General features: G+C 43.0%; 2 protein-coding genes and 3 non-coding genes across 6 annotated transcripts; 2 read left to right on the top strand and 3 right to left on the bottom strand.

The window, feature by feature from the left end:
• Window positions 1-24,405: 24,405 nt before the first annotated feature.
• On the top strand, window positions 24,406-69,578 carry RTN2 (reticulon 2). The gene is made up of 9 exons (XM_063431772.1): window positions 24,406-24,612; window positions 26,070-26,120; window positions 29,309-29,632; window positions 52,046-52,253; window positions 61,080-61,218; window positions 63,235-63,304; window positions 65,165-65,211; window positions 67,071-67,129; window positions 69,262-69,578. The coding sequence occupies exons 1-9, from the start codon at window positions 24,582-24,584 to the stop codon at window positions 69,302-69,304; spliced, it is 972 nt and encodes a 323-aa protein (XP_063287842.1). The 5' UTR covers window positions 24,406-24,581; the 3' UTR covers window positions 69,305-69,578.
• Window positions 69,579-72,743: 3,165 nt separating this feature from the next.
• On the top strand, window positions 72,744-93,988 carry LOC134573541 (calpain-1 catalytic subunit-like). 2 transcript variants are annotated; one of them, XM_063433319.1, is made up of 15 exons: window positions 72,744-72,804; window positions 73,786-73,909; window positions 74,083-74,152; window positions 74,897-75,021; window positions 75,491-75,624; window positions 77,551-77,722; window positions 77,872-77,955; window positions 78,070-78,155; window positions 78,551-78,625; window positions 78,883-79,022; window positions 80,760-80,959; window positions 83,938-83,952; window positions 84,720-84,923; window positions 86,217-86,258; window positions 93,717-93,988. In XM_063433319.1, the coding sequence occupies exons 1-14, from the start codon at window positions 72,773-72,775 to the stop codon at window positions 86,229-86,231; spliced, it is 1,476 nt and encodes a 491-aa protein (XP_063289389.1). In that variant the 5' UTR covers window positions 72,744-72,772; the 3' UTR covers window positions 86,232-86,258; window positions 93,717-93,988. The 2 variants fall into 2 exon arrangements, with proteins under 2 accessions (XP_063289389.1, XP_063289390.1); XM_063433320.1 differs by having other exon boundaries at window positions 93,707-93,733.
• TRNASTOP-UCA (transfer RNA opal suppressor (anticodon UCA)) lies at window positions 85,579-85,665 on the bottom strand. Its single transcript has one exon. It is a non-coding gene; the product is annotated as a tRNA-Sec (tRNA).
• Window positions 93,989-114,851: 20,863 nt separating the features above from the next.
• Window positions 114,852-114,938, bottom strand: TRNASTOP-UCA (transfer RNA opal suppressor (anticodon UCA)). The gene has a single exon. It is a non-coding gene; the product is annotated as a tRNA-Sec (tRNA).
• Window positions 114,939-117,439: 2,501 nt separating this feature from the next.
• Window positions 117,440-117,526, bottom strand: TRNASTOP-UCA (transfer RNA opal suppressor (anticodon UCA)). The gene has a single exon. It is a non-coding gene; the product is annotated as a tRNA-Sec (tRNA).
• Between the last annotated feature and the right edge of the window lie 541 nt (window positions 117,527-118,067).

The following is a 118,067-nucleotide window of genomic DNA, read 5'->3' as shown; positions in this document are numbered from 1 at the left end:
AGGACGGAGTGATTGGTTTAGATGGTGATGTAGTGGTGTGTGAGGAGTGATTGGTTTAGATGGTGGTGTAGTGGTGTGTGAGGAGTGATTGGTTTAGATGGTGATGTACTGGTGTGTGAGGAGTGATTGGTTTAGATGGTGGTGTAGTGGTGTGTGAGGAGCAATTGGTTTAGATGGTGATGTACTGGTGTGAGGAGTGATTGGTTTAGATGGTGATGTAGTGGTGTGAGGAGTGATTGGTTTAGATGGTGATGTAGTGGTGTGTGAGGAGTGATTGGTTTAGATGGTGGTGTAGTGGTGTGTGAGGAGTGATTGGTTTAGATGGTGATGTACTGGTGTGTGAGGAGTGATTGATTTAGATGGTGATGTACTGGTGTGAGGAGTGATTGGTTTAGATGGTGGTGTAGTGGTGTGTGAGGAGCAATTGGTTTAGATGGTGATGTACTGGTGTGAGGAGTGATTGGTTTAGATGGTGATGTAGTGGTGTGAGGAGTGATTGGTTTAGATGGTGATGTAGTGGTGTGTGAGGAGTGATTGGTTTAGATGGTGGTGTAGTGGTGTGTGAGGAGTGATTGGTTTAGATGGTGATGTACTGGTGTGTGAGGAGTGATTGATTTAGATGGTGATGTACTGGTGTGAGGAGTGATTGGTTTAGGTGGTGATGTAGTGGTGTGTGAGGAGTGATTGGTTTAGGTGGTGGTGTAGTGGTGTGTGAGGAGTGATTGATTTAGATGGTGATGTACTGGTGTCAGGAGTGATTGGTTTAGATGGTGATGTACTGGTGTGAGGAGTGATTGGTTTAGGTGGTGATGTAGTGGTGTGTGAGGAGTGATTGGTTTAGATGGTGGTGTAGTGGTGTGTGAGGAGTGATTGGTTTAGATGGTGATGTACTGGTGTGTGAGGAGTGATTGATTTAGATGGTGATGTACTGGTGTGAGGAGTGATTGGTTTAGGTGGTGATGTAGTGGTGTGTGAGGAGTGATTGGTTTAGGTGGTGGTGTAGTGGTGTGTGAGGAGTGATTGATTTAGATGGTGATGTACTGGTGTCAGGAGTGATTGGTTTAGATGGTGATGTACTGGTGTGAGGAGTGATTGGTTTAGGTGGTGATGTAGTGGTGTGTGAGGACGGAGTGATTGGTTTAGATGGTGGTGTAGTGGTGTGAGGAGTGATTGGTTTAGATGGTGATGTAGTGGTGTGTGAGGAGTGATTGGTTTAGATGGTGGTGTAGTGGTGTGCGAGGAGTGATTGGTTTAGATGGTGGTGTAGTGGTGTGTGAGGGGTGATTGATTTAGATGGTAATGTACTGGTGTGAGGAGTGATTGGTTTAAGTGGTGGTGTAGTGGCATGTGAGGAGTGATTGGTTTAGATGTTGGTGTAGTGGTGTGTGAGGAGTGATTGGTTTAGATGGTGATGTACTGATGTGAGGAGTGATTGGTTTAGGTGGTGATATAGTGGTGTGTGAGGAGTGATTGGTTTAGATGGTGGTGTAGTGGTGTGAGGAGTGATTGGTTTAGATGGTGATGTAGTGGTGTGTGAGGAGTGATTGGTTTAGATGGTGATATACTGGTGTGAGGAGTGATTGGTTTAGGTGGTGATGTAGTGGTGTGTGAGGAGTGATTGGTTTAGATGGTGGTGTAGTGGTGTGTGAGGAGTGATTGGTTTAGATTGTAGTGTAGTGGTGTGTGAGGAGTGATTGATTTAGATGGTGATGTACTGGTGTGAGGAGTGATTGCTTTAAGTGGTGGTGTAGTGGCGTGTGAGGAGTGATTGGTTTAGATGGTGGTGTAGTGGCGTGTGAGGAGTGATTGATTTAGATGGTGGTGTAGTGGTGTGTGAGGAGTGATTGATTTAGATGGTGGTGTAGCGGCGTGTGAGGAGTGATTGGTTTAGATGGTGATGTACTGGTGTGAGGAGTGATTGGTTTAGGTGGTGATGTAGTGATTGGTTCAGATAATGGTGTAGTGGCGTGTAAACACTGATTGGTTTAGATGGTGGTGTAGAGATGTGTGTATACAGATTGGATTAGATGGTGATATAACCTGGCGATCACCTATATCTTCACCCGAACCTCCTAAAAAGTGAGAGATATATAGTTTATCTAACATGTATCCCATTGTACAGTGCTACGGAATATGCTGGCGCTATATAAATAATAAAATAATAATAATGTACAAGGGTTTCTTTAGAAATTGTGAATCTAGAATCAATGATTTGGAACATTCTATTTGTTTCCATGGTGATTGCTTCAGCTTTACAAGGTGGTCGGAGAGTTGCTCATTGTGAATTGCGCCAGCAGAACTGAATCTATGCAATTCCATAGCGTTATCAGACGTAGAATGCTGTCCCATTGACCTCTGTGATTCCTGCAGGTGTCATTGAAGCACAGGACAGGTGTGTATGACATGAGCACTCTCCAGACGCCGGGATCCACAAAGAAAATCAGGTCAGATTACAATCCTAAGGGGCAGAACGTGTGTCGCTTTGTGTTCATGTACGATGACACTGTCACATTTAGTGGCATGTAATTGCTACTTTAACTTCGTAATATTAGATGTATTTTTACTTCTTATACAATTACAACTAGGTCTGCATTTTCTGTCGTTGTGTCAAGCTGTGTTCTCAGGCTTGACTTTGGTGTCATCTTTTGCCTTTTGGGAATCTCATTATATCCTTGTCTAACAGTTGAGACTCCAGAGATAGGAAAATAGATATAAATAATAAAAATAAGGCATATATGTGGGTATGTATTTTGCATGGTTGGTCAGGTGGTAGATTCCCAGGTCTTGTCAAACTACAAATCCCATGATACACTGCCAGCATTGTCTTAACAAAGGGAGACAGGAAGGCAATTTAGAGCACCTCTACAGTTTCACCAGCTGTCTCTGAGCCAGGCTTCGTAAACAGGAGCAAAGGGCTGGCACCCCGAATGAGTCAAGTGCTTCGTTTATTTATGTTTAACACTTTTATTCACAGTATATGGGATCTCTTAGGTTAACGAGGTAAAATGTGTTGTGTGTTGACTGCACAGGAGATATTAGCAGTTAGGAGGTTAACTTGATGCTTGGTCAGGACGATTAAATTAAATACTCAATAGGGTCTGCAAGAAAATTCTTACCATTTCAGCACAAAAAAGAAATTGAGGATTCAGAGGCGAACTGGCACTCAAAAAGTTAATTGCCCTATACCCACAAGAGTGAAAAGGGATTGTACACAGTGCCAAGATCAGCCATCGCTGTGTTACTGCGCAAACCACCATCTACATTTTATTGGTATCCTCATTAAAGTATGATTTAAAAATAAATAAAAAATATAACAGTCCTTTTTTCACGATGAGGGAACTGGATGAGAAAGATGGTAGTTGCAGTCCACACACTCTGTTCTAACAGAACTTGCACAAGTCATCCATGTGTTACGGAAGAAGTATGACTTATATAAATAAATCCATTTTTATAAAGCATCCTTGGTTAAGTAAACGAAGGACTGTGACCCTGACGGGAGCTGCCTCATTAGTGAGCTATTTTCTTCCGCAATTTATTCCATTCTGGAATCGTTTCATCGACTCTGATAAACCCATATTTGGGCTGCGGCTTGTAATTGGCAGCCGAAAATCGCTGCGGCCAATAGGAAGCTTATGACCAAATGTAGGTGTGCCTGACTGTGAGAAGCTTTTTTTCCGGAATCTGTAGAAGACGTGATGCTGAATAATACCTCGTTAATCAGGAATCTCCCAGCAGCCCGAGATACATTGTGTCTAAAATGCTTCCTTTAAGGGTCCTGGGACTAAGCCGAGACAGGGCTATTCCGGAATGTCAGGCATTCAAAATAATTACAGATTTTAGGTTAAAACTGGAAAAATTCTCCAAGTCAGCTATGTATTGAAAATGTAATCATAAATATCTGAATTAAAAAAATAATAATAATTCCATCCCAGTTCACATTGGAGATATGTTTTTCTCAAACTAACCAGAACTCACTATTTACTAGTACTAGATTGTAAGCCTATAGCGTCTATATTTATAAGTGTGGGTTTGTATTATATTTATTAAATACCCCATGTACAAATTGTACAGCTCTATAGAATATGTTAGTTATTGATAGATCTAAGGCAGTGTTATTATTAATAATATCACATTGTGGTTACTTAAAGATTGTTTTAAATTTACAGCTTCCTAGCAAACACACTGTCAGCATAATGAGTTTTTTTTAAATGCCAATCCAATTATACTAAAACACAACCTGAGGGCTGAACAATTTTGTAATGGTGGGGAAGGTTTAGATCTCATTAGATTTTCTATCCCAGAAAGCCAGGACTCATTCATGTGATGATGTATTCTAATAAAAACTAGGCAGCTCAGAGGCAGGGTGTAGGTCATAAAATAATGTCATAAAAAACACTTACGGGATGAATCTATTCTGTTGGCTTTTGTCCAACCATGTTACCTACAATGATGTGTGACACTGTGGGAGGAGAAATGTATAAATCGTAAACGCAATAAAGATTCACTGGATTTGCATAGCTCTCCTGGTCCTCTGACAATCCAGGGAAACATGACTCTCTAACATTCCATGGGGCAACGTGACGCAACGTGATGCTCTGCCCATCCAGAGACACTTTGGCCCTTTGACTATCCAGGTATTTGCCTGGGATGGTCCATCAGAGATTGCTTCAATATGTAGGAACTCTATCCAGCAGTTTTGCCAACAAATGTATAGTTTGGAAGAAAAACCTATTTAAAAGAACTCTAGGCCAAAAGAATTGGCTGACACGAGGTAGAGCAGGAAAGAGCTACCACAGACAGTCCTTCTGCTGTCCTCACATGGCAACAGCAGTGCATGCGCTGTGGTTGCCATGGAAACCCGCTAGCCGACGCTGCTTGCGCTGGTTTGCGATGTCACTTAATACAGTCTCCAGCATACTGGCCACGTCGCGTGTCGGAGTTACACAGGAGGCAAATGAATATAGTGCCCTGAGCACTCCCATTGCCTATTTAAGCTAATCATATATATATAATTTTTTTATTCTTTATTTTTCATTGTGCAGGTGGTTACAAGATGTTAACATATACCATAACAGTGTTTCACAAGAGTAATAGAGGTGGCATGAATATTTGCACATTTTTATATTTACGTGTTTATATCAAGCTTGGCTGAACAGTATTTATGTCAAGATTAAGTAAAGTAAGATAAGTGACGCTTAACAATGCTAAGTTAAGTTTGTCAATGTAATTTTAAAATAGTGGTTTGTCTTGCAATGTGTCTATATAGTTTGGCCTGTGTATACTATCTATACATATTGTGCTGTCCGTACATAGGCTGCGAGATATTAAAAGACAAAAAAAATAAAAATTAAAAATGGCTAAGTCTTGCTTAAAATTCAAAGTAACATCGCTGTATGATCTAAACTTAAGTGTTAACTGCATTGTCTGAGCTTGACTGTTCGTTGAACCCTCTGGAGCGATTTCAGCATTATTAGTGTTTTTACCACAAGTCTGTGATGACATGGGGGTATAATCTGTGTGGGTCTTGTATTAGGCTTCTGGGTCTGGGTATTCGGCTGTTGTGGGTGCTCGGGGCAGTCCAGGTTGTGAACACCCTTGTGAAGCAATATGGCAGGCACTTCAGCCTATACCCAGTGCCGGTAAGACCTGTGGACTGTTGTTGCTAGTCCCTTCATAGTGTCCACAGGGATTGGTGTCTCTTTTGCAGGGGTCAGCTCCGGTAGGCATCTTCATGATGTTTAGTGTCTTAGCCGCATGTGTTGCAGCCTTGTTCGAGGAGAGGTGCTTGGTGCTGTGCCGGTGGCTGGAATCCAGATCAGGCATCTTTGAGTGCGTTGCTTGCTTTGAGGTCCCTGTGTTGCTCGTGTGCGGGTGAGAGCGAGTGTTCGAGGGATGTGTTGCTGTTTCCCTTCTCAGGGCCCTCTGGAATCTGTTTTGCCTGACGGCCATCTTAGATGCCCGGGGGACCTGTTTATAATAGCTGCGTCTCGCCGCTGGTCTTATCCACGAGGCCACCGTTAGGTCAGCTTGTCGGTGTGTTGACCCACAGCTTTGCAGGGCTTCCCTGAGGCCTGCACATAGTTGGTCAAATATTTCCATTGGGGACATGTGCGTTTTAAAGCGGGTGCTCCGCTTTGTAGGTCTAGGTTGGGCGGCCATGTCGTGTGCCTGTGACGTTCGTTTTCCTTGCAGGTCTGTGTGGCCAAAGGGGACTGGGATATCCCCCACCGGTCCGGGAGGGGGGAGGGGTAGGCTATGATGAGGTTGCTTGTGGGCTCGTGTGCTGGGGAGAGCGGCCGTCTCCGCCCTGCTTCAGCCCCAGTAGGCCGCATGTGGGTCTCCGTGTTCCCGGCTTCGTTATGCACCAGAGTGGTATCGTTGTGATCCGTAGGGCACCCCCGACGTGGGCGGTGTACCCTCGAGTGGTTTTGGGCATAGTAGCCGTGGCTATTGTACTGGATTCCACCCGCCGGGCCGGAGCTCGTGTCGTTGGATTCCCTTTTAAATGATGGTGACTTTCTCTCTGCTTCCTCTTCTCTCCCAGGCTGCTGCTCCTTCCCCTGCTGATCGCTCTGTGTGAGCTAATATTTTATATGTTTGTTTATCCCACGTTACACTGATTGCTATTGGACTATCAGTTGCATACAGCTACCATATCTTCTGTGTATAGTTGTACAGCACTTCATTTAATTATGATTTATCACTAGAAAGATTAATCCTCATCTTGACTGTGATCGTTTAACAGGCCTGTCAAATACGCTGGACATTTTATCAGGGATTGAAGATCTCTCTTTACATAGGTCACAGGGCTGATTCATGCTCAGAAACTCGGCAGCAGCTGCCCATTAGACCCCAATTCAGTGTTCTCCGAATTGCACACTACTTGAAGTATCGAATGTCACCCACATTGCAATTTGGGGCAGATGTGCCGCGATACTATGTGCACAAATATACCATTATAATATAGGTATACGTGTATTCACCATCTAGCTTACAGATTTTGATTAGCACTTATTTTTTGGTTCCTTTCTTTTGTTTTGCTGTACATACAGTTACACTTACTGTAAATTCACTAAAAGTTATTTTCACCATTTTTAATTTTTTCCTCCAATTGTTTTATATTTTTCGTACCATTAAAAGTTAAATTTTAATGATATTTTGATCCACTAAGGGCACTCATAGCTTGTCTCTTCTTTCCTGTTACTACCTTGGTAGTCCATTGTGGGTTAACCCCATCTTTTGAGTGTCTTTCCTGTAGCTTCCACCTTTTTTTTTCTTTTCTTTTTATCCCAAATGTGTTCTTTGCTTTTTACTGTTTATGACATTTATACCTCAATACTCACGTTCACTCTGGCCATGAGGGTATACTAGCTCTAATTTACTTTTCCCCCATCCCGCAAATCCTCTTGGTTAGGTTTGGCTGGGGATTATTTTACCTCAGTAGAGCCACCTACTCATAGTCATAGGAGCATCCCTAGACGAGTTGATCCTATCTCGGCATTACTCATAACTAAGCACAGTTAATTCAACACTGAGAACAGGGTTCCCTGCTCAAACAGTTACCCGTGTCTTTAAGTAATCTCTAGCCTACTAGTTAGTCACTAAGTGCACTTTATGATCGTTTCCTTTTCATTTTGTTGACATTTTCACAATAGTCTTTTTTGTTTTGTTTTCCATGCATTGTATATTATCGCCTGATAATTCATTTAAAAAAAAAAAGAGGTGTCTTAATCTTTTTTCATACACTTTTACTGTGCCAACATTTGCTTGACACTTGTCTACGTATTGCATACCATGTGCATTCACCGCAATTAAAAAATAATAATTGGCAGAAACATTGACAAATTTTTTTTTAAAAGAATATATAGAAAATTTAACATTTAAAAAAAAATAAAAAATCTATTTCTCATCTCACTATTACCTGGTGAGTTTCAGTTCATTTAAAGTGTTCCCGTGACCAGCACGTTCAAGGGAATACATAGATCTGAAAAACATACGTGCTGCTGTTTCATATGAACCACAAGGCGGAGGTGTAGGAAGTGGTAAAGGTGTCAATACAAAACGTACATTTTTGTATTTTCAATTTTATTTTCCTCTTTTTTTTGTATTCATCTCTGACGGCACACTACATATTTTATATATGGGTTCTAAACCCAATGCATGCATCCACTCTGTTTAAGAGGGTTAATTCAATAAATAGTATATTTTGTTAACTTGAAGTAGACAACAAGCTGCAGTGGTTATTTTAAAAAGTAAAGCAGACTTAATTAAATGTCTTCCTCATTTAACACAGACAAATTGCATCATGTTCCTAACTTCCTATATCACAATGAAACCTTTCTCACCTCTAGTTCCTGTACATTTACCACATTTTTTTCACCAGTTACTTTTATCTACCACAATACGCAGCTCTGCAGAATATATTGGCGCTTTAAACATAAATTATTGAAAATAAAAGAGGGAACTTGAATGCAATGCAGTCTGCACTGTTTAACCTGGATTGTGTTTCTTAAATCTAGTAGCCCCAAGCCAAAAGTCAGATATTGAGGGGGCAGAGGGAACATATGGTGTTTTTTAAAAAATAAAGTAATGCGTTATTTGTAACAAAGCAGATTGCATTGAGCTCAATTGCACAAAACGACCACAGCCGGGAACAGGCCTGGCCATAACACACAGGACCGTGACACAGGGCTAAAGAAAGCTCCGGTGCTACCCCAACATTCCAGGCAAACTGATATTTGCAACAAAAAGAAAATTCAAGCTGAAACAGCTAAGCTGGAAAAATAGATGAGTGGAACTATTTTTCCACTTAGCTATTTGGGCCTATAGTTTGCCATTCTCTGACCAGGAGAATGCCAAATTATCTCAGGTTGTGTGATAGTTCCTCTTTAATTGTGTGGGTTTTTGTTATGTATTGAGGTTTATGCAGTCCACCTTCCAGTAGATGGCAGCATAGTGAAGTTATGCACTTGTTCTGTTGTGTTTAGTCTCTTTGGTGTTATGTCATTATGTGTGTGTACTGAAGTAAAGAGAAGTTCTATTTTACTACAATGTCTGAGAGCCATTTGTGAATATATAACATGCTAATACACGAAACTCAGGGCCGGCGCTACCTGTAAGGCGGACTAGGCAGCCGCCTAGGGCGCCCCTTGGGAAGGGGCGCCGCCAGGAGCGCCGGCCCCCCTAATGCTGCAGCCGCCCGAGCGCTCTGTAGAGAGCCTCAGGCGGCTGCAGCTTTGCCCGGGCTGGTGCGTCCATGAGGGCGCACCGCCCGGGCACAGCACGAGGAGAGGGAGGGGGCTGACAGGAGGGAAGCGCTCAGCGCTCCCTCCTGTCACTCCCTCTCTGTAGCGTGACCGAGCGCAGTATAGTCCGCCGGTACAGGGAGCATCTGTCTCCTGTACTCGGACGGACTAACAGGAAGTGAACACTGGTGTTCACTTCCTGTTAGTCCGCCGGGTACAGGAAACAAAAGCTCCCTGTACCCGCGGACCATGATACAGAGCTCGGCCACGCTACTATAGAGGTAGGGGAGGGTGGGGGGAATAAATAGAGAGGGGGGGGGAGATAAATACATGGAGAGGGAGGGGAGGAGGAGAAATCAATGAAGAGGGAGGGGGGGGGAGAAATAAATGGAGGGGGGGGGAGAAATAAATGGAGAGGGGGGGGGAGGAGAAATAAACGGAGAGGGAGGGGAGGAGGAGAAATCAATGAAGAGGGGGGGGAAATAAATGGACAGGGAAGGGGGAGAAATAAATGGACAGGGAGGGGAGGAGGAGAAATCAATGAAGAGGGAGGGGGGGGAAATAAATGGACAGGGGGGGGGGAATAAATGGACAGGGAGGGGGGGAAATAAATGGACAGGGAGGGGGGGGAATAAATGGACAGGGGGGGGATAAATGGACAGGGAGTGGGGGGAAGACAGGGAGGGGGGAATAAATGGACAGGCAGGGTGGGGGGAATAAATGGACAGACAGGGAGGGGGGAATAAATGGACAGACAGGGAAGGGGGAATAAATGGACAGGGAGGGGGGGGGATAAATGGACAGGGGGGGAATAAATGGACAGGGAGGGGGGGAAATAAATGGACAGGGAGGGGGGAAATAAATGGACAGGGAGGGGGAGGGAATAAATGGACAGGGAGGGGGAGGGAATAAATGGACAGGGAGGGGGGGGGATAAATGGACAGGGAGGGGGGGAAATGGACAGGCAGGGTGGGGGAATAAATGGACAGGCAGGGTGGGGGGAATAAATTGAAAGGGGGGGGATAAATTGACAGGGAGGGGAATTGACGGGATTAGGAGGGGGAATGAGAGTGGGGAGGGGAGAAGAGAGTGACAACGGGGGAGACGAGAGTGACAAGGGAGGGGGAGAAGAGAGGGACACGCAGGGGAGAAGAGAGTAACAAGGGAGGAGGGGGGAGAAGAGAGGGACAAGAGGGGGGAGAAGAGAGGGACATGGGGGGAGAAGAGAGGGACAAGGGGGGTTGAGAAGAGAGTGACGAGGGAGGGAGAGGGGGAGAAGAGAGTGACAAGGGAGGGGGGAGAGATTGACATCCATCACACACACACAATGCACCCCTTGCACACAGAAAAACACACAATGCATTACACACACAGACACACACACACAAGCAATTCAACCCTTACACACAATGCATCCCTTACACACACAGAAACACACAATGCATTCCTTACACACACTCAATGCACCCCTTACAGACGCACACACTGCATCCCGTACATACACAGAAACACTCATTGCAGCCCTTACACATACAAACACAGATTCACACAATGCATTCCTTACACACATATCAGGACATCCCCTACTCCTGTGAACAAACTAATTGGTGGAACATGAAGGTGGACCCTGGGGCCCAGACCTTGAGCTGTGCAAAGGGCCTTAAAAAAAATGGAGCCTTCTTCCTGTTCTCCCAGAACACAAACAGCCTCCAGAGAGCCTGTTCTACACCAGACCAGTGGAGCCAGACTGCAGGTAGAGCCCATCACCATCCTCATCTGATTGTAAGTAGGCAATCTAGTATATTATTCGTGGCACTAATCTCTAATTTACCTCACATTAAAGGGACACTTTAGTCCCCAGAACCACTGCAGCTTAATGTAGTGGTTCTGGTGTCTATAGCCTGTCCCTGCAGGCCTTTTAATGTAAACACGGTGGCACTGCAGCACTTGCGTTAGTTAACATGGGGCATTGTGATGTCATATCGGGGGGGGGGATGGGGGCGGCAAACTTTACTTTTGCCTAGGGCGGCAAAAATCCTTGCACCGACCCTGACGAAACTGGCGACGAGGATGGGATTATAATAAATGGACACTGCAGAATATATATAAAGGAAATGAAATCAGCCTGAGTGAGGAAGTAAAACTTTTTTTTGGAATTCTTTTATCTACAAATATCTCCAGCATGGCTTCTCTGGGACACATGGAGGAATTTGATCTGGCTAATCCAGCCTCACGGGACTCATATGCTGACAGGTTAGTGTTTTTCCTGGAAGCTAATAAGGTGGTGGATGCTATTCAGAAGAGAGCTGTGTTACTGAGTGTTATTGGATCCAAAACATTTGATATTGTCCGCTCACTGATATCTCCTGCTAAACCACAAGACTACTCATTTGAAGAAATACTGGCACTGTTAAAACATCATTTAGCACCCACCCCATCTGAAACAGTGAGGCGTTTCCATTTCAATAGAAGAAATCAGAAACCAGGTGAAAGCATTGCAGCATACTTGCAGGACTGCGCAGGCTGTCTGAAAATTGCAATTTTGGCACCAGCTTAGAATCCTTGTTAAGGGACAGGCTTGTGTGTGGGGTGCAAGATGAAGCACTGCAGAGGAGACTGCTTGCAAGACAGAATTTAACTTTTATTATTGCACAAGAGGAAGCGCTCGCAAATGAGGCTGCATATGTCCATTCAAAAGAGATACAATTCTCCAGCAAAGATAACTCACCTGAAGTAAATCTAGTGAAGAAGACTGATGTTAAATCAAAACACTGTTCACCACACACTGATGTCACAGCTCCATTTAAAGGAACTTGTTATAGTTGCGGTGGAAAACACAGGCGTAATACATGTCGTTTTCGAAATGCAGTTTGCCACACATGTAAACGTACAGGTCACATACAGACAGTTTGCCAAAGTCAAGCCAGTGGAATTCAGACCAAATATAAGAATGTGAATAAAATACAAACCACAGCGCACTCTTTTTATACTCCACAAACCGTTTCAGATAGTGAAATGACTGCAGGTGTTTACTCAAATGACTATGTGAATAAAGTGGAAAATTCACCATCAGGACTGAAGATTTACACTGAAATTGTGCTTCAAGATGTTCCGTGCAAAATGGAAGTAGATTCTGGGTGCGCATATTCTTTGATTTCAGAAGAGACATTTACATTGTTATGGCCTCATAATTCTCCTTCAATAGTACCTTGTGATATTCATCTCGTGGACTACAACAAACAGGCTGTGGATGTTAAAGGGGCTTGTTTTATACCAGTAAAATATGGTAAATTCAGAGGACATTTACGTTTAATAATTACTAAGGGACAAAGAGCAAGTTTGCTAGGTAGAGAGTGGTTTGAACCATTAGGAATTTCATTAACTGGAGTTAATAATGTATCCACAGATATTCTACAGAATGTGATTGATAAATTTAGTGCAGTCTTTGAAGAAGGTCTTGGCATGTTTAAAGGCCCTCCTGTTTATTTTGTATTAGATTCAAAAGTACCCCCAATTCGTATGTAGCCTCGCAAAATTGCATTAGCTCTCAGACCAAAAATAGATGCTGAAATTACACGTCTTGTGGAACAAGGCATACTTGAACCCATAACACACCCAAAGTGGTGTACACCCATAGTTCCGGTCATGAAACCAAATGGGGATGTCAGAATCTGTGCTGACTACAAATGTACAATAAATAAAGCGTTGCAAGAGCATCCTTATCAAATTCCAGCTGTTAATCAAATTCTTACTACTTTGGCAAAAGGAAAAGTATTTGCCAAGTTGGATATGGCTCAAGCCTACCAGCAGTTACCTGTGGATGATGAGGCTGCTGATGCACAAACGATAATAACACACAAAGGAGCTTTCCGAGCAAGACGTTTGCAGTTTGGAGTTTCCATTGCTCCTGGCATATTCCAGAATTTAATGGAGGACCTCTTATCTGGACTTCCAGGTGTAGTGCCTTATTTTGATGACGTTCTTATTGGAGCAGATTCTATACAGTCATTGGCTGCACAGCTACAACTTGTTTTACAACGTTTTCTTGATGCTGGTCTAAAACTTAAAAAAGAAAAGTGTGTTTTTGGTGTAAGCAGCGTGGATTTCCTTGGTTACCGAGTTGACGCACAGGGCATTCATCCAACTGATTCTAAGGTTGAAGCTATCCATAGAGCTCCGGTTCCAACAAACAAACAAGAACTGCAAGCTTTCCTAGGGTTGCTTAATTTTTACCATTCTTTTCTGCCTGATAAAGCCACTGTTGCTGAACCTCTGCATCGCCTACTAGATAAAGATGCTCCATGGAAGTGGACTGACGTTCATACTACCGCTTTCAGCGCTGCTAAAAAACTGTTGTCTTCTGACAGTTTGCTTGTACACTATGATTTGGAGAAACCGCTCAACCTCACCTGTGATGCTTCTCCGTATGGCATAGGGGCTGTATTGAGCCACACTTTGAGAAATGGGGTTGAGGCTCCAATTGCGTTTTATTCACGGACTTTATCTACTACAGAGAGGAATTACGCCCAAATTGACAAGGAGGCTTTAGCTATTGTGTCCGGTGTAAAAAAGTTTCATGACTATTTGTATGGGCGGAGGTTTACTATTATAACAGATCACAAACCTTTACTGGGTCTGTTCACCAGCAATACTCCCACTCCTCAAATAATTTCACCACGCATGCTCAGGTGGTCCCTTCTGCTGAATGCCTATGATTGTGAGTTCAAGTATCGTCCTGGCAAGGATATCACACATGCTGATGGATTAAGCCGATTACCTTTGCCTTCTCCTGACTTCCTTGTTCCTCCTATGTCTGAGGTCCTCATGTTGGAATCCATTCCAAACCCTCCGTTACATGCAAGTGACATTGCTTGTATGTCTGCCAAGGATCCTTTGCTGTCCCATGTGCTCAACTGGGTTTGGAGGGGGTGGCCAAAATCAAAAGTGGAAGACAAGTTCAAACCATTTGTAGTGCGCCAACATGAACTATCTGCCTATAAAGGGTGCCTATTATGGGGAAACCGAGTGGTAATTCCAAATGCAGGACAAGCTCGAGTATTGCATGCTCTTCATGAAGGACATCCTGGAATAGTTCGCATGAAAGCTTTAGCCAGAAGTTATGTTTGGTGGCCTAAAATGGATGAAGTTATTGAAAAGTGGGTGAAGAACTGTGTACCATGCCAATCTACTCGTCATGCTCCACCTAAAGCCTCAGTACATCCTTGGGAAGTGACTAGGTCACCTTGGTCCCGTTTACATATAGATTTTGCTGGCCCTTTTCACGGACAGATGTTTTTTTTAGTTGTTGACTCCTTTTCAAAATGGTTAGAAGTTGTTCTAGTTACATCTGCTACCTCAGTCACAGTCATAAAGATTCTAAGGAGGTTGTTTGCTACACATGGGTTGCCAGATACAATTGTGTCTGATAATGGAACACAATTTACCTCATCAGAATTCAAAATGTTCATGGCAAGTAATCTTATTCGACATGTTACTATTGCACCATTTCACCCATCATCAAATGGTCAAGCTGAGCGTATGGTTCAGACTACCAAAGACTCATTAAAGAGAATTATTGAAGGAGATTGGAATCGTAGACTTGCAAATTTCCTTCTGCAACAACATGTGACACCTTGCTCAAGCACCGGTAGTAGTCCAGCAGAGCTCCTTATGAACCGGCGTCTTAAAACTTGTTTGGATCGTTTACATCCTGATTTGACAACTGAGTTACAAGAGAAGCAAGAATTGCAATTCAATAAGAACTATAATGCTTCTACTGTCAGAGTATTTGCACCTGACAGTGATGTCTATGTCAGGAACTATGTTTCTGGGCCTAAATGGATACCTGCAAAAGTACTTATGGCCACAGGACCTTTGTCATACAAAGTACGAATTCCTGATGGTAGAATATTACGAAGGCATGTCGATTAGATTCGGGAACGGAGTGATGAGATTGTGCCTGCTGCCGGTCCCAGTCATACTGGGTTTTCTGTGATACCAAATGATGTGGAACCACTGGATGATACAGGTCTCAGTTCTCCAGGAGTTGTTATTGAAGAACCAGTTCTGTGTGGTCCATCTGACAGAGCACAGGAAGAAGGGATGGGCACAACTGAAGGTCCAGGTGAAGCAGTTCCAAACACGGTTTTGGGGCGCCCAAGACGAAATATTAAACCTCCCAGTTATCTCAAAGACTTTGAGGTCTAGGGGGGAGGAGTGTTATGTATTGAGGTTTATGCAGTCCACCTTCCAGTAGATGGCAGCATAGTGAAGTTATGCACTTGTTCTGTTGTGTTTAGTCTCTTTGGAGTTATGTCATTATGTGTGTGTACTGAAGTAAAGAGAAGTTCTATTTTACTACAATGTCTGAGAGCCATTTGTGAATATATAACATGCTAATACACTAAAGTTTTTATGACTCACGAGCCATGGGTCACCAGGCCATTTCGTTTTTGCATTCTGTATAAAAAGGTGGAACTTCATATCACCCAACAGAAAAAAACAGAATGGATTGTTGTGGTGGGAACGCCAAAAGCCTTTACTTTATTTCATTTTCAAGATCAGGACACTGCAAACGCCTATAGCAGTTTAGCTTGCTGAAAAGCTTTATGTGTGGCGAGTGTGTCCTCTTTTTCATTTTACAAAAAGTGCAGATTTGACAACAGGTCCTGTTACTTCCTGGTTGGGTTAGGTCAGTTGCACTAAACAAGAGGCAGCAGTTGCCCAGAGCACCTGCCTTGCAAAGGAAGACATTTAATTAAGTCTGCTTTACGTTTTAAAAGTATTCTAAACACAATAACCACTGCAGCTCGTTGTCTACTTCACGCTAACAAAATCTACTATTTATTGAATTAACCCTCTTAAACAGAGTGGATGCATGCATTGGATGCAGAACCCATATATAAAATATGTAGTGTGCTGTCAGAGATGAATACAAAAAAAAAGAGGAAAATAAAATTGAAAATACAAAAATGTACGTTTTGTATTGACACCTTTACCACTTCCTACACCTCCGCCTTGTGGTTCATATGAAACAGCAGCATGTATGTTTTTCATTGAGCTGCATTGGGAAGTCTGTGATTGGACAGCCAAATAAAGTCTGGGCGGGGTTAGAAGGGGAGGACTTGCAAAGGCTGCTACAGTTTTTTTGTTGTTTTTTTAGATATAACCTCAATGAAAAAAATGCAGAATTGAGTGTATGTTTTCATTGGGGATATATCTGCTCAACAGTGATCTTTTATTCATTTATTTTTCTATTTTATATGGGCAGTGGAGTGTCCCTTAAAAGGTGATGTTTTCCCACTTGATTAAAAAAAACAAAACACATTTATCACTATGAGTATCTTTAGGAGCAACACACCATATTTTTTTTTTTTTTATTATTTTTTTTTTTTTGCATGCAATAATACAATCACATACATTTTCAAGGTATCAGACGATAATGGCATATGGTAAACATGTCAGAAGAAATGTACACGTTGTAAATTATGAAATATTTAGCTATGCATAACGTGAAAACTAGGTCAGTGCTATGTAAGTAACATATATGATTTACTAAATCTATGTAGCAGATGGCCTTGCTTAAAATCCACCAGGAGGATCTAAAATAGATGTTTTCCTACTAGGCCTGCGAATCATAGGCAAATATAGAAACATAGAGTGTGACGGCAGAAAAGAACCATTCGGCCCATCTAGTCTGCCTAATGTTCTGAATACTTTCATTAGTCCCTGGCCTTATCTTATAGTTAGGATAGCCTTATGCCTATCCCACGCATACTTAAACTCCTTTACTGTGTTAACCTCTACCACTTCAGCTGGAAGGTTATTCCATGCATCCACTACCCTCTCAGTAAAGTAATACTTCCTGATATTATTTTTAAACCTTTGTCCCTCTAATTTAAGAGTCCTCTTGTTGTGGTAGTTTTTCTTCTTTTAAATATAATCTCCTCCTTTACTGTGTTAATTCCCTTTATGTATTCAAATGTTTCTATCATATAATATAAAATAATAATAATAATATTGAAAATGAAAACAACAAATGAAAACAACATCAGAAAGGTTATGATGACTGACAACTCCTGCATCCCCAACTCCAAGCATATTCCGGAGTCGGCATGCAATGTCCAATTACTCCTCCAAGCCATAGTAAGTTTCCCATGGGCAATCCGCAAGTTTTATTAAGGAGCTCTTTCAATGAAGCAGTCAGGCCATGCCCCCTCAATACACCATTATTAATATAACATTATTACTACTAAAAAGCCCAAATATAACCATAAATAATTCTTTGCTAACCCCATATTTGTCCCATTCAGAGTTTCTGGGTGGCTGGTAGCCATGCAGGCATGTGAGAAAAGCAAAGATAACTTATTCGATAACCTTATTTTTTTTTTACACTTATCACAATGGTAAGTTAACATGTTGCGCCATCTGAACACACAGCGACATGGCGACTATTGGGAGAGCAGGGTACAGTAACAGTGCAATATAGGGAGTGAGGGACTGGTTGTACAACACAACCACATATATATCTGAACACACAGCGACATGGCGACTATTGGGAGAGCAGGGTACTGTAACAGTGCAATTTAGGGAGTGAGGGACTGGTTGTACAACACAACCACATATATATCTGAACACACAGCGACATGGCGACTATTGGGAGAGCAGGGTACTGTAACAGTGCAATATAGGGAGTGAGGGACTGGTTGTACAACACAACCACATATATATCTGAACACACAGCGACATGGCGACTATTGGGAGAGCAGGGTACTGTAACAGTGCAATATAGGGAGTGAGGGACAGGTTGTACAACACAACCACATATATATCTGAACACACAGCGACATGGCGACTATTGGGAGAGCAGGGTACAGTAACAGTGCAATATAGGGAGTGAGGGACTGGTTGTACAACACAACCACATATATATCTGAACACACAGCGACATGGCGACTATTGGGAGAGCAGGGTACAGTAACAGTGCAATTTAGGGAGTGAGGGACTGGTTATACAACACAACCACATATATATCTGAACGCACAGCAACATGGCGACTATTGGGAGAGCAGGGTACTGTAACAGTGCAATTTAGGGAGTGAGGGACTGGTTATACAACACAACCACATATATATCTGAACGCACAGCAACATGGCGACTATTGGGAGAGCAGGGTACAGTAACAGTGCAATATAGGGAGTGAGGGACTGGTTGTACAACACAACCACATATATATCTGAACACACAGCGACATGGCGACTATTGGGAGTGCAATTTAGGGAGTGAGGGACTGGTTGTACAACACAACCACATATATATCTGAACACACAGCGACATGGCGACTATTGGGAGAGCAGGGTACTGTAACAGTGCAATATAGGGAGTGAGGGACTGGTTGTACAACACAACCACATATATATCTGAACACACAGCGACATGGCGACTATTGGGAGTGCAATTTAGGGAGTGAGGGACTGGTTGTAGCATTGCAGTGCTGCACCGCTACACCGGAGAGCACTCCACACATTAACAATAGCAAGCAAGCACCATAATTATATGCTGAGATTTGTGGTAGTTAAAGTCCAAAAACGGAAGCCCAATGCACCCTTGATGGGGTTTTGTACTCCACATGCAACAATCATTCACAGTGAATAGATCTGGCTGGCAGTGATAGCAATTCAGTGCTCAGCATGTTGTGTGCATCCCTATCCATGGCTAACTATGCTGTGTACTGCAATCATTCTCAGAGCTTGGATGTGGCTGGCTGAGAATGATGGTGTCTGCAGTCAACAGCATTGGGACTATAATAAAATACTACAAAACAACCTTAGTTTCCAGAAAAATTATTTTAATTATGTGATCTGTCTTTGTTTTCTGCTCCCCCCCCACCCCCCCAACCCCCCCAACCCCCCCAACCCCCCCCCCCCCCACCCCAAAATGAGACAGATATTTTTTTCTTTGTTTAAAATGTGGGAACATTTGTAGCACTCTGTAGCACAACGTTTTTGGACTACAGTTCCCATGCTTCAGTCCACAGCACTTGGTGTGCCATTATGAATGTAGTCCGCAAATTTTGGCTTTAGTACACTGTGCTAGTGAGCGTGTTATAGGTGGTACAATTTTCTTTTAAAAAAGAGAATCATTCTAGCTTATCATTCTAGATGTCACAAATAAACTCAAGGTGGCAGTGTTGCGATGAACAATTAGATTATATAAAAAGGGAGCCAGATGTGCACAGAAGTCAGGTCATTCTTAGTAGGTTCAAGTAAGGCCAAAGGTTGGCCCTGGAGTAAGTAGTCTCAATCCAGATGAGTCCGATAGGTTGGTTAGGTCAATCATGTAAAGGTCGCACAAGGTTAAAGTTACTCACCATACTTCTGTCCTTCTGTCACTGGTTTAACCAGAAGACAGGAACACTTCATATGACCAAAAGGTAAAAATCCGGACCGGGGATGGCATACCATTCTAAGACAATCCAAAATACAAGAGGTCCAGGATATGAAGGGTGAAATAAGGCAGTTTTAATGAAACATAGTACATATTAAAAGCAGCAACGTTTCAACCTCATACTGAGGTCTTTATCGAGTTGACACCTCAGTGAACAAGGGCAATATTTATAATACACAGAATTAAACATAATAATCATAATAATCAAAAGATAATTAATTACTGTGCCTCCTAATTAACCAGGGCCATCAAAGACATACCGCGCCCACATGTGCATCAAAATAACATAAGGCGCGAGCGGCAAAAGATGACATCAGAGGCAATGGGCAAGGCGCTGCAAGAGGACATTAGGAACAGGCTCAACGTGCTGCGTCAAGTAAGAGCCAAACATCATGTGATAAGGTGAGACGCAAAAAAAACAAATAAACATCTAAGTAGCCATGGCAACAGGTTGCGGGCAAGTTGAAAAGCATATGAAGGAAAAAAATTACAAACAACTAAATATCATAACAAAACCAATTATACACATAAAACATTGCACAAAAATATCCCCAAAACTTCTTTCTCAATACAAGTATAACCTTAACTTAAAGGAACACTATAGTGTTTAACTAACTATTTAGGTTACCAGCCCCCTCCAATCGCATTGGAAGTTACTACCTTTTTCCCCATGCCATGCTGGTCTCACCATGGCTGGCTTCGTCTGGTGCCACCTGCATGGCTGAGATCATCAAGATAAGACATATAAAAGCATTGGGAGGCTATTGTGCATGCGCAACTGAATGCCCATCTCCTGGACTCTGTAGCTCTGTACTGATGACGGTGAGTGAGCTGTCCAATCAGAGCACAGATTTAACCCAGCAGCTCCCATGTTGCCCGCGAGGTCTGCTCATTTGAATCTGCAGCCACTTGCAGCGCAGCAACCATCACAGACAGGCAGGTGCCTGCTCTGACAAAAGGAGGGGGGGCAGCCCATGGCTTATACACTACTGATGCTTACTTTAGGTTTTACAAATTGCTTTAATACAAGATACTGTAGCATTCATAATGTTTAATTATTATTATTTTTTTTTTTTAACTAAAATCACTTGGTATTGAAGGGGTTAATAATCCACGTTAAAAACCAGATTGTGGAATGACATTGACGAGGAAGGCATGTCACTGCTTATAATCCTGATCTGGTTTAAGAGGTCATAGCAGGTAACGTATGCACACTCTAGAGCCAGGAGAAAGTTAAACATCAGAGCACTAAATATTGCTGAGTTGAAGGTGGGTTTTTTTTTCTATATCAGCAACATTTTGTATTTTACTTTCAATTCACTACAGTTTGATGTTTGGTGAATAAATCCAAAACTTGTTTGTCCATTTTGTCAAAGGGATATCAATGCACTATAGCATCTCACATGTCATACAGTGAATACACAGATCAGCCAGAAAACCACCGGCAGGTGAAGTGAATAACATTGATCGTTACAAAGGCACCCGTCAAGGTCACCGGCAGCAAGTGAACAGTCCGTTCTTAAATTTCTTGTGTTGGAAGCAGGAAAAATGGGCAAGTGAAAAGAACTGACAGTGGCCAAATAGTGATGGCTAGACAACTGGATTAGAACATCTCCAAAGTGGCAAATATGGTACGCAGTGGTTAGTACTGACCAAAACCGGTGCAAGGAAGGACAGCTGGTGAACCGGCATCAGGGTCATGGGCGCCCAGGGCTCATTGATACACGTGAGGATCACAAGTAAGAAAGTCTGGTCCAATTACACAGTAGAGATAGCTGTAGCTGAAATTGCTGAAAAACGTAAAGCTGATCATGACAGAAAGGTGTCAGAATACTCAGTGCTTTGCAGTTTAATGCGTAGAGGGTTGTTTAGTCACAGACTGCTCAGAGTGCCCAGATGACCCCTGTCCACCACCGAAACCACCTTCACTGGGGACGTGAGCGTCAGAACTGGCCTAGTCTGATGAATCAAACTTTCTTTTAGATCAGGTGGATGGCCGGGTGTGTGTTGGTCGTCTACTTGCAGAATAGATGACAGCAGGATGCACTGTGGTAGGAAGGCAGCCTGGTGGAGGCAATATTTTGCTCTGGACAATGTTCTGCTGGCAAACTTCGGGTCCTGGCATTCATGTTACGTTGACGCGTACCAGCTACCTAGAGATTATTGCGGACCACATACACCCCTTCATAGCAATGGTGTTCCCTAATGACAGTGGCCTATTTCAGCAGGATAATCACCCTGCCACAGTGCAAAAATAGTTCAGGAATGGTTTCAGGAACATGACAAACAGTTCAAGGTGTTATCTTGGCCTCCAGATTCCCTGGAACTTAATCTGATTGAATATCTGTGGGATGTGCTGGAACAGCAACTCCGATCCATGGAGGCCCCACCTTACAACTTGCAGGACTTAAAGAACCTGCTCCTAATGTCTTGGTGCCTGATACCACAGGGCATGTTCAGTGATCTTGTGGAGTTCATGCCTCAACGCATCTGAGCTGTTTTGTCAGCATGAGGGAGACCTACACAATATTAGGCAGGTGGTTTTAATGTTGTGGCTGATCTGCGTTATTTGTCTCTATTTAGTGTACAGCGCTGCAGAGCATGTTGGCGCTTTATAAATCATAATAATAATAATAATAATAAAACTCAAGTTCTGTCACGTCGGATGGGGACCATCAATGAAAGCAATTTTCAAGTGTTTTAAAAATGTTGTTTTGAAGTTTGGGCTTTCAGTTGTTTTAAAGTTTGGGCTTTGACTGGAACGGTCTTTCTTGTGTTTGTTGTCATTATCCTGCATGCCCTGGACGTGTTTTGATAGCCCCTCAGTCCTCATGATGCTGTTCGTCTAGATATGCTCTCTAGTACACTCTGTTGTCTTCCAGATTCTGTGATTTATTTATTTTTCTTCATCTCGCAACCTTTGTCCCTCTAATTTAAGAGTCCTCTTGTTGTGGTAGTTTTTCTTCTTTTAAATATAATCTCCTCCTTTACTGTGTTAATTCCCTTTATGTATTCAAAGGTATCAGACGATAATGGCATATGGTAAACATGTCAGAAGAAATGTACACGTTGTAAATTATGAAATATTTAGCTATGCATAACGTGAAAACTAGGTCAGTGCTATGTAAGTAACATATATGATTTACTAAATCTATGTAGCAGATGGCCTTGCTTAAAATCCACCAGGAGGATCTAAAATAGATGTTTTCCTACTAGGCCTGCGAATCATAGGCAAATATAGAAACATAGAGTGTGACGGCAGAAAAGAACCATTCGGCCCATCTAGTCTGCCTAATGTTCTGAATACTTTCATTAGTCCCTGGCCTTATCTTATAGTTAGGATAGCCTTATGCCTATCCCACGCATACTTAAACTCCTTTACTGTGTTAACCTCTACCACTTCAGCTGGAAGGTTATTCCATGCATCCACTACCCTCTCAGTAAAGTAATACTTCCTGATATTATTTTTAAACCTTTGTCCCTCTAATTTAAGAGTCCTCTTGTTGTGGTAGTTTTTCTTCTTTTAAATATAATCTCCTCCTTTACTGTGTTAATTCCCTTTATGTATTCAAATGTTTCTATCATATAATATAAAATAATAATAATAATATTGAAAATGAAAACAACAAATGAAAACAACATCAGAAAGGTTATGATGACTGACAACTCCTGCATCCCCAACTCCAAGCATATTCCGGAGTCGGCATGCAATGTCCAATTACTCCTCCAAGCCATAGTAAGTTTCCCATGGGCAATCCGCAAGTTTTATTAAGGAGCTCTTTCAATGAAGCAGTCAGGCCATGCCCCCTCAATACACCATTATTAATATAACATTATTACTACTAAAAAGCCCAAATATAACCATAAATAATTCTTTGCTAACCCCATATTTGTCCCATTCAGAGTTTCTGGGTGGCTGGTAGCCACTGTGATTTATTTATTTTTCTTCATCTCGCACAGGTGGACTCCAGGTAACGTTGGAGACTTTAGGAGGCAACTGGTTAGATCAGAGGGGTTTTTTTTTATAAGAGGGGTGAATATTTTTTTTACAATATGATATGTTTGAGAAGTGAGAATTTACTGATAAATGTAGGGATTTTCAAAAATGTTTAGTTTCTGTAACAGGGGTGCTAAATGGCGTTGCATTCATAAGAAGTAGCAAGATTGCAAAACTGCATATAATGGTGCCCGTGACTACAGCACAAGGTACAATAGTGGTCCCCAACCTTATAGTACTTGACTTAACATTCATTGAGACTGAAGATGCTGTGGATTGTAACCCTCACTAGACTCTGCATTCTTTCAGCACCTGGCAATGATAGGAGTACAAATGGCGCTGTAATGACACCATGCTCTCAGCAATAAAGAATAGTTGCAGGGTCACTTAAATGGCGCGCAACATTTTGAATATTTCTGGCTTTGTCATTTTTAATAGATGCCAACCTATGTCACTGCTTGGGGCCCCTGACAGCGTACGGGCTCTGCAATGGGCCCCTGCAAGCAATATAAGGCCCTGCTTACATCTTGTATGGGAATTAAGCCCAGGTGGGCATTGATGGGGACTCTTAACACATCTGTGGTTAAATGTAATGATTCTTAGTTAATCTACCCTGGGGTTAATTGCCCTTTGCTGAGCAAGGCAGGGAGGAGGGTGAGATCCATCTAGGATCTGCCTTTCAGTCTCTTCTTCCCTGACTCTCTCCCCCTCCCCCTATCCTTTGTGTGTCTCTCTCTCCTCCCTTCTCTCACTCTGCCTGTGTGTGTTCATTGTATGTGTTTGTGTGTGTGATGTATCATTGTGGCACGATGAGATGATAGCGAGCCGGTGTGTCTGTGTGTGTGTTGTGTTGTGTTGTGGGTCTGTATGGGTGTCACACGCCGGCGGCGGATATGGGACACGTCCTCTCATTCACACATTGCAGTAAGTGTCACCGGCTGTTACATTATGCCTTGGGGGTCATTGTTTTATCATATGTTGTTTTTCTTACGCTGTCTGTGTGCATGTGTGCGTGTGGCATTGCCACCCCGAGAGACCCGTGCATGTGTTCCCAACCACCCCTTTTGTGTGCGACTAGGTCAGAATTACTGTGTCATTAAACCAACATGTGCATCGCGTGTGTGTGTCTATATATAGGTGTGTCTGCACTCTGCATGTCTGTGTCTGTCTCTGATGGATGGATGGAAGAAGCGTGTTTGTGTGAAAATATGCATCACATATAATCACTGTATATATTTATGTCATTTTCGCCATGTATATATATATTGCAAATAAAACATTACATTCATTTTGTATATATGCTTATCTAAGATAATCATTTGGCATCGTTATATAGGATCACTTATAGGAAATGTATGTTGCTGGGTTCCCTTGGAATAATTGTAACCCTGAAGGATGTATCTTTTATACGGGCTGCTAATTAAAGGGACAATGTGGAACCATAGCTAATGTGTGTTTATCAGCTGTACCATTGCACACTGTGTATGTATATCCCTTTGTATATATGTATCAGCACACTCATGGCACGTGTGATTACTCTGCATTGGTACAGATAGTATTTCTTTTACTGTCTTTATACTTATACGATTTATTTGCTAAACTGGGAATGTCAGTGAATTGAAAAGAAAACAGAAAGATTAAATTACCCAAGTAGTGACAATGGCTTAGCTGGGAAATTTTCCTAGATCAGTAATTTTGACCTACATTTTGAAATTCTATTGTTAACTCATTGCAGTTATTTCCATACCTATATTTAATAGGTGTTAATTCAGTATATTAATTTCTATATCACGGACTATGGGTGTTTAACGTTATTAATATTATCATTTGTCTGTGTGTACCTGACATAGTTCACTAATATGTGTTTGTCCTGTTTTGCTATGTATACAAATAGGTGCCTTGTCTGTGTGTCTTGATGAACATGTGTGTTAATTTGAATACACTGATTGTTACTGTGTATATAGCACTGTGTATAGTAACATAGTAACATGAATCACAGGCGGGTGGGGATTCCCAGATTACAGGTGGTCTATTTATAAAACATTAACATAACTTGCAGTACAATGCATACCGCCCCAACAGGTGATGATGGTGTGAGGAGGCTAATGTCAGCCCCTTGTATCCTGACAACCAGGGCTGTTATATATGGAACACTGTTGTATGGGCAGAAATTCCTAGAACTGGCCCAGCACAGCCACCATATTTTAACAATACCTTTGTGATACTCTTTATAGGGACGTCTCATCTGTGTATTGGGTATTTCTATGTATTGAGGACATTTCATTGGAGATATTATATATAAACCGTGTTGTTAAATAGCATCCTTTGTGCCATACATGCATCAATACAGAATGTATTACATTTTTTTGTCTTTCCCACAGAGGATGCCCCGTCAACAGCATCGAGCACCCCAGACTCGTGCCCGCCAGATGGTAAAAACCTTCTTGAATTTCACATATACAAGTACTTTGCTCACGCACACTATGAATGGCACCTTCATGTGCAGTAGCGCAGGGATGGGTGGGATAATACTTATGACCACTCCAGGGCAATGTTGATCAATGAGTTTATTTTCAAATTATGGTGGACTGAAACTCCCATCATCCCTAGTCAGCGTAACATCCACTGGCTCACCCTCCCTGCTCTAGATTAGAGTGGGGTCTGCATTTTCATCAACAGGATATCATCTGACTTCGACTGCTCATCTCCGAAAAGAATTAGAAGTCATTTGAGTTGGTGTTGTTCTTCGGAGTCAAGTAGATTAGAAAAGATACAGGGTTAACAGGAAGTGCATTTTTTAATTAGTTTACATTGCTATAAATATCTATACGGGGAATTTCATTTGTAACTATATAGGTTTTTTACACTGTATCACCAGTGGGATCCATGTTTTGTTTCTTAATTACTCTTCAAAAGTATCTGGGATTGTATAAGGCCTGTGTACCGTGCACATATTTGCCTTTTATTTAGTTTCTGTTTTTTGGTGTGACTGAGTGTGTAACAGAGATTCATACCAATAGAAAGATTTTCTTAAGCCCCTCGTGATAGACAAAGTGCCAGGACCACATTTTCCTAAAAGGGTTAAACTACAATTGATCTGTGTAAATAAGATACTTTGATCTTATTCTAAATTACATTTTCAATTAACATAAATGAATATGTAGGTCACAAACTCAGCTAAAATGTCTTAGAATAGCCCACCGCCACCTGTAAACACTACAATGAAAGTGTCGGTTTTGACTGTTTGCAATGTTGGGAGGTGCCGTGGATTACTAATGATCATGGTATCATAATTACACAATACCGAGATGTAGACATTTTGGTGCATAGGGCATATCTACATTAACTGGGTATATTCTTATAGAAAATGCATTGTGCATTTATGTTATAGGGGCCCATTGTTAAAGGATCACTATAGTGTCAGGAAAACAAAGCGGTTTTCCTGACACTCTAGTGCCCGGAGGGTGCCCCCACCCTCAGGGTCCCCCTCCCTTGGCACAGACTTACCTTAATCCAGCACCGGCCTTCATCTGCGCTGGTGACCTCTCCTCCACCGCCAATGTCACCTCCCGAGTGGAGCGGAATGCGCATGTTCGGCAAGTGCCGCACGCGCATTCAAACAGTCCACAGGAAAGCATTTCTCAATGCTTTCTTATGGACGTTCTGCACGTTGGATGCGAATTTCGCAGATACTCAGGAAGACAGCCACTAGAGCTTGGATTAACCCGGTTATGTAAACATAGCAGTTTCTCTGAAACTGCTATATTTACATGTGAAGAGTTAAAACCTGAGGGACCTGGCACCCAGACCACTTCATTGAGCTGAAGTGGTTTTGGAGACTACAGTGTCCCTTTAACCCCTTAAGGACACATGACGTGCCTGACATGTCATGATTCCCTTTTATTTCAGAAGTTTGGTCCTTAAGGGGTTAAGGGTACTTTTAAAGTGAACCTGTAGTGAAAATTTTCCTTACCTGAAATCACTCCTATAAACATTGAATACATCATATATCACAGAGATACATGATGCATTCAGTGTACACCAAGCATGTCAAACTCAAAGTCTAGCACAGGCCACATAAACAAGGTTTAAGTTTATGTGGGCCGCAAAAAAAACCCAAAACTTAAATTTTAATAAAAACGTAGATTTATTTTGAAAAGTACAGTATAAAAAAAAAACATTCCCCTCTACTAAACCACAGCACCACCCTCTACTAAATCCCAGTCCCCCCCATAAACTAAATGCCAGTAACCCCCTTTATCCAACAAGCAGACTCCCCTCACATTGCCGCTGCCAGTATGCGACTCCGGAGTCCGGCCTCTGATATACCCCAAATGGCGCTGTCTGCACCCTGTAAAAAATCTGATCCTCCCGCTACTTCTTGAAACCCTGTGAAGGTGGATTACGTCGATGTCACGTCAGAATGTTACGTGGTGTTGCGTGCCTCCATGCACCTCCAGGTACTCCACTGTCCAGTCGCAGCCAATGCAGCACTGACCAACAAACACACTCACTGACAGACACACACAGACACTGACAGACTGACACACACACACTCACTGACAGACACACTCACTGACTGACACACACACATACTCACTGACAGACACACTGTGATGGGTGCTGAGGTTGGTGGAGGGGAGCATGGGGCTAAGAACCATGCCCTCTCCACTTACCTCAGCCCCCATCTCCCCAGCACCCATCTCCCCTTCACCCACCTCAGCCCCCAGCACCCACCTCAGCCCCCTCCACCAACCTCCACTAGCACCCACCATCCTTCACCCACCTCAGCCCCCATCTCCCCCAACACTCATTTCAGCCCCATGCTCTCCTCCACCCACCTCAGCACCCACCCATCTCCCCCTTCACTTACCTTAGTCCCTATCTCCCTCAGCACCCACATCAGCCCTATGCCCCCCTTCACCCACCTCAATCCCTATCTCCCTCAGCACCCACATCAGCCCCATGCTCTCCTCCACCCACCTCAGCACCCATCTCTCCCTTCACTTACCTCAGTCCCTATCTCCCTCAGTCCTTTATTAAAACACTGTTTTTGGTTGGATTAACCTCCTAAAAGCAAAACCCTGTTTGGGGGCCTTGCGGGTGGTTCTCACACAGCCATTATGGGTGCTTGGCGGCATGCATATAATATCTGAGTGAGAGCCACACAAAGAAGGGGGAGAAAAGTAGCAGTAGCCAAAAAACATTGCACCAGAAGGGGGCCCATGGTCTCCCATTGCCCAAGGGCCCTGTGAGTTGTCAGTCCGCCCCTGATTAGCTGAGAGTCTCTCGTTCCTATCAATGAGTGCAGGCATTGTTTTCAGGGGTAATTGGTAGTGTCTCTCACTGTGGAAAAGTCCCTACTTTGCAGGAAGCAGTGAGTGAATCTGTGGTGGTCAGGTATTATGTTGGGTAGGCCACCCACTCCCATATGACATCGAAAGATATAAGGGTGATTAAGATCAGCGATACACACAACAGAATTTGTACCAGAGCAAACAGTTAAAACCCACTGCTCTAGGTGGCAACACACATACCTTTTAAACATTGAATTAGTTTAGTACATACAATTCTTATAATACTTTATTATGTACAATCATTTATGTTTGGGCTTTTTCAGTTGAACTTGATGACGAACCCACGGTGACCCAGGTTGACCTCTGGCCCGCACCTTCACCCAATGAGCAAACATTTTCTTACATCACTATCGGAAGCACTGTCCCTTTGCCCCGTCCCCAAACCAGAGCACGAAGGGGACGGGGTTCAAGTCTGAGCAAGGAACAAACCCCCAGAACAGAAACGCCAGAAGAGGAGGTGGTGTCCTTTGTCTTGTTAGAGAAACTTTGTCAACTTCCCCAACTCCCACAAGCTCCACCCCCGAGGATCCAAGAGGAGGTAGAGTTTGTGGCGAAGCCTCACCTCCCAGATATAGACTGGAGGATAGGTAAGATTAAAGAAAAAGACTGGACTGCAATCATGTATTTGTTTTTATTGCTGTAAATGCATGTAATAACAATTGTATATTGCTATAACAATTTTTGTTTCCCAGCACATATGCTCCACTCATATACTCCTCCATCATTAGCATTCCACTCGGGCATCTTAATTCCTCATCTATCACTATGGGACGGGGGTGATAGAACACTATGGGACAGGGGATGGAGGTGTTAAGGAACACTATGGGGAGGGGGGATGGAAATGAACACTATGTAAGGGGGGGGGGGGGTGGTAAGGAACACAATGCATCCACTACACAAACACACACACACTAAATCCACTACCCACACTGCATCCACTACACAAACACCCACACTGCATCCACTACACAATCAAGCACACTGCATCCACTATACAAACACACACACACACACACTGCATTTACTAATCAAATACTCTCACTGCATCGACTACACACACGTAAATATTCTTGAAAACATAAAAGAAAATCTGACTTGCATGTATATTTTGTGCATTTACCACTTTTTTGAAAAAAAAAAAAAAGAAATACGGTAAATGTACAGAATATCAGCAAGCTATCGGCCTGAAAGTTCACAGATTATCAGTATCGGCTCTAAAAAATCATATCGGTCAATCCCTAGATAATAACTTTGAATTCTCACTTTATTGAATAACCCTGTTTATTTCCTATGATGTTCAGCCAGTCAAATTGCTAGAGACTGGGCTCCATGGGAAATACACTCACAGCAGCAGCAGTGACAAAGCGTCACTCGGCCCAGGGAGAATCCAAAACCCTACTGAGAACAACCTGTAAGCACAGTATACATTGATCAGCCACAACATTAAAACCACTGACAGGTGAAGTTAATAGCGTTGATCATCACAATGCCACCAGCCAAGGGGTGGGATATATTAGGCAGCAGGTGAGTCAGATCTTGAATGTCATGTGTTGGAAGCAGGAAAATTGGGCAGAAGAAAAGATCCGAGTGACTTTGACAAGGGTCAAATAGTGATAGGTGACTGGGACAGAGCCTCTCCAAAATGGCAAGTCTTGTGGGGTGTTCCAGGTTTACAGTGGCTGGTACCTACCAAAAGTGGTGCAACGCCAGCATCATGGGTGCCCAAGGCTCATTGTTACACATGGAGAGTGAAGGATAGCTCGTGTATTCTGATGACACAACAGAACAACTGTAGCTCAAATTGCTGAGAATCTTAATGCTGGCCATGATAGAAAGGTGTCAGAACACACAGTGCATCGCCGAAAGGGCCTTCAACAAGGACTGAGCGTGAGATCCATGAAGCAATGGAAGAAGGTTGCCTGGACCAATGAATCACATTTTCTTTTAGATCAGGTGGCTGGCCAGATGAGTGTGTGTCATTTAACCAGGGAAGAGATGGCAGCAAGACGCACTATGGGGAAAAAGGCAGGCCATAAGAGGAAGTGTTATGCTATGGACAATGTCCTGCTGGGAAAGCTTGGGTCCAGGCATTCATGTGAATGTTACTTTGACAGGTATCACCTACCTAGCGATTGTTGCAGACCACGTACATTCCTTCATGACAATGGTGTCCCTGATAGCAGTGGCCTCAGCAGTATAATGCACCCTGCCACACTGCAAAACTTGTTTAGGTATGGTTTGATGGACATGACAAAGAATTCAAGGTGTAGCCAGATCTCAATCCAATCAAGCAACTGTGGGAGTGCTGGAACCATAAATCCAATCCATGGAGGTCCCACCTCCCATCTTGCAGAGCTTAAAGAATTTGCTGCTTATGTCTTGGTGCCAGATACCACAGGACAAGTTCAGAGGTCTTGTGAAGTCCATGCCTCGACGCATCAGACCTGTTTTGGTAGCACAAGGGGGGTCTACACGATATTAGGCAGACAGTTTTAATGTTGTGGCTGATCAGTGTGCATAGTGCATGGAATGGGATGTGCCTTTAATGAAGCAGGTAAAATGGTTGACAAGCCCTGGTATTTACGTACTGAATATACAAACATTCAGTAAATTAACAGAGCAACAGGAATGAGCACAGAGCTAGTCTTCCCTGTGGAACTTGATTGTTTTCATGTGAATGGAATGTGATATTTGTGCAATACAGTCAATATATTCCTCAGCATTTATAAGATAAGAGCTCCTATATGTCCTATATGACCCCAGCTTCTCAAACCCAGGGCAAACAATGCAAATGAGGAGGACAGATAGAAACATTGTTTAATTTATTCTCTTCTCGTTCTGCTTTCTCAATGCTGACTGCCCGGTGTAATAATGACGTACAGGCAGCTAAAATGGAGGCACCCAGTGGCAGGATAAAGAAGTGTACATTTCTATGTTTAATTTAATTTATCACACCTAAAGATAGGGATAAGTAGACACACGCTAAAAATCCTGGTAAGTGACAGATCCCCTTTAAGGGGGTCGCTCTTTGATATTTTGATATTATTATATGGCAGTTATATTATTATATGGCAGTTTCTACTTGCTACTAGCCATTGGGGAGTCAAAATTTAGTTCTGGCAAATAGACATTCACTCCTGGAGAATGTGCCATGGACCCTCCAGTTTTTCAGTGGTGAGTAACTTCTAAGGCCTGGCTAGTTTCCTAGGACTTAAAATTTCAAACCCTGGTAAGTTAATTTTCGAGCATTGTTAAGTGAGCATCTACTTTTACCTTAGGGCTAATGTGAATGCTAGTCGTTTAGTCTAACGGTGTCCTACCCAGTCGTCAAGGTACACTGACAGTCCAGGATCTAGGTACATTCCAATTCCAGTCCATTGGGAATTCTAACCAATTCTGGACAACTAGTCCATCCAGAGGACTAGGATGGAAACAACTGAGCTTTGGTGAGATAGACAAAATCCTGAATTCACATGATTGAACCAGAACCCACTGTAGATCACCCATAGCTAAACTACACCACAAGCCTCCGAGCCCTGGCAAAAGGTCTATGAATTCCTATTACGCAAGACCTTATTACTAGGAATCTGTCACGGGAGATGTTTGGATCGATAATTTGTGCATTCATTTCTACCCAATACAAGACTTAGCATCCAAGATTTCCATGATCGTAATATTAGAAGTATTCCATTGATGCAGCTGTATTTCGGCAATGCAGTTAAGTGGCTTGCTTTCCATTGAATTGAATTGAGAATGGGTATAATTTTACCTAATCAATAACCATGTTACGCTGTTTCTATTGCTTCACCCTGCATATAAAGCTCAGCAGAATACTGTAGGTTTAGTCACTGGAATTGGTACAGTTTCTTATACCTCACAATCTGTGATGAATGCAAATTAGTTCATGACTTCCCCATTACGAGGTGACACGTGACAACCTCTTCTGTAAATCTAAACAAACCCAGCCTTGCCAAATACGAATTTTAAGCACAAATATTTACCAAACCACCTCTTCTGTTTGTCTTTGGGAGGATTTAATATGTGGGGTTAAACAGAACCACAGTTAGTATTCTTTGTATTAGGATAAATCAGTATTCCATTCTCAACCTTCTACATTCCCCAATCTATTACAGGAATCAGACTATTTCTTGCCTCCCCTACTGCATCCTTGTTTACTGGTCTCCTCGTTTCAGAACTGGCGACAGACCACCAGCATACATAGACATCGTCATCAAGACCCCTTGTAACTTGACAGGTCTATAGTCGCCATTTGGGCAGTCGGAATCCAGGACAAACCACCCCCATAACCTAACCCAATAATACACAGACACTAAGTAGTATGGGGAAATTTGTCCACAGCTTTATTAACCAATAATTATAATAATAATAATAATAATAATAATAATATCGATAATAAATTAACAGGTAAACATGGGTCATTGCCCCCCATACTCCGCCCCCTCGCATCCTGTTCCTTCGGCTACCATACAAAAGGCAATGACCCCCATATAATAACACATATATACATAATTATAACATACACCAACTTTATATCAAAGTGCCAACCACCATTAACCACGGCAGGGGTATACCCGGATACCCCTGCCCCACCAGGTTCTGAGCCACCTCCAGGACTCGAAACCTCTCAACCACCGATGACCACAATCTGTTTATTCCACCTCACGTTCATCCAGGGGAGCCTATTTCCTCTCCTTCAGCTCCCCGTCCCGCCGCTGTGAAAGAAACGGGTTAAATAAACACAAAACAAACAAAGGGAGGGTGGGTGGGACAAACTCGACCAGGTAGGAAGTTAGAATGACTCACCTAAAATGGCTGCTCATTTAAATAGCCAATCCCACTTACCCATAATTCCAACCCTCGCTTACTTCCTCCTAAGCCCGCCTCCTAACCCCTGTCAAGGCCTTTTTCCGCTTAGCTGCGCTCTAGCTACATGGGGCTACATGACAGGTCTATAGTCGCCATTTGGGCAGTCGGAATCCAGGACAAACCACCCCCATAACCTAACCCAATAATACACAGACACTAAGTAGTATGGGGAAATTTGTCCACAGCTTTATTAACCAATAATTATAATAATAATAATAATAATAATAATATCGATAATAAATTAACAGGTAAACATGGGTCATTGCCCCCCATACTCCGCCCCCTCGCATCCTGTTCCTTCGGCTACCATACAAAAGGCAATGACCCCCATATAATAACACATATATACATAATTATAACATACACCAACTTTATATCAAAGTGCCAACCACCATTAACCACGGCAGGGGTATACCCGGATACCCCTGCCCCACCAGGTTCTGAGCCACCTCCAGGACTCGAAACCTCTCAACCACCGATGACCACAATCTGTTTATTCCACCTCACGTTCATCCAGGGGAGCCTATTTCCTCTCCTTCAGCTCCCCGTCCCGCCACAAGCTCAGACCTTGACCCCTTAAGCTGTCTGAGCTCCGCCACCCCGAAGAAACAGAGCCATCCTTATACCATCCTGCCAACCCAAGTTGAGCAGGTCCAAACGCACATCCGAGAGGTGAACACCATCCGAGCGGTAGTATCCTGGCAACCCTTCCTCCAACTCCAGGTGCCGTACCACTACACCCCCTACTTTCCGCACAAAGCTTGCCATCAAGCTATTCACCTTCTTCCTGCACCTCTCCATAGCCCCCGGGTCCCGAGCGTGCCGCCACCGGCGCCGCGGGACAATCTCAGACCAGACCAACATTACCCCCGGAAGCAGGCCCCTTAACTTATTAATGTCCTGCTTCATCCACTTCACCAGCCGGCGCTGCGGCGTAAGGCCCAGGTCATTTCCCCCCACATGTAATACCAGCACGTCTGGCGAGTACCCTGCTGCCAGCATCCCAAACAGTTTCCCACAAACATCCCCCCAGCAAAAACCCCGATACCCAAACCAACGAACTGCCAACTGGCCTCTCAGAAAACCCAGCTGCTGGCCTTGCGCTCGAGCTGGGGCCCTCCTCTCGGCCCAGAAGACAAACGAATGGCCCACGATCCATGCCACACGCCCTGGGGGGAGAAAACAAATGATGAGGGAAGTCCAACAGAGACCCCTACCCCATCCCCAACCAACACAGCGAAACATCCCAACATAGCCATTACCCCTCACATCATAACACAAAACCTTTCGAATTTGATGGCTCTACACATTTTTTTTTTTTTTTTTTTTTTTGAAATACGAAACAGTCCCCTGCCATTAATCCAATAGACCCAACCGGACATAGGAGCGGAATCTTACCGATTCCCACCTCCCGATCCTCTTCACCACCTCGTCCCCCAATCCCAACCGTGCGGCCTCCGTGGCCGCCCCAATACGGAACGAGTGCGTCCCAAATCGTGCAGCTTGAAGCCCCAACCTGCCCAAGCCCAACCGAAAAACTTTCGTGAACTGGAACCGAGAAAGGGACGATCCGTCAGCATGCACCAATAAGGAGCCCCCCACCGCTGGCCTCCGCGCCAGATACTCCACCGTAGCAGCCACCGGGCACAAAGCCGAGCCTGGCAAGGCCCCCAGTGTCACGTCCCGGCCCACGCCGCGGACGTCCGTTTTGGACCTGCCAAGGTGCACCACCACCTTCCTATCCAGGATACGGACCCCCGACAATTGCAGGCCCCCCTGCGCCAGTTTACTAGCACTCACCAATTCCCCTACTCGGAATGCCCCAAAAAACGCCAAAACAAACGCTACTTTGAACAGTAAAGCCTCAAACCCATCAAAACAAACCTCATGCAATATACCCACCAAGTCCCCCAGCAGCCGCACCGACACCGGGCGCCTGGTATCCGGCGCCCTGCGCCCCTTGCGATAACCCTTCAGGGCTTGCCTGATGACGAAGGTCTTGGTAAAGTCCTCCTTCCCATGCCACCGAAACCAAAACGCCATAGCCGCCATGGATCTGTCCACCACGGCAGGGGACGGCCCTTTTGTCAGCAACTGACAGGTGTACCACAAGAAAGCGTCCCGCAGGGCCTCCCCGCTGTCCATGGCCAACCCCTCCAGTGACCGTTCCCACAAGCCCCAAACCTTACTGTACGAGGCCCAAGTGGCCGGTGCCAGAGAAGCCTTCACGAGTCCTCCAAGCAGGACGCCCCCAGCTGCCAAATCTCGTCCGGGCAAGCCAGCCCTTCCTTCGATGCCCCCGGCGCCGCCAGCCAGAAACGGGACCACTGAAAACGAGATAGAGCATCAGCCACCTCATTCAAATAGCCGGGAACATGGCGCGCGCGAAAAACAACATTTCGGGACATACACAGCAATACCAGTCGCCTAAGCAGCTGAACCACCGGCTTTGAGGCCGCCGACTGGCGATTCACCGCGTGAACCACCGCCATGTTATCCGAGAAAAATACCACTTTCCGATCACGCAGCCTGTCACCCCATAACGCTACTGCAACGACCAACGGGAACAACTCCAAGAAAGCCAAGTTGCGCATAAGAGGGCTCGAACCCCAAGAGTCCGGCCACCGCTCCGCACACCAGGAGCCCCCGAAATATGCCCCAAAGCCTATACTGCCCGAAGCATCCGTAAAAAGCTCCAGCTCGGCCGACGACTGGCCCTCCTGCCGGAACAACACCGTCCCATTAAAATCCCGCAAGAAGGCATCCCAGATGCCCAAGTCCGCTCGCATGGCCGCCGACACCCGTACGAAATGGTGCGGGGATCTAACCCCCGCGGTAGCGGCCGACAAGCTGCGACTAAACACCCTTCCCATCGGGATGACCCGACACGCAAAATTGAGCAACCCAATCAAAGACTGTAGCTGCACCAGAGTCACCTTGCGTGCCCCAGCAACGGCAGCCACCGCCCCCCGAAGCCTTGCCAGCTTATCCTGGGGCAGCCGACATTCTCCCCTCCCAGAGTCAATCTCCAGACCTAGAAAACTCAGACACGGGTCGGGCCCTCGGTCTTATCCGCCGCCAGCGGAACCCCGAATTGGCCCGCCACCCACTCAACCGTCCGCAGCAGGCGCAGGCAATCCAGGGAACCGGCCGGTCCCACACACAGAAAATCATCTAGATAATGTACAATAAGACGACTCCCCGCTTCCACCCGTATCACCCATTCGAGAAAAGTGCTGAATTTCTCAAAATAGGAGCACGAAATGGAACAGCCCATAGGCAGACACAAGTCCACGAAGTAGGCCCCTTCAAAGAAACACCCCAGCAGGTGATGACAGTCCCGGTGGACCGGTAGCAGCCGGAACGCGGCCTCGATGTCCACCTTAGCCATCAGGGCCCCATGCCCGGCCCGCCGGACCAAATCGACCGCCCGGTCGAAAGATGCATATGACACCGAGCACAATTCCTTATGAATACCGTCATTCACCGACTCCCCTTTCGGGTATGAGAGATGGTGAATGAGTCTAAATTTACCCGGCTCCTTCTTGGGGACCACCCCAAGTGGGGAAACCCGCAGGCCCTCCAGCGGAGGCACTACAAACGGGCCTGCCATGCGGCCCAGTCCGACTTCTTTGCCCAGCTTTTCCCCAACCACATCCGGGAAGTCCGCCACAGACTTCAGGTTGCGCAGCCTCCCTTGACCCCCTCGTCGCTCCTGAAACGGAATAAAGAACCCCACCGCAAACCCCGCCAGGAGCACCGCAGCGTCCACCCTGTTACCGTAGCGGCCTAGCCACGGCTCCATCGCGCTTAGCTTCACTGGGGTTAGGCCCAGGGGAAGCGGATGCACCCCCTCCCCCCGGCGCGACAGCCGCGCCGGCGCCTCCGGACTTACCCTTCTTAAAGCAGCGGTTGAGCCCATGAGCTCCCCCGCAGCCGGAGCACTCATGCTTGAAACGACAGGAGGCTCCCCATTTGCATTGGCCCTCGTTATAGAGCCAGCATAAGCCCTTTTGTAAGGTGGCCGACGAGGCGGACTGCCCCCTGGCGCCGGCCGAGCTCTGAAAGGGCTGCGCTTTTTGCGCCATCATTAGCTTCATCCAGAGCGGCAGGTCCATTTGGTCCCACCGCATACCCGGGTTAGCCGCCAGCCGCTGCCGAAACTGCTCGTCGTACCTCCACCAGGCCAACCCCCCGTAAGTCCGGTACGCCTCCCAAATGCCATCCAAATAGCAGAACAAAGACGAGCACAACCCCGGCGATTTCTCGCCGAGCACGCTAGCCAGCACACAAAAAGCCCGCAACCAATTACCGAAGGACTTCGGTATCTTGCGGTACCGCTTCCTCTTCTCCTCCTCCTCCTTTTTCTCATCCTTCTTATCCTCCTCCTTGAGGTCAATGAAGTCCTCTAACGGGAGGAGGGAGAAAATCTCACAGAACTCGCCCTTCCAAATCTTATCCTTCACGTCCTGTTTCAAATGGACCCCCAGTGGGCCCGCAAAAGATACGTACGCGTGCTGCCTAGCCGCGTCGGGGATACCCCCGGACAACTCAGCCCTTTCGCTCCCAACCTCCCCTACGTCCTGCGGCACCACCAAATCCCCGCCCGAACTAGGCCCCGCGGAATCCCGGATCCGAGAACCTGAAGCCACTGCACCCGGAGCCCACACCTGACCAACGCCGCTAGTGTCACCCCCCGCCCCCAATGAGTGGAGTAGTGCCTGAAGTGTGGTAACTAGTGCGCTAGAGTGTAGTGACCCACTGGACTCACCGGCCAAGCCCCCCGACACCGGAGCGGTGGGGGCTGCAGTACAGATCGCCTGACGTCCGGGAAGAGGAACTTCCGCCGCCATCTCGCCGACCGGGGAGCCCACCCGGTGCCCAGCCTGTGAGGAAGCAGAACGGCTCCGAAATCTAGGACAAGGAGAAGAAGTCCTGGGTAGGGGGTAACGAACATCCACTCCCCTCCCGTCCCGACCCCGGGAGCGCCTGCTCTGCACCGAAGCCTCCCGCTGACCTCTACCACCACGTGGCACCCGGGAACCCCTGGGGCTACGACTCCTCCCGTCTCTACCAGCAAGCCGCCCCTGCTGTCCATACCGAGGGGCTGCCGCACCTTCCCCTGCTGAGCTATCCGAGGGGGAGCAGTGCCGACCCGACCGCCCCCGAGCATCCCGGGACCCCAGAGATCTAACGGGCGAGGGACTGTCACTACTACTCCTGGAACCCGGGCCCCCCCTGCGCCCCTCCACTACGGAAAGACCCGACTCCCGGCCTACCCTACGCCCTTGCCTAGCTACCTCCGAAACCCCCTCCCCCACCCCCTTACCTCTGACCCCTTGCTTGCCAGACCCCGATGGCCCCGAACTACCCACCACCCCTACGGGAGACCCTCTGTCTGACCTGGCCCCCTCCCGGGAACCCCTACCACCCTTAGAACTTACTCCTTTAGAGCCACATTTTCTCTTCGGGGCCCCAGGGCCCTCCCCCTTTCCCACTAAGGCCTGTGTACCCCCAACCGGCTTACTCCCGCCCCCCCCAGTGGCAGAGCTCCCCCGAACAACCTTCCCGCCAAGAGGGCCCCGACCTGAGCCCTCTGCACTTGCCTGATGCCTGCCATGCGGTCTCCCGGATCCAGCCTCCTCATCGTCTCCGCTGTCCGAAGGGGGGGAAGCCCTCCTGGGCCTCCCCTCCGTGGGTCTCGAAGCACCAGGGGGCCGCCCGGCCGCCTCCGACCTGCTAGCAGCCGCGCCCCCGTCCACGATATCCCTTTGCCGCCTAGTGCACATCCGAGGCTCCGTCCGCACACGGGGAGGCAAGGCCTCGACCACGCGGCTCCCGGGCCTGCTGCCGGTCGGAACTGGAACTCCACTGCTACCGGGTACCACTTCACCGGGCCCCGCGCCCGGGCTTAGCCTCCTCGGGGGCCTCCGGGCCCGGACCGGTCTCCCGCCATCGCCGTCCCGATCCGCCGCCTCCGCCAGGGCAGGGCCAAGCTGTGCCCGTAGCCAGTCCACACCTTGATGCCGTGCTGCCGACCTGATCCCTTCCAGCAAACGCTCCACGTCGTCCATTGTTCCTGCAGAGGAGACAAAAGAAATCCGACCAAGCAAAGTCCGCGCTCCCCGAGGCGAACACAAACTCGACCAGGTAGGAAGTTAGAATGACTCACCTAAAATGGCTGCTCATTTAAATAGCCAATCCCACTTACCCATAATTCCAACCCTCGCTTACTTCCTCCTAAGCCCGCCTCCTAACCCCTGTCAAGGCCTTTTTCCGCTTAGCTGCGCTCTAGCTACATGGGGCTACAGTTCTGATTGTGGCAGTTCTGGGGTAATTTGCTAAAAGTAGTTACCGTGGAAACCAATGGAATGTTCCTGCTGAGTGCCTCACTCCTAGACTGTTGGCCAATAATTTCTCACCATTTATAGCTCCTATTGTATGCTATGGTACAGCTTTAATAATGATAGTATAGCACAATAAGAAGATGTAAAGCTGTGGACACAAAGGTGGTGTATGGCATATGTGATATAAAAGAATTCACAAATTAAACTTCGTTTAGATCATTTAATAGACATTTATTTTCAAAGTACAGGAACTGACACATGAAATAAAGTGCAGGGGCATGATATACAACTGAAAGACATTCATAGATATACCCTTCTGCAACTTATACACATCTCCAGTATATTATACCTTAGGAGCAAAGAAGTTTACATTTGCATCAGTGTGAACTCAGTGATGATTATTATGATGTTTATTTATAGTTAAATCCCCTCTCATAATATTGTAAAGCGCTACAGAATCTGTTGGCGCTATATAAATGGCAATAATAATAATAATGTAACAGAGCCAACAAATTGCACAGCAATACCAGTCAGAATGCTAATGTTATATACACAGATCAACCACAACATTAAAATCAGCTGCTTAATATCGTGTAGGTCCCCCTCGAACATTAAACCAGGTCCATGGACACCTCAGCTTGCAACTTGCAGGACTTAAATGATCTGCTGCTAATATCTTGGTGCCAGATATTACAGGACACGTTCAGAGGTCTTGTGGAGTCCAAGCCTCCACGCCTCAGAGCTGTTTTGGCAGCAGGAGGGGGACCTACAGAGTATTAGGCAGGTGCCTTTAATGTTGTGACTGATTGGTGTATGTCAGCCGGGAAGAGCTTGGAATGAGGACAGGGGGCCACTAGTATAGAGAGATATGTCTGCTGCTGCCTCACAGCATGTAAATATAAAATGTAACTATCATTTTTGCTTATTGGTGCATTCTAGTTATTGCAGAATAAAATATTTAATATAAAATTAAGAAAGGGAGTGCAGTATGATGTTGCACTGTGCTAGTTTGTGCTCAGATTGGCTATTTGTTTGTAGTTGCCCCCAGGCCGAATGTACCCAACCCCCCTGATGTCAGCTACACGTTCATGCTGCAATATGGTGCAATTCTCCCACTGGACCTCATCCAGTGCTCCAACTGAAAGAAATTTGAGACTGTGTAGGACATTACAGTAATCAGATGTCGTCCCTGTATAGATCTTGGAGCCAGATCAAGACTGTGTGCTCTGTTACGCATAATGTGTGTGTGTGTGTGTGTGTGTGTGTGTGTGTGTGCAAGTGGAATCACACTCTTTCCAACACTGGGGGGTATGAACCCAGGACGGGGGAACATGAATGAGCGGGTGGTCACATGATGGCGGCAGACGCTCCTGGAAAAGGAGTCAGTTTGGTGTGCATGCATGTCACTATGAGTGTCATCCTCGCTGTCTAGCCTGACTCAGGGGCAGAATGCTCTGACAGCACCATCAGTTCTAGCCATACCAGCCGCCCAGCTGTGCGTGAGGGGTAGGAAGGCAGCACGGTGACTGTGAACTGTGTATGTGACCCGTGAACTCGAACTTCACCAAGCGCGCGCAAAGTGCGAGAGGCAGACATACAGGATGTCTGTGCACATACACAGTGCACAGGCATCGAGCTGCCTCACACAAGCAGGGTGGTTCTCAGGATGCCATCTGTATCCGGGGTAAGTGTAGTGGATGTCCTCTGGGTCTTGTAACTGCTGGGAAAGCCATCTGGGTCCTGGTGTACGTGCAGGGAATGTCAGGCATCTGGGTACAGGGCAAGTGATGGTAATGCAATAAGGGGGCCTGTGCAAGGTGCTGGGGGCACAGAGCTCATGGGGCAGAGAGATGGCACAGAGAGGCTAGTGGCAGAGAGGTGGCATATAAAGGCTAGTGGCAGAGAGGTGGCACAGAAAGGCTAGTGGCAGAGAGGTGGCACAGAAAGGCTAGTGGCAGAGAGGTGGCACAGAGAGGCTAGTGGCAGAGATGTGGCACAGAAAGGCTAGTGGCAGAGAGGTGGCACAGAAAGGCTAGTGGCAGAGAGGTGGCACAGAAAGGCTAGTGGCAGAGAGGTGGCATAGAGAGGCTAGTGGCAGAGAGGTGGCACAGAAAGGCTAGTGGCAGAGAGGTGGCACAGAGAGGCTAGTGGCAGAGAGGTGGCATATAAAGGCTAGTGGCAGAGAGGTGGCACAGAGAGGCTAGTTGCAGAGCAGTGGCACAGGCAGCTTGTTTGGGGCAGGATTTTTGGAGACACATATGGCTCATTGGCATGACACAAACTTTATGAATTTGCTGCTCTTTGGCATGAGATACTTGGGTTTATGCATTTACTGTGCTCTTTGGCATGATATATCAAGATTATGCATTTACTGCTCATTGGCTTGAAATACAAGGTTGATAAATGTAACACTTTAATTGCATTCCCTTGTGGTAAAATCCTCCAGAACTCTTTTTACTAAATTATTGCCTGGTTCCAGAGATCTCCTTTATCGATTAGTGATGTCCAAGTGTTAACTCGGCAGGGCAATTTTTCCCCGGACTGCTCTCTAATAACTTTTCACACCTAAATGCCCAAGTGCATAGCACTTTAATTCTTTAAATTCCGTCTATCAACACATCTGTTTTGTTTGTGTACTTGTGTCTCTTACTGATGTTAATGGGTTGGTTGGTAATATTGCACTTTGGACCACTAAACTGTTTTGCCCCCCAGGTCACAAGGTGCACACCTTCAGCCCATTTAATGAGGCTCTCATACTGTACCTGCTGGGGACATCCCTGGGGGATGGAGAATCAAGACATTGGGGAATAATACCGAGACTGCCAGACAGAAGCCCAAACTTTTGTAATTAGACTTAGGTGACAAGTGACTTTAGTACAAGTTTAGCTCAATCGCAAAGCAAAATTTAATGTTACCTTGAACAAAAAATAAAATAATAATGTATCTATCTACAAAACATTTTTTTTTTTTAGTTATTTTATTCCAAATAGATATACATACATTTATACATTGTGTATGTATATTTTGACACCCATAGGGATATACTGTATATAGAGGAAATTGGGGGCAGTCCATCCGTGCCTATATATAGCTGACTTGTCCATCTCAGTCACACATGGAGGGAGCATGTCTCGGAGACAGTTACTAGTCACCCAGGACCAGTGTTAAGGATCTAGTTACCGGAGGCTGAGAGGACGACACCATGAAGAAAACTAGTAAGTGGGACTGGGAGGTGAAGCTAGACGGATACATTGAAGCAAAGGTAGAACCCAAGGATACATAGAAGGAGATAGAGGCCAGCAATAAGGCAGGGATAGCGAGGCTGAGAAATGGGCTCATACAGACATAAAGTGAATTAAATGGCAGAGGTAGAGGGACAGAGAGAGGGTGAGGGGGTAGCATGCACATGCAGCTGTCATTAGAAAGATGAGACAGACCCTTCATAGACCCAAAATAACCCCACTGTGTGCGAGGGAGCTGGAGATCTCACTATATAACTGGATTAGAAATAAAATGCTTATCTTGTGATATTATCTGTCTAATATTCTATATTTAATTCTTATACAGTGCCATCTGTCATTACATAGATTAGCAATAATATAATACCGGATCATTTGGAATAATGTTAGAACTGCATTTCTGACACTTTATTCCCTGGATTTGGGACTCTGTATTCTTTGCATTTAGGATTCTTGGTTCCTTGGATTTGGGACTATATATTCCATTGATTCAAGATTATATGTTCCTCGGATTTATGATTATATGTTCCTTGGATTTACGATTATATGTTCCTTGGATTTATGATTATATGTTCCATGGATTTACGATTATATGTTCCATGGATTTACGATTATATGTTCCATGGATTTATGATTATATGTTCCGTGGATTTACGATGATATGTTCCATGGATTTACGATTATATGTTCCATGGATTTATGATTATATGTTCCATGGATTTACGATGATATGTTCCATGGATTTATGATTATATGTTCCATGGATTTACGATTATATGTTCCATTGATATACGATTATATGTTCCTCGGATTTATGATTATATGTTCCATGGATATATGATTATATGTTCCTTGGATTTATGATTATATGTTCCTTGGATTTACGATTATATGTTCCATGGATATACGATTATATGTTCCTTGGATTTATGATTATATGTTCCTTGGATTTACGATTATATGTTCCATGGATATACGATTATATGTTCCTTGGATTTATGATTATATGTTCCTTGGATTTCCGATTATATGTTCCATGGATATACGATTATATGTTCCATGGATTTATGATTATATGTTCCATGGATATGCGATGATATGTTCCTTGGATTTATGATTATATGTTCCTTGGATTTATGATTATATGTTCCATGGATTTACGATTATATGTTCCTCGGATTTATGATTATATGTTCCATGGATATACGATTATATGTTCCTCGGATTTATGATTATATGTTCCATGGATATACGATGATATGTTCCATGGATTTACGATGATATGTTCCTCGGATTTACGATGATATGTTCCTCTGATTTGGGATTGTATCTCTATATTCCTGGCATTCTGTATCACTGGGAATTTGGAGTATGTATTTAAGAAATACCGTTTTCCTACAATTGGGTGCTTGTATTCCTGTGATTTGGGATTCTGGATTCCTGATTTTAAGTACTCCTGGGGGATCTGGGATTATATATTCCTGATATTCTGTATTCTGCTTTCGTGCTACTTGGGATTATGTATTATTCATTCCTTGGATGATTTGATCGGGGATTATATACCCTTTGTATTCTGGCATTCTATTGTCCTGTAATTTGGGATTTTGTATTATTCTGGCATTCTATTGTCCTGTAATTTGGGATTTTGTATTATTCTGGCATTCTATTGTCCCGTAATTTGGGATTTTGTATTATTCTGGCATTCTATTGTCCCGTAACTTGGGATTTTGTATTATTCATTCCTTGGATAATGAGATCTGGGATTCTGATTTCCTGTGATTTTACATTTTACAAAATGGATTTTATATTTTGGAGGATGTGTACTCCTTACTACCTGGATTACCTGTTTACCCAAGACACTGTATTGTGTATTTCAGAGATTTTTTATTATAGATACTCTGATTTAATGATATTATTTATCACTTGGACTTTATAATTTTGGGAAATGTTTATATTCCTGGTACACAGTATTTGTATATAATTAAAAATATCTATATTCCTTGGATTCAGTAATCCTTTATAATCCATGTTATTGTTTAGCTATTCCAGTAAACTCCCTGAACGAGGAATGGTCATAAATTCCAGTATCTCTGAATCTCTCTAAACCTGTCCAAGCTTTATCACCTTTGATTTTCAGAGAGAGAGAGAGAGAGTTAGCCAGGAGATCGGGAATCGCAATGGCTGTACCTGCATTACTAGAGAAACCTAATGAGTTAAAAATCATAATAATTATCTCAATCTACATCCAGAGCTGTGGGAAACCCAGTAGGGTTATCTCCCTGAGACTGACTAAATCACCCCACACTCAGGCCAGAGAATTTGGTAATACAACACATTTGGTCTGAACACTCTGTCTTGTGGTATTTCTGAGGTCACTTGGCCATTTATATGTTGTTCCACCTGTTTCCAGTTCGGAATATTCCACATAGTGAAGACATTTCATTTTCTGCCATTTACAGAGCTCAATACAACTCAACTCAATGGCAAGTACCCACATATAGCTCAATGCGATGGCCAAGCCCACACCCAGCTTTAGACAATGCCAGATCATTGCCTAGCCTAACACAATGGCCAGGAACCATATGTAGATTAATACAATGTCTACACTTACCTCACTTTACACAATACCCAGTATCTACACATAGATCAATGCAGTGACCAAGAAATTGCCTAGCTTCACACAATGGCCACTTGGTACACTTATAATAATGTCTAAATTACAAAATAAATTTTACGGTATTTAAGTTTTTTTAAAATCCCTAGCAGCCTAGAAACATAGAATGTTACGACAGATAAGAACCATTCGGCCCATCTAGTCTGACCAATTTTCTAAATACTTTCATTAGTCCCTGGCCTTATCTTATAGTTAGGAGAGCCTTATGCCTATCCCACACATGCTTAAACTCCCTCACTGTGTTAACCTCTACCACTTCAGCTGGACGGCTATTCCATGCATCCACTACCCTCTTGGTAAAGTAATACTTCCGGATATTATTTTTAAACCTTTGCACCTCTAAATTAAGACAATGTCCTCTTGTTGTGGTAGCTCTCCTTCTTTTAAATATAGTCTCCTACTTTACTGTGTTGATTCCCTTTATGTATTTAAATGTTTCTATCATATCCCCCCTGTCTCGTCTTTCCTCCAAGCTATACATGTTAAGATCCTTTAACCTTTCCTGGTAAGTGTTATCCTGCAATCCATGAGCCTAAATCCTACCTTTTCTTAATTGCAGAACGTGTTTCTGCTGCTGAGCTGATCCATCACCTACCTTCACCTACCTACCTACCTCACCTACCTACCATCACCTGCCTCCTTTTTGCCCAGCACAAATTTCTTTGTTTTTGCTGGGCAGAGAAATGCTTCTCATAGAAAAGCATTGTGGACACAATGAGCATAAAATAACTGATTATTATTATTATTATTACATATTCCGCCGTACTGAACACTTTCTACTCAAAAAACAACTTTGTAAATATACCATAAACACACTTGGAAGCTATGAAAACATACATGAAATACATATTAGAAAATAGTAAATAAAAATAATAATAATAATAGTAATATATATATATATACGTGCTTGTATATAGTCCAATAAAAAATTAAATAATTTAGTAGTGGATATTATATGTTTACAAAATAAACAGTCCGCGTCTACTCTCTCTCAATGATGTCTGCAGCCTTTGATGTTTTTTTTTGTCTTCTTGCGAGGTCCTTATCTTATTTCACAGTAGTCTGCTGGGAAGAGCCAATGCTTTCTGCCAGCATTAGCAGGTAATTAACAGGGTTGTGAACACTTCAGAGTCCTCAGCAGGGAGACAGGGAAGTCTGTAACCTATCCTGCACATCCTAATGTAAACACTGATAATGTAGGTAATCCTTTGACAAAATAGATCTATCTTTTCAGGAAGAGTAGGAAGGCTGTGTGATTGACAGCCATGTGAGGTGTGGCTAGGGCTGCAGACAATAAGTTATTTACCGTAATTATGATATTGAAAAGAATTGAGTTGTGAGAATGAATGATCTAGGTGGTTCAGGCACTCAGACTGACCCATTAACACAATAGCTGGTGCCCCCACTTAGTTCACTGTAAAGGCCAAGCCTGTACCTAACTTCACACAATATTAGGTGCAAACACTAAGCTTCATACAGTATAAAATAAACACACCTAGCATCCATACCTAATAACCCACAGTCCTAGGTGTCCACTCAAACGTAGCTTTAAACAAAACGATACACCAACGGTGAGCTACATACAATACAAGGTGCGTACAGTTAGCTACATATAACCTCACATAGCTTGACTTTATACTAAGCACCAACACTAAGATTAACACAATATAAAGAGCTCACAACTTATCTGAACACAATGTAAAATGCCCAGACAAAGATTCACACAATATCATGTGCCACAGCTGGCATCCCATAACACTAAGCCTACATGCTTTGTTCTTGGGCCATTAAACCCGTCCTTTATCCCATAATCAGACCTCCTAAACCCCGGATGTTTTGATCCAGCATGCTTCCATAATTATTTTGCTCAGTCTGTATCTGGTGAGACTTTGTTTGTATCGTCACAGATACGTATTGTATCACAGTGCTGTGTGATACTCAATTAATTCCCCAGCAATTTGGGCCCAGTTAACACAAAATCATTGGGGAGCAATTCCAATATGATGCTATATGTCAAAAGCCTGTTCCTATAACTTTCATCCGGTTCCCCGGTCACTGTCTAGAATCATACATACTCAATCAAGTCCTTAGAATGTTTAATGTTTATTGATGTAATGGTGTGATAATGTATTTGTAGCAAGTATATGGGGATTTAAAGGGAAATTGTCACTTCCCAGGATTTTAATATTACGGTATGTTTATTTATCCCTATATTTAACAAGTATGCATCTTTGAGGTGTGAAAAATAAACTTAAATGTAGAAATCCGCATCTCTTTATCCTGCGAATGGGTTCCTCCATCTTCGCTCCCTGTCAGTCATTGTTATAAACTCTGTCTGTCCTTTGTACCTGGCAGTCAGCATACTAACAGAGCAAACATACAGAGAAGAGAAGTGAAGCAGGGCCATACCTAGAGTGTTTGGCACCACCCCCCTTTAAAATGTTTTCAAGAATATATATATATATATACTGTGTATTTTGATATTAATAGATATAGTTATATCAAAATACATTGAGAATGAAAATATATATAAGCATATGTGTTTATTTTGTTCACAATCTGCCAGCCCATGCCCTGCCCCCCTTCTACATCACCCTACAAACCCTTCCCCACCTACAAACCCCTAACCCCCTACAAACCACTGCTCCCACCACAAAGACCCTGTCCCCCTCTCTACAAACTCCTGCTTCCCCAAAAAAACTCTGTCCCCCTCTACAAATCCCTGCACTCCTCTCTACAAACCGCTACTCCCCCCCACAAATCCCCTGTCCCCTCTACAAATCCCTGCCCCCCTCTCTACAAACCGCTCTCCCCACACAAATCCCCTGCCTGTATGTTAAATAAAGTGCTATTTTGTTGTGCAAAATGAAAAATAACTTTTACCTTTATGACCCAATTCACAGTCCTCTACCCCACACTACCTGAGCAGCATGCTCACTGCAGCTCACTGTCCAACTCAACTTGAGCAGCATGCTCACTGCAGCTCACTGCCCAACACAACTTGAGCCGCATGCTCACTGCAAGTCACTGCCCAACACAACTTGAGCAGCATGCTCACTGCAGCTCACTGCCCAACACATCCTACAACACACTCTACCTGAGCAGCATGCTCACTGCAGCTCACTGCCCAACACATCCTACAACACACACTACCTGAGCAGCATGCTCACTGCCCAACACACACTACCTGATTAGCATGCTCACTGCAGCTCACTGCACAACACATCTTACAACACACACTACCTGATTAGCATGCTCACTGCAGCTCACTGCACAACACATTCTGCAACTCACACTACCTGAGCAGCATGCTCACTGCAGCTCACTGCCCAACACACACTACCTGAGCAGCATGCTCACTGCAGCTCACTGCCCAACACACAGCTTTTCTTCGTATTGCAAGACTTCATTTTCAAACCTTACTCTGTATGTAAACAATTTAACTTGATAAAATGATTTACAATAAATTACATTTTAGTTGCATAACTAAACTTTTTAACAAACTCTTCTACTATAGCCTAAATGTTGCAATTGCCTGCCAGTCCCATAATACCCGTGTGAATAAACCAGCGAGTTATTCCAAGATCCACAATGATTATGAGCTGGCGTCATTGTAATCTGAAATGCCAAGGATCTGTTATTGGCAACTCTCAGCATGCTTGTGGTTTTGGTCTTGTGATTCCTTGCTCTACTCAACCAGCATTAAAGGGACACTCCACTGCCCAAATACAATAAATACATAAATTTAAAGCTATACCCCCAATGAAAGCATGCATGCAAATTCATTATGCATTTTTTCATTGGGGTTATATCTAAAGATAGTTAGCAAAACCTGCAGTACTCTTGCCTGCTGCCTTTTTTAGCCCTCCCCTTCTAACCCCGCCCAGACTTTCTGTGTCTGTCCAATCACAGATTTCCCAATGCAGATCAATGAGAAGTCTTTGCAAGGCAGGTGCTCTGGGCAATTGCTTCCTCTTGAGTTTTGTTTCACTGAGCTAACCAAATCAGGAAGTAACATGACGGGATGTCTGATTGACAGCCAGGGGGTGTAACAGGGTTAATTTATAAAAAAATATATATTTTATATTTAAATCTGCACTTTTTGTAAAATGAAAAAAAGGACACACTCTTCACACATAAAGCACTTAAGCAAAATAAAGAGCTCTAGGAGTCTGGAGTTTCCTCGTAAAGGGACACTAAAGGCACCCAAACCACTTCATCTCATTGAAGTAGTCTGGGTACAGTGTCCCTATCATTATATCTTTGCAATACAAAACACTGCAGTTTACAAAAAGTTTAGAAAAACTGCAATGTTTACATTGCAGAGATAAGACTGCCTCTAGTGGCTCTGCCAAAAGGACACTTTAACACAAAATTGTTCATTTAGAGGGACACTGTAGGCACCCAGACCACTTCAGCTCATTGAAGTGGTCTTGTGCAATGTACCTTAACCCTACAGTGGTAATTAGTGCAATTTCTGAGACACTGCAATAATTACCATGCAGGGTAAACTCCTCCTCTAACAGACGGCCACTAGTGTGACTTCCAGGTACTTAGACGACTTTTGGTTGTCTAAGTGACGCTGGACGTCCTCACACTATGCATGAGGACTTCCAGCGTAACCAGAATCCCCATAGGAAAGCATTAAATAATGCTTTCTTCTGGAGAAATCCTAATGCCAGTGTGGCCATTGCTGCGCATGTGCATTAGGTCGGCGGGGGAAGAGCGTGGGCGGAGCCTAACCAAGCGTCGGTGGATATCGGCGCTGGATTCAGGTAAGTGACTAAAGGGGTTTTAAACCCTTTAGTGCTGCAGGAGGGGAGGAATGAGGGAGGGGGGCACTGTAAGAACCTATAGTGCCAGGAGAACGGCTTTGTTTTCATTACACTATAGAATTCCTTTAGTTATATAAGTTATATAAGTTATATAAGCTTCTGAGCCTGTTAGCACAGAAAAGAAAGTATTGGAAAAGATTGCTTCTGCTTTTACCTTAAAGACATACAGGTTTATTTACTAAAGTGAGAATTAAAAGTGAATTTCAAATTTAAAGGACCACTATAGTGCCAGGAAAACATACTTGTTTTCCTGGCACTATAGGGTCTCTAGGTCCCCCCCCCCCACTCTGGGCCCCCCCTCCCGCCGTGCTCTAGGGGGTGGAAGGGGTTAAATCTTACCTGTTTTCCCCCGCCAGGCTCCCTCGGCGTGGGGAACTCTCCTCCTCCTTTTCGTCATCATCGGTTCAATGCGCATGCGCGGCACGAGCCGCACGCGCATTCAGCCAGTCCATAGGAAAGCATTTTCAATGCTTTCCTATGGATGCTGGGGTCTTCTCGCTGTGATTTTCACAGTGAGAAGCGCGGAAGCGCCTCTAGCGGCTGTCAATGAGAAAGCCACTAGAGGCTGGATTAACCCATTTCTCTGAAACTGCTCTGTTTACAGCAAAAAGGGTTACACCTGGATAGACCTGGCACCCAGACCACTTCATTAAGCTGAAGTGGTCTGGGTGCCTATAGTGGTCCCTTAAGATCAAAATAGCCGCACTGGAACAATTCTCTTAGTTAGCTATGCTTTCAGTGCGGCCACTCTGACCTTAAATTTGAATTCTCATGTTAGTAAATAGCCCTAACAACTGCAACACATAGATACACGCATAACCCATGTTATTTTGTAGAAGTAATAATCTGAATTATCTTATATCATGCGTTCTGTTATCTGAAATGACACCCAATATACCTCTATCCATTACCATTCTATTTATGATCCGTTAACCCTAAGTTTCTCTAATCTGTTGCTACTGTTTATCTGTCTTGCTGTGCTTTTTAAAATCCTGCCTCAATATGCTTTTTTTTCCAGTTAAAGACCTCCTGTATTGGAGAGACACCTTCCTCTCTGCTGCCTGTCTCACCGGGTTAACCCTCTCCCTGCTGTGCCTCATCCAATTCAGTGTGATCAGTGTGGTTTCATACGGGTGTCTCATTTTCCTGAGTGCCACCCTCACGTTACGGATATACAATAAGTTCCTACACAAGCTTAGGAGAGGAAATGGAGCCAACCCCTTCCAGTGAGTGGTATATTGGTATTAGTGTGCATGCAATGTGTGGCAGGATTTTCTAGCTAAGGGATGTTTGACTCTGAGCATTGCAGCTGCTACCAACTACATTTGTCACAACAGCTGCAAGGCCCAAGGTAGGCAAAGTGTTCCAACAGCTCTAGTACAGAACACATAATCTGAATAAAATTGTTCTTACAGGTTAAAGAAATGTCCTGCCATGTTTGTTTAACGGTGTGCATAATGGGTACAGTGCGGTATAATAGCAGTGTGTAATAGGTACAGTGCGGTATAATAGCAGTGTGTGTAATAGGTACAGTGCGGTATTATAACAATGTGTGTAATAGGTACAGTGCAGTATTATAACAATGTGTGTAATAGGTACAGTGCGGTATTATAACAATGTGTGTAATAGGTACAGTGCGGTATTATAACAGTGTGTGTAATAGGTACAATGTAGTATTATAACAATGTGTGTAATAGGTACAGTGTAGTATTATAACAATGTGTGTAATAGGTACAGTGCGGTATTATAACAATGTGCGTAATAGGTACAGTGCGGTATTATAACAATGTGTGTAATAGGTACAGTGTAGTATTATAACAATGTGTGTAATAGGTACAGTGCGGTATTATAACAATGTGCGTAATAGGTACAGTGCGGTATTATAACAATGTGTGTAATAGGTACAGTGCGGTATTATAACAATGTGTGTAATAGGTACAGTGCGGTATTATAACAGTGTGTAATAGGTACAGTGTAGTATTATAACAATGTGTGTAATAGGTACAGTTCGGCATTATAACAGTGTCTGTAATAGGTACAGTGCGGTATTATAACAGTGTGTGTAATAGGTACAGTGTAGTATTATAACAATGTGTGTAATAGGTACAGTTCGGCATTATAACAGTGTCTGTAATAGGTACAGTGCTGTATTATAACAGTGTCTGTAATAGGTACAGTGTAGTATTATAACAATGTGTGTAATAGGTACAGTGCGGTATTATAACAATGTGCGTAATAGGTACAGTGCGGTATTATAACAATGTGTGTAATAGGTACAGTGCGGTATTATAACAATGTGTGTAATAGGTACAGTGCGGTATTATAACAGTGTGTGTAATAGGTACAGTGAAGTATTATAACAATGTGTGTAATAGGTACAGTGCGGTATTATAACAATGTGTGTAATAGGAACAGTGCGGTATTATAACAATGTGCGTAATAGGTACAGTGCGGTATTATAACAGTGTCTGTAATAGGTACAGTGCGGTATTATAACAGTGTGTGTAATAGGTACAGTGTAGTATTATAACAATGTGTGTAATAGGTACAGTGTAGTATTATAACAGTGTCTGTAATAGGTACAGTGCTGTATTATAACAGTGTCTGTAATAGGTACAGTGTAGTATTATAACAATGTGTGTAATAGGTACAGTTCGGCATTATAACAGTGTCTGTAATAGGTACAGTGCGGTATTATAACAGTATGTGTAATAGGTACAGTGTAGTATTATAACAATGTGTGTAATAGGTACAGTTCGGCATTATAACAGTGTCTGTAATAGGTACAGTGCTGTATTATAACAGTGTGTGTAATGGGTACGCTGCGTTCTTATAATAGTGTGTGTAATGTGTACAGTGCAGTATTACAATAGTGTCTGTAATAGGTACAGTGCGGTATTATAACAGGGTGTGTTATAGGTACAATTCAGCATTATAACAGTGTGTGTAATAGGTACAGTTCGGCATTAGATTAGTGTGGGTAATAGGTACAGTTCGGCATTAAATTAGTGTGTGTAATAGGTACAGTGCAGCATTATAACAGTGTGTGTATTGGGTACAGAGCGGTATTCTAGCAGTGTGTGTAATAGGTACAGTGCGGCATTATAACAATGTGTGTAATAGGTACAGTGCAGTATTATAACAGTGTGTGTAATGGTACAGTGCGGTATTATAACAGTGTGTGTAATGGTACAGTGCAGTATTATAACAGTGTCTGTAATAGGTACAGTGCAATATTATAACAGTGCGTGTGTTTTAGGTACAGTGCGTGTAATAGGTACAGTGCGGTATTATAACAATGTGTGTGTTTTAGGTACAGTGCAGTATTATAACAGTGTGTGTAATAGATACAGTGCGGTATTATAACAGTGTGTGTAATGGTACAGTGCGGTATTATAACAGTGTGTGTAATGGTACAGTGCGGTATTATAACAGTGTGTGTAATGGTACAGTGCAGTATTATAACAGTGTCTGTAATAGGTACAGTGCAATATTATAACAGTGCGTGTGTTTTAGGTACAGTGCGTGTAATAGGTACAGTGCGGTATTATAACAATGTGTGTGTTTTAGGTACAGTGCAGTATTATAACAATGTGTGTAATAGGTACAGTGCGGCATTATAACAATGTGTGTAATGGTACAGTGCAGTATTATAACAGTGTGTGTAATAGGTCCAGTGCAGTATTATAGCAGTGTGTGTAATAGGTCCAGTGCAGTATTATAGCAGTGTGTGTAATAGGTACAGTGCAGTATTATAGCAGTGTGTGTAATAGGTACAGTGCAGTATTATAACAGTGTGTGTTTTAGGTACAGTGCAGTATTATAGCAGTGTGTGTAATAGGTACAGTGCAGTATTATAGCATTGTGTGTAATAGGTACAGTGCAGTATTATAGCAGTGTGTGTAATAGGTACAGTGTAGTATTATAACAATGTGTGTAATAGGTACAGTGCGGTATTATAACAATGTGCGTAATAGGTACAGTGCGGTATTATAACAGTGTGTGTAATAGGTACAGTGTAGTATTATAACAATGTGTGTAATAGGTACAGTTCGGCATTATAACAGTGTCTGTAATAGGTACAGTGCGGTATTATAACAGTATGTGTAATAGGTACAGTGTAGTATTATAACAATGTGTGTAATAGGTACAGTTCGGCATTATAACAGTGTCTGTAATAGGTACAGTGCTGTATTATAACAGTGTGTGTAATGGGTACGCTGCGTTCTTATAATAGTGTGTGTAATGTGTACAGTGCAGTATTACAATAGTGTCTGTAATAGGTACAGTGCGGTATTATAACAGGGTGTGTTATAGGTACAATTCAGCATTATAACAGTGTGTGTAATAGGTACAGTTCGGCATTAGATTAGTGTGGGTAATAGGTACAGTTCGGCATTAAATTAGTGTGTGTAATAGGTACAGTGCAGCATTATAACAGTGTGTGTATTGGGTACAGAGCGGTATTCTAGCAGTGTGTGTAATAGGTACAGTGCGGCATTATAACAATGTGTGTAATAGGTACAGTGCAGTATTATAACAGTGTGTGTAATGGTACAGTGCGGTATTATAACAGTGTGTGTAATGGTACAGTGCGGTATTATAACAGTGTGTGTAATGGTACAGTGCAGTATTATAACAGTGTCTGTAATAGGTACAGTGCAATATTATAACAGTGCGTGTGTTTTAGGTACAGTGCGTGTAATAGGTACAGTGCGGTATTATAACAATGTGTTTGTTTTAGGTACAGTGCAGTATTATAACAGTGTGTGTAATAGATACAGTGCGGTATTATAACAGTGTGTGTAATGGTACAGTGCGGTATTATAACAGTGTGTGTAATGGTACAGTGCGGTATTATAACAGTGTGTGTAATGGTACAGTGCAGTATTATAACAGTGTCTGTAATAGGTACAGTGCAATATTATAACAGTGCGTGTGTTTTAGGTACAGTGCGTGTAATAGGTACAGTGCGGTATTATAACAATGTGTGTGTTTTAGGTACAGTGCAGTATTATAACAATGTGTGTAATAGGTACAGTGCGGCATTATAACAATGTGTGTAATGGTACAGTGCAGTATTATAACAGTGTGTGTAATAGGTCCAGTGCAGTATTATAGCAGTGTGTGTAATAGGTCCAGTGCAGTATTATAGCAGTGTGTGTAATAGGTACAGTGCAGTATTATAGCAGTGTGTGTAATAGGTACAGTGCAGTATTATAACAGTGTGTGTTTTAGGTACAGTGCAGTATTATAGCAGTGTGTGTAATAGGTACAGTGCAGTATTATAGCAGTGTGTGTAATAGGTACAGTGCAGTATTATAGCAGTGTGTGTAATAGGTACAGTGTAGTATTATAACAATGTGTGTAATAGGTACAGTGCGGTATTATAACAATGTGCGTAATAGGTACAGTGCGGTATTATAACAATGTGTGTAATAGGTACAGTGCGGTATTATAACAATGTGTGTAATAGGTACAGTGCGGTATTATAACAATGTGTGTAATAGGTACAGTGCGGTATTATAACAGTGTGTGTAATAGGTACAGTGTAGTATTATAACAATGTGTGTAATAGGTACAGTGTAGTATTATAACAATGTGTGTAATAGGTACAGTGCGGTATTATAACAATGTGTGTAATAGGTACAGTGCGGTATTATAACAATGTGTGTAATAGGTACAGTGCGGTATTATAACAGTGTGTGTAATAGGTACAGTGTAGTATAACAATGTGTGTAATAGGTACAGTTCAGCATTATAACAGTGTCTGTAATAGGTACAGTGCTGTATTATAACAGTGTCTGTAATAGGTACAGTGTAGTATTATAACAATGTGTGTAATAGGTACAGTTCGGCATTATAACAGTGTCTGTAATAGGTACAGTGCGGTATTATAACAGTGTGTGTAATAGGTACAGTGTAGTATTATAACAATGTGTGTAATAGGTACAGTTCGGCATTATAACAGTGTCTGTAATAGGTACAGTGCTGTATTATAACAGTGTCTGTAATAGGTACAGTGTAGTATTATAACAATGTGTGTAATAGGTACAGTGCGGTATTATAACAATGTGCGTAATAGGTACAGTGCGGTATTATAACAATGTGTGTAATAGGTACAGTGCAGTATTATAACAATGTGTGTAATAGGTACAGTGCGGTATTATAACAGTGTGTGTAATAGGTACAGTGTAGTATTATAACAATGTGTGTAATAGGTACAGTGCGGTATTATAACAATGTGTGTAATAGGTACAGTGCGGTATTATAACAATGTGCGTAATAGGTACAGTGCGGTATTATAACAGTGTCTGTAATAGGTACAGTGCGGTATTATAACAGTGTGTGTAATAGGTACAGTGTAGTATTATAACAATGTGTGTAATAGGTACAGTTCGGCATTATAACAGTGTCTGTAATAGGTACAGTGCTGTATTATAACAGTGTCTGTAATAGGTACAGTGTAGTATTATAACAATGTGTGTAATAGGTACAGTTCGGCATTATAACAGTGTCTGTAATAGGTACAGTGCGGTATTATAACAGTATGTGTAATAGGTACAGTGTAGTATTATAACAATGTGTGTAATAGGTACAGTTCGGCATTATAACAGTGTCTGTAATAGGTACAGTGCTGTATTATAACAGTGTGTGTAATGGGTACGCTGCGTTCTTATAATAGTGTGTGTAATGTGTACAGTGCAGTATTACAATAGTGTCTGTAATAGGTACAGTGCGGTATTATAACAGGGTGTGTTATAGGTACAATTCAGCATTATAACAGTGTGTGTAATAGGTACAGTTCGGCATTAGATTAGTGTGGGTAATAGGTACAGTTCGGCATTAAATTAGTGTGTGTAATAGGTACAGTGCAGCATTATAACAGTGTGTGTATTGGGTACAGAGCGGTATTCTAGCAGTGTGTGTAATAGGTACAGTGCGGCATTATAACAATGTGTGTAATAGGTACAGTGCAGTATTATAACAGTGTGTGTAATGGTACAGTGCGGTATTATAACAGTGTGTGTAATGGTACAGTGCGGTATTATAACAGTGTGTGTAATGGTACAGTGCAGTATTATAACAGTGTCTGTAATAGGTACAGTGCAATATTATAACAGTGCGTGTGTTTTAGGTACAGTGCGTGTAATAGGTACAGTGCGGTATTATAACAATGTGTGTGTTTTAGGTACAGTGCAGTATTATAACAGTGTGTGTAATAGATACAGTGCGGTATTATAACAGTGTGTGTAATGGTACAGTGCGGTATTATAACAGTGTGTGTAATGGTACAGTGCGGTATTATAACAGTGTGTGTAATAGGTACAGTGCAGTATTATAACAGTGTGTGTTTTAGGTACAGTGCAGTATTATAGCAGTGTGTGTAATAGGTACAGTGCAGTATTATAGCAGTGTGTGTAATAGGTACAGTGCAGTATTATAGCAGTGTGTGTAATAGGTACAGTGTAGTATTATAACAATGTGTGTAATAGGTACAGTGCGGTATTATAACAATGTGCGTAATAGGTACAGTGCGGTATTATAACAATGTGTGTAATAGGTACAGTGCGGTATTATAACAATGTGTGTAATAGGTACAGTGCGGTATTATAACAATGTGTGTAATAGGTACAGTGCGGTATTATAACAGTGTGTGTAATAGGTACAGTGTAGTATTATAACAATGTGTGTAATAGGTACAGTGTAGTATTATAACAATGTGTGTAATAGGTACAGTGCGGTATTATAACAATGTGTGTAATAGGTACAGTGCGGTATTATAACAATGTGTGTAAATGGTACAGTGCGGTATTATAACAGTGTGTGTAATAGGTACAGTGTAGTATAACAATGTGTGTAATAGGTACAGTTCAGCATTATAACAGTGTCTGTAATAGGTACAGTGCTGTATTATAACAGTGTCTGTAATAGGTACAGTGTAGTATTATAACAATGTGTGTAATAGGTACAGTTCGGCATTATAACAGTGTCTGTAATAGGTACAGTGCGGTATTATAACAGTGTGTGTAATAGGTACAGTGTAGTATTATAACAATGTGTGTAATAGGTACAGTTCGGCATTATAACAGTGTCTGTAATAGGTACAGTGCTGTATTATAACAGTGTCTGTAATAGGTACAGTGTAGTATTATAACAATGTGTGCAATAGGTACAGTGCGGTATTATAACAATGTGCGTAATAGGTACAGTGCGGTATTATAACAATGTGTGTAATAGGTACAGTGCGGTATTATAACAATGTGTGTAATAGGTACAGTGCGGTATTATAACAGTGTGTGTAATAGGTACAGTGTAGTATTATAACAATGTGTGTAATAGGTACAGTGCGGTATTATAACAATGTGTGTAATAGGTACAGTGCGGTATTATAACAATGTGCGTAATAGGTACAGTGCGGTATTATAACAGTGTCTGTAATAGGTACAGTGCGGTATTATAACAGTGTGTGTAATAGGTACAGTGTAGTATTATAACAATGTGTGTAATAGGTACAGTTCGGCATTATAACAGTGTCTGTAATAGGTACAGTGCTGTATTATAACAGTGTCTGTAATAGGTACAGTGTAGTATTATAACAATGTGTGTAATAGGTACAGTTCGGCATTATAACAGTGTCTGTAATAGGTACAGTGCGGTATTATAACAGTATGTGTAATAGGTACAGTGTAGTATTATAACAATGTGTGTAATAGGTACAGTTCGGCATTATAACAGTGTCTGTAATAGGTACAGTGCTGTATTATAACAGTGTGTGTAATGGGTACGCTGCGTTCTTATAATAGTGTGTGTAATGTGTACAGTGCAGTATTACAATAGTGTCTGTAATAGGTACAGTGCGGTATTATAACAGGGTGTGTTATAGGTACAATTCAGCATTATAACAGTGTGTGTAATAGGTACAGTTCGGCATTAGATTAGTGTGGGTAATAGGTACAGTTCGGCATTAAATTAGTGTGTGTAATAGGTACAGTGCAGCATTATAACAGTGTGTGTATTGGGTACAGAGCGGTATTCTAGCAGTGTGTGTAATAGGTACAGTGCGGCATTATAACAATGTGTGTAATAGGTACAGTGCAGTATTATAACAGTGTGTGTAATGGTACAGTGCGGTATTATAACAGTGTGTGTAATGGTACAGTGCAGTATTATAACAGTGTCTGTAATAGGTACAGTGCAATATTATAACAGTGCGTGTGTTTTAGGTACAGTGCGTGTAATAGGTACAGTGCGGTATTATAACAATGTGTGTGTTTTAGGTACAGTGCAGTATTATAACAGTGTGTGTAATAGATACAGTGCGGTATTATAACAGTGTGTGTAATGGTACAGTGCGGTATTATAACAGTGTGTGTAATGGTACAGTGCGGTATTATAACAGTGTGTGTAATGGTACAGTGCGGTATTATAACAGTGTGTGTAATGGTACAGTGCAGTATTATAACAGTGTCTGTAATAGGTACAGTGCAATATTATAACAGTGCGTGTGTTTTAGGTACAGTGCGTGTAATAGGTACAGTGCGGTATTATAACAATGTGTGTGTTTTAGGTACAGTGCAGTATTATAACAATGTGTGTAATAGGTACAGTGCGGCATTATAACAATGTGTGTAATGGTACAGTGCAGTATTATAACAGTGTGTGTAATAGGTCCAGTGCAGTATTATAGCAGTGTGTGTAATAGGTCCAGTGCAGTATTATAGCAGTGTGTGTAATAGGTCCAGTGCAGTATTATAGCAGTGTGTGTAATAGGTACAGTGCAGTATTATAACAGTGTGTGTTTTAGGTACAGTGCAGTATTATAGCAGTGTGTAATAGGTACAGTGCAGTATTATAGCAGTGTGTGTAATAGGTACAGTGCAGTATTATAGCAGTGTGTGTAATAGGTACAGTGCAGTATTATAGCAGTGTGTGTAATAGGTACAGTGCAGTATTATAGCAGTGTGTATAATAGGTACAGTGCAGTATTATAGCAGTGTGTGTAATAGGTACAGTGCAGTATTATAACAGTGTGCTTTGTTCTGCCTTAGGTATTATCTGGACATTGACCTCATGCTCCCGGCACCGCAGTTGCAGGCCCTCGCTGCTCGTGTTATTAATCACTGCTGTTGCACACTTAGCACACTCCGCAACCTCTTCCTGGTGAAGGACCTAAAGGAGTCACTGAAGGTAACATTATGACACATTGTGAGCAGTCCTCAATCCTGGGTTACCAACCCATAGGAGCCTTGGGGCTCGTTTCCAACCTCCTCGGTAAATATCTGCCATAACCTGTCGCTATTAACAACAGCAGGTAACTACTAGTGTCTTCTAATAAATGAGTGGTATGTTTTACTGGCTGACCGCCAACAAGGTCTGCTTACAAAAATGACTGAGCACTCGCAGATTAACTACTCACTGGTAAAGCACAGAACCACATGTTGTGCAGGTCGTCATCATAGCAACTACACCCTGCAAGTAAAAAAGAAAAGAAAAATACTCTCTCTGAAAATGTGTCATGCCAATCTTACTCTATGATTGGCAGGAGATAGTGACAGTGTATACAGTGTATCCCACTCTGTGATTGGCAGGAGATAGTGACTGTGTATACAGTGTATCTCACTATGATTGGCAGGAGATAGTGACAGTGTATACAGTGTATCTCACTCTATGATTGGCAGGAGATAGTGACAGTGTATCACACTGTATGATTGGCAGGAGATAGTAACAGTGTATACAGTGTATCTCACTCTATGATTGGAAGGAGATAGTGACAGTGTATACAGTGTATCTCACTCTATGATTGGCAGGAGATAGTGACAGTGTATCACACTGTATGATTGGCAGGAGATAGTGACAGTGTATACAGTGTATCTCACTCTATGATTGGAAGGAGATAGTGACTGTGTATCTCACTCTATGATTGGCAGGAGATAGTGACAGTGTATCACACTGTATGATTGGCAGGAGATGGTGACAGTGTATACAGTGTATCCCACTCTATGATTGGAAGGAGATAGTGACTGTGTATACACTGTATCTCACTGTATGATTGGCAGGAGATAGTGACAGTGTATACAGTGTATCTCACTCTATGATTGGCAGGAGATAGTGACAGTGTATCTCACTCTATTATTGTCAGGAGATAGTGACAGTGTATCTCACTGTATGATTGGCAGGAGATAGTGACAGTGTATACAGTGTATCTCACTCTATGATTGGCAGGAGATAGTGACAGTGTATCTCACTCTATTATTGTCAGGAGATAGTGACAGTGTATCTCACTCTATTATTGCCAGGAGATAGTGACAGTGTATCTCACTGTATGATTGGCAGGAGATAGTGACAGTGTATACAGTGTATCTCACTCTATTATTGGCAGGAGATAGTGACAGTGTATACAGTGTATCTCACTCTATGATTGGCAGGAGATAGTGACAGTGTATCTCACTCTATGATTGGCAGGAGATAGTGACAGTGTATCTCACTCTATGATTGGCAGGAGATAGTGACAGTGTACACAGTGTATCTCACTCTATGATTGGCAGGAGATAGTGACAGTGTACACAGTGTATCTCACTCTATGATTGGCAGGAGATAGTGACAGTGTATCTCACTCTATGAGTGGCAGGAGATAGTGACAGTGTACACAGTGTATCTCACTCTATGATTGGCAGGAGATAGTGACAGTGTACACAGTGTATCTCACTCTATGATTGGCAGGAGATAGTGACCGTGTATTAAAGTGTGATATCTGCTATACCAGATGCATACCTAGTCTTTTGATTATCAGATACACAGACTAGGTTTTCCAAAATCTTTACAATGAGCAGGATCAAAAAAAAAAAAATCATTAAAACAAAGACAAATAAATTACCAAAACTCCAGAACCTTTAAATCTGTCATTGTTTCTCTGACTTTCCTTGTATGATGCTAATTCCTGAGAATTATGACCAACATCGAGCCAATCTCGAACTTTCCATGACATCTCTTTTTATTGGGGTTGAACTCACTTCAATTAATAGAAATGGGCCAGCAGATAGATCTGATACAATAAGCAGAATATATTCACATAAGATGGGCCAGCAGATGAGAATGTCTGTGTGCGGGATGGATTCCATGTAACATCATAGAAAGTGGAATTGTAACTTTCTCTTATAAGTAACAATGTATTCGCATACACTAACACTCACTCTCATCTGGCAGTTTTTACTCCTACTCTACCTCCTCACATATGTCGGAGCTGTGTTCAATGGACTTACTCTTCTACTCCTGGGTAAGTAGCCATGGTCTGAGGGAAAATTACACCGAGGCTTAAAGAGCCTGATTGTATTTGTTTTGTTTTTAGCTAATTGATGTATTATTATGATGACTGTTCAACCAGAGTAAGAATTCTCCATAGGAAACAAGAACTCCATTTGATATTCACAAATGGCGTTGTGGTTTCAACGGACTTAAGGCGGCAAGTCATCCCTCGCAAAAAGAGTATTTTATATAAAAAATAGAATTTTTATAAACTACTTATATGGACTGTGTTGGGATTTACGTGCAATTAGTTCCCACCTATGGAAGATCTTGTGGGATCTTCTGTAGACCTCAGTGCTGTGCTCTCATATATCGAAAAGTACAGCAGTGGCGTTGACTTTTGGGAGATGAAGCACCAGGAGAAGAGGACAGACAGGAAGAGGATGGAGGGGGGCCCAGGTAAGTCGTCAAGCTCATCTTTCCCTGCCACTCTTTTCCTGGTCACCGGACCCCAAGCAGAGATTTCACTATCTGGGATCATTGCAAAAGTTTCCTGATGATGATAGATCTGCTTTTTAAAAATAAAAATTTTTTTATTGGCAGCAATGCTGTGCTTAGTAAGAGTGGGCTATGGTCTTACTAGGAGAGTGCTGCTAGTAAAATTAACCCTTTCAGTGTTCGACAAAAAAAAGCAGCATGGTGCGAAAAGTGTACATACTAAGGATATAATAAGAAAGACATCAGATTAGAATCTCATAGACCTTAGTAAGTATTTGTTTACTTTTTTTTTTTTACTTTTCATAGTGTCACATGAAGTGTGCAGCTATAACCTTATGGCTGCTGTTTCCTTAGTGTTGTGCTGTCATAGATCCACTGACTGAGCTGAGTTACACTTGGAAAGTAACCTACAATCTGAGATAGTAAATATTGCAGATCTTTAACCTGACTTCCAAGTGTAACTGATTTAAGCAACAGCGGGATTCTTGCAGGAGCTTAAAGTTCCAAGGGACCATGTGACTTGTACACTGAGGACCCCAAGTAAGTTAACAAACTGTTCTCAGTTTGACTACTTACCCTGGTAGGGTGCTCTCCGGCAGGCTGTATTCCTTATGGTGCTTGGAGTGTTCTATATGAACCAATGACATTTCTATCATTACATGAGGATTCCTAATGATTCGTAATGGTACAGATTTTCCAGTTTTAATATAGATTTGCAGACCATGTTTCTCTAGATACTTCTATACTGCTACTTCCACCCTGTTTCCCCGAAAATAAGACATCCCCCAAAAATAAGCCCTAGCTTTTTTTCGGAGGATGCTCGTAATATAAGCCTTACCACGAAAATAAGCCCTAGACGCTAGTTCGCAAATCTATGTTCAGGGAATTTTCATGAACATAGATTTGCAGGATTCCATTTGAGAGTAAGTTAATTTGGGGAAGTTACCCCGAACATAGATTTGTGGGATTCCATGCCCTAGTGAACTGGTCTATGTTCGGGGAATTCCCCCGAATGTTGACCTACTTTCTAGCATATGCTTGCTACCATTTTTTCCCGAAATAAGACATGCCCCGAAAATAAGCCCTATTGCGTTTTATTTGGGGAAAACCTATATAAGACACGGTCTTATTTTCGGGGAAAGACGGTGTCATCACTAAGGCTGCTGGGGTTAACAGGAGTTATAGTGAAATAGTTGAATATCTCTTATAAAGTAACAGAATGAGCACTGATGCATGTTGCAGGGACACCTAGACTTATTTTTTTAAAATAATTTCTCCCTGAAATACAATTCTGACAAATGACAAGTCAGAGACGGACTATAACATAGCAAAACTGAAATTCTCATTAACAGAAAAGGATGATCTCTAATTCTAATTTTATTCTCCCTTTCAGTTGTCATCGGAGCATTCACTTTTCCAATCTTGTACAGACAGAACAAGGTGAGTTCATACATAGTCTCATTTTCGCACCCAAACTGTGACTTTAGCATGGCACACAGACTGCAAGGAAACTATAATTCCAGTCATTCTACTCAGAATGACTCCTCGGTCTGCCAACTTCAACTGCAAGGATTAGGTTGAGTTCTGAAAAATAGGGATGTGCTGCCGAATGCTGCCTAAGTAACAAGAACACTGGGCAATCTAATGTCAGTTCTGCGCAAATGTGTCCCATTCATTGTCTGAAAGTGGTAAGCGGATGCTTTCAGCCAATTTACAGTGACTGGAGACTTGGAGCTCCGTGGTGGCCCAGATAAGAGGGCAAACTATTACTAAATGGTTGAACCCATTACCGGGTAAATGGGTAAAGGTATTCCTAGCTGGCATCAGCACCATAAGGTAAAGGGTTGAGTACCGACCTAGGGTTTTACATGTCAGGGCTGTTTGAGATTAATGGGTTTAGGGTTAGAGTGGGCTTAAATTTTGCTTTTAGGTGTTTTAGGGTTTAATTTAGTATTGGAGTACATCAGATAGTGTTTAGTTTTTAAGAAGAGTTAAACATAGACTTAAGTTAAAGGGTTTATGGTCAGTTTAAGGTTTTGAGTGCTGGCATTTGAAGGGTTATTTACAAAGAACTCACCCTCCAATGTCTTCTGTACACCAGTCAGATTGATGATATTAGAGGTACCGTAGCTGTTCTACAGTGTGCATCGCTCAGTGCTGTCCTGCTCATCCTGCAAGGCATTTCCTGTGTGAAAAGTTACTAGTGGGCACATGGGAAGTGATCCCTTCCACTTTTTTTTTTCTTCAAATTCCAGTAAATATTCTGAAAATGTATTTTATATTTACAATTTACAAGTGTGACCTACAAGAGTAAACAAAATCACAATTCAGTTTGTAGAACTCGGTATATTGGCTATTGGTGATTATGGAGAATTGACAAGAAAACTGTTGTGGCCAAAGTAGACAATGTGGAATGATTATCTAGCTTAGTTTTTATTCCATCTTTTCAATTTAGGCCTAATATGTGCAGTTCCCTGGTCAATTGTACTCAACCCCTGGAATAGCGGGGGGGGGGGGGGGGGGGGACCCATTTTGTACACATTGAGAGGAGATTTTGTTTGCCCGTTCACTGTTCAAATGATCAAACTTTATTTAAATATAGCTTGTCATTTAGTGCACAACCCTGCAAAATGTCATATTTACCTGAACAGTGGGCCAGTGTTCCAGTCATTGTGTGATGCTGCTCTCATTACAATTCAGCACAGAGATACTTTGATCAGGTCATATTCGTAGTATTTTGTTGTCTCTGGTTTGAACAGTGTAGCAGAGAAACAGATAATCAGTGTTTGAAACATACACCAAAACAATCTCTCTGTTAAAAAGTAGTTAATATGACTACTCTTAAATATAAGCTAACCCTTGATCCACTACAGGGCTATGGAATGTGTTTTTACACTTTATAAATAATAATAATAATAATAATAATAATGAGTATGTTCCCCCACCCCCCTACCCCCTTTTTTTCTCCTTCTTCCATACTCTAAGGAGCAAGTTATGTTTCCTCTCAAGTATGTTCACCCTTTACACATGTAAAAATCAAACACATAATAGAGACATGGATGTGTAGCGGTTTATTTACAGTAAAATGCATATTGTGTCAAATTTACTGTCTCAACAAAACCGCAATGAACATACTGTACTATTTTTGTAAACCGTATGTTTTTCTATTTTGTGCTTTATCGTGGTCAACCAATAAAATACAGTTTGGAGGAAAAAAAATGATCTTTCTGTTAACCAATTAAGTACTGAGCTGATAGCCGATCCTCACTATTACTAAAATACTCTCTCCTCTGTTACAGACACGGGTCGATCATTATATCTCACTCATTACAAACAGGTTGAAATCTTTCAGGGCCAAGTAAGTGATTAGTGAAATTCTTTATAAAAAAAAACATGAAATACGAGTTTAGGAAATATCTGTTGTCTCTTTGTTAAATTTGTCTATCTATCTAATATCCTAATCTATCCTTATCTATCCATCCTAAAGTTTCCCTGTCTGTTAATGAACGGTTGTCCGTTAACTAGAACTCATTGTTTAGTGAATAAATCTTAGTTAGAATTATGCCATTATACATTATAACAAAGTACACTAAGTACACGTACTCATTAATGCAAATATCTATTCATGATTCTAATGCCTAAAGGAATCAAGACGTGGTAGTTTGAATATTTCAGGAATTGCAATTGCCTCTGGGGATTTTCACACACAATACTCTCGGGTTTATAAAGGGCAGCGTTCACCCCTGTTCTGGGGTGATGGAGGGTCATACCCTGTTTTGTAAAAGTGTATCTAATAAAGTGACCACTTAATACATGTTATGCAGAGATGACATGCAGTAATACATCTACGCCACTAGATGTCAGCGTTTCAACCAAGTGTTCTGATGGTAGAGCCCATCACTGGTACCTAAGGGGTCAAAGTAATTTACTACGTGATAACAAGCTATTTTATTTTATTTTATTACGGTCATATAATGGTAATATGTAATATAACATTGTTATACATATGTAATGTATTTCTTACAATTCATTATAGTTGTATAATTTGTAATGCTTTGGGTGCCAATGACCATGGCCATGCACCACTTTTGTTAAGTCCAAACCACTATATACCTGGAACACCCCAAAAGACTTGCCGCTTTGGAGATGATCGGATCCAGTCACCTAGCCATCACTATTTAACCCTTGTCAAAGTCACTCAGATCTTTTCCTTTGCCATTTTTCTGCAACCAGCAAGTAAAATTCAAGAACTGACAGTTCATATGCTTCCTCATACATCCCACCCCTTGACAGGGGCCATTGTGACAATATAATAATGTTATTCACTTCACCTGTCAGTGGTTTTAATGTTCTGGCTGATCAGTGTATAAAGCAAAATAATTAAATTGAATTAAACTATAATAGTTTTGTTATATGTGAGTAATCCCAAATTTGAAGAGTTTTTGTATGAAAAAGAACACTAAAAGTTGAAATGTGGATATAAGCGTTATGAGAGGGTCTGCATTATAGAGACATTCAGTAAGCAGATCTATAGCGATAGGGGAAGAATAAATCCCAGATTACTAGTTTGAAAGAATGAAATAGTGGAGCAGAATTCTATCTGGGAAGTTTGTGTTTTCTTTCAGCCAGAATATAATTAGATTTCAGATCATGATTTGTGTTTAAAATACTCACATAGGAACATTATGTCACCTCTCCCTTGGTACTTAATGCCGTTTTCCTGGAGCGATATAAAGGAAATAAGATAAAAACACAAATAAATTAATCAGTCGAAAGATTCACTATACCAGGTACTGTGGACAACTGACATTTAAAGGAACATGTATTCCTAACCTTATAGTGTTAAAACAACTATCTAGCCCCCGTCTCTGCCTGTGTCCTCCTAAAATAAGCAAAAGCTTACTTTTATTCCAGTCTGCAGCTGCTGGCTCTGCCCTTGATCTGCTTGCTTGGCTGACATCATCAGAAGTGATTCTCGGAGCCAATCACAGTGCTTTTGCATAGGATTGGCTGATACTGCGAAGGAGGCAGATCAGGGGCAGAGCCAGCACAAGCCAAACAAATCTCTAGCCAATCAGCATCTCCTCATAGAGATGCATTGAATTAATCAGGACTGCCCCAGGAAGCACCTCTAGCAGCCATCTGAGCAGTGGCCAGTAAAGTTAGCACTAGGCTGTAATGTAAACACTGCATTTTCTCTGAAAAGACAGTGTTTACAGCAAAAAGCCTGAAGGTAATGATTCTACTCACCAGAATGAATGCAATAAGCTGTAGTTGTTCTGGTGACTATAGTGTCCCTTTAAATGTAAAGGGGAATTAAAAATGGTAGTCCAAAATAGATGACCTGGTGAATTGCACTCGTAAAGTCCAAAATGAGAAATCCCCTTTTTCATTCAATTTACAAATGAACAAGTTGCTCTCTAGTTCTGGCAATTTACTATAACGTTTTATTATTAAATAATTATCAATATGTTTTGTTTAAATTTACAGTGTTCAGGTTCCACAGAAAAAAACAGGAGTCAAACAAAATTAAAGATCACCAATCGACTGCTCTCTTCATTGGTATCGTTTCCAGTCTTTCAATTCAGCACGAATAAGGACAGCCAACTACCACTCCCATCACTCCTCCCGTCATTCATACCATATTCAAAGGTGGAATCCCTCTCTGTTTCTATGGTGAAATGGATTGCCTTGTCCAGGGATTAATATATGAGAAAGGTTACAATGAGAATTCACATATTATTTCATTTAGTTAATTTTCTGTTTTTTCTGGTATTATAATAATAAAACTGTTTTCTTATTTCAAATTGCTGAGTTTGAGTCTTGATGTGCAAGAGATTAGTGGTTTATCAGTATAATCCTCTTATAAATATATATTCATAATCTATGAAAATATGAACGACACGGTTATAGTGCTTTTAGAACACAGAAGACCCTTTTCGTCCCACTACTATGGAACCCTCTGATCACTGTCTTGTTAGACCACTTGGCTCCAGAAACTGTTTGTGCCGAGAGGAATTTGGTCCATAAAATATTATTTGCAAGACTTCCATGTCAAGTCAAATCCAGAATTGCCTACATGACAGATCTAGAAGATACAAAATCTCTTGCGTTTCCTAGCTAAATATAAAGGTGAATAGATTGTGTCATATGGTTTGCCTCCCATAGATTCATCAAAAATAATAAATATAATGGAATAAAGGTAAAAATAATAAATATAATTACGGTACATGGAAAATGTATTCAATTATTTTAAAATCTGATGCAGCTGATAAAGAAATATATATCTGGTTTCTATGACTGGCCCATAATAATAGGATTAAAGAGGGTTTAAAGTATTCAAAAAGTGTTCAAAGTCTTTGCTTGGAAATTATAGACCTCAACTTCTGTGGCTGGGAAAGTATTTGAAGGGATAATAGGCAGGAATTCACTGAGACAAATACTGTTATCCGCAATAATCAGCATGGTTTTATGAAACATAGGTCGTGTCAAACTAACTTAATTGCATTCAACAAAGAAGTAAGTAGAAGTATAGATCTGGGTGTTGCAGTGGATGTGATCTACTTGGATTTAGCCAAGGCGTTAGATACAGTTTCACAATAGGTTAGTCTTCAAACTAAAAGAAATTGGTCTACATGAAAATTCTTGTTCTTGGGTAGAACATTGGCTTAACCCCTTAAGGACCAATCTTCTGGAATAAAAGGGAATCATGACATGTCATACATGTCATGTGTCCTTAAGGGGTTAAAGATAGAGTATAGAAAGTTGTCATTAATGGTACATTTTCAAGCTGGACAAAAGTGGTAAGTGGTATCCCTTAGGGTTCTGTGACCGCTTCTATTTAACATATTTATAAATGATCTGGAAATAGGCATTGGAAGCCATGTTTCAGTGTTTGCATTTGACACAAAACTCTATAAATGAATACAATGTGAGCACGATATTGCTTTGTTGCAGAGGGATTTAGCTAGATTGGGGGACTGGGCACTCAAATGGCAGATGAAATTTAATGTAGAAAAATGAAAGTTTATCCACCTTAAGGTAAAGAATGCACAAGCAACTTATACCCTAAATGAGAGTAATTTAGAGATAACAACACTTGAGAGGGATTTGGGAATTGGAAAAGACAACAAACTAACAACAATATGCAATGTCAATCAGCAGTTACTAAGGCCAGTAAGGTACTGTCACCATGCTGAGGATGAAAATATAATGGTGCCTCTTTGAAGACAAGACCACACCTTGAATATGCTGTGCAATTTTTGGTACCAGTTCTAAAAAGTGCAGAGGTGGGCTCCAAAATTCATAAACCGAATGGAAGATTTTACTTATGAAGAAATGTTAACAAATTTAAATCTCTTTATTTTCGAAAAATGGCACCTCAGAAGGGATGTGATGGTATTGTACAAATATATTCGGGGCCAGTACGAATCTGTCTGGGAATCTATTCACAAACAGGACTATACATAGAACACACATTTAGAAGAAAGGAGATTAAGTCGATGTCAAATTGAAAGTTGTTTTTTTTACAGAATGAACTATAAGAATGTTGAATTCTCTGCCTGAAGAGGTGGTTTTATCAGAGTCTACACAGACGCATAAACAGCAATTCAATGAATAGTTGCTAAAACATAATATTCAGAGATTTCATTTTTAATTAGTAGGGTAATAGCTTCTTGATCCAAGGAGATATCTGACTGCTATTCTGGGGTCAACAAGGATTCTCCCCCCCCCCCCCCCCCATGTTTGTTGCAAAATTGGAAGTGCTTCAAACTGGGTTTTTTACCTTCTTTTTTTTTTTTTGTAAATCTCTTTATTTGTTGGTTGTAGGATAAAATGAAGTTTCGGCTCGCAGGCCGTCATGAAAAACAATCGACAGACAAGTGTGGTGTCGGACATTTTGAACATAAAACATCATTCGTTTTTTTACCTTCTTTTGAATCAACAGCAAAAACAGATGTGCAAAGGCTGGACTTCATAGACGTATGTGTCTTTTCAGCCTCCTAAACTATGTGAAAAAGTATATAAAAATAATTTTTTCTTGAAAAAAATGACCTTGGGCTCTATTAAGAATGTCGACTAGAAGACGTTTTCCAGAATGGGTGTAATCAGACAGTAAGGAAAGATGTTAGCATGATGAGTGACTCTGGAGACAAAGAGAAATTATGACAGTCATAAGTTAGTCCCATCTAAGGTTTCACAGGGAACCTAGTCAATATGTATATCACACTGATCCCAGTCACAATTGACATCCAGAACCAAAATGCGAGCAGATCGCTTCTACATGAGAGATCTAGGTTCAATGAGGAACGTCCCCTCATATGGATTACTGGTTTGACTTACTCTTAGCACGCTGCTATTTATACACAAAGAAACCAAAGAAACTCGAAGGCAGCTGAAAATGGAGAAAAACTGAGTTACAACGTGGATGAGACCTGAGTGGGCACTAACCAAAGTGAACTACAAAGTCTTTGGTCAAAACCAGGTTTAGTTCCAGTCTCGAGGGTGATGCATTAAGATTGTTAGGCTAACATGATTACTATGACTATGGCTCATCTACAGTCGTTGCTGTGCTGGTAATTATCAAACAATATATTGCAACGTACCCCTCACTTTTCAGTTCTTCCAAGTCTAAGTTCAGAAATAAATCCCTACATCTATCTCAAAACAATAGAAATATCTGCAACTGTCGCAGTTTGTTTTTACCCATCTCACATAAATAGGTAATAATACGTTGGATTGATTCGATAAACAGTGAGTCGTGAACAGTGGACGGATTTTACCAGAAAGATTATTTTGGCTCACATTTCTCGCCAGCTCGCAAGTCCTCTTGACTCACTGTAAATAAATCCCTATTTTGGGTGGCACCCTAGGGACTGGCCTTACCCCTCCACATCCGTAACACTTGATCCTTGAATACATAAGGGCAGAGCATGTATAAACAGTAAAACATATTTATATTAGTAAGTATGTATATAGATATATATGCATATTATATTCTATGTACTGGGAAACGGACACTCATACAGAAAGGTATGTGCAAATCTATATCTGTCTCTCTGTCTTCTAAGGAAAATATCTATTTATCTCAAAATTATATGACTGATATCTTCTTAATCTGGCTCCTTCTACACCTCATCTCATAATCGCCTGTTGGGAAATACGTTGTACTACAAATTGTAAATGGTTTAAAAATAAAAATAATATTTAATCCCTGTCACACTGTACCAGCATCCACCTGTGATTCATATACACTTACACAGTGCTATACACAGTGGCAATCAGTGTAATCAATCACAGTGTTTACATTAAGACAGACAGACAAGTCACCTATATGTCTGTCTGTCGATCTATATGTCTGTCTGTCAGTTGCACCGCAACACATATGTTATTTAGAACTAAACAAGTATTACTCAAAGCATATGAGATGCTGTAGTTGCATGCAGTAGTAGAACATTGTTGCTCCGAGAAGACTCATTTTGCTTAGAAAAAAAAAACAGAAAATGAAAAAAAAAATGTTAAAAATCAATGTTATTAATATTTATAAAGCGGCAACAAATTCTGCAGTGCGGTACATTGATTGGTACCCAGAGAATTATACTTACTGCTTCTATTCTGACTAAAATTTCTCAAAATCAGATTGCAAAACTAGTTCCAAACGTCCTAAATCATATCATTTAGTCCCAATTTTTTTTTTTGTAAAGAATTCCATAAATACTTACTTTAATCATATAGTTGCCAACACGCTTAATTTTGAGAGAATGCTAAAGATCTCAGTTATTTATTTTATTCGTGGCAGCTAAAGTCTCTTAGTGGGTTTGAAAGGAAGAGTTAGAGGGAGTTGAGGTGGGCACAGGACTGGTCAGTGAATAATATTCCACTATTTGACACAAACTGTACAACAAGACAGGGCTCTGCAATGGAACAATGAAATGCAATGCAAAAAACATCCAGACTCATAACTGTACTTTTCATACCTGTGTGCTTGCTGTCCTATGAAATGTATCTCTCCAGGATGTTTGCTGGGCAGTGCTACCAGTCACTCCGTGCCTCTTGCCCGGAGAAGGGACAACTGTTCACGGATCCTGAATTCTCTTATATAAACGCTGACCCGGACGTTAAATGGAAACGACCACCTGTGAGTACTGGAAGCAGAATGCTGTGGATTTAGCCAGTGCAATACAATTTGTTAAAGATAGAAAAGTAAACTGGCATGGTTAGATGTCAATGGAAGCACTGATTAAAGAACAAGGGATGAGCTACTTAATGGGCAAAATGTCAGAGTTCAATCATGTCTTTTTATTTCTGCAGGAGCTCTGCCAAAACCCGAAATTTATCGATAGTGGAGCAAGGTCCACCGATATATGTCAGGGGGAACTAGGTAACTGCTAAAATACTAAGCAAATTGTACAACTGCTATTAAACATGTTAGCGTGATATGCAAAATTACATTTATTCAGGTGATATCCCATTGTACAGCGCTACGGAATCTGATGGCGCTAAATAAATAATACATTAATAATAATACTAATAATATCATATACATAGCGCCAATATGTTCTGGGGAGCTTTACAGCTTTTAATAAATAAAACATTGTTGACAGAACCAAAAGGTGAAAATGTCTCTGCTCGAACCACTCTACAATCGTATGGTCTGCATCTAATTATAGAAAAGTGTATTGATTGATTGATAAATTAATTGATTGCCATTTTGGGGGATTCTCTAAAGACTGTCAATAACTTTCAGTTTTGACTTTTTCTCTTTTTTTCTGAAACAACAAATATTCTCAGTTGTTGACTTTGAGAGGTTCTTTGGGAGATTTAAAAAGTCTCTGCATACAAGAATGGAATAAATGTCTAAGAGTGAAGCAATCACTATGGAAACCACGTATTGCTCCTGCTTTTCCCATTAGTTTCCAGAGTTATTGCTCCATTTGCGAACATAGCCCAACTTCTCTGCAAGTGGCAAATGTAACTCTTCCTCAGAGTCTTTTTCAAAACTTAATATTATCTCCATAATATTCCAAAATTATTTAACAATACTGTAATCCTGGGGGTGGGAAGAGTATCTTTGAATACCACAAAAAAAATCAACTCTCTTCATGTGATATCTCCCTTCCCCTAGGTGACTGCTGGCTGCTCGCCGCCATATCGTCACTCACGCTCCATCCAGCCCTACTGTCTCGCGTGGTCCCTGAGGATCAGACTTTCTGCCCCAGTGGAGGCTACTGCGGTATCTTCCACTTTAAAGTAAGGGCATTCCAGGTTTGGCAGTATAATAAAGCCACATTGTGTGGAGGAGACAGCATCTGGTTCTTCAACAAAGTCTCCCCAATTCCGTACCCTGCGAACCTTCCATCTAATATTAGATATACGACGTAAATCCTTTAATATTTTATACTTTATCTCTGTTCTTGTAATAATTCATACAGGGTTATGAAAAGTTGGGAACTGGAAAAAGAACAATTTTAAAAACACACTGATTGTTGGTGTAGATTGTGTGCTCTGATTGAACATGTAGTTTTCCTAGTGCGTATAGAAGGGGGGGATATATTGACCAGTATACATTTTTGATGGATTTAACATTGTTGGGCGAAGAAATCTGATGAATAAGAGATGTATTTATTTTTTTGTCAGCCTTGGCTTTTTGTTTATACATTTTGTAAACCCAACACATTTCATTATTTGGTGGATAAATGTTCTCATCTTGTCTCTGTAGTTGTGGAGATTTGGTGAGTGGGTCGATGTTGTTGTGGATGACAAACTTCCAACAAAAGGAGGTCGACTTCTGTACACCAAAAGTGACACTCGGGGGGAGATGTGGAGCACACTTCTGGAGAAAGCCTACGCAAAGTGAGACAACAAACCAGTAATCCACAGACACACAACATCTATTAAGCCATTAAATGTCCATGTTAAATGACAAACAACTTGTATTGGAAAAACTGTGGTTTTAAGCATTTAACTTTTTTCATTTAAAAAAGAAAACAACATTTTACTAACTGCCTTTGGAGCCTGCATTGCACTATGGAAGGCATTTTCATTACAGAGATTGTTTTTTGTGAGCAGTTGCATAGAGCCTGCATCTATTTCAGCCAAAAGGAACCATAAGAAAGCAGCATTTTAGATAACAACCAGGGGTGTTGTTAGGTTCCATATACACCTGTGGCTTGAGCCCAAAGGAATACCCGAAGACTATCACACAGAAAGAGAGATGGAGAGTGTAACAGACCGTTTTGCTCCCCAAAGGTTAAAAAACGTTTAGGCGATAATCCCCTTCCAGATAGACAAGCAGCTACTGCAATCCCCAATCTCCTGAACTGCAAACTGCACGAAGTCACCAACCCCCGAATAGGAAACACACGAACACAGGAAGCAGCCGAACAGGAAAACCACATGAAAGGGTTACACTCCCCCAATAACGAGACGACACTTCGTTTTGAGGGTTAAGCAGAATCTGACTGTCCTGGCACATACAGTCTCTTTTATTCCCAATCCACAACCACAGTACAGCCCACAGGGTATTACACAACAACCAATCAATCCGTACAATACACACAGACACTCCCACACAAAATCCTCCCCTCTGCCTGTGATATGATTACTGAACACAATGGGTAATCTCATCATCACAGGCAGAGGAATACAGTTTTTACACGATATTTATAACTTCATAAAACATACATTTTCATAAGCAGCATACTCCAAATACAAACTTATGTCAAAATCATCCAAATTGGTCCATTGGTTCAAAAGATAGATCGAAGTCCTTTGTGACCAAATGAAGCATGGCTTTTCTGCCCAAAACCAGTTCCACAGAGTCTTCTATCCTGGAGACAATTAAGAAGTAATCCAATTATCTCCAAGGACAGAGGCAAAACTCCATTAGCCACATGGCAGACAAAGGACAATAAAATACATAAAAATACAATAAAATACACAAGGTTACATTTATTACATAAAATACAGACATTCTACCTATCCCCAGATAGCTTAGATCTGAGCGCACATTATTACCGGATGGCGCTCAGATCACATACATACAGTTCAATCGCCATGGAGCCACAGTCTTTCAGTATATAGCTGGGCTTCATGGCATAGCTATCTGGGGTAGCATGGCTTTAACAGTCTGCAGAAAGGCACAAACCAGCCTTTCTACAGGGAAAAAGAACAGGGGCCATAGTCTAAAGGCAAGAGGCGGGCAAGCAGCCCCCTCCAAGGACACGCGGCGAGGTCGGTTTCGCCACAGAGAGAGACAGAGACATGTCAGGAGATATCATCTCCCCCCTCCCTTTCTATGTCATGTCCCTCCTTTAAACCCATAAACAGCATGCTTATTATGGATCTCTGTGAGAGCATAGCAGGATACAAGCACATGCTGTGCAGTCAGGTATTCAATGCCATGCTTCCTAACAAATAGAGGGCTGTGTAGTAAAGTTCTATTCCCCAGCACCCCTTCCGGACAATCACCTGGGGCACATCACCAACTCCCTGCCAGAGCAGTTTACTACTAATCATTCTTTTTATAATAGGTGGCTGTCTTAATAAGCAGCTGCCTGATGTAAAATTAAAAAAACAAAACTGTAATATTCGCCATCTGTGGATATCCAGGACTAAAGAGCCCCAATCTGGGGCTTCAACCACCAAGCCCTTCCTTAGACACACCTATGGGGGTAACCTGTGGGCTAGGAGCCACTTTTCTACTGTAACTCCTAGTGAACCATTTTCAAGTGGAGAGTATTCAAAAGTACAGTATTAATATGGTGTCTCCATACACAGGGTGTGCGGGGGATATTCGGCACTTCAAGGGGGAGCTATTCCAGAGGCGCTGGAGGATTTTACTGGGGGTGTAGCCGAAAGTGTCAATGTGACCAGGCAAAGTGTCGAGGAAATCTGGGAGCTGGTCAACCAATCAGAAGGAGACAAGGCTCTAATGGGTTGCTATATAGAGGTGATGTATCATCTAATCACACATACATATTTATTACTTTGTGCCAATCGCTCAAAGCTGTCTAACTACAAACACTAAATTCTGACATACTGACACAGCACTCTGCACTAACCCTGCATAGACATGCTGCATATAATCTGTATTTACAGGTATCAGAGCCCAACGACATTGGAAGAATTAATGACAAAGGTTTAGTATTGGGACATGCATACTCAGTGATTGGAGCCAAGAAAGTGAGTGAACACTTCCTGCCCCTTCTCTCTCATCTCTAAAAAACAAATATGTATTTCTACATTGCCATCCCTTCTTCTTCCTTCTTGCCCCATTCATTCTTTCTCATTCCCCAGGTGCAGTCCAGGTTGGGAGAGGTCCTTCTTCTACACCTGAGAAATCCATGGGGTTTTACTGAGTACAAAGGAGCTTGGAGTGATCGGTACGAATGATAGAGAGTGACTGACTATTCTGGAACTAGCAATGATATTCTCTTATATGGCAGATATGTCCGAGTGAACCATCCAAGAGGGATGACTTTAGATAATAATCAACGGTACCAAGTTCTAACGTTGTTCTATGATGGGTGGAGCGTTTACCTATTGAATGAGGCTTTCCCTAAACAAGATAGAACTCGTGAGACTGCTCTCCCACTGAGAGTATTCACCAAATTAGTGACCCTGTTCTCCACTAACGGAGACTACTCTCCCAATGAGTGAGGCTGCTTTACCAATGAATGAGACTGTTCTCCCTTTGAGCAAGAATGCTGTCTCAATAAGTGAGAATGTTTTCCGATGGATCAAAATTCCTTACTCTTAATATATTTTTTGTTTTCAGTTCTTTGGATTGGGAAACTGTGTCAGAGAAAGAGAGGAAAGAGTTAAACGTACAGAAGGAAGACGGGGAGTTTTGGTAATATTTGAACTTTACATATTGTCTTAGCACAGACCATGACCTATGCATTCATGTCATTAGCATCCTTTCTGTCTGTAGGGTTAAACTGACAGGGACACTGCACCTAGACCCTGTATTAATCTATCACAGTGCGTGTAATACTTAGATCATCAATACCTAGAGTATTCTTTCAACCACTCAGAAACATACTCAACATTTTCTTCATGTGTGACTTCCATATGTTCTCTGTATAATGTTCTGCATGTCACACACAGGATGCTGTGCAAGGACTTCTGCAATATCTTTACCCTCCTCGTCCTCTGCAGAATCAATTTAGATTCTTCTTGTTGGAGTGTCACTAATCTGAGTGGACGCTGGGAGAGTGGGGTCAGTGCAGGAGGAGGTCGAAGACTCAGTGAGTATACCTCTTGTACAAAAAAAATACATTAACATGATGACTTTATGACCACAGACTGAGGGTGCCTTGTATAATGTATGTGTTATTATTATTATTATTATTGGTATTTATGTAGCGTCAACGCATTCCGCTGCGCTTTACTTTATTATATAGGGGAAATGTAATAATAAAGGAGACCATTACAAAAGGTTACAGGAAGAATAGATTGATGAGGACCCTGCTCAAACAAGCTTACAGTTTATTCTTAACAGATTTAAAGCGGCCTTGCCATGTTGGTTGTTTTTGTTTTTTTTTTTTTTTATCCTGTCAATATGCCCTTATTTTATAATGATTATACTTTCCCCCATAACTTGCCTTAATTTATTTTCTCTTCTTTTTTGACCCAGATTTCAAAACATAGGCCCCGCCATTTTGCCCTTCTGTGGATTTATTTTGACTGATAGATTTGGTAAATTAGCATAGTAACGGAAATTGTCTCACAGTTAGTCTCTATGGCCTTCCATGTTTCTGTGCTGGTAGTGAAGCAGGGAAGACCATAGAGACCACCTGTTGGATTTCAAACACTAGGTGCAGGGAGTGAAGCAGAGAAGACCATAGAGACTAACTGTTGGATTTCAAACATTAGGTGCTGGGAGTGAAGCAGGGAAGACCATAGAGGCTAACTGTTGGATTTCAAACACTAGGTGCTGGGAGTGAAGCAGGGAAGACCATAGAGACTAACTGTTGGATTTCAAACACTAGGTGCAGGGAGTGAAGCAGGGAAGACCATAGAGACTAACTGTTGGATTTCAAACACTAGGTGCAGGGAGTGAAGCAGGGAAGACCATAGAGACTAACTGTTGGATTTCAAACACTGGGTGCAGGGAGTGAAACAGGGAAGACCATAGAGACTAACTTTTGGATTTCAAACACTAGGTGCTGGGAGTGAAGCAGGGAAGACCATAGAGACTAACTGTTGGATTTCAAACACTAGGTGCAGGGAGTGAAGCAGGGAAGACCATAGAGACTAACTGTTGGATTTCAAACACTAGGTGCAGGGAGTGAAGCAGGGAAGACCATAGAGACTAACTGTTGGATTTCAAACACTAGGTGCAGGGAGTGAAACAGGGAAGACCATAGAGACTAACTGTTGGATTTCAAACACTAGGTGCAGGGAGTGAAACAGGGAAGACCATAGAGACTAACTGTTGGATTTCAAACATTAGGTGCTGGGAGTGAAGCAGGGAAGACCATAGAGACTAACTGTTGGATTTCAAACACTAGGTGCAGGGAGTGAAGCAGGGAAGACCATAGAGACTAACTGTTGGTTTTCAAGCACTGTCCGACTAAAGGTGCATGTATATGGCTGAAGGATCCCGTCATATACTAAAGGCAGGGATTAGTTTTCTACATATACTTCCTATAAAAAAAATCTATTTCCTTTTACAACTTGATGGAAGGATTCTTATATTAATAAATTGTTATGAGGTGACGGTTGTAGACCGTGACATTTCCAAAGATCACACCAACAACATCAGAAAAAGTAGTCTTTTCTTTATCTAATATATAACTAAATAGGGTACAAAGAGAAAATACACTAAAAATAAAACAGAGAAACAATGGGACTAAAAAAACGATTCATTTAAAAACAAAACCTGCAAAGTGACAATGTTGGTTTAATTTGCGTTCATGCGCCCTTCAATATGGCAATTTATGGTATAAAGTTCCACTTATCCCAACTTCTCTATTGGTCAGAATCCTTCTTCAACAATCCACAGTTCCGGCTGCACATTGACGAAGTTTCCAGCCCTGACCAGAAGGTGGACCCAGCGCAGGGGGAGGAGACTTACACTGCCCAAGAAGAGGATGGGATAAAGGGTCGTCAAATCCTTCTACAACTGCTTCAGACTGACCCTAGGAGAGATAGGCTTCACATAGCATGTCACCTGTACAAGGCAAGTTTCTATGTTTTGTAAGTTATCATTTACAGCTGCAAGAAAAAGTATGTGAACCCTATGGAATGATATGGATTTCTGCACAAATTGGTCATAAAATGTGATCTGATCATCATCTAAGTCCCAACAATAGACAATCACAGTCTGCTTAAACTAATAACACACAAAGAATGAAATGTTGCCATGTTTTTATTGAACAAATCATGTAAACATTCACAGTGCAGGTGGAAAAAGTATGTGAACCCTTAGACTAATGACATCTCCAAGATCTAATTGGAGTGAGATGCCAGCCAACTGGAGTCCAATCAATGAGATGAGATTGGAGGTGTTGGTTACAGCTGCCCTGCCCTATCAAAAACACACACCAGTTCTGGGTTTGCTTTTCACAAGAAGCATTGCCTGATGTGAATGATGCCTCGCACAAAAGAGCTCTCAGAAGACCTACGAGTAAGAATTGTTGACTTGCATAAAGCTGGAAAGGGTTATAAAAGTATCTCCAAAAGCCTTGATGTTCATCAGTCCACGGTAAGACAAATTGTCTATAAATGGAGAAAGTTCAGCACTGCTGCTACTCTCCCTAGGAGCGGCCGTCCTGTAAAGATGACTGCAAGAGCACAGCGAAGACTGCTCAATGAAGTGAATAAGAATCCTAGAGTGTCAGCTAAAGATTTACTAAAGTCACTGGCAAATGCTAACAATACGTAAAACACTAAACAAGAATGGATTTCATGGGAGGAAACCACAGAGGAAGCCACTGCTGTCCAAACAAAACATTGCTGCATGTTTACAGTTTGCACAAGAGCACCTGGATATTCCACAGCAGTACTGGCAATTCTGTGGACAGATGAAACCAAAGTTGAGTTGCTTGGAAGAAACACACAACACTATGTGTGGCGAAAAAGAGGCACAGCACACCAACATCAAAACCTCATCCCAACTGTGAAGTATGTTGGTGGGGGCATCATGGTTTGGGGCTGCTTTGCTGCGTCAGGGCCTGGACGGATCGCTATCATCGAAGGAAAAATAAATTCCCAAGTTCATCAAGACATTTTGCAGGAGAACTTAAGGCCATCTGTCTACCAGCTGAAGCTCAACAGAAGATGGGTGTTGCAACAGGACAATGACCCAAAGCATAGAAGTAAATCAACAACAGAATGGCTTAAACAGAAGACAATACGCCTTTTGAAGTGGCCCAGTCAGAGTCCTGACCTCAACCCGATTGAGATGCTGTGGCATGACCTCAAGAAAGCGATCCACACAAGACATCCCAAGAATATTGCTGAACTGAAACAGTTCTGTAAAGTGGAATGGTCAAGAATTACTCCTGACCGTTGTGCACGTCTGATCTGCAACTACAGGAAATGTTTGGTTGAAGTTATTGCTGCCAAATGAGGTTCAACCAGCTATTAAATCCAAGGGTTCACATACTTTTTCCACCTGCACTGTGAATGTTTACACGGTGTGTTCAATAAAAACATGGCAACATTTCATTCTTTGTGTGTTATTAAAGTAGTAGCAAATAAACCGTGCTTTTAGGCGCTTTAAATATAGTGTAGTGAAGAACCGAGTTCCACTAAGCAGCTCACACACGTGTAGGTACCTCCAAACCTTAACACAATAGCATGCGAAGAAAAGTGGGGTAATGAGAGTGAAACAGAAAAGTCACATCAAACAAAACCCAGTGGAGCGCTAATTTATAAACTCACCCTTTGCAAAAAGGGGTATGTCAAACGGGAATATCTAGAGGGAAAAATATAAAGTGGGAACAATAGTGCAGTATATCTGAACTGGATGTACTTTAAACAGAGCTGTATATGTAACAAACTCACATGGTTTAGAGCCAAGCAAAGATAGGCTCAGGTCATAAGCGCAGGGGTATTTCAAAGCAAATACCAGACTTCTTCAGTAGTTGAATGATGGTCCTCAGAGAAAGGGAGAGAAAAGGGAACAATGGACCAAAGTCCTAGTGTATTACCCTCACCCAATATATCAGAAAATCAAATACAGGTACTTGCTCGCCTTTAAGAGAGCCAATGCAAACTGGGCTCTCAGTGTGATGGATATAGTGCCTTTAAGAGGGCACTGCTCTTCTTTATAAAGCAGGAGAATAGATGCAGGACGTAGGCTCATATAGACAGTAAAAAATTTATTTAAGTAAAACACTTACATAAAGTAAAAGATCTTTTACTTTATGTAAGTGTTTTACTTAAATACATTTTTTACTGTCTATATGAGCCTACGTCCTGCATCTATTCTCCTGCTTTATAAAGAAGAGCAGTGCCCTCTTAAAGGCACTATATCCATCACACTGAGAGCCCAGTTTGCATTGGCTCTCTTAAAGGTGAGCAAGTACCTGTATTTGATTTTCTGATATATTGGGTGAGGGTAATACACTAGGACTTTGGTCCATTGTTCCCTTTTCTCTCCCTTTCTCTGAGGACCATCATTCAACTACTGAAGAAGTCTGGTGTTTGCTTTGAAATACCCCTGCGCTTATGACCTGAGCCTATCTTTGCTTGGCTCTAAACCATGTGAGTTTGTTACATATACAGCTCTGTTTAAAGTACATCCAGTTCAGATATACTGCACTATTGTTCCCACTTTATATTTTTCCCTCTAGATATTCCCGTTTGACATACCCCTTTTTGCAAAGGGTGAGTTTATAAATTAGCGCTCCACTGGGTTTTGTTTGATGTGACTTTTCTGTTTCACTCTCATTACCCCACTTTTCTTCTTTGTGTGTTATTAGTTTAAGCAGACTGTGATTGTCTATTGTTGTGACTTAGATGATGATCAGATCACATTTTATGACCAATTTGTGCAGAAATCCATATCATTCCAAAGGGTTCACATACTTTTTCTTGCAACTGTATATATTGATATATTACTGAAAATGTTGTATCCTTTTTATTGTGAAGTTTATGGATTTCCTTATTACTTTCTGTTTCTAGCAATAAATTATGTTTAATTTTTTATAGGTACCAGAGAGCCTTGTGAGTATTACCCAGAATACCTCTATGGAAGACAATGTATTGACAGTAACACAGATACGTGGGATTCTGTATTCCACCAGGCAGGACCCACACGCAGGGGGGTATATTTCAGTATGACACTAAGGTTAACAGGATAACACTTTAGGACGGTATATCTAGCACTAAGGCTGCTACTCCACAGTTTAAGGATCCTACATAGTGTATTCTGCTTCGGATACAATGGGACTCCTGTCTTACAAGAGGAGCTTGAAAAAACCTGTTTCTTTATCATTAATTAATTAATGGACATAAAAGGTCCTGTGCTCTAGCTATATATATGTGAACATGGAAAGATTTGTCAAGGTCCTGACCAACACTACAGACTCAGGTCTCTTTCCATGTTTCTTCCTGAACAGACTCAGGTCTCTTTCCATGTTTCCTCCTGTCTTCTCTCTATGCACAGGTAATGCAGAGAAGAACTACTGTCCAACTCTTAGAAAAGAGGATTCCTGCCCACGTCTAATGCCATGAAAATACCTACTGTGGCCTTTAGGTACCATAGACAGAGGCAAAAGTGATTTGACTGTTAAGTGGCAGAGTAATGAGCAGTGAGACTGCAGGAGCATGATCTATACACCAACACTGCTTCATTAAGCTAAAGATTATTTGGTGGCTTATAGTGTGCCTTTGTAATACCTTGAGAGTTTATCCTTCACCCCATTGGACTCCCAGAGAGACACAGACTGAGCTCATAAATACGTAATAACATTTTGCTGTCATTGTTCTAGTCTTTGCGTCCTCGGCTGGACCGTGGGTTTTTCACGCGGAGTCGTCCAGTTTGTGACACTGGGGATCCTCAGAATAGCCGGGGAGTGGTGTTACGCACTCTCATGAACTCAGGAGAATATGTCATCGTGCCTTCTACACACAATCCCAATGAGGAGGGAACTTTTCTAATCAGAGTTTACTGTGAAAAAATGGGCTGTATGAAGGTAAGACTTCCCAGTCTATACATTCTAAATACTGTTGCTTTAAAGGGACACTTTAGGCACCCAGACCACTTCATCTCATTGAGGTGGTCTGGGTGCAGTGTTTAAACTGCAATGTTAAATGGAAACTACAGGCTAGGAATGCAAAATTGCTCCCTGTAGTGCCCCCATTGCTCGTGGTATTCCCCTCTGCAGTGCAGAATCCTTTTGTCTCTTACCTGAAGTCAGCGCCGATGTCCTCCTTCTCCAATGTTGTCTGAAGTCGGGGGACCGAATGTGAATATAGACAGCCACTAGAGGTAGAGTTAACCCTGGATAGTAATTGCAGTTTCTCAATAACTGCAGTAATTACAATTGTAGGCTTAAACTGACAGAGACACTGTACCTAGACCACTTCAATTAGCTGAAGAGGTCTGCCTCACTGGGGGTACTTCCATGATGCTGGATATCCTCATGCTTTGGTTGGGGGGTGTTCAGTGTGTTTGAAACCCCTATAGGAAGGCATTGATTCAATGCTTTCCTCTGGGGGCAGCATGATGTGCATGGCCATGCATGTTGGGTCTCCCCATTGCTGACATGTTAAAAATAATTTATGGCCCTTTTAATGTTGGTAGTCAGGGGTACAATTTAACATTAGGAATACAAGTTTATATGTGAACGCCTGGAAGGTGGAATTGAACCACTCTGTCGTTAAACAGCTACAGGTTTGAAGCCTGCACCCCAGACCACTGAGGATCATCCAGGCAAATAACTGGTCTATTCTAAGCTGTATATAAAGCTCCAGTACTAGCCCTTATTACAGTTAAGGCAGATTTATCTAATAAAATAAACTTTCTCTTTATATAACATTATTGTATTCTTCCAGTAATATAAAAATATAAATATGTTTTACCTTAGTTAATGAGTAGCAGCCTGCCAATAAACAAGCAATATCTCTCAATAATTCAAAGGCTGAAATGCAAATACACCCAGTGCATGCTGGTATCTACAAGGTTTAATAAGATCAATAGGCCTTCATTAGGCACGTGGATAGATTATAAAACGAAACGTACGAGCCGCAGTTATTGTTTCCTATCTAGCATGGTTACAGTAAGATAGACAAAGTTATTTATTAAAGTGTGTGTCCTCGCAGGAATACCAAGTGAATTCCCCAAGTTAACTATGATTCCAGTTTGCCTATTTTGTCCTTAAACGTTAAATCCACCTTTGCACGACACAAGATCACTTTAATTAATGCATTGCTCTGCTTTAAACACTAGCGTTGATTGCCATTTTTCTCTGCATGTTTTCTTTCAGGAAGACTGTAAGTAATCTCAGCAAACTACCAGCAGTGCAAAGGTGAGAGGATCTGTTAATACATTCTATCACGCGATGCAAAGAGCGTTCTAGGTAGCAACCAGTGACGGTCATTGGGGGTCATTCATTAAACAGGGACACACTAAAAAAAATAATCAGGTTAAAGATAAAAATAATTTTATGGTGGGGGGGAGTGGTGAGGATTTCAATCTAAGTAGGGACAGATACACTATAGTATTTGGAATATAGTTTTTTTTTTTTTATAAAATAGTTATTTCTGCCCAAATGCAATCACTGATGCATACATACACACCCTCACGCACACACTCATTCACACTCAGTGGTCCACACAATCACAATTCGTGGCCAATGCACACACACATTCACTGACTCATGCAGAGTGACACACACATACTGACTCAAGCAGACATATAATTACTTGTGTTGACTGACACACACACACACACACACACTGTCCCTAGCAGACACACACACACACACACACACACACACACAATCACACACTGTCCCTAGTAGACAAATACCACCTGAAGCAGGCAGACACATATTCTTTACAACACACACTATGAAGTGCCCCTCTTACCTTAATTTCATATTGGCTCCCAGGCTTCCTCATTGCGCGTTGCTGCCTTGCTCTCAGCTCCACCTCCGCTATTCTCCCTCCCACTTGACCCTGAGTACAGGCAAGGGGCGGGAGCGATCGAGCAATGCGCCCTTGCGCTGCCCCGGCTTTTTCAATGGGTGGGGGGGCGGCTCTCTGTGGTAGTTGCGTGTGGAGGTTGATGCCACCGGGCGCTAGTCTGCATCTATGTAAGTGTTCACTAGCGCCTGGTGGCATGACCTGCAGCACACAATATAGAATTAGTCTCTCATAGAGGGACTAGCATTAGAGCTACTGCCCGCGCCCCCTCTTGATCAGTTGGCCTATAGGGAGCGCCGGCCCAGGTCACTATACCCCACTCCCTCTAGCATGTAAACTCACTGAGCAGGGCCCTCAATCCCTCTGTTACTGTGTCACTATACACCAGTGCTCCCCAACCTTTCTATCGCCGCGGACCGGTAAACGTTTGATAATTTTTCCGTGGCCCGCTTGTTTTGATTTAATAATACAAAAAAAAACCAAACAGTCACATATATTAAAAAAAACACGCAGACACATACATAGTCAGAAAATCACAAACACAGTCACATAAAGACATAGACTCAAAATTGTGTGTATGTGTGTGTGAGCGGTGCAGTGTGTATGTGAGGGTGGCAGTGTGTGTGAGAGTTGCAGTGTGTGTGTGGGGGGCAGTGTTTGTGGGGCAGTGTGTGTAGTGTGTGTATGGGGGAAATGTTTGTGGGGCAGTGTGTGCAGTGTGTGTATGGGGCAATGTTTGTGGGGCAGTGTGTGTATGGGGGCAGTGTTTGTGGGGCAGTGTGTGTAGTGTGTGCATGGGGGCAGTGTTTGTGGGGCAGTGTGTGCATGGGGGCAGTGTTTGTGGGGCAATGTGTGTAGTGTGTATGGGGCAGTGTTTGTGGGGCAATGTGTGTAGTGTTTGTGGGGCAGTGTGTGTAGTGTGTGCATGGGGGCAGTGTTTGTGGGGCAGTGTGTGTAGTGTGTGCATGGGGGCAGTGTTTGTGGGGCAGTGTGTGCATGGGGGCAGTGTTTGGGGGGCAGTGTGTGCATGGGGGCAGTGTTTGTGGGGCAATGTGTGTAGTGTGTATGGGGCAGTGTTTGTGGGGCAATGTGTGTAGTGTTTGTGGGGCAGTGTGTGTAGTGTGTGCATAGGGGCAGTGTTTGTGGGGCAGTGTGTGTAGTGTGTGCATGGGGGCAGTGTTTGTGGGGCAGTGTGTGCATGGGGGCAGTGTTTGTGGGGCAGTGTGTGCATGGGGGCAGTGTTTGTGGGGCAGTGTGTGCATGGGGGCAGTGTTTGTGGGGCAATGTGTGTAGTGTGTGTATGGGACAGTGTGTAGTGTGTGCATGGGGCAGTGTTTGTAGTGTGTATGGGGCAGTGTGTGTAGTGTGTTTATGGGGCAATGTGTGTAGTGTGTGTGTGGGGGCAGTGTGTGTAGTGTGTTTATGGGGCAGTGTGTGTATGGGGGGTAAGGAGGCTTTTTTTAAATTTATTTAATTAAAATTAAGATATTCATGTCCCCCCTCCCTTCTTACCTTTACTGGGAGGAGGGGGGACATTTCTTAGTCCCTGGTGGTCCGGTGGGGATTCCCTGGTGGGAGGTGAACTCTAGCCCAGTTACAGGGCTAGAGTTCACTCTCGCGAGATTTGGAGCATTGCCGTGGTTACCGCGGCAACGCTCCAAATCTCGCGAGAGGAGGACCCGGAGGAGCTGCAGGTAAGAGCTCCCGGGTCCTCTCTCACTCCCTCCCCTGCCGGCTGTCAGCAATGTGCCTGCAGACCGGGGAGGGAGATCTCTGATCTCCCCTCCGGTCCGCAGGCACATTGCAGGGCTGGCACTTGGGCAATGCCAGCCCTGCATGAGCCGGCAGGCTCGCACACCCCACACCCCTGGGCGGCCCGGTACCGTTTGATCCACGGACCGGTACCGGTCCGCGGCCCGGGGGGTTGGGGAACACTGCTATACACCACTCCCTCTAACATGTAAGCTCACTGATAAGAGCCCTGAATCCCTCTGTTACTGTGTCACTATACCCCACTCCCTCTAGCATGTAAGGTCATTGAGCAGGGCCCCCAATCCCTCTGTTACTATGTCACTATACTCCACTCCCTCTAACATGTAAACTCACTGAGCAGGCCCTCAATCCCTCTGTTACTGTGTCACTATACCCAACTCCCTCTAACATGTAAACTCACTGAGCAGGGCTTCAATCCCTCTGTTACTGTGTCACTATACCCCCTCCCTCTAACATGTAAATTCACTGAGCAGGGCCTCAATCCCTCTGTTACTGTGTCACTATACCCCACTCCCTCTAACATGTAACCTCACTGAGCAGGGCCCTCAATCCCTCTGTTAATGTGTCACTATACCCCACTCCCTCTAACATGTAAACTCATTGAGCAGGCCCTCAATCCCTCTGTTACTGTGTCACTATACCCCACTCCCTCTAACATGTAGGCTCACTGAGCAGGGCCTCAATCACTCTGTTACTGTGTCACTATACCCCACTCTCTCTAACATGTAAACTCACTGAGCAGGCCCTCAATCCCTCTGTTACTGTCACTATACCCCACTCCCTCTAGCATGTAAACTCACTGAGCAGGGCCTCAATCCCTCTGTTACTGTGTCACTATACACCACTCCCTCTAACATGTAAACTCACTGAGCAGGGCCCTCAATCCCTCTGTTACTGTGTCACTATACCCCACTCCCTCTAACATGTAAGCTCACTGAGCAGGCCCTCAACCCCTCTGTTACTGTGTCACTCTACCCCACTCCCTCTAACATGTAAACTCATTGAGCAGGGCTCCCAATCCCTCTGTTACTGTGTCACTATACCCCACTCCCTCTAACATGTAAGCTCACTGAGCAGGACCTCAACCCCTCTGTTACTGTGTCACTTTACCCCACTCCCTCTAACATGTAAACTCACTGAGCAGGGCCTCAATCCCTCTGTTACTGTGTCACTTTACCCCACTCCCTCTAACATGTAAGCTCACTGAGCAGGACCTCAATCCCTCTGTTACTGTGTCACTTTACCCCACTCCCTCTAACATGTAAGCTCACTGAGCAGGACCTCAACCCCTCTGTTACTGTGTCACTTTACCCCACTCCCTCTAACATGTAAACTCACTGAGCAGGGCCTCAACCCCTCTGTTACTGTGTCACTATACCCCACTCCCTCTAGCATGTAAACTCACTGAGCAGGGCCTCAATCCCTGTGCGTCCAACTTGTCTGGTTACAACTACGTGTCCATCAGTCCACCCATTGTACAGCGCTGCAGAATCTGTTGGCACTTTATAAACAATAACATAAAAACATTCTCCAAATTAGTTTTTTTGTAGATAATCTATTTTGGCATACAGTATGTTAATTCTCATCAATTTCCAGTTCATTATATAAACTCGGCTGTAATAGCCGCAGGATCTCGTCCATGTTTGCAGGCTGCCCTCTAGAGGTTTAGGTCAGGGAGTTTTTTTAGTCCCTATTTTGAGTCCAAATCCCTCTGTCCTTCTTTTCTTTCCCAATGTCCCTCTTTTCTAGGAGCTCCATTTTGTTGGTGTTACTCACATATAGAATAAATGTGTTTAGAAATCAGTCTGTGTAAATAGGATACATTGTATTTGTACTAAATCGCATCCATAAATTGTTACTAGATGTAACCTAACATTTCTTAAAACTGCTCTGCCCCTGGACCCCCACCCACACCCCGGAAATTAAAGTGTCCCTCTCTGTTTATTTCAAACGTTAGTAGACATTGCTGTATTTTCTGGTTTTGGAAACTGAGTTTTTTAGGTAAAAAGGTTAATAATAAAACATGTTAGTATGTTTCTCTTTATAGCACTGATATCTAGGCGTGGTTATTCTGGCAGAGAATTGTGGGAATTGTAGTCTAACAGCTGGATGGGCACCCCATCACCAATATATCCCATCCAATTGCCACATGATAAAGAAAGATACATTTATAATATACTTAGAATAAAGATAAGCTTTTTTTTTTTTTTTAAGAAACACTATAGTCACCTAAATTACTTTAGCTAAATAAAGCAGTTTTAGTGTATAGATCATTCCCCTGCAATTTCACTGCTCAATTCACTGTCATTTAGGAGTTAAATCACTTTGTTTCTGCTTATGCAGCCCTAGCCACACCTCCTCTGGCTATGATTGACAGAGCCTGCATGAAAAAAATAACTGGTTTCACTTTCAAACAGATGTAATTTACCTTAAATAATTGTATCTCAATCTCTAAATTGAACTTTAATCACATACAGGAGGCTCTTGCAGGGTCTAGCAAGCTATTAACATAGCAGGGGATAAGAAAATCTTAATTAAACAGAATCTAAATAGGGCTCTCTTTACAGGAAGAGTTCTAGGAAGGCTGTGCAAGTCACATGCAGGGAGGTGTGACTAGGGTTCATAAACAAAGGGATTTAACTCCTAAATGGCAGAGGATTGAGCAGTGAGGCTGAAGGGGCATGTTCTATACACCAAAACTGCTTCATTAAGCTAAAGTTGTTCAGGTGACTATAGTGTCCCTTTAAATGTGACAATAACACCCCTTATTCATTAAATAATGAAGTAAATAAACCTATGTGAATGTTAACTTTAAGATCAAAATAACCAAGTTGGAAACATTTGGTATATCAGCTATGCTTTTAACGTAAGCTACTTTGGCCTTTAGGGGACATTATAGGCACCCAGATCAATTTGTCTCATTGATGCAAAACAAACAAGATGGAACACAATCTCCAAGTCTGCTGTATTTGCAGTATGACTATGTTATGTTAAAGGGACACTCAGGCACCCAGACCACTTCTGCCCATTGGAGTGGTTTGGGTGCCAACTTCCACTACCCTTAACCCTGCAAGTGTAATTATTGCAGTTTTTTATAAACTGCAATAATTACCTTGCAGGGTTAACTCCTCCTCTAGTGGCTGTCTACTAGACAGCCACTAGAGGGCACTTCCGGGTTTATAGCACATGAAAAGTGTGCTATAACGTCGCTGGATGTCCTCACGCTATGTGAAGACCTCCAGCGTTGCTAAAATCCCCATAGGAAAGCATTGAAAGCATTGTTCAATGCTTTCCTATGGGGAGGTCTAATGCGCGTGCGTGGCATTGCCGCGCATGCGCATTAGGTTTCCCCCGCCGGAGGCCGCGCATGCGCAATAGGTCTCCCCTGCCGGCGGCCGCGCATGCGCAATAGGTCTCCCCCACCGGATGATGTCGGCGGGGGAGGAGCGTGGGCGGGCCCTGAACCAGCGCCAAGGGACATCGGCGCTGGATACAGGTAAGTCACTGAAGAGGTTTTAACCCCTTCAGCAACTTGGGATGGGGGTTGGGAGGGAGAGGGGACCTGCAGAGCCAGGAAAATGGTTTGTTTTCCTGGCACTGGAGAGTCCCTTTAATATCTGAAATGAACTAACAGAGTTATTCACAAAGTGAGAATCCGAGGTGAAATTTGATTTAAGGTCAAAAAAGGCGAACTGGAAAAATTCAGCTATGCTTTTCACTCACCTACTCTGGCCTTCAATTTTAAATTCACTTTGAATTCTCACGTTATTAAGTAATCCTGTTTGAATTCAACCTTGAATTGAACCAATTTCTCAGAGCACCTGCCTTTCAAAGACTTTTCATTGAGCTGCAATGAGATGTCTGTGATTGGACATCCTCAGAAAGCCTGGGCGGGGTTAGAAGGGGAGGGCTTGCAAAGACTGCAGACAAGCGATCTACAGCTTTTGCAAGTCAACTAAAAGAGAATATGAAAACCCAGAGAACAGGCAAAAGCTTAGAGAAACTCAGTAGCTTTCCATTCCTTAAATCCCCGTTCATGTCTCAAATGTTTTTGCTCAGTTTTGCCATTACAAAGAGAACCTATATCATTTGCATCAGTGCTCCGCAAAACTCTCCTCAAGGCACACCTAACAGTCCAGGATTTAGGGATTTCCTGGGTGTGTCTAAGGTGTTTGGAAAAAGAAAGAAAAACATACCTTACAGTCCAGGGTGTTTTTAGTTTTTTATTTAAACATCTTAGACACACCTGGGTAATTCCTAAATCCTGGACTGTTGGGTAGAGGGGTGAAGAGCACTGATTTGATATAAGACTGAAGAAGACCGGAATTATTGTCCGGGATGCTGTATCTCTCGTGCAGAAATAGCTTTGGCATTTCGGTTCTGGAATGTCCTTATGGGTGGGATCAGTCTGATGTGCAAATAGTGTCGGTACTCTTTGTAATGGCAAACGTGATGAAAGACAGTTTTGAGATCTAAACGAGGGCTAACAGAAGGGCAAGCTACTGAGTTCCTCTAAGCTTTTGCCCATTCTCAGAGTTCTCATATTCCCTGGGGATCTTTTTGCAAGCTGTTTTAAGATATACCCCAATGAAAAAATGCATAATGCATGCATGTTCTTATTTAAGGAATATCTACAAAACAGTTATTTTTACTATTTAATTATTTTAATCTATTTATTTTGGTTTGGCCAGTGGAGTGTCCCTTTAATGCTGAGGCCAAAGCTTAATCCCACGATTCTCAGAATTCTAGTAAATCTCAGCATTGTAAACGTAAATCAACAGACAGGTAAACTCCACCAGGCTGTAATGGATGTTAATTGCTACTCATTGGTCAGTTCATCACAGGTCACTGTATAAAGGATAATTATCTTAATTCGGGAACTCTCTGCGGTGTTTCTAAAGGGTTTTCAGTTTCGGCTTGTTTGCAAATAATAGAATGTGTAAGAATTGCAATTGCTATAAATATGCTTTAGGAATATATATATAAAAGAATTTAGGTAATTGGCTGTCATTCACGTCATCTCCCAACCTTATCTCCCTGTCTTTCTCTCCATGAGCTTTCTTTAGATCTTTCTTCCCAGAAATACGAATTGAAATACGTAAACCAAGAGACATTCACAGCTGGAGCTTCGCAATCTGAGGACCCTGCATCCCATACCCTGTATGACTCAATATATTATGCGCCTTCACTTCCTTCGCAAAGGATGATTAAAATCCTAGTTTTTATCCTACATCTGCTTCATTCTTCCAACTTCATAGAGGCTGACAATTAGACGCACTGTGTAGCTGCATAAATTGTCTCAAAACAAGAGGAGTTTATTGTTATCTATTTTAATAAAATCGGCTGCATTCTCCTGCGCTCTGCTTGAAGTCTGCCCTTCGCCCACATCATTGTTATAGAATGTGTTAACATCCAGCTTGGCACTTTCCCCAGAATGGCATGATTGGATGTATGGCCAGGAATTATCATGACAATTCATACCATCACAAACTCTCGTCAGAATGTTCGCATGAATTGTTGGAATGGGTGGCAATGTTTTGGGTAACAATGGCAGAACAGGATTAACAATAAGGTGTCTTTGGGCAGCCACCTAGGGTACAGAGGTTAGACATGGACTCTTTAACCATGAATTTGCTGGCCCCATTTACCATCTCTATCTGAAAAATTGATGGGAGGCTATAATAACCTACCTAGGGCCCAAAGATCTAACTCTGTCTCTGAACAATGGCACAGTAGATGTAACATTGTGAGTGTTCCCTTATGGACCAGCAGATAGAGCAGGACATCTGTACCCCCTTATGGCAAGAGCTATCCACAAAATTAGTATTTCATAAATATAAAATCTTTATGAAATACTCATATTAACTGGGACTACTTTGTCTCAGTATTTCCTAAATTAGACACTTCTAGACAATGAGTGAAGCTAGAAGTGTCAATCTCCTTAGCTGTCATCAGTGACGGCTGCTGGGAATTGGCTGTGTCTATGGAGGATCCTGCGTTCTCAATGCTGTACTCTCCAGCATGCAGAAGGTGACCTGTTAGAGGAAGATGGAGGCACCAGCAAGGGACAGGTTTGGGTAAGTTAAACTCATCTTTGCCTGCCCACCCCCCTCCCCCGGCTACCGGAGAGGTGCGTAAATACTCCTCCTGCATTAGAGATATTGCTTACTAAGTATCTTAAACATATGGCAAGATCCATTAGTGCTCTGTAAGGTTCAAAATGTATGCTCAGCCAGACTACAGCTCCCATGTTGCTCATCCAATGTACAGATAACATGGTGTTCAATTAGACAATGGTTCACATAATACTATGCCAGACTATAATAGTAAGCCAGACTATGGCTTTCAATCTGAACAGACAGACTGCTGCTCCCATAATGCTCAGCTGGACTAGGCCTCCCATTAGTGCGAGCCATACTATAGCTCCTATGATGCTCAGAGAGCCACATTCACGGGCAGTTAAAGAGACAGAGGTTGCATGAGTTGATTGGAGCTAATTTCTGCTCATAGGAAAGTGCTTTCATGCTCTCTATCCAGGGAGCTCAGCTCTAGTTAGTTAGATGGCAAACCCGTTGACAGTCAAGTATGTGACCTGTGCCGTAGTCTCTATGGGAGTCACTGGAACATTGTTTCCATGGTTACAGACCTGTCCTGTTGTCAGGGTACCTGTGGTCTCTACCTCCGAAAGAGGTAGAGACTTAGCTGTTCCTCCATCCAGACGGTCTGATGGCTCCCTTCCCCGCGGTCTATCCGGTCATGCTAGGCCGGCCGCGAGGGAGTGACTGCCTTTTACAGCATCTAGGCAGGAAGTAGTCATCAGGACACTCCCCCGGAACGACCTGTCAGTCAATTGCTGCAGGACCAATCAGGACGCCTCGGAGGCGTGGTTACTGCTCTGAACAGGGTATTTAACAGAGCTTCTTTCATTAGCTCATTGCCCTGTCGTGGTTCTAGCTTGTTCTAGTCACTCAGTGCTTGTGTATTCTATTATCCCTTTTGGTTTTGACCCGGCTTGTTTACCTTACTCTGCTTATCTCTGTTACCCTTGATTCGGCTTGTCTCTCGCTTACCTGTCTTCTGTTACCCTCGACCTCGGCTTGTCTTTGACCATTCTATACTGTACTACTTACGTTAGTCCGGCCATTCTAAGGTCCGGTATACGTATCTGGCTACTGTTTGTACTCTGCGTGTTGGATCCCTGTCCCGATCCTGACACCTGTTTAATTTCTGTGTTGTTAGGTATGTCTCTGTAGGGATTCCACAGGAAACACAAGGTAATCAGAATTCCCCCCCCCCCCCCCCCCCACCTGTCCCCAGTATAAGATAAATGCAATAAATACAAAATAAAGGCTTTTTTTTGTTTAGTTTTTTTTACGTTAGAGGTGCTGCTTCTCTAAATATTAGACTTAACTTTATAGTAATCGATGACTTTAAATAATTTGGGAATTTAACCAAAAGATCACATACACTTACAAATCTGTGCCCCTATACTGGCACATACTGCCATCCAGTGGCCAATTAAATAATATATTAAATAATATATTCTGAGTTATAGTGGAGATCCCAATATGCATGCATAGTATATAGAACATTTCATCGGGGTGTTCTCCAAAGTTTATTTATTTTATTTTTTAAATAAAAAGCTTTTTACTCTGTCAAAAATGATATTTATTTTATTTATTGCCTACAAAGAACATTTTTAAAGGTTACTCCAACTACCATAACCACTTCTGCTTTCACAGTCTGTAAGTGTACCGTTTCTGCTTTAAATGCTGCGCATCCAGAGATATTTGTACTTGTGTGCCACGAGTTAGTTGCACGCCAGGCACGGGTGGCTTTGAAAAATCTTAATTTTGTGCAAAACATTTGCCTGTTGTCAGTGCGCAACTGAATGCTGGCAATGCACATGAATAGCTTCCCCCTTGCAGGCAGAACATTCATCTCTTCTCATTCCCTGCTTTAATTTACTCCTCTAGTTTAATGGTTTTTGATTACTGATCCCTCCTTCTGTCTGCCCCCACTCCCTCTCCTTACTGGATCAGAGTGTGTCCAAGCGCTCTGTGCTAGTTGAACTGTCCAATCAAATGCTTCTCTATGATAAGCATTTGGTATAACCAAGGAAAGGAAGTTAGTGACACAGTGTGACATGAGGACGGGGGTGCAAGACCCTTGATTTGCACTGGAATCAATGCAACTTTTAAACTATTTAATGCATTTTTCATTGCATTAAAATTCTAAACCGGGGGCAGGGCCTGACTGGCGAGCAGACTGGTCGCACTCAACCAGAGCTCCGTGCGAAACCCGGCTAACAAGCGACATTCCCCCAAAACTACCACACCAAACCTTCCACAACGAAGCAGCAGAGTAGTGGGGAGAAGCGACCTGGGGCAGGTACAGGATTGCGGCCTACCAACCTATGCAGGCGCGGGAGTGGCGGCCGACCTCTGCGCCAACAGCTCAGCGGGAAAACGCTGCAACCCTCCAGACCCCGTTTACCCCCCCTGGCCGGTGAGGGATATCCCGGTACCACCAAGCAACGGACACAACACATACGACCCAAGCATACCTAAACGGTGAGCAAGATACCCAGACCACATAACTTGCAAACGCACGAGGCACCTGAGGCCCAGCCAAAATGGTCGCCCAGCTAAGACACGGAAAAAAGTCAGCGGTCAGCCGTGCCACACTCCACCCTCTGATGGCCCTAGACCAGCTGTGCCTGAAATTCTACATAACATTGGTGGACAGGGGGGTGACCTACCAGCGGGCTACACAATTAGTGGCCTCGTGGCTAAGACCAACCACCCGCAGACGTCACTACGAACACCCAGCTCTGGCCTTCCAGGCAGCCACTAGGCCGCCCAAAGGCCGGCATGGCGGGATCACGAACCGGGCGCACACACCAGCCCCCTCTCACAGAACAGTAACACCACCGAACAGACCCTAAGGCCCAGCACTCTACCGGAACATGGCTACAGGACCACGCCAAAGGCCCAAGGGAACCGGCAAGTACACAGGCGGACGCACATCGGCCCGACCTCCCACCAACATAACAGCGAGAACTCACCCACAAGTGGTCGGAATCACCTGATGAAGAGGCAGACAACGGCAACGAAGACGGCCCCGACATGGTGGCACATAAAGCAACATACCACATACCAGTGGCAGACACCAAGCAAGCGGGAACTGTCGACCCCAGGGAATGGACTTACTTTGCAACCCACTCCGCAGCCTGAAAGCAGAAGTCATTCTCCCTGGCTATCGGGAAACTACACGTCAGGCATAGGCTGAACTGTATCTGCAACCAGTCAGCCACACGGACTAGAGCCATATACGCTCTCCAGTTCCTTACCACCAGTGGTATTTTCTTATATTTTTCCCATATGATTGCCTTTTTTCCTTATGTTTTTTCTTTAAATTTCATACTGCCTATATCACCATAATGTTGTTGCCTGAACTACGCTTACTTACACAGTATAGTTTGCCAGCCGGTCCGGGCTAAAGTGAACGATCTCCTCCTCAACAAAGCAATGTTTTATACCTTTATAGCCTAGCATGTTTTATAATAAGGCATCGTTGTCAAATATAGCGTATCATATATTTTGCTTTCTTTTATTAGAAATTTCTTTATATAAGCCTGTTTTAGGAACCTATTTTGGACACCTGTTTCAATAGGCCTGTTTCCTCTCAGCATGAACCTAATTGCATGGCTTTGCTAAAAATAAGATTGCATGTGTCTTGTCTGTACCCTCAGTCACGCCTCTGCATACTTTATCCTAACAAGTGCACATAGGCTACCTCAACACTCACCTTAACAATATTTGCAGTTACTGCCTATGCCATAAGCCTGTTTAAACGTTGCCTTTTACCTTACTCGTTTCTGCACTAAAGCAAGAATCTCAACAAATATAATTCTGGCAAATGTAGGACTGTTAGTTCCTCTCAGGAATGTAATACCTTATACTCTACATAATTTTACCCTAACTAGATCCAGCATAAACCTGTTTATTAAGCTGTTATATATAAAAAAAATTGTGCACATTTTTCATGCCACTGTATACCATGTAAAACACTTGAAATACGCTGTTGTGGCGCTTGTCGAAATATTGTGACTATCTGCACTACTAAAATAAAGAATTTAAAAAAAATAAAAATAAATTCTAAACCTATTAGCGCCCATAGGCGCTAATAGGTTTAGAATTTTAAAAAGGGTTTGAGTAACCCTTAAAGTATCCCTGAAATATAACTTTGAAAATACATGCCTAAAATATTTACGCACAAAACAGTAAGATATATTCCTCAGTGTTACCCAGGCAAGAGAAAATAATGTAATAATATAATTGTTTATATTTTTTTAATCACATCATCAAAATTTTTTCTAATAATGTTATTCAATCAGATAAAGAGATGTGCCAAAAATGAGACAGAAAATGTCAAACTGTTTGTCTACTGTGTGAGCAGGTAATCACACCGGGGTTCACTGAGCGTACCCTTTTTGTGCACGCACCTATGCAATAACACTTACTGACGTATTGACTAAACGCTGAATAGTAGCAAATTGAAGACAAATGTCGAAATGGAGGTAAAATAGCAGATCTGGAAATATTCTCCATTTTGGCTGTACTCCAACTTGGCTATTTAAGACTAAATTTTGCCATTCGGACATTGATTCACTACAATCATTAGTTTCCTGAAGGAGATCAGTTGGTATGGCATTGAAACAGAGTGGCAGTACTTTGCAAGCCAATGAGCTGAACGTGAGAATGAAGAAATATCAGATAATATGGGTGTGACTGTATCTATGAGGTTTCTGCATGTGACAGCAGGTCTGTCTGCGCACCAGTCATTGAGAACAGAAAGCGTCGAGAAATAAGTCCTGCGTGCCAACTCTTCCAGCGCATGGGGGATGGGGCACACTAGAAGCTGCTCGTCTAAAATGAAATGTTCCGGGTTTCTGGAATTATTATTTTAATATCACAGACCTTTCTGACCTCTACTGATACTAAAAGGGACACTGAGGCAAGTGGAACACTACAAGCATTTATTGCAATGAAGTTGTTATGGTGCAAGGAGGTCCCAGGCGCTGTCTTGCCTTTCTCACAAGTGAAACCATTAAAAAAAAATAACGAAAAGTCTGTAAACCGGTACACAAACATTCTGCCACTTCAATAAGGATGCCGTTGGCGTCCTGGCGTCGGCGATAGACTGAGGACATCCCCATTATTTATTTCTCTCACTTTTTTCAATGGGGACCTACTGATAGGCTGACAGAATAAGCCGACACTCTCAGCCTATGATGGACGTTCAGCCCAAGGCTTCCTAATTGAAGGGGCAGAGCACTCAGCTTTGCAGAGTATGGGGTTAAACAGTTAGTGAGAATTAGATTTTTATGTGCTATGAAGCTAAAACATTATTTTCCATAAAGCATCACCTTGCTCAAAACAGTGCCTTACGGCAACACTATCAAAGAATCTTTAGAAAGAAACGTTGTCTTTGTATGTTTCTTACGCCTGTCGCTTCTAGACACTGAGCTGAGCTACCACCAACTAGAAATGTCAATCCCCCAGCCATCACCAGGGATCCTCTATAGACCTCCATGCTATACAATCAAGCACATATGAGTGAGTTCAGCAGTGACGTCCGTTCCCGGCGCTGAAGAGCAAGAAGCTGAAAGCGACCCACCCAGAATGGACAGGTTCAGATAAGTAAAACTCACCTTTGTCTGCCTCCCTGCCTCTGACACCCTCAGTGGTACGTTCTCTGTTTTGGCAAATTCTGTAAAGTCCCCAGACGGTAAAAGTGCTGCTTTAACACCTTATATAATAACTGTCTATACCTGGATGCCATCAGTGGTGTTCCTTTAGTCACACACATCATCAGTGATGACATGCTGTTATTATGATATCACTGACCTAGCCTATAAATACCTGGCACATCTCTGGTCTTAGCTAGTCCAAACCTGACTGTTACAGAGCAACAACGCACAGAATTCACATACAGAATTCACAGTGACTCTGGGATAAATTGTTAATGTTGACGTTTCACCAGCCGTGGAATTTGACACCGAAATTTTACATTTATCTTCAAAATAGACAAGGTACAGAAAAAGCTAATTTGGTGAATGTTTCCAATATAACTGTTTTGGCCTAAAATTTGAAAATGAATTATTTAATTGAAACCCATGATCTTTGCAGCATGCACACACAGTAGGTGTCAAAAGATGCTTTATATTCCATGTTCTAAAAACGACTTTCTTGTTGATGCTGTGTTACCAGATCTATAGTTTCTCCGTAACAAACAGAGGTATTCTCGAAAGTTAGAATTGTCCAGGATTCAAAATGAAGTCAAAGTAAATTTCTAGTTTAAGGTCAAAATAGCCGATGTGGAAACATTCTCCAAGTCATCCTTGCTACCAGTTTGACTATTTTTACCTTTGATTCCAAATTTAGTGAAAACCTTGATTGCGTCAACCTATCTTTGGTTAAAAACATTCTGCAATTTATGTAGACTGAAAGCTTAGACAGTTTATCTTCAGATCTTTCAGATCATAATGTCATATAAGTCGCCCTATTTTCCAGGAGGCAGGTCTACTGTTCCCCTTAGTATACCCCCAATCCCCTGGTCTGTTAATGCAATAATGGGTTGCACCCTCTCTCTAAGGAAGTAGCAGAAGCATAGCAAGAGACTCTGACAGTTAATAGTGCCACCATGTCCGACACTAATAATGCCACATTTCCCTTACCCCAAGGGATGCTCAGTCTTGAGAAGAATATCCTTCTTTTACATTAGTGACATGGATTCTATTTAAAGTGGGTGGGAGACTTCTGCTTTGGTAATATCTAAGTTGGGGGCAGGATTGAAAGTGGCCTAAGACCAAGAACGTGTGAAACAGTATTGCTTTCTTGCACTGTTGGTGCTGGCGGACCGGTGCCACCATGGCCATTGCAATGTGCTGTAATGGTTACGATGCTTAGACTGCCCTTTGACAAAACAGGGAACTAGAGCCCAGTAGAGACAAATAGGCGGAGGAAGGCCTTGACAGTTGTGCTGAGCAAGACTGTACAGATTGATGGATATAGAAAGGGGGAGGGACACAGGAGGCAGAGGGCATGTATAGGCTGATGTAACAGTTGCCCTTCAGCCATTTTAGTTTTGCAACTGTCCCCTCATGTTGTTGTCCTTCCTTCCCTCCCTCCCTAGTGTGGTGGTTTATGGGGCTTGTGGTATTGGGGTGATACTTCCATGTTCTGCTGTTTTTTCTCTTTCAGAGACGGCGGGTCACAAGGACGGCAGTGCTGGAGAAGATCGTTGTCGCAGCCTTGGCAGTAGCTTGCTCCTGGGGATGGTCTATGGCCTCACAATGAGGATGTGGTGATAGCCTAATGGAGACTTGGTGAGATGTTTTGAGCCATAAGAGGGGCTGGACAGATGGTTCTGTTCAAGCGATTGGATCGGCAGTGCCAGAGGAGATCGTTGTAGCAGCCTTGGCGGTAGCTTGCTCGTGGGGATGGTCTATGGCCTCACAATGGGAGAGGGTTCCTGACTTTGTAGGCTGTGGTGAACGTTGGACCGATGTTCTACTGGGCTCTAGTCTACAAATAAGTGCTCCCTAGTGCCCGGCTCTATTTGATCAATTCAACTTGATAGGGGGGTGGCCAGACAAGCAGTGAAGCCACTGCCGGTGCCCCCCCATTAAGAGGCGCCATAGGCGGCAGCCTACTTAGCCAATAGGATGCACCGGCCCTGCTTGTCCCCCTTAACCCACTTAGAAGGTAATAAAGCTTACCTTATTTCCAGTCATGCTCTTGATTCGACCTTCCTTGGCTGACATCTATTTAGAATTGCAGATTGTAGCGGACCATGGGTAATCCGCCCGGTTACCTCTGCTAATTTCCTTCCCTCACCCGGTCAGGAACAGTTAGATAGTAAGAAGACCCATTTCCCTCCCAGTAACTGGACGACACACAGTCCTGGAGGTACAACAACACTTTATTGGCCACACACGGATTTTAGGCATAATCCCGTGCAAGGAGTCTACCACACAATCCTACAGGGTCCCATCCAGAGATCCTCCTGGATCTCTAAGCGCAGGAAGGAACTCCATTCCCTCTGTCCCCAAAGCCCGCCACTAAATCCACAGGGTCCCCCACACCAACCACCAGGGGTCTTCTTCCCAAGAGCCTCTGTGCCTGTGAGTCTAGGAGCAGGAAAAAGGCCAGTTCTTTTCCTGCGGGCGGGCTTTTCTGTGCCTTTGTCTCCCAGGCACAGAAAAGCCCGCCCGCAGGAAAAGAGCTGGTCTCTTTTTCCCTCAGGCTCAGGAGAGCACGCAAAACTCGCCAGTGCCCCAAAAGTGCCCACACCAATCTCCGGACAAAGGAAGCTTCTCCTTTCGGGGTACGAATGCTCACCCTGGTGGCGTTTGTCTTTACAAATGGCAGCCACCCAGGGGAGCACTCATTAATTACTTCCCTTGCGGTTTCACATCTATGTTGCGAGTGCGAACGTTCTGATTAATTGGTGTGAACATTCTAATGAGGCACCAGGGAGGTCCTCGTTCGGGAGATGTATATTTTTATTGCAGTAAAAGCTAACAGTATTATGACATTAACAGTTAAAATGTAATGCAGAACTAAAAATATATCAACATTTCTTAATTTCTCACATATTTTTAGATTCTATTCATATAAAATTATATTTCATATATAAATATTTGACGTGAAAGCCCTATTTCTCAAAACTATATATAATAAGTGTGGGTGCACGTAAAGGGACATTATAGGCACCCAGAACACTTCAGCTCATTGAAGTTGTCTGGGTACAGTCTCCCTATTGCACTTAGTGGTGCAATGTTAACATTGCAATTCCAGAAAAACTCCAATGTTTACATTGCAGCACTAAGTCTGCCTCCAGTGACTGTCTACTAAACTGCCACTGGAGGCTCTTCCTGGCTGCTAATGGACTTGTGTCTGGTAACTGACGCTGGACATCCTCACACTCTGCATGAGGACATCCAGCGTCAGCTATTTTCCCATAGGAAAGCATTGATTCAATGCTTTCCTATGGACAGGCCCAGTGCATCAAGGGACGTCGTATGGTCCTCGGTGCTGGGATCTGGTAAGTAAATAAAGGCAGCAAGGTATGCGCGAGGAAGCTCCAGTGCCAGGAATATAGCTTTACCTCCAGACTGTCTGTTTTCTAATTTTATAACAAGACACGGAGGCTCATATTGCATAACCCTTTCTTTACTGTCCACCAATAGCAGCAAAGAATACAAAGATAATGGAAAAAAATGAAGAACATACATTAACATAGGCCCCTCCCCGCTCAGGTCCCGGTATATTAGGCAGCACTTCCCTTCCATATCCCTCTTTCTTTGCTGCTCCGATCAAAGATAAGTACATGTCACTTCTTTCAATACTGTTCTACATTTATTGATATTTATATTATCAGTATTAGTTGTTTTTTCTGTATAACCGTTAGCTATCGTTATTGTTATTATTGTTATTATTATTTTTTATTGGTATTTTATATATTTTATTAATATCTTATTAATTTTGTATTATCATTTTTTGCTATCCTGATTACCTTATTGATTCTTGCTTTTATGGTATTTCCTCTCTACTATACTTGGTAGTTGCTTTTTGTGCCCAGGGTCCAGACCCCCCCATCTTCTCTTACTCCCCGTTTTTCGCTTTCTTCATTGTTTTTCCCGCATCGGCGCCATCTTGCGCACATTTTTTCTCTAGCTGTCTTTTCATAGTGCACTCACATCGCTATCACCGTTCGGCAGTTAAGGCCATTCGGCTGTTTTGCCACGTTCGCCTGTTTCTTGCAAACGGCCCATTCGGCAGTTTTGCATTTTGTCCTATACTCACCATTGTATTCACTTAATTCACCTCTTTTTACCGAATGTTTGGTTTTCTTTTATTCACCTTACTTCATTTTACCGCGAATCTCGCGAGATTCTCGGCGGCCATTTTCTAACCTCCTGTCTTCTTCCCTATTCCCTGTCAGAGTGTGCACTGGTCTGGGCCCTGGTGAGATCGCTTTTGTTTTGCTTGTTAGTACTTTGGGTGACTAACCCAAAAACTGTTCCTTGTCAGTTTTTTCCTTAGATTTATTGATTCACTATTATACCCACTCTATTTAAAATGCCTAAACCCAGACTAAATTCTGGTTCACCTCCCTCTGGGGAGTCTGATACCCCACTCAGCAGGGGAGAAGGCCCTGTCACCTCAGGTAATTCACCTGCTCGCTCCGACAGAACTACCCACTCAGATGGGACTCAGTTCTTAGCGCTACAGCGCTCAGTGACAGACGCCATTATGGCAGCCATGGGGTCCATGTCCTCTACTCTCTCCCACACCATTTCCCAGGCCCTCCAGCCATGTCCTTTGGACGAGCGCTACTCGGGCTCCACGACGCCTCAGCCGCGTCCTCCTGTGGACCCACCGGGAGATTTACCCAGGAAGGCTACCCACAAATCTAAAGGTCCCTCTGCCTCCAGAAACACCATGACTGGCGTACCTTCGGTCGCCCCTGAAAGCGTGTCACAACCACGCAAGAGAGCCTTTCCGCGCCAGGCAGAACGGGCGCGGCTATGGAAATGTGCCAGAGCACAGGTAGAGAGCGACTCCGACTCAGAAATCGGGTCAAGTGAGGAGGCTAGGATTGAGTCTGACAGCGACTCCGAAGCGGATGCTGCTCATTCAGGTTTTGACCTCCTTCCCTCTGCCCAGGCAGAGACGTCCGGAGGCGAACCAGGGACTAGACACTCCGCGACCGCGGAGTCCGCCCTTGTGGACCCGTCGGGCGTTCCACTCTTCGACCCGGATGATTTACACCATCCGAGATCGGCAGAGTGGCTCCCGGCCGACCATGTTGCCACATATTTAGAGAAGTGGGTGCGACACCCACTTAGTAAAGCGGCACGCAACAAATTGAGGGCAGAGTGTCCAAGGCCTGTTGTGCCTAACAAAGTTTGCGACACTCCAGAGGTAGACCCCAAGATGACCCAATTCCTTACCAAGCTATGCTGGAACCCCCGTAAAGGGCTCGAATCCGCCTTAAAATCCTGCCAGGATAAGCACCTGGACATATTTGGCCCATTGGCTAAACTTTTTGATTTGGTGGAAGACGCCAGAGCGGAAAACCGCATGGTTGACCCTGAAGACCTACGTGGTTGGGTCCAGAGAGCAATCTGTATTGCAGGGAATGTTAACACCTCATTATCTATTGAGAGATGTAAGGCTATCTTATTTAAGATAGAGCCCAAATTGGCTAACCTCGCCCTAACAGAAGCCGGTAAGGACGCCCAAGGCCTCCTCTTCGGCGATTCCTTTATAAAAGACCTGGGGCGTTTTGTTGGGGCATTTACTGCCCTGGATAAGGCTCAATCCTCTATGAGGCGAGTTTTCCAGGGACGGGTCTCTACCAGGGCCGGCAGATCCAGGAGCCGTCTGTCCGGCCGGAACTATTTCCAATCCCGTGGCACGGGACGAGGCTCCTTTCACCAACGATCCCAATACCAGGAGGCTAACACCCGCCCCTCCTTCTTCCCATCTCGAGGACGCCCGTGGCGATCTAGAGGCTTCCGAGGACAACCTGGTTCGAGACGACCCTACGGTGAGTTACCTCAAGCCTCATGTTTTTTCTCTTGTTTGTGTAGGGGGCAGACTCCGACATTTTTTGCCAGCTTGGTCACAAATTACCTCAGACCCCTGGGTACTGACTACCATTCGAGGGTTTCACATAGAACTGATAGACAACATCGTACACACTCCCCCTCCTCGACCGATCTGCTTTTCACTCCAGGATCGCAGACGGATCGACATGGAGCTTTCCACCCTTCTTACCAAAGGGGCTATAGAAAAAGCACCTCCCGAACCCACAGGGGTCATAAGCAATATTTTCCTAGTGGAAAAGAAAAAACAAATGAGGCCTGTCAGAAATCTACGCCCCCTCAATGCCATGGTCCGATACCGCCATTTCAAAATGGAAGGTATTCACCTATTACGGGACCTTCTCCTTCACGGGGACTGGCTAGCAAAGCTAGACCTCAAGGATGCATACTTGACAGTGCCAATTGCCTCGGACTCCCGAGACCTCCTACGCTTCCAATGGCAATGTGAGACTTGGCGGTTTACATGCCTGCCCTTCGGCCTCTCCTCAGCACCGTGGTGCTTCACAAAGCTACTACGTCCTGTCATGGCATGGCTACGCAGCCGGGGAGTTCGTCTAATCGTCTACTTAGACGACATACTCCTTATGGCTCAAGATCGCTCCACTCTCCTTGCCCACCTACGGCTGGCCATAGACCTCCAGTTTATATAGACCTCCAGGTGTTCTCCAGTTTATCATTTCTCTGGGGTCCCTTTTCTATCGACCTCTTCGCTTCCCGACTCAACACCCAGCTATCTCGATTCTTCAGCTGGAGGCCATACCCGATGGCGGAGGCAGTAGACGCCTTCCTGCAAGACTGGAGCGGGGACCTCCTATATGCCTTTCCACCGTTTTCCATGATTCCACGCTCCCTCCTTCAGACCCGCAGACACCGGGCGGAATTAGTCATGATAACCCCATTCTGGGAAACCCAGTCTTGATTCCCCCAGATTCTCGAGATGACGATGGACTACCCACGGTTGCTACCGCCACGCCACAATCTGCTGCTAGACCCGATGGGACGGTGTCATCCGCTCCGGTTGGACGGCTCCCTCCCACTCCTGGCATGGCGGATTTCCGGGGACCCTGGGAAATCCAAGGAGTTTCGGACACAACTAGACGCCTGTTGGCGGAAGCATGGGCCCCAGGAACTAGACGAGCCTATGGGTCAGCTTGGCGAGCTTGGACTGGCTGGTGCATGGCTAGGGACGTGGATCCCGTTTCGGCCCCTGTAACCATGGTTCTGCAATTTTTGATGTCCCTCTTCGAGGCGGGGAAGGCTTACAGGACTATCAACCTTTACAGGTCAGCCATCTCGGCAATTCATCAAGGTTTCGATGGGTGCCCGGCAGGTCAACATCACTTGGTGTGCCGGCTCCTCCGGGGCTCACGATTCTCCCGACCACCCAGACCTCGCTACTCCACGTCATGGGATGTGTCCATTGTACTATCCTTTATCTCGTCGTGGCCCGCTAACTCAGCGCTCTCCCTGAAACAACTTTCTGCCAAATTGGTCTGCCTGCTCTGCCTCGTATCCTGCAAGAGAGTTTCGGACGTTAGAGCCCTGGACTTCGATGCCAAGTCATACACCCCGGACGGGGTCACGTTCAACATCAGTCGCCGGACAAAAACCTCTATCAAGTCGGTGTCCTACCCCGCCTTTCCTACCTCTCCAGCATTATGTCCTGTGACTTGCCTTCGCGAATACGAAGATCGTACCAGATGTCATCGTTCACAGGTATCCCCACAGCTGTTCCTATCCTTTCGGCCACCTTTCCGACCGGTCTCTAGCACCACATTGTCCCGATGGGTGCGATGGTTATTGGATCAGGCGGGCATCGATACCATGATCTTCGGCGCCCATTCGGTCCGGGGGGCCTCAGCATCCTCGATGATGACTGCAGGGGCTCGTCTGGAAGATATTATGAGGACAGCCGACTGGTCTAGGGAATCTACCTTCCGTGAATTTTACTTTCGCCCGGCCCCACATTCTTTTACGGCCGTAGTTAATCAGCTTTAAACTTGCAATATGAGCCTCCGTGTCTTGTTATAAAATTGCATGATTTTGCTATTACATGACGAAAAGTCATGATTTTATTAAAGACACGGAGGCGAGTATTGTCCCACCCACGTTTATTATTCATGTCTCCCACCCCTTATTTCGTAGGTTGCAATGAGTCACATGGAATATTTGGGTACGGTAAGTGGGGCCATGTCTCAAGGATAGGTTTATGTTATGATAGGCTTACTAATCACCCTAGGATGTGGGTTTTGTATTTATTTGGAATTTTTTCTCCTCAGTTGGTACCTGACAATAGTTGCAATTATTGATCTTAACCTCTCGGCTCCTGTTCCTTTATGTTTTCACAGCCTAATCCAATAAGATGGCATGCTGTTATCCAAGTTGAATGGACTCCTCCCGCTGATAATCTCTGGTACTACAGCTCATCTGGTCGTGCTTCCCTGTTGCGAGAATCTCTTATTTGGACTATTGGACTCTGTTTTTTGTTCTTGTTCGGACATTGTTACTAGGTCGCATCTTCAGAAAGAGGGATATGGAAGGGAAGTGCTGCCTAATATACCGGGACCTGAGCGGGGAGGGGCCTATGTTATGTATGTTCTTCATTTTTTTCATTATATTTGTATTCTTTGCTGCTATTGGTGGACAGTAAAGAAAGGGTTATGCAATACTCGCCTCCGTGTCTTTAATAAAATTGAAGATTATATTAGCTTTAGTGTACTAATAATCTTAATTTTAGTAATGACAGGAGGCGAATATTTGCATATCTTTCTTTACTGAAAACTCCAGCAGCATAGAAACAGTAACAACCAATCAGAGAAAAGATATGCTGCCCATAAAAGGCCCTGTCTATGACATCACTTCCTCTTTCTTTGAAGCGAAACAATAAACAGCAACAATAAACATAATCATATTACGTCAACAGTTCAAAAAACATATTAGAATATCCAACTCCAGTAGTTCCGTGATGCAGAGGTATGGAAGGTGAATCTTTGTCTCGATGAGAAGACGTTCACGCTGCAAGAAGAAGAAAAAGGTGAAAGGTTTCTGGCGTGATAACTTGTCCGCATACAATAAGCATTAAGCATCTGACATACCAACGAACATTAGAGTGTGAAAACATATCAACATATATTAATACTAAAGCAATGGTATTTAAGAATCTATGAACACCACATAATTCAAGGTTCATGTCTAATATTCAACCTATACAAGACCCTCAAGATACGGGTCTAATTAACAAACATACAAACCATAACGTACTTACCTTCCTGAACATAAAGGGCATATTCTGTTCCACACGAGAAACATGGGAGGGATCCTATAGGGTGGGAAATATTCGCCTCCTGTCATTACTAAAATTAAGATTATTAGTACACTAAAGCTAATATAATCTTCAATTTTACCACATGACAGGAGGCTTCATATTTGCATTTTTAAAGCTTTGAATTGACCAATGTGAAGGAAGCATGAGATGTTGTCGGAATAGAACGTTCTAAACGTACTTTCTCGCGCCCAGACCGCGCAGCGTATAATGCCGGCTAGGGGAGTGTCAGCCCGAAAAGGCTTGTGAGGCCGCCGCTCCCCTGACCGAGTGGGCTCCGAAACCAGGTTCGACGCCCGCGAAAGACAATAGCCAGCAGACCCATCTGGTCAGTGTTGCGGTAGTCACCGGTCCATGAGGGTTCACGTAAGACGTCAGGAGGTGACCCGTCGAATGAGTTTGAAGGGGGATATTGATATCGGCATACCCATTAGCGTTCTGACCACGCATAGTGTGGTGTCTGACACCGAAGACGAATCGGACTTAGTTCGTCTCGACATGGTAAAGGCAACCCCGTCTGGTGTGAGAGAGAAACCATCCATATCGCAAGCCCTAACGTCCGCCAGACATCTAAATGACTCGAGGCATAATAGGAGGGCTAGTTTGGCTGAAGGTTGTTTCAGTGACAAACAAGGATTGTCCGATCATTCCCTAAGGGATCTCAGCACCACATCCACCTGTCAGAGGTGTGAGTACTTGGGTGCCAGGGGTCTCGATAATTCGGCACCCCGTAGTAGTCGACAAAACCAGTGAATATTGATCTACTGACCTGCCCTGTACCGGAACGTGCGCCGCCGATATGGTGGGTCAGATCACGTTGAGGGATCGATATGACCGACCCACGAGACCAGGTGTGACAGATAGTAAGGATCAGCGTGACAGGTGCGGTAAAGGGGTCGGAATCCCTTTCCACCCACCAATCACTCCAGGCCGACCAGGCAGAAATATAGCATTTCCTGGTGCCGGGAGTCTACGAGTCCCATAGAAGGACTTAGGTGATGCAATAGGTCGTGGACTGATCAGGAGCCCCTGAAACCGTCCAGGTCACTAGTGCCAGTAGTCTTTCCCTGACAAGGGAGTGAGCTTCCCCTCGCGGTCCCGTCGGAAGTAGAGGAAAGTCAGGGAGTAGTAGAGGGTCTTCGCACGACATCTCCAGGCGATACGGAAAACCGCGGTTGATCTGTCCGAGGGGTGTCATGAGCAGGAGCGATATCTTGTGGGTACGTGTGTATCGAAGCACCCTTGCTATTGTGGAGAACGGCTGGGGCACGTTTGTAGGGTACATCCACCGCTTCGCATCCGGAGGAAGAGTCAAGGATCGTTCAGCCAATTCAAGTTTGTATGTGAAGTAATCACTATCGAAATTCCGTCCTCATTTCTGCGGATAGTGAGATCCAGTGGTTGTAAGAGTGGCCGGTGCGTACGTATCTCGCCATCAGCTGTTGCATGGCCCTGAAGTGTAGTGGGCCAGGGAATATCGATTGTATGGAGGAGGAGAGGAATCCCGCAATCCGGCGAGTATCCTGAGAGGAATCGTATCCAACCTTAGGGTGTGTCTGACCTCTATCCTTATAGAGGTGATCTTTGCCCTAGACCGACGCGGAACGTGGTTCTCCAAGCCGATGTCGAAAAAACCGAGGAATTGGCCCAACTCAGATGGAGAAGCGATCATTGTTTGTGTACTACCAAAGGAGCAAACCAGTCGTTATCGCTTAGGAGGTCTTGTAGAAGATGCATTTTCTCTATCTTGAAGTGTTTGTGACATAGCCTTGTAGGGTCTGGAGAACCCCGGTGACTTAGGTAATAGTCTCCCAATTCCGTAAAACAGAGAGGGCTGCCGGTCGTAAAATTGGAAACAGTTAACTATGTAGGTTGACTCACTAGTAGAGAAGCGAGTAAGAAAATATATGAGGACTGTGTATACGACCTGGAACCTGTCGCCCAGAAGCGGCTGGCGGCTCGGTTCCGCTACCGACCAGTCCTCCCAAAAACATCCTTCCCCGTAGGGGAGACTTGAATAGATTTACGTGCTCCTTGAGTTCTGCCATGAACGCTACGTCAAATAGTAGGCCTTGTGCTTTTGGGCCGAATTCTTGTCTTTCCGAAGTCCCATAATGTGTTGTTGATGTGCACCAGAACAGAATTGCGTCTGTCGGTGTATAGTACGCCAGCTATTGGGCTCGGGCGCAACTACCACTTTGTCTGGGCATTTGGCCTTGAGGCGTGCGCATGCTTCCATCCCCAGAGGGTTGCGCAGCCAATAGCGTTCATCCAGGAACGGTCCGTCTACGGTCACTCTGGTTTAGTGCCGCTATTGCTACCTCTGCCTCGGCCGCTGTCACCGAGTCAGGTTTCCCTAACGTACTTCGAGGAAGTGTCCTCCATCAAGCGGTGTGTGGCAGAGCCCATAACAGAACCTTCTCCACTGAGGCCGCTAGAGCGGCGTTTGTCATTGCCTAAAAATCTTGGGAAGGTTGAGAGTGTCCACCATGACTCATTCCCATCCTGTTTGGAGACAGTGGTAGTCAGTGGGAGTAGTGGTTGAGGATCAGCACGTAGGAGTGCTAGACTCCTGGCAGAACTGGGGATCACCCGGGTAAAATGGTTTGAATTGCCTGTTTAGTTTGTCTGAGAGTATGAATACCTGTGGCAGGTGTAGAGGGGTCACCTCTATTAGTTTAATCTGGCTACTGAGAGCCGCGGTGCAGGCACGACTGACAGGTAGTGGTGTCTGGTCAGGTTAGCCGGGTCCACCACAAATGTACGCCAGAGCTGTATGTACGGTATTAAATTATACAGGCTGATTATAGAGGCGCGTGGGGCCTGTCTCCATAAGGTCTGCAACCGCAGGACCCACGTCTGTTCGGTTGGGTTCATCCCAGGTGGTGTGCCATGGTAACCCAGAGGACACCCACAGCAAAGGTAATGGTCTGTCAGTGACCTCGCATGCATATCTGGGGGGTCACCCCAGGTGGTGTGCCATGAAAAGTACCCCGAGGACACCCACATTATAATTATTGGTACCTTGCAAATATTGCATGCATATCTGGGGGTCACCCCAGGTGGTGTGCCATGTAAAAATAACCCAGAGGACACCCACGTTCAATATGTACACTAGGCACCGTAAATATACATATATGTATCCCTGTGAAGGGTACTACGCAGTACACTCAGTTTTCTTAGTGGTCCTGCCGTCAAACCGTATCCTGCATGGTACTGTTGCTTTAAAGTAACTGACAGGCCATGAGAGGGCTGTATATGCACGTAGTCAGTGAAATCAGGGCTGTATGTGTTTATCTCTTGAAAATACAGGCCCTTGTGCATATCATCGGGGTTCACCCCGGGTGGTGTGCCGTGGCAATCAGAGGACACCCACATCAATTGAAATGGGCCGTCAGCGCCCTTGCATGCATATCTGGGGGGTCACCCCAGGTGGTGTGCCATGAAAAAATACCCAGAGGACACCCACATAAATTTTGCACCCTTGGGTACAGTAATGTAATATAACCCTGTGCCGGGTAATCAGTATAATATTCCCTTTTGAAGGGTATAGCAGCATTTGAACCCCTGAGGGGAAATATAGTTGCATCCGTCCCTGCAGGGACCAGTGAGGCAGTATGTCAGTTAAGGTATGTATATCATATATAGTACAGCCTTCATACCAAGAAAACTCAATTGTGCCAGCATAGACTATCTTGTACCGAACAATAAAAAACAGGACCACCATCAGAATGTGATCATACCTACTGCCAGTAAAAAGACCTTGTTGGTTATGGGAACCGGTGATATATAAAAATTGTTTCACTTAATCCCATGTAAAACATTTTAATGAAAATCATTGAGTTTTTCATAGGTGTCCATATTGGGGCTCAAACATGCCTATAGCTAGAATAGCAGTCTGTTTGTTTGCAGGCAAACAGCATGACACCTAAACTGTGTGTGGTAGCTTTAAGTCAATAGCAGTGAGTGTTTAACCCCTTAAGGACACATGACATGTGTGACATGTCATGATTCCCTATTATTCCAGAAGTTTGGTCATTAAGGGGTTAAAGCCATCTTGCAAACATGGATTTTTAACCGATCTATACATAGCATGTGACAAGGGTTGAAAATGTGAAATAGTCCATATATTTTACTAGCATACTATTTAGCTGGTGGTCATATATTTATAAATGGGTAACTTACTAAAAGGAACTAAGTAGTTTAGTTCCTCTGGAAGTAAAGGGGGGGTTGGGGGGTCCCTGAGGGGGGTCCCCCAACTCCGTTGCGGCGATCGGGTGATTCCCGAAGCGCCGAGTGAAGAGAGAGAAGGGCCGTCGCGGGTCTCGCGAGCCGCGAGAACCAAGATGGCCGCCGGCCGCGTGAGTGGGTGAGAGCTACCCGCTCGCGGCTGCGAGCGGGAAGGGAAAAAGAGCGGCAAGAGACAATTCTAACCCCGGCTACCCTCCACCCGTCCCTACCCAGCCCCCTGTGCCAGTCAGGGCAGGTCCGCGCGGCGAACGCGGCACGGACAGCCGTGACGCCCGCGGACCGTCAGCCCGAAAGAAGCGAGGTAACAGAGGCACAGAAACAAGCAGGGCGACTGAGTAAGTGAAAACAGGAGGGGGACAGGTATAGGTAGATAGGGGTGAATAAGGAAAAAAACAGTCATAATGCATTAAGAAAAATAAGAAAAACCAGTAATAATACATTGAGAAAATAAGAAAAAACAGTAATAATACATTGAGAAAATAAGAAAAACCAGTAATAATACATTAAGAAAAATAAGAAAAACCAGTCATAATACATTAAGAAAAATAAGAAAAACCAGTAATAATACGTTAAGAAAAATAAGAAAAAACTGTAATAATACAATAATAAAAGTAAGAAAACAGGAATAGTGCAATATAAAAAGACAATATAAGTACATAAACCAGAGAGGTAAAATTACTCTGACCTGTTGAGGGCTGGAGCAGCAAAGAAAGAGGAAGTGATGTCATAGACAGGGCCTTTTATGGGCAGCATATCTTTTCTCTGATTGGTTGTTACTGTTTCTATGCTGCTGGAGTTTTCAGTAAAGAAAGATATGCAAATATGAAGCCTCCTGTCATGTGGTAAAATCATGACTTTTCGTCATGTAATAGCAAAATCATGCAATTAAAACCCCTTTGCATCACTTGAAGTCCATGTTGATAAAAAGTAACCAAACATGAATTTCGCCTGAAAGGTGGAATCGAGCCACTCTGTCCCTAGACAGCTACAGGTTTGAAGCCTGCACCCCAGACCACTGAGGATCATTCAGGCAAATAGGACTAATGTTTTGAGAAGTATATAAACCTCAAATAACTGATTTTCTTTTACTTAAGGCTACTTTCTAATAGGACATGTATACACATTCTTTAATGTTATTTGCGTCCCTTATTTACTGTTCTAATGTTATTTAAGTGCTATAATAACGTGTCATCATTTAATAAGTAGTAGTTTTTTTAGGCTGCTCACTGATAAGAACTGAAGTATCTGATAATAAAAAGACAGATATGCAAATAAACCCAGTGCATGCTGGTAACTACAAGTTAATCACTTTCAATAATACTTTCAATTCCTGTTACAAGCCAATTTTCTTATTTGCAATAGCTTGCTTAGTTCAGTGCAACCTTTGAGCAGGGTTGAAGTTTGTGGACAGATTCTCAGACCTATGTACATACAGCCGGTCTGATCTTTTGTGTCTCATCAAAGCCGAGAAGGAATTTTTGTTCTGATCAATATCTACTGCTGACAATTTTGGAAGGCTTTGATTGAACAGAAAAGTGAATATTCTCTCTATATCCAACAAACAATGACTACACCCCATGCCGTACAAGCAATTGTATGGCTGAATAGCAATAAACTTCTTGCCATAGTGACATCACCGGTGGGAGGGCGGAGTCAGGGCACTGGAGATTTACCTATGAAGTAAGGACATTAGATAGATTTGAAAGAACCCAAAAAAGCGGTCCCAACTAAAAAAGAGTGGAACCCAAAATGTTGGAGTATCCCTTTAATGATAGCGTATAAAAATAAAAAAAATAGATAATAGATCCAAGTATACAAACGAGAGAAAAAATATATTGACTTACTACAAATTGTGTTGTGCCACACCAGATAAAAATGGGTTATGGAACTATAATAAAACCTGTACTTACACAGAGCCAATGCAATTATATGGCAAAATCCTTTATTTTATGCTAGGACAAATGTGAAGCAGAGTATCAACTAAATGTCTAACTGAATTGGATTTTGCTAAACCAGATATTTACAGAATAAGTTACTCTAAATCTATTAGACCAGGCTTCCCCAAACTCCGGCCCTCCAGATGTTGCTGAACTACAAATCCCATGATTCTATGATTGAAATAGATGGGCTGAGAATCATGGGAGTTGTAGTTCAGCAACATCTGGAGGGCCGGAGTTTGGGGAAGCCTGTATTAGACTATCAAAGTAGAAAACAATCCTGTTGAGGTAAGCTGTTTGTAGAAATTGAGACAGAGTATCTACTTGATGTGCTACATCCAAATAACATTGTTTGTATGATTACAGCAAGCTAGTGGCAGTATTAGGTTGGGCTGGATAAACGGTTTCGGTGCTACAGTAGGGGGGGTTACTGTTTTACTCGGGAGACTTTGCTGAACACAACTATTAGTATTTCAAAACAGTAAAATGTATTACAACGATGATGTCGTCAGTGAAAGTGACATTTTTTGCATTTTTCTCACACACACACACACACACAAAAATAGCACTTAAACTGATGATATAATTGTTGTGATACATTTTACTGTTTTGAAACACTAATATTTGTGTTCAGCAAAGTCTCCCGAATATAACAGTACCCCCATGTACAGGTTTTATGGTGTTTTCAAAAGTTTTTGAGTCAAATATAAGGCTTGCGTTTCAGTTTTTTCACATTGAAATTCACCAGGTTGGTTACGTTGCCTTTGACACCCTATGGTAGCCCAAGAATGAAAATTACCCCTATGATGGCATATCCCTTGCAATAGTAGACAACCCAAGGTATTGCAAATGGGGTATGTCCAGTCTTGTTTAGTAGCCACTTAGTTACAAACACTGGGCAAAATTGGCGTTTTTTTGCATTTTTCACACACAAACAAATACTAACGCTAACTTTGGCCAGTGTTTGTGACCAAATGGCAACTAAAAAAAACTGGACATACCCCATTTGTAATACCTTGGGTTGTCTACTATTGCAAATGGTATGCCATTATGGGTGTAAATTTAATTCCTGGGCTACTATACAGTCTCAAAGGCCACGTAACCAATCTGGCTAATTTCAATTTCAAATGTAACGTGCTATATTTGACCCTGTTACTTCCCAAAACACCATAAAACCTGTACATAGGGGGTACTGTTTTACACATAAGACTTTGCTGAATACAAATGTGTATTTATTGCAGTAAAAGCAAACAGTATTATGACATTGACAGTTAAAATGTCATGTAGAACTACAAAAAAATAACAAAATTTCTTATTTTCTCCCATTTTTTTTCATATTAAATTATGTTTCATAGCTAAATATTTGATATTAAATGAAAGCCCTCTTTCCCCTAAATAAAATGATATATAATAAGGGGGGGTGCATTTAATATGAAAGAGGTGAATTAGGTTGAACAGACATACAGTCAAATTCCAGGTTTTGTTTTGATCACAACGTCTACATTTGGCTCAGTCCTTAAGGGGTTAAAATCCCATTCTACTATTTGATGTACATGTTGATAAAAAAAAAAAAAAGACTAAAGCAGATATTTCTTGCGCCCGAAAGGTGGAATTGAACCACTCTGTCCCTAGACAGCTACAGGTTTGAAGCCTGCACCCCAGACCACTGAGGATCATTCGGGCAAAATATTAAGTGACCTTTCAATGTATTTAAAGCTTCACGATATTATAACTTTACAGTTTTAGTGACATAATAGTAAAATTTATTCTGGTTGAGTCTTCTATAGAATATTCTCCAGTAGTTAATAATGTTTTTTTTCTTAATTGAACCTCAATAAATCTTATTAAAAGGCACGAACAATCAGAAAAATCAAGGACACTAGTATATGCAAATACCCCAGTGCATGCCGGTAGCTACAGGGCGGATACAATGCAGAGCTCGAGAGAAGAGAAGCAATCTGCTCCAGGATGGTGGATAATGGATCGGAGTGTTTTACCTTATTGGTGGCAGGAGAGGAAAGGTCTGCAGGATTAATAGCAGGGGAGAGATCATCTGCAAGGGTAGTGGTAGGAAAGGATTGGTCAGTGGCAGGGAGAGATGCTCTGCAGGAGGTAAGTGGCAGGGAGAAATGGTCTGCAGGAGGTAAGTGGCAGGGAGAAATGGTCTGCAGGAGGTAAGTGGCAGGGAGAGATGATCTGCAGGAGGTCAGTGGCAGGGAGAAAT

Source organism: Pelobates fuscus, chromosome 9, assembly GCF_036172605.1.
Source record: "Pelobates fuscus isolate aPelFus1 chromosome 9, aPelFus1.pri, whole genome shotgun sequence".
Classification (NCBI taxonomy): Eukaryota; Metazoa; Chordata; class Amphibia; order Anura; family Pelobatidae; genus Pelobates; species Pelobates fuscus.
This window is presented reverse-complemented; position numbering and strand designations above follow the sequence as displayed.

Bases quoted from the DNA above. Each gene is read 5' to 3' on its own strand.
- RTN2 (XM_063431772.1), top strand. From the start codon at position 24,582: ATGGGACACGTCCTCTCATTCACACATTGCA. The intron at 24,613-26,069 runs GTAAGTGTCACC...TCTTTCCCACAG, and splicing joins CCTCTCATTCACACATTGCA to AGGATGCCCCGTCAACAGCA. The intron at 61,219-63,234 runs GTAACATTATGA...CTCATCTGGCAG, and splicing joins ACCTAAAGGAGTCACTGAAG to TTTTTACTCCTACTCTACCT.
- LOC134573541 (XM_063433319.1), top strand. From the start codon at position 72,773: ATGTACTGGGAAACGGACACTCATACAGAAAG. The intron at 74,153-74,896 runs GTAACTGCTAAA...CCCTTCCCCTAG, and splicing joins TATATGTCAGGGGGAACTAG to GTGACTGCTGGCTGCTCGCC. The intron at 78,156-78,550 runs GTACGAATGATA...TTTTGTTTTCAG, and splicing joins AAAGGAGCTTGGAGTGATCG to TTCTTTGGATTGGGAAACTG.